The 144,179-nt window shown below is 37.8% G+C and overlaps 2 pseudogenes; one reads left to right on the forward strand and one right to left on the reverse strand.

Moving 5' to 3' along the window:
- The first annotated feature begins 20,047 nt into the window (after positions 1-20,047).
- On the forward strand, positions 20,048-94,965 carry LOC124974434 (ADP/ATP translocase 2-like; annotated as a pseudogene).
- LOC124974439 (uncharacterized) lies at positions 25,753-25,878 on the reverse strand (annotated as a pseudogene).
- Positions 94,966-144,179: the final 49,214 nt, after the last annotated feature.

Consider the following 144,179-nt stretch of genomic DNA (forward strand, 5'->3'; position numbering starts at 1 on the left):
TGTACACTCTGGTTTAATCAATATCACATTTCTTTTTTTACTCTTGTTTGAAAACAGTGGTGCAACATTTATGAAAAAAAAAAGTATGATAAAGCATAAGGGAATCAAGCAAGGATACCCAAAAGAAAAGTATTCTGAAAGTTTGCAGAATTATCACATATCAATAGATGCTTTTTTTTTTTTAATAAAGAAATTGGTAAATACACTAAGAGTAACAGTGCTGGTGTCTGAGGAATAAACTCCATAGAGAGTTCTGGTTACAAAGTAAGTATGCTGTGGCATATCTAGACAGCTTTTCATGTATTTGCATGAACGTCCCAGAGATCACAACATTTGCTTTCTAGAGATCAGAATTTTTCTCAGTAATACTGTATATTCCTGGCATGCCAGGGACCTGGTTTTCCAACAAAGCATCAATAAATGTGATACAAACAAAACTATTAATGATAATTATAAGAATTGTACAAATGTAAATATTAGCCTTCTTTAAAACAACAAATGCAAGGCCACTCATCTTAATGGCATGTGGATGCCTCACACACTGTGGTGCCTACTACATATGGAGGGAAGAAACTGTTAGCTGTAGGTTGCCCTGATTCTTCCAGTCTCCATAGTTTCCAATTATCTCTGCACCATAATTTGATTTGAAAGCAGAAATAATGAAAAGAGCTCGAAAGCATTCTCTCTGTTTCAAATGTTTTCTAGTTAACTCTTTAGTCCCTCTCTCATTTGCCCATCCATTTAGGTTTTCCAAAGGAACCTCTAATAGAGGTGGGAGCTTGTTTCTTTACAATTTACATTCCTTATATGAATTTTTAAAATCCTTCATGCTTTCCAAAATAAAAAATATAACTTAATAAACACAATTTCTTCATCTTAGTCTTTTGTGTTCCTACTACTTCTCAGGAGACATGCTCAGAATGAAAGTGAGATTTATACTTGCCCTTGAACTGGTTTTGTCCTGAGCTGTAGGAATCTAAAGCAGTTTTTGTATATTTCAAAAAGGACATCCATTCCCTGGCTCCTAATCATTTTTTCTGCAGACTAGGATCATTGGAATCACCATGGAATGTAATGAACATGTAGAAGCAAAGACCTGCTTAGTCATAATGAGTTTTTGAACATGGTCCCCAAGAGATGATTCTATACACATTCAGAGAACCAGCGTAAACTTTGTCACCTTCCAATTCCTGTAGGTTAATTTGAATGTAGCTCTGGATTCCTTCCTAGGATCCTCACTAAAATTAAAATTTAGAAAGGTCTGCAATCTTTCCCCAGTTAATTTCAGTTACCTGTGCATTTGGGGAATGATGTAAAACAGTACATACTTCTAATTTTCCATTTGCTGTTTCTGCCTTATTTTTTATACTTTCCTACTCATTTATGGCAAATGAACTTATCTTTGAGGGATCAGGTTTTTACTCCCCAATTAATTTCAAACTGTAAATAAGTCACCAAGTTTGGGAAACATTTACTCTCCCCTTCATTCATCTTTGGAAGCTGAAACTCACAAATGCATCCCACATTTTAAAAACCTGCTCTGTTCCCTTCTCATATGTTGCTTGAATTTCCACTCTCTCCTGTGTACCACTGATTTTTTTCATTTTTGATTTGGTGTGCTAACTGCATTTCTCACTCTTCTTTCCCTCGCCTTCTCTCCTTTTCCTTATTTCAAATTTACCAGTGATGAAAGTGTGTCTTAAATCTAACTCAAAATTCATTTCCTTTAGCAATACACATAATTAAACCTGTGTCTGAAACCTAATATGATATGCAACTCCTTATCTTCCTTTATTTACTAGTTATTTAACAGGCACATTCCTTGAACATTTACAATATACTACTGCTCATATTTTTTGGCAATATTCTTTCCAATATATTTTGTATTGTATATGGTTCTTACCTTGTATATATCCTTTTATTCTCTTCCTTGTGCTGGAATGGAACTCACTAGATATAAAAGAAGCACACCCCTTTCCATGTTCCTCAGAATCACTCTGGGAAAAAAATGATGATAAATTATTGCATATAGATCTCATACCATACTTCAGACATCTCCATTTTTTAGTTGTGAAGGCTTTGAAATTGGAAATTAGACCATTTTCTTTTGCAGCAGTACTTTCCATAGGAGACACTGTCCTATGCTGTCCAGATGAAGCTGTGTTTTCTCACTTCTCTTCATTTTTTGGTGTTCTTGAGATAACTTGAAATATATATTTTACTTATAGTTGATAAATATTTTGCTTTAAACTGTGATCATCATTGGAGTTTATTTTCTCCCCATGAAGACATACAGGTTAAAGAAACTAGAACACAAAACATGCACTTTTTCAAAAGGGATACTCAGATATAAATAAACCCTGCCAAGGATATCGCGTCCCACCGCGTCCCTTTCTGGCCGCAGAAAGACACGACATATGTCTGAAGCTTCAGAAGTTTATTGTGCACGGTCTTCCTTCCTTTCCTTCCTTTCTGTCCCTCTCTCTTTTACTCTCTCTCTCTCACTTTCCCCCTCCTGCGCTCTCCTCTCTCCCTCTTACTTAGCCGTTCCTCTCCTTCTCTCACTCTGCTCTTGCCTGCTTCGGCCGCTTCTGCACTCTCCTGCTTTCATCCGCTTCTGCGACCGCCTTCCACCTCTCTCTTGCACTCTCTTCTGCATAACCCCCTCCCCCAGGAAGACGCCAAGCTTATATACACTTCAACCAATCAGGGGAGAGTACACGAGGTAAACGTGCGGACAGCTGCAGGCATAGAACAGTTACGCGAGGGAGGCATGCTCTAATCAATTAGCCACTCATCAGAATTTGCTGGTTGTTTACTGTATAGCTAGCCGCTTTTGGCCCAGCGCCAGGCGCCATCTTGACTATGCCCGAGGCTCCGGAAACCCCGACACAAGGATACATCCTCATGATAAAGCTGTACACTAAAAGAATCCAAGTGTAACAGTGGAAGAGAAATCCATTCAAATGAATGCAAATCCTCCACCTACTTACATGTGTAAGAGAGAAACAAAATGAGAACAGGAGACAAAAAGACACCTCCAAAATTTCACAATATCCCAATAACTGTTTCCAAGATCTATAGAAAACATTGTGTAACAGAGGTAAGGTAAATATGTTTAATTATTTTATTGCATCTTTGCAGGGAAAGGATATAGAAAGTATATATATTTACAGTTTGTAAATTGACAGAAAACTGCGAATTGTAAATGTGGGTATGATGCTGTTAAGAGGCAGGTTTGTGTCTGATCTAAGCCTGTTTTCTTCCATGATAAAAACAGTGGAAATCAAGAAGAATGATGTCTTTAATCTTGGCACGGATGACAGGCAATGTGAAAGACAATGTTGAGCCTTTGGGAATGACATTGTTTTTACATGAATGGGTTCAGTGGTCATTGGATTTGTGTCTGTTCCTAGTTTCAACTGCTTGTTACTAAGTCTCCTGTTTATCAATCACAATTTAAGGATGTCACAAAAATGAAAACAAACATAAATCAAAAATATCAGTGCAAAATCTTGCATAAAGTTTATTTTAATCCAGCTTGATTTTCTAAAATTATTTTTATGTTCATGATGAATTAAATATTTTATACTTAAATGTTAAATTACAAAGTTAGGATGCTCAAAGAGTAACCTATGAGACTATTTCTTTTGGCCTAATTCACCTTCTGGAAGCAAAAAGGGAAATAATCAGAAATTTAAATTGACACATGTGCATACCCATTGCTGGCTAAATCTAGTGCCATCAAGTCTCTCCTGCTCTTTTTCTGATGACATGTCCAAATGTGACTCTGCAGAAAAATGCAGATTTAATTAAACTACCTAGAAAATTAATTTGAATGACCACTTATCCAAGTTAAAAGGAACAGAAGTTATAATCATAACATTTTATTTTCCTGATGATAGTTTTAAATTAAGCATAATTTTAGGTGAATATATCTATAATTTGAAATACTTTATTGCTGTTAGTGTGTGGGGCTGTGTATTTTATGCATGGACATGTGTATCCTTGGCAAGTACTATAGCAACTTCTTTAAACTTCATGTCTTCATACTTAGAGGCAGTGCTTGTACCTTCCTAAGTTTGCTAGCAACCTGACAGGGGCCTGCCACTGCCCCTTAAGTACCCACAATTACAGGTGTATCCCTCTGAACCCAGTACATATAGACATCATTGAGGTGTAATTTTACTGATTCCACACTTTAGAGCTCCACTAGTGGAGATAGTAGGTGCCACCATGTACAAGGCCTATAATAACTCACAGGTTGATCCACTCAAGGTCAATCACTATCTCATGAAATTTTCATGATAATTGCTGTTACTTTTGACATGAACTTCTCGCACTTTCCCTAGGGCTAACTCAGATATTTACAGCTTCCATACTGGGTAATAATCATCATGTGACTTGTAAAGCATTCCTTTTCCTGTCTAGTCCATCAGTTCCTAGACTTGGGGGGCACCACTTTTACATCATTTACTGTGAAGAGTTTTACTTATTTCCCCTCATATTTGAGTTTGTGATAAGGGATAAAGAAGATAAAAGATGCAGAGAGAGATGGAGTTTTTTCTAGATGGAAATGAATGGAGACTTCAAAATTGAGGTTATCAACTAGAGACAGGAAATTCTGAAAGCATGAAAGGCTGTACATAGAAAAGGTTTAAATGGAAGATGTTTCTCTAATAATATAGGGATTGGGAAAGAGAACTTCCAGAGGATGTTGCAGGCAGAAAGGGAACAAGAGAGAGTGAGGCAAAATTTGTATTATGAAAGACTTATGGCAAATATAAGATGCTTGGACATCCAAGTTTTAAAGAGAACTGATGGTCATTATGTACAGAATACACATGAACAGCAGGACCAATGTCAATGCTATGCAAGCAGATGAACAGAGAGGTAGGGGTGTGAATGGAGATGAACAGTGAGAAGGCAGCAGGGCACTAGGAAATTGATACAGGCCTGATTGGAGGGAATATTTCCAGAAATAGAGGACAGAAAAAAATTAGTCACTTGTGTAGAATGAAAGTTAAAAGGAGAAAGAAAGAAGGAAGTTGAGTCAAAGGAAAATGAGATTCTGCCCAAGTGTAATTGAGGGTTTCAAATGTATTGTATAATAAAATGCAGGAAATGTGAATGTTGCCTTCATTTACCATATAGTTTCTCCTAAGGCAATATATTCCTAGAAAGAGAGAGATCTTTTAAGACCTTGGTGGACATTTTTCCAAAACTTGGACATAAAAAACCACAACAGAATCAGAGAGGTCTGTGGAAGAGGCTCTGTGGGAGAGGCTCTGTGAGACAGCAACTGCTCAGAATTCAAAAGGATCTTAGTCAGTGCCCACCACTGAGAAGTACATAAGCAAATGAAGCATGTCATAGAAATATTAGCAAATAATTCATTGCTATGTACAAGCATGCAAGTATATCCTTGTTTAATAACACTTCATCAAAATTTCTGGAAAAGCTAAGCTCCTGTAAATAATGGATTCATTTCACATGAAATTAGTAAAATGAATGATATGTGTTGTGTAAAGCCACAAGACTCAAAAGTACTAAAGAAAATCAGGAACATAGGTTCTGTAAAATTCAGTGAAGTATCCAATGCTAAAATCAAGGAACTTAAACTTCTGTGTGGCTTCACTATTGTCTGCACTAATTAAACTATATCAGGAATACTAGGTTCCATAAATGCACTGGACATGATGGTTCAATGAGAAATTCTGATATCTAAAGAATAATCTGGAGGCACAAAAGGAAAAGACACACTTCAATTACAAACTACTGCTTAGAGTAGATCTTTTTCCCACTCCCAGAATCCAAAGCACTTTTTTCTGATGGTTTGTGACCCACACCCCATCTCCCAAGGGCAAGTATGGTGAGGAGACTAGAATAATGTGAGAATATGATAACCTCCATAAAACTCACCATTCCCAAAAGCCTCTTGAATGACCATTGAGGCCTTGTACTATATTATATAGCAGGAAATATGCTTGCCATTCACAATCCTAACTGGTATAAAAAAATACTTATCTTCTAACTAAATTTAAGCTCAGGGATTAATCATACCATTAGATATTGTTCAGACACATTATCCATACAAGTTAGATGGGTAGAATAATCACACATAATTAACAACTGTACATCAAGGAGTTTAAAGGTAATATTTGAGTCTCTCAAATTACCACATGCCCATTACACTCTTCAGCCTTTGGGGCACTATTAAGTTTTTAATGACACATATGATCAAATCTAAACATCTAAAATATTCCTAAAAAGGCACTAAGCTTAATTCTACAGAATGGCCTCTCCTAGTTTAATAAGTATCAAGGTTATGTGTTTGATTTACAAGATCTAACTAAAAATGTCAAACACATAATAAATCCAAATATACCTTAAGTGTCCAAGAAACAAACTGTGTACATGTATTTATTTATATGAAATAAAATTATCTCTTCCAGTTAATTGGGAAGTAAATAAGAGAAAAATCTCTCATACTTATAGACTATAACCTGGACCAAACCATGATAAAACAGGCTCAATATTCTTCTACCCTTTTCCACTTATAAAGTTGATGAAGTCCTTTTTAGTCCTTGGACCTGGATAGCGTCTAAATTCACCATACTCACAACTAAAGATCAGAATTAAATATTAATAGCAATGGAAAATAAATTTTGTATTTGTTTTCACTATTTCCTCACCTGATTTTAGTTCATCCTAATATTCAAAAGCATTAGCAATGTAGGAGCCTGTTGAATTAATACTGATGACATCTCAGCCCCAAACACAATCATAAGACTTAAGATTTTGCTCTCACTCTTCCAAGTATGAAAGTACTATGAAGCACAGTAAGCAGATAAATCTCAGAAAATGATGTTTAAGTTTTATGTATGACATACATATTAAAAGTATTACCATATGAAGAGTTATTAAAATAATGCCTGAAAAATAAAAATGATTAGCTATTTTTAAACTATGTTTAAAGATTTTTTGTTTGTTTTTTGTGGGACTTTCCATCATAATCACATCACTTCTGCCATTCAGTTTTAAATTACAGAAAGCATCCAGGGCAGTACTTTCCTCCCAGGGACTTCAGTGATTCTATTACAGTCAACTTTGCACATTTCCTTCCATCCCCCTCCACCTTCCCATTCCCTATGTAGGGGATTCTGTCAAATAGTCCTAATTGTTCTCCAGTCTTGTGCATTTTCAAGTGCAAAAGCTCCATTGGTCCCTACTACCTACCACAGGGTCAGGGGATTCTTTTTCCATTCAGAGAAAAAGACTACAAAGAAGCTCCCATTCTAAAACAAAGTTTTAAGGAGATGATGGAATTGAAGTAATTCTTTGAAGGACAAGTAAGATTGCAACAGGCAGAAATAAAGAGTAAAAAGCAAGATAAATGCCAGGATTAAAAGAAAAAGGTCAGAAAATTCCAGATAAATTTAGTGATATTGAGAATACTGATTACAACCAATTAAGAAACATGTGGGGGAAAGGAATGTGGAAAAAGGGAGGGAGAGAAGAACTTATGGGATACAGAGAAAAGAAATTTATATAGATAAGAAGGGAGGATGAGTGGTTAAAGAAGTAAAACAAAAAGTGGAAAAAAATGGACAAGGAAACACAATACAGACACACACAAGGAACTGCCAATTTGATTTTCTGTTGTTCTTTTTGGCAGTGTTGGGGAATGAACCCAGGAGTGCTGTACCACTTAGCTACAACTCTAATCCTTTTTATTTTTTGTACTGAGACAGTGTCTTGCTAAGTTGCAGAGACTGGCTTCAAATTTGTGATTCTCCTGTTTTAGTCTCCTGAGTCACTGGGATTACAAGCATGCACCACCAAATTCAACAGAATTGCCACATTGTTTTTGAAATTTTAAATGAGGAGAAATACCTCTGAATATTTAGCTTACCACCTAGATGACATCAAGGTAGAGCAAGTGGACAGATTTGAGATTTCCTACCTCCAGATTTGAATACCAATAAAGTCAAACTAAAAGACCTGATATTGCAGACTACACTTTTCTGTTTCTTCTGACTTAACAGTACTGTATCACCCACTACTTTCTCCTCTAGGCTTACTTACTTTTTGAAAATACCACATTCCTGTTTATGAGAATGACCATGGAATGGAATGCTTACCCTGCATTCTTTTTCTTTTTCTTTTTTTTTTTTGAATTTTTTTTTGGCCATTTATTGGCAGTTGTATCATAGAAAAACATAGGTAATATATGGGATGGTCAAGAAGCTCTTGGGCAGAAAAGTTTCTTTTTTGATTCACATTAATGAGCATTACCTGTACAGCTCCCGGGGGAGTTGAAGAGCAGAGCTAATATAATGTAAACTCAAGCATCATTGCCCTAAAATTTAGCATAGCTCTCTTCCTTTAAAAACTGTTGGCCAAGGGATTCTTCCAAATTGTATAATTAATAGTCAAGCAATGTTCTGAATAAACTAGAAGCAATTTGTTGCACCAACAGCACCATGAGAATGTAAACTCCTGAAGGCCAAGAGTCTCTTCATATTTTGCATATGACAGGTACATAAAGAGTAAACATGAGACTACAATAACTCTGAAAAGCATTTAATTAAATATGTTGAGACTACAAAAACTAGTAGCATACTTTAGCATTTAGAACTATTAACATGACTGTTAAGGGTAACATTTGACTCTCTGAAATAACTGAACTGTTGACAACACTGTAATTTGTAGCCATATCCTCATAATCATGCAGATGTCTGAATATTGCTTGACTATTCCAATATCTAACATGGACTGACAACATAGGACATTTAAAGAGAAGCTACTATCAATATAGCCCTTCCCTGACCATTGAAGTTGCCTTATAAGAATGAAAGAGTCAAGTGATTCTGAGATCTAAAATGCTTATCCTTTAATCCCCCTGCCCCTACCCCAGGAAAACAAAGGTACACAGAACCAGTCTTTTCAGGGACCTTCAAGGTACTAAATGGCCAAGTTTGGACATCAGATAAAGTAAGTAAGAAGTCAACCTAGTTCCACTATTATATCCTGATGTGAGCTGTGCAGTTCCTGAGATCAAGAAACTAGTTTGACAGGTTTTCCTTAAAATTAGCAGTCAAAGGCCATAGGCATTGTCACAACTGCATTAAACAAGGTATCACAAAACCAATAGTCTTTGGCTATTCCCCAGTCCTCTTACTTCTTAGCTTTAAATCGTAACTTCCTTAACCATAAACATGAGGAAAAGCAAGCTAATCAAGTTATTGGCTTTTTTCTTTCTTTTCTTAAATTCTTACATGTGTGCATGTACACACACATACACACACACACACACACACTTCCTCTCTAAAAATTACCAAGGAAGCCAATAGAGAAAGGTGACAAAGCAGAAGAGAATGCCTTCATATACAGTAAATACCTATTGCAACATGGAACAACAATAGTAAAACCCCACCTTGACTTCACTGAGGCTCTAGGAGTGCACTTGTTTCCATATTAAGCACTAGAAACATTTGACTTCAACAACTCTAAACCTCTGCTTTGAGAAACAAATAGGGTCTTTAGCCTTGAAACATACACAAGTTATTTCTCACACAGATATATTCATACATTCATACTGTTTTAAAAGAAAGTACCTTTTATAGGCTCTGTACCTAGAACATCTTTTTCATTTTGTTAACTGTTGATTGCAGAGCCCTACAAAGCCAAGTAGTAATGACCTAATCTACTTTACAGCAAATACAGTGTATTATACATGCAAAACTGTTATTGCTGCTTAAAGTCTACCTCTTGAAAACTATTAGTTCATTTTATGTTTTTTTTTTTTAACAGGACATTTTCTTTCCTATATACTGTACTGTTTTATATTCATTACCTTTCCAAACTTTTAAAATTTAAATTCTTCAGAAATGGATTTTTCCAGGCACAAAATTATTTGAGTCAAAGTACAGCTACTTTAAGTACACTAGTATCTACACCTGGGTCCCTGGAAATCTACTACTATTATCTATCTATTCTAGGCTGCTTGTTCATGAGATGCAACACATTAGAACATTTTCACATTTCTTAGCATACTAATGTAGAATCTGTGCTAATAAATCCTGAACTCTTAGTATTGAGATTTGAAAAACACTCAAGAAAATTAATACTTCCCATTTCTCAAGACAATGATTAGAGGTAGAAATTTCTTTTTACAGAAAACTCTTCTGCTTTCAAAACAAAATGACAGTTTTATTTCAAAATAAAATGACATTTTATTTCTTCTAAAGGAAGAAAAGTAGAAAAAAGGGAAAGTTATCTGAGGCTTAATGTAACTGAGGGCAAGAGTCCACTTATTATATGGCAATGTAGGTAGGCTTCATTTAAATAAGTTTCCAATGCTCATGAAAAGGTCTGAAATCCCATCAGTACACAATTCAGCAGATTCAGAAATAGGAAGAGCCTGAAACAATCTAGGACACTCCCAAACTATTTGTATTATTCTTGCATTAACCTACATGCTGCTGACAGAAGTAAATGGTCTACAGATTATAAAAGTACTCTATGAAGCAATTACAGCATCTCAGTAGGACATGCAGAATGTAAAGCTATTTGTAGATACAAGAAGAGTAGGAAAAATGAACCCAAGACATAATATGCCATAAAAGAACAAGTTGATCTCAAATTAAAATCAACACAAAATCATGAAAATGGGGCTTCATTTTGACTTGAAGTTTCATAAGATACAAAGGTAGCTGTTTCTAGCTAGCTCATGGAAAGTTTTTATATCCTCAAATATGTGTCAAATGGTAAGCCCACATTTCTATGCATAAACAATTGTTTTTGGCCTTAATTTCCTTTCCCCAGGGAGAATATCACAGATTTAGATATTTACAGGATGAAAAAAAGTCTAGAGTTTCCATTCTTTTACACTATTGGTTATTATCAATAACTCATCCTGAAGTTTAAAATTATTACTGGGCTCATGCACTAACCGCTAACATGGTACTACAATATGCTACCAAGCACTAATGCTTACAAAACTATACAAATCTCAAAATGGAAGACATTAGTTGCCGGGGTCCAGCCCTAGCAGGAATTCATGGGTTCCACCCCGTAAACAGGGCGCGGGAGACAGCATTGGCGATGGATGGAGAATGAAAGACACAGACTCTAGTTCTGGTGCAATCAATCCCACTTTATTCTGGGGAAGGCTGGGTTTATATACATTTTTCTTCAGGCTATAATGACAATCTTGTGGTTAATATTAAAGAAGTTTTCAAAGCATAGGCAGAAATTGTTTTTAACAAGGAACAGAAAATTATGAGAAAAGAGTAACCTTACAGATTATCTTTACCTATTCACAATTGTTTTAAGAATATCTAACTACCTCGGTGAACTAATACAATATTTACTTTCTTAATATCTAAACTCTATGTGACCTAAAACTATTCTTAATATTCTCATGGTTAAAACAATAGACAAGTAATCTCATGTGACTATCTCTACTAGGTCCATCTGGTTAATATCTGAATTACTGAGTTAAGGGGTACAGGAGGGCAGCGGTCCCAATTGTAATTGTGTACCAACGTTTATTATAGGGGTGACATATTCTTAGTAGGAAGGAAGGAATGTTATGAAACCTTATTCTCTTACCTCACCACCACACATGAACAAAACCATCGTTAAAATTTAACCAGCCTGTTGGAGACAAAGGCAGATCTACAACTATTTTCTCCAGAGGCTTTCAGGGACTCATTGTATGGTTGCAAAATTATTTTTAATTTTGTTAGTGGTAAAGACCCATTGTTTTTCAGATTGTAGGTAATATTTTCTGGAATTTTTGTTGTATTCCCTTCATCCCCTTAAGCAATCCGTTCAGACTGAAATGAGTAATATATTATTTGAGAAAACACCATGCTTCGGAGCAAAACATCCGGCAATTCCTTTTAGGATGAGCCTTTGCAATCATCCTCCAGAGGATCTTTGTCAAGCACTGGATGGAATTCCGGACGCCCCCGCAATTGGTGATTTTGTTGTTCTTAAATAACTTGTAACTTTTGTCCACAAGTATTAAAACATACAAATATATATATATTTCTATTACACATATCCCATTTTTGTTTGACTTTTCAAAGAAAAAACTGCCAACTAACATGGATGAGCAAAAGAAAGGAAGCACAAATGCAGATAGAAGCATTTATAAAATTAGTTTTTGCCATCAAGAATGGAACCAACGTAGACCAGAGAAAAATGCAAGTGTATTAAGTAAATACTGGGCAACTACAACTGGAATTCGCCTATGTTGTTAAATGCCATCTAATGTTAATTATATAAGATATGGGAACAATTTCTTTGAAAAAGAACATTAACACTGGTTCTCAGTTATAAATTAAAAAATACAGAGAAGGTGAATCTGATACCTGTTCAAGCAAGTGGGTCAGAGCTGGTTTCACTGGTGCTTATATCCAGTGCCCAAAAATTTGACAAGTAGACATGGGGAAGATAGATAAAACACCTGGCAGGTACAACCTATCAATGATGACATTCCCAGTATACCAGTGGGACCTGTGTATATAGTATTTCTGTCTTTAACAATTTCAAAATACTAAAGGAAAATAACAGGAAGTGGCATGTGGGGTTATTTAAAGAGAAATCTAAGTTACCTTCTTTTTTTTGGAGGAGTGGTACTGGGGATTGAACTCAGGGGCACTAGACTACTGAGCCATATTCCAGCCCTATTTTGTATTTTATTTAGAGACAGGGTCTAACTGAGTTGCTTAGCACCTTGCTTTTGCTGAGGATGGCTTTGAACATGAGATCCTCCTGCCTCAGTCTTCTGAGCTGCTGGGATTACAGGCATGTGCCACCATGCCCAGCTCTAAGTTACCTTTAACCAAATGATTACTATTATGATTTCCCACATAGTAAATGCTCTCTATTAAAATAAATTTTTAAAAAATTATACATTTTAGGTACACTATTTTGTGAAAAAGCAATTACATTAGAATCAAATTGGTTGACCAATCCAATCATAACAATGCTCAACATTTCCCATTTTTGGCAATTTCTACCACTCTCAATTTTTGGTATATCTGCTCTATGTTCCCAGCATCACAGCATCCCTGGTCCTTAGCAACCATTCAAGAAAACAGATGATCCAGTAATACTACCTATTCTTAATTTTATCAAATAAGTTTAAGATTCTTTCTCTACTAATAAAGTTTTTCATGCTTCTTATGAAAGGTTTGACATCATACAATGTTTCTGTTTGTTTGGAAGCAAGGACAATTTTCCAATATAGTCTTCATCATATAACTGTTAATGGGAAAAAAAAGGAAAATTCATATTTCTTGAGTTTTTCCAAATCCTGATTTTCTTCTCAATCTATGATGAATGAAGCACAAGATTCATGCTTCTTATTGGAACTATTTTTCTTTTTGAGGTTTTTTTCAGATCCACAATTTCTTCTAAATCTACAATGAAACAACTACAGGATTGGGAACATTGTTTCTGAGATAGACCATTTACTGATGAGAAAGTTCAATTTCAAGTGTGGAAATTTACCTGAGTCCCAGGCTTTTCAGTTTCACATTATACCTACCACCTAGAAAAAGAAATCCCAGTACCCATCTGGGTTGAAGGAAAAGAGTTACTTATGACTTTGCAAAAAAAATGGGACAATATAATGTAAAATTCCCAAAAAGTCAAATGGTGCTACATAAGGCATTTTTGTTTTTTTCTCAGGAAAAAAGAGTTATATAAAAACTTCTCATTTTTTTTCTTCTATTTCTCTATGTCCAAAGTGTTGAGGGCCATCTTGGACAAGATGGTGCCTGGCAGTGAGCCAAAGGGTGCTGGATACCAAAATAAGGAAGTACCCAAAAAGGTTGCTTGCCTACTAGCTCCTTGGAGACTTATGACGTGTTAACGCCAGGCTCTAGGATTGGCTATCTAATATCACTCTGTGCGTGGACAGCTCATGATTCATATAGTGCTATGCTGATATTCCTCTGCATGCTCTCCTGCGTGAAAGAAAGCTTTGCTATATTTGACTGATAAGCTAGGAGCCTAGGGGAAGAGAGAGGGCGAGGGTAGAAGAAGGGAGATAGGGAGAACAAAGGAGGCAGGAAAACAGGGAGGACACAATAAATCTTGTCAACAAAAGATTGGTGGTGTCTCCTTTCTCCACGAAGATTCCGCTAGATAGAACACCAAAGTTGAAGGCAGGTTATACTATAGGGTCCATCACACCATCTTAACTAAAAAACTACTCTTGCTACTTTTCTTCCAGCTTTGGCCACAAAATTTACTCTACTTTGCTATGTGACTCCACAAAAACAGGATGAATAAAACTGTAGTACAGCAGCCTCTCATCTTAGGTGAACAGGGTTCCATTGAAAAGATAGAAAAAACTTGCTCCTGTGTAAATACGAGGCTCTTCCCAAACTGCCCTCAACCCTTCATAAAAGCCGCAAATAATTTTTGTCTTGTCTCTTATCTTATCTGTAAATGCCAGGTGGCTGACCCAAAAAGCAAACTTAAAGATAATGAAACCCTCCTCTCAGAGGTTAGGGTGAACCAGAACTTAAATTAACATGCTTTGTATACAATTTTATATGTTAACCAATTAAAAAGAATACTGTAATACTGCTTGCCCTTCATTATAAAAACCCTGCTAAACAAGGGATCAGGGCCTCTTAGCGTCACTGGTTATGGAGTGGGCAGAGGACCAGACTTGAGCTTGCTAATAAATGACTCTTTGTTGCTTGCATTGATCGTGGTCTCTGGTGGTCTTTGTGGGGTCTCGAGCCGCTGGGCACAACATCTTGGGGACTCACCTGGGATGCCCCAAGTCCACCCAGACACCTGATCATAGAGTCATAAGTGACACCTTCGGCTGGTGAGTAAGGCATTGCCACATTTTTCTGGTCTGGATTGCCTGCAGGTTCTGGTTCTGGGCTGGCAAAGTCCTGGTGGATGCACTATAGGACCCCAGCAGGGTCTCGGGAGATGTCCCGTCGACCCACCGGGGCAACTCTTTGTCACATCTGAGTGACTCTTTGTCACATCTGGGAAGCCTTTGTGTTGCATCTGGATTACTCTTTGTAGCATCTGGGTGACTCTTTGTCACATCTGGGCAACTTTAGTGTTGTATCTGGGCAGCTTTTGTGTTGCATCTGGGAAGCCTTTGTGTTGCATCTGGGTGACTCTTGGTTGCATCTGGATGACTCTTTGTCACATCTGGATGACTCTTTGTCACATCTGAACAACTTTTGTGTTGCATCTGGGAAGCCTTTGTGTTGCATCTGGGTGACACTTTGTCGCATCTGGGTGAGTCTTTGTCATGTCTGGGCAACTTTCGTGTTGCATCTGGGAAACCTTTGTTTTGCATCTGGGCGACTCTTTGTTGCAATCGGAAATTGTTTGTTTTTGTTGACAAAATACCAACTAGCCAATTTTGATTTAGCGCACTATATGTCTGTCTGTTTGTGTATTGTACCATATGCTCTTTACTCTTGTCTCATATTAAATTCTTCATTGTTTTAATCTGATTTTAGGCTTAGGGATACTCATTGCAGGGTACTTTACAGTCCTTCTCCTTGTTCCTGAGAGATTTGTTTACTCCAATCCCCCTAGGCAGAGAGCTCAGCAGTTCCATTCCTCAAAAGTAGTGAGAAATAATGTTTTGTGATTTTCTGCATTCAAACCTAACCTGATTTCTCAACCAGGAAGAATAAGGGTTAAAAAGTCCTAGGTGATCCCGCTCTCCCCGCTGCCTGGCCTTGTTGAAGCCTGCATTGGAATGTAGACTGCAGCAGTCTCAGCAGGAAGGGGGGATGATCTGAGGGGAAAAAAAAAGGTGTCCATTTTAAACTCCTAGGCTGCTACACAGAACTAACTCATTTTCTAGGATTCTTGTTTTGTTTTGTTTTTCTTTAATGCTGTATTTTTGAGCTCATAATTTTGATCCTACATAATACCTATGTTAATGATTTTTTTCTTTTTGATCAGTTCTATTTTTATCCAACTCTAGAGTTATTTTTAAACATCTGTTACATTGCAATGGAGATAAACATTACAAGGCCTTTGCTTTTGTAATAAGCGTGCATAAAATTAAAATTTTAAAAATGGATCCAAATCCTTTTATTCATGTGATTTAAAGGGGTTCAATTTGAATTGGGTAAACTAATAAAAGTAAAATGTCTTTAGAAGTAACTCACAAGTCTCTAGGTGGTCAAACTAATGAAATGTTGATGCTAAACAATGTCTAATATCAATTGTTTTTAGGGCTTGTCTTCAACAGGAAAGAGATGGCAAATACTGTTCAGGACACTTGTCTGATATCTTGTTTTTTTCAAAATAAGAAATTAAATTTAACATGTATGGAACTACTCAAATGGGTTTGTTGGTGACATCTGATTAATTTGCAAAGTGAAAATGCTAATTGTTAAATAACATCAGTACCCTTAAGTCCTTAAATTCCATGGAGTAACATACTTATTTTCATAGGTTGGTAAATTAAAAAGTTTAACAATGCTTTGTGTCATTACTAAAAACAAGTTTATTAAGAGTCATGTTCTAACAGGTAAAACCCCAAGTCAGAGGGTGAGTGTTCCATCTGCTCCCTTACCACTTCTCCCTACCCCATCTCCAGTTCTGCAAAGCTCCAAGGAGCTCTTAGATTTGGATTTAGAGTTACCATCTCCCCTCTCACTGTGTTTCAGTTATAGTAGTATAAACAACAAAGTATTTTATCTTGTTAAATTGGAGTAATTTGTCTAAATTCAAAAATTTTATAAGAGTTGTTTCAGAATGTGGACAAAAAGGGTCAACAGATAGGAAAGAGAAAATAAAAGGTTCTGAGTATGGAAATATATTTAATAAAAAGGAAAAGGAAATGTTTCTGGGATAGAAAATACTTGTGTGATGGAATACATGAGGGTCTAAGTAAGTGCTAAGAAAGTTTGTGTGTAAGTAAAGGGCAAGTTTCAACAAGTTTGTGTGTAACTAAGTTGGTTGTATGTGTATGAGACAGTTGAAGCTTTTTAAGGTTTTTTCTAAGGTGAAATACTAATGTTCTGATATAAGCCAAAGTTTAACCTATGTGGTAAAATGACATGGTGAAATGACAAGGATTTCTTAGAAACACTAATTTACTCTTAACTTTGTGTCTATTAAGTTTTATTCTTTAAAACAATTAGGCTTAAAAATTGGGGTTTATACATTTATGGTTAAACAACTGTTAAGAGTATTGTACTATGTTACGGAGTCTAAATTATACTTTAAAAACTGAATTTAGTAAGATTAAAGTGTCAAGGTAATTGTGAAATGGTCACTCTTTGTATATTAAATGTATTCATATATTCCAGGTATACAAGTTTTTAAAGCAGGAAATTTGTCAAGCTGCTATTCTCCAGAATAAACTTGTCTGTAATGGTAATTTTAAACTTAAAGAGTGCATTTTATTGGGGATTTATTTCTATCATTTAATGTTCTATTATGGGACCTATTATCAGTAAGGTATATGTAAAATTGGTTACTTATTTCACTGAGATAAAAATTTAAATGTAAATGTATTACTAAGAGTTAGTGACAGCCTACTTGGGATGACTGTCAGCAGTTACTCTGGATCCTGTTCACAACCGAGGAGCGTGAGAGAATCCAGATGGTAGCCAGAAAGCTGGTCCCAGGGGACGATGGACAACCCACTGTAAACCCTGACTTAATTAATGCTTCATTCCCCTTCTCCAGGCCTCCACAAGATGAATGGGACTATAGTATGGCTGAAGGTAGGGAGAGGCTCTGGGTTTATCACCAGACTCTTATGGGGGGTATCTGGGCAGCAGCTCGTAAGCCCACTAATATGGCCAAGGTGTATTCATCATGCAAGAAAGGCAGGAATCACCCTCAGCTTATTTAGAAAGATTAATGGAGGCATTTAGACAGTACACTCCTATGAACCCAGAGTCACCTGAGAATCAGGCAGCAGTAGTAATGAGCTTTGTTAACCAGGCAGCACCAGATATAAGGCATAAGTTACAGAGAATAGAGGACTTAGAAGGGAAAAGTATTCAAGACTTAATGAGAATAACTCAGCGGGTATTCAATAACAGAAATGCACCAGAAGAAAAACAGCTTAAGGCTACTAGGGAAATGACTAAAGCATTAGCAGTAGCAGTGCAGGGCGGAAGGACAGAAAAAGAAAGAAACAGACTCCCAGGCAATCGACCACCAACTGGGAACTCCAGAGCACATGATCTGGATCAGAATCAGTGTGCCTACTGTAAGGAGGAAGGTCATTGGGCTAGACAATGCCCTAAAAAAATAAATCATAGATCCAGAGATGGTAAATGGACAACTAGGAGACCATCGGTACTGGTCACCCAAGATGAAATGCACGATTAGGGGTGACGGGGTTCAGAACCCCTCCCCGAACCTAGGGTAACTCTGAAAATGGAGGGGACTCCAGTGCAATTTTTGGTGGATACAGGAGCTCAATATTCAGCTTTGATTGACCCTCAAGGAAAGATTTCAACAAGCACCTCATGGGTGCAAGGGGCTACAGGGATTAAAAGGTGCCCTTGGATGACCAAAAGAACAGTAGACTTGGGAACAGGAAAAGTGTCCCACTCATTCTTAGTCATACCCAACAGCTCCTATCCCTTTTTGGGAAGAGATTTATTAACCAAAATCGGGGCCCAAATTCATTTTCACCCCGAAGGCACACAGGTAACAAATGGACAAGGAAAATTGTTACCTATGCTAACTCTTACTTTGGAGGATGAATATCGGCTACACCAGCAGCCGCAATCCCCTGATGAAAACACTGAAGACTGGGTACAGTGGTTCCCAGATGCTTGGGCAGAGACTGGGGGAATTGGGTTAGCTAAACCTCAGCCCACCCTCTATATAGAAACAAAACCAGGAGCTAACCCCATTAGGGTTAAACAATACCCCATGACCAGGGAAGCTCGAACAGGAATAGCCCCCCACATCAGGCGACTGCTGAACCAAGGGGTACTACGACCTTGCCGGTCGGCATGGAACAACCCCCTGCTTCCAATATGGAAGCCCAACTCAGATGAGTACTGTCCAGTACAGGACCTAGGAGAGGTAAACAAAAGGATGGCGGACATACACCCTACCGTGTCTAATCCGTATACACTTCTGAGTGTGCTTCCTCCTTACAGACAATGGTATATGGTGCTGGATATAAAAGATGCTGATAAATTGACTATGGGACAAGAATTACATGTGATCACTCCACATGCTATTGAGGAAATCCTGAGACAACCTCCAGATCGATGGCTCAGTAATGCTGGGCTCACATTATCAGAGCCTATTGCTTAACCCTCTCAGGATTATTTTTCAGGCACTATCAGCTCTCAATCCTGCTATGCTGCTACCTGACCCTGACCTGGACACACCTGTACATGACTGCTCAGAAGTCCTAGTCTAGGTTCATGGGCTTAGAGAAGACCTGCAAGATCATCCGCTGCTCGATGCAGATACAGTGTGGTTCATGGATGGGAGCAGCTTTTGACATCAGGGTCAAAGATAAGATGGCACAAGAAATAGCCCTCCAGAGAGACTTGATTACAGTTGCTCAACTCCCAGACTCTGGCCCATGAACCCTTCCAAAAGCCCACCTTACACGGAAGAGGACTTATCATGGATTTGCCAGCAGCCACTAGCCCAATGCTTAGACGGGTGGTGGAAAGACTCTGAAAGCCAGATAATATTTACAGAACTGATGGGACAGAAAGTGTTGCAAAGGCTCCACCAGACCACCCACATGGGGACAAGTAAATTACAGGACTTGATGCAGCAAGCAGGAATTAGAATTAAAGGTGTGCAAAATAAGATAGAACAGATTGTCAAAAGTTGCAGGGTTTGTAAGTTAACAAATGTAGGATATAGTAAGTGGAAATCAGGAAATATATTAAGGGGAGATAGGCCAGGGTCATATTGGGAAGTTGATTTCACTGAAGTAAAACCTGGAAAGTATGGGTATAAATATCTATTAGTCTTTGTAGATACTTTTTCAGGAGGGGTCGAAGCATTTCCCACCATGCGAGAAATGGCACAAATAGTGGCTAAAAAGATTTTAGAAGACCTCCTGCCAAGGTATGGATTTCCTGTGATGATAGGGTCAGACAATGGGCCAGCATTTACTTCACAGGTAAGTCAGGGACTGGCTTCAGTACTTGGGGCAAATTGGAAACTACATTGTGCTTATCGACCCCAAAGCTCAGGACAGGTAGAAAGAATAAACAGAATTTTATAAGAGACCTTGACTAAATTAACCATGGAGACTGGTGGTAACTGGGTGGCTCTCCTTCCCTATGGCCTATATTGGGTGCATAATTCTCCCTACAAGATGGGACTCACCGCTTATGAAATCATGTTCGGGACCCCACCTCCAATACTCCCTGATCTGACTGAGTGGTTCCTAAAAGAAGAAAATGTAGATATTTTGAAGTTTTATTTTCCCTCCAGGACCTGCAGAGGGCCCACAGAGAAGTTTGGCCAAAGCTCAAAAGCCTGTACAAGTCAGGCCCGCCTCCTGTTCCTCACAACTTCCACCCGGGTGATTGGGTCCTAGTGAAGTGATACCAACAGAGTAACCTGGAACCACGGTGGAAGGGCCCCTACATGGTCATTTTGACTACACCTACCGCTCTCAAAGTCGACGGCATCGCCTCCTGGATTCATCACACCCACGTCAAGCTGTCTGAACCCCTTTCCAACATTGTGCTTCCTGCCCTAGATGACTCTACGTGGAGAGTGGACAGGTTCAAAGACAATCCGCTAAAGATCAAGCTTTGCCACCACAGACTGTAACTATGTTCTTACTTTTGCTTGATTATTTTTCCCTGGCCACAACCGCAGCTGTAGCTCCAGTTTTTGGAGCCACCAACCTCAACCCACATCAGCCTTATGAAATCACCTGGGAAGTAACCAACCCAGCGGCAAGAGTTCCCAGCCTGACTGTGACTGAATACCACCCTTTATGGACATGGTGGCCTGAACTGCAAGTAGACCTTTGCACTTTAGCAAATGGGGCTTTTTCTGTGGGAACAGGCACTATTAGTATTAATGAAAAATTACACCTAAGTAAACGGGCCCTTTCAGATACAGTTAGTGCGAGAACAAGGAAATTTAACTGTGTTTATGCTTGTGGGAGGGAGGAACTTCAGCATCTCCCCTTCTATGTGTGTCCTGGTTATTCTCACTAGAAAGAATGTTGAGGGGAAGAATCTTATTTCTGTGCTAAATGGGGATGTGAAACTACAGGGCAGGCTTATTGGATAAAAGCCTCTCATGATTTAATTGAAGTCAAGTGAGGTAAAAAGCTTCATGTAACAATAGTTGTAAACCCCTCTTAATCACCTTCACCGATAAGGAAAAGTGGGATAGACAATGGATAAGAACCCGATCATGGGGGTTATGACTCTATGCTGAGTGACCTGATTTAGGGGTTGCATTCACTGTTTGGATGATTATAAAACTTTTCACCCAGCAATTAGGGTCTAAACAAATTTTATGCCCTCCAGTCCAAAGAATTCTGTTCATTCCCCCTACCTGAGGTCCAAAAATTATTAAATCAGTTACTAGCTTCCCAAATACCCCACAAACAACCACCTACTCCTTAAGTGCCCCCTACTAAAGGACTAAACAACCCCATGAACAGTCAATTGTAGATCCAATTCAAACAGAAGCTCATCCCCTTCTGAGCCTTTTGTCTTGGTCCTTCCTGGTGCTCAATGCCACCTACCCTAATTTGACCAGGTCCTGCTAGCTCTGCTATTACACTGTTCCCCTATGTTATGAGGGAGTAGCAGTACAAGTGCATGTTAATATCTCCACCAAGCTCTAGGACTGCTGTTGGTGATCTAAACAGTCCCTAACCCTAGAGCAAGTGTCAGGGCAAGGGCTCTGTTTAGAACAGTGCCCCATGCCAGTTGGTCCCTCTCTCACTCAACATGGGGACTCCAACCTGAGGCAGAAAACTTTTATAATACCCCACAATGATACCTCATGGACTTGCTCCTCTGGACTCACCCCCTGTGTCCACTGGAGTGTGTTAAAACAGCCAAAGGATTACTGTGTTCTAGTCAGATTGGTTTTGTGGCTAATTTACCATGGGCACCAGAGTTTTATGATGATGATTGAACAAGGATGGGGCATGAAACAGAACCCCATTTGACAAAAATGGGAATGTATTACCACTCTAACTCTTAGTCTGCCTCTCGGGGTTAGCTTGGGAGGGTTAGGAACTGGAGTAGCATCCTTAGTCACTCAGAACCAACATTATTCCAATCTGAGAGCAGCAATAGATGTGGACATAGAGCGTTTAGAAGATTCAATCTCTCATTTAGAACAATCTTTAACTTCCCTAGCTGAAGTGGTCTTACAAAATAGAAGTGGTTTGGACTTAATATTTTTACAACAAGGAGGTTTTTGTGTTGCCCTAGGAGAAGAATGTTGTTTTTATATAGATCACTCTGGGATAATCAAGGATAATATGGCAAAAGTCAGAGAAGGACTAACAAAGAGAAAGAAAGAATGGGAAGCTAGTCAGAGTTGGTTTGAATCCTGGTTCAATTTTTCCCCTTGGTTAACTACTCTGGTGTCTGCTACAGTGGGACCCCTAATATTGTTGCTACTAGCTTTAACTATAGGACTTTGTATAATCAATAAGTTAATTGTCTTTTTTAAAGAAAGAATAAATATGGTACAGCTAATGGTGCTAAAGGCCACATATCAGTCCATTAAGCATCAAGAAGTAAAACAATAGAGACCCAAGATTGGCTCTCTAAATGTTCTTGGAGAGGAGGGAATGAAAAGATAGCAAAAGCTTGCACCTGTGTAAATACAAGGCTCTTCCCAAACTGCCCTCAACCCCTCATAAAAGCTGCAAAGAATTTTCATCTCGTCTCTTATCTTATCTGTAAAGGCCAGGTGGCTGACCCAAAAAGCAAACTTAAAGATAATGACAACCATCCTCCCGGAGGTCAGGGTGACCCAGAACTTAAACTAACATGCTTTGTATACAATTTTATATGTTAACCAATTAAAAAGAACACTATAAAACTGCTTGCCTTTCATTATAAAAACCCTGCTAAACAAGGTCTGGGGGCCTCTTTGCATCACCGGTTACTGAGTGCACGGAGGACCAGGCTCGAGCTTACTAATAAATGACTCTTTGTTGCTTGCATTGATCGTGGTCTCTGGTGGTCTTTGTGGGGGTCTCGAGCCACTGGGCACAACACCATCATGGACTCAAACTGGGTTGTATGCTTTTACCATTCTTTCAACTAACTGTAAGCATGCATTCACAGAATTAGCTGCTACACTATCTGGTCCTCTTCAAGAAGAATGAAAAAAAATTAAAAATAGCAAAGTTTCCAAGACCTTTGAAAAAGTCAACAATAGCTTCTTTCTCCAGGAGAAAAATCCCTCCTTTCATCCAAAAATGTGGATTTACACATGTAAAAATGTGTGTTTGTACAGACTCTAGGTATATCAGATATGAAATCAATCAATCTTGATACCTTGTCTTTATGATTCTTTATCATATCAAAGGATTAACTGCAAAACTGGATCCTTGTTTCTGTCCGGTAAATCTATGTCACAAGATAAACCAGGATTTAGAGATGTATGTCACTTTTTAACTTCTCCTTCTTTTCAAATTACAACAAATATTTGGAATTTACTGCTGCAGTCTCAAATATGCTTATCATAATAGTGGCCAAAACAGGAAGACATTTTTTAAAAACCCTGAAGTCATCCACACTTTCCATTTGTTATTCTTCTTGTTGGGAGTAAAAGGCAAAGTATTCACAAATACCATGACTTAAGTACCTGTTTCAAATTACACATTGGCCTTCGGCTTGCAAAATATTTTTTGACAATTAAGCAAGTTGCAGAATACCCATATCACTTGCATTTTTCTTCCTGGAGAGGTCAGCAGGATAACTGCATCCTAAGGTCTTCCTTCTGTGTTGAATATGAAAGGTGAAACAAAAGAAAAGCAGTTTTTTTCATTCCAAACCATGGAGGTAATGTGTAGAAAGGTATCCATATTTCAGTAGGGAAAGTTGCTGGATAAAAGAAGCAGGACTACACACTCTAGAAGACAACATAGAAATACCTGCCACATCCTGAGTTCAAAATTTTGTTGAGATAAATAGAAAAGCACCTAAATATCAGGAAAGTGTTTATCCTGTGTGATTGGGATTCTTGCATGGTCCAGCAGATACAATTGGCTTCCCAGGGGCCTGTTAGCCCCCAAACCAGAAGCCAAATGGCCAGATGCCCCTCCTCTCCTCACTGCACCATCTTCTACCCTGCACTCTTGACAGCTCTACTTCCAAGATTTCCTTAAAACCCTGTGTTCTCCAGAAACTGCTCCAGCAAACAGCAAGATCTCCCCTTCATCCTATTTCCCAAAGGATACATCAGCACTCTGGGATTACAACCATTTCCTATATTGAAGAGGATCACACCATTTCACAAGAGCACTACTTTCCAATTAACTATAAATCTCTGACAACAAAGACTACTTCAAGTATCATCTGTCTATCTAAAGGAACTTAGGGTACTATAAAATCAAAATGAGCTCTCTGAGATATTTGCTGGATTGGATTACCTCAGTTCTTCAAACATGATCCAAGAGAGAGACCTACTATTCCAATTACACTATGATCCATCCTTCTCCATAACTGAGAATCTTGAAATACTTACTGATAAATAGTAGGAACCACACACTCAGTCCTACAAGTGATAAAGAACATATGTCAGGTTTTACATGGGACAATCACTAAGTATAAGGCGATTCTGAATTATTTAAATGCTATTAAGAATATGAAAATTATGCCTAAAATAGTAGAAATTTGTAATAAAAAATAAAAACATAAATTATATATTTAAATCAAGTTTAGAAAACACATTATTCCATATTAGCTCAATTTAAAGGTTTGTTAAGTTTGATCATTGAAGAAATTTTTGTATATATGTAAGCACTTGGTCAATTACACAAATGTATGACTAAAACTACTAGTGATGTGTCAATATGGTCTTAGGTTTCAAATCAAATCATAACTGACATACAAGAAAAAAGACAGTTTATATTATTGCTAAATATGGAAAGACTATGAATCTTTCTTAAGACAGGTAATAACAATTACAGCTTACATTTCTTATTAACCATGTGTCAAGAACTGATGACTGAGAATTAACCTGTTTTCTTATCTGCAATATGGTATATTACATATCTTATAAGATTGTGTGAGGAGTAAACCAGAAATAAAAAAAAAAAAAACTCTTGAGATTTGCAACAGGTAACTGGTCAGCAAAACAGCTACTATTGTTACCACTTGGGACAGTTCAACTAGCCAGTATTATTGTTACCACCAAGAACAAGACTGGGGCTGCTCAAGGCAGAAGCATCAAGGACAAGACCCACACTTGGGTAGTGGACCATGACAAGAGTATATTTGACACTACTACCTTAGGGCTTTGTAATCAAGAGCCCACATGTCAAATCATAGGCATTAAATGTGAAATTCAATTTTAGAGTCAAATCAGAGAATGTGACCTTGACTTTGAAAGAAACATGTCCTTATTCTGAAACTTGGTGAGTTGCAAATGATGACTTGGCCAATGTGTACTTGGACCACAGTGTTCTAAGACTTCTCAAAGACATCTTACATAATAGTTGGGAGACTGGAGCACAAGAACAGAGAAGAGAAATTTATATGGACAGGAATAGGAAGTAAATGATGTCTTCAAGGTCCCTTAGAACAACACAAACAATGAGCTCTATACAAAACTAGGGAATCTGCTTTTTGCAGTCATTGAATTCTGAGCCCCCATAAGAAAGATGACAAGTCAGATAAGCTTCACTGATTTTGGACTAATTTAAATAGATGCAAAACACGGTTTTTAAAAATGTAATGAAAGGCTAAGAGCATAAAATATTTTAAATTAGATAAATTTCAACATAATTGGCAAAGAAAAAAAATCTTCCAGACTTACAGTACCTGTCTGCTCTGCAACATCTACTTTTACATCATTAACCTCAAGATCTTCTCCATTCAGCAAAAATTTCCCATTCTGGTTGAAGATTTTGACAAGCAGGACAGTACAGTGCATAACTAAAATATAGTTTAAAAACAAAAGGCTAAGTGCTCTCATGATTACTAACCTTGGAATAAAACAAAATTATGAAGAATATTTTTAAAATATTTTAGTTGTAGATGGACACAATACACCTATATTTATTTTTATGTGGTGCTGAGGATTGAACTGAGTGCCTCATGCGTGCTAGGCAAGCACTCTACCTCTGACCTAAAACCCCAGCTGAAGAATATTTTAAACATATAATTTATTAAGAATATTTACACTAAAAACTAAAAATAAAGTAGTCAATTTTATGCACATGAAAACATATCTATGGGTCTAACAATCTGAATATTAAGAAATGTGAATTAAGGATCATAACCATCCATAATAAAGCAAACCTGAGAGTAAATTTTTAAAGACACAAGGGCCTTATGAAATAAAGCTCTTTAGAAATGCTTGGATTTTTCTACAACCATGTGGCCATGAGAAAGATGAAGACTTTTTTGAAGTTTACCATTTTAACAATTTTATACTGCAGAGTAAAATGTAAGGTGTTGGAAAAATAGAAATTATCCTGGGCTGTGGTGAATGAGGAAATACAAGTTCCAACTTAAGGCAGCTACTACTACTATGCAGCAGGATTGCCACAGGGATAGCAGGTCTAGGAAGGAAGACTATTCATATTAAAAGAAGCTAGAAAAGAATAAAATAAAAAAGAGGCTAGACACCTGCATTATTATATAAAAATATCATTTCAAAACCTAACTTCCACACAAATACTAAAGCCAGACAGTTTCCAAGACCCTGGGCTTACATATTCTGTGACCAACAATACTAGCATTTTAATGACATTCACAATCATCCACGTTCTAATTTTTTCCTAGAATTTTGCTTTTCTACTTTAGATTGTAATTTCCCTCACTTTATAGAACCAGAACAAATGAAGCACATACATGTAAAAAAATAAGAATACAATTTCTGTATTGACATTTTCTTGTTTTAGGAAAAATTTCAAAAACAGGACTGCAGAATAAAGCAAACTAGTAATATATATAAAACTCAAACTCCTTAATAATAAATTACTTCACAATGAATATATCTCTATAACAAATTCTGATCAGGAATAGATTAACTGAAAATAATTCACTTGCAATTAAAAGCACACTGTTAAGAAAATTAATTCCTTTTTCTTTACTTCTTTTCTTCTTCTCTTTTCTTTCTTTTTTTTTTTTTTTTTCTTTTTGGTATCAGGGATAGGGATTGTTTCAGCCTCCTGAGTGGCTGGGATTACAGGTCTGTCCCATCCTGTCCAGCAATCCTTTCTTTTTTTCTAAGGTATTGTATCTTGTGTTTTTTAAAGATTTGTTGAATCTTAAATATTTAGTCAAGGACAAAGAAGAAAAACACTTCTAAAATTTCTTTTTTTTCTCAATAACTTTTTTTTAAATTGTAAACAAATGGGATACATGTTGTTTCTCTGTTTGTACATGGAGTAAAGGCATACAATTTGTGTAATCATAAATTAACATAGGGTAATGTTGGTTGATTCATTCTGTTATTTTTTCCCTTCCCCCCATACCTCCCACTTCTCTTTTCCCTCTATACAGTCCTTCCTTCCCCCATTCTTGCCCCCCTCCATAACACTAACTCTAACCCTAAAACTAACCCCTCCCATGCCCCATTATGTGTCATCATCCACTTATAAGCGAGATCATTCTTCCTTTGGTTTTTTGAGATTGGCATATCTCATTTAGCATGATAATCTCCAATTTCATTCATTTGCCTGCAAATGCCATAATTTTATCATTCTTTATGGCTGAGTAATATTCCAGTGTATATATATGCCACAGTTTCTTTATCCATTCATCTACTGAATGGCATCTAGGTTGGTTCCACAATCTGGCTATGGTGAATTGAGCAGCAATGAACATTGATGTGGCTGTATCTCTGTAGTATGCTGATTGTAAGTCCTTTGGGTATAGGCCAAGGAGTGGGATAGCTGGGTCAAATGGTGGATCCATTCCAAGTTTTCTAAGGAATCTCCATACTGCTTTCCAGAGTGGCTGCACTAATTTGCAACCCCACCAGCAATGTATGAGTGTACCTTTTTCCCCACATCCTCGCCAACACCTGTTGCTGCTTGTGTTCTTGATATTTGCCATTCTAATTGGGGTGAGATGGAATCTTAGGGTGGTTTTGATTTGCATTTCTCTTTATTACTAGAGATGTTGAACACTTTTTCATATGTTTGTTGCTTGCTTGCTAGGTCTTCTTCTGTGAAGTGTCTGTTCATTTCCTTAGACAATTTGTCGATTGGGTTATTTGTAATCTTGGTGTAGAGTTTTTGAGTTCTTTATAGATCCTGGAGATTAGTGCTCTATCTGAAGTATGATTGGCAAAGATTTTCTCCCACGCTGTAGTCTCTTTCTTCGCATTGCTGATAGTTTCCTTTGCTGAGAGAAAGCTTTTTAGTTTGAATATATCCCAGTTGTTGATTCTTGCTTTTATTTCTTGTGCTATGGGAGTCCTGTTGAGGAAGTCTGGTCCTAAGCCGACATGTTAAAGATCTGGAACTACTTTTTCTTCTATAAGATGCAGGGTCTCTGGTCTGATTCTGAGGTCCTTAATCCATTTTGAGTTTAGTTTCGTGCATGGTGAGAGATATGAGTTTAGTTTCATTGTGTTGCATATGGATTTCCAATTTTCCCAGCACCATAGGTTGAAGAGGATATCTTTTCTCCATTGCATATTTTTGGCACCTTTGTCTAGTATGAGAAAATTGTATTTATTTGGGATTTGTGTCCGTGTCCTCTATTCTGTACCATTGATCTACCTGTCTATTTTGGTACCAATACCATGCCATTTTTTTACTATTGCTTTGTAGTATAGTTGAAGTTCTGGTATTGCAATACCCCCAGCTTGATTTTTCCTGCGAAGGATTGCTTTAGCTATTCTGGGTTACTTATTCCTCCAGATGAATTTCATGATTGCTTGCTCTATTTCTGTAAGGTACATCATTGGGATTTTAATTGGAATTGCATTGAATCTGTATAGCACTTTTGGTAGTATGGCCATTTTGACAATATTAATGATGCCTATCCAAGAACATGGGAAATCTTTCCATCTTCTAAGGTGTTCTTTAATTTCTTTCTTTAGTGTTCTGTAGTTCTCATTGTTGAGATCTTTCACCTCTTTGTGAGATTGATTCCCAAGTATTTTATTTTTTTCGAGGCTATTGTGAATGGGGTAGTTTTCCTAACTTCTCTTTCTGAAGATTCATCACTTATGTATAAAAATGCATTAAATTTATGAGCATTGATCTTATATCTCGCTACTTTACTGAATTCACTTATGAGTTCTAAAAGTTTTCTGGTGGAATATCCAGGTTCCCTCTAAGTATATAATCATATCATCAGCAAATAGGGATAGTTTGAGTTCTTCTTTTTTTATTCGTATCCCTTTAATTTCTTTGGTCTGTCTAATTGCTCTGGCTATAGTTTCAAGGACGATATTGAATAGGAGTAGTGAAAGAGGGCATCCCTGCCTTGTTCCAGATTTTAGGGGGAATGTTTTCAGTTTTTGACCATTTAGAATGATATTGGCCATGGGCTTAACATAGATGGCCTTTACAATGTTAAGGAATGTTCCCACTACCCCAATTTTTTCTAGTGTTTTGAGCATGAAGGGGTGCTGTATTTTATCAAATGCTTTTTCTGCATCTATTGAAATAATCATGTGATTCTTAACTTTAAGTCTGTTGATATGGTGAATGACATTTATTGATTTCTGAATGTTGAATCAACCTTGCATCCCTGGGATAAAACCCACTTGATCGTGGTGCACTATCTTTTTAATATATATTTGTATGCGATTTGCTAAAATTTTGTTGAGAATTTTTGCATCGATGTTCATTAAGGATATTGGTCTGAAATTTTCTTTCCTCGATGTGTCTCTGTCTGGTTTAGGTATCAGGGTGATATTGGCTTCATAGAACGAGTTTGAGAGGGTTCCCTCCTCTTCTATTTCATGGAATACTTTGAGGAGTATTGGAATGAGCTCTTCTTTAAAGGTTTTGTAGATCTCGGCTGAGAACCCATCTGGTCCCGGACTTTTCTTTGTTGGTAGGCTTTTGATGACCTGTTCTATTTCATTGCTTGAAATTGGTTTATTTAAGTTGTGCATGTCCTCCTCATTCAGTTTATGTAATTCATATGTCTCTAGAAATTTGTTGATGTCTTCGAGGTTTTCTGTTTTGTTGGAGTATAGATTTTCAAAATAGCTTCTAATTATGTTTTATATTTCACTCGTGTCTGTTGTGATGTTTCCTTGTTCATTCCGAATTTTAGTAATTTGAGTTTTCTCCCTCTTTCTCTTTGTTAGTGTGGCTAAGGGTTTATCAATTTTGTTTATTTTTTCAAAGAACCAACTGTTTGTTAATTTTTCCAATTGTTTCTTTTGTTTCAATTTTGTTGATTTTGGTTCTGATTTTAACTATTTCCTGTCTTCTACTACTTTTGGTATTGGTCTGCTCTTTTTTTTCTAGGGCTTTGAGCTGTAGTGTTAAGACGTTTATTTGTTGATTTCTACTTCTTTTTTTTGAATGTGCCCCATGAAATAAATCTTCCTCTAAGTACTGCTTTCATTGTGTCCCAGAGATTTTGATATGATGTGCCTTTGTTCTCGTTTACTTCTAAGAATTTTTTTATTTCCCTCCTGATGTCTTCTGTTATCCATTCATCATATAATAGTGTATTATTTAATCTCCAGGTATTGGAGAAGTTTCTGTTTTTTATTCTGTCATTTATTTCTAATTTCAATCCATTATGATCTGATAGAGTACAAGGTAGTATCTCTATCTTCTTGTATTTGCTAACAGTAGCTTTGTGGCATAAAATATGGTCTATTTTAGAGAAGGATCCATGTGCTGCTGAGAAAAAAGTGTATTCATTCTTTGTTGGATGGTATATTCTATATATGTCATTTAAGTCTAAATTGTTGATTGTATTATTGAGATCTATGGTTTCTTTATTCAATCTTTGTTTGGACGATCTATCCAGTGGTGAGAGATGCACCTTAAAATCACCTAGTATTATTGTATTATGGTCTATTTGTTTTTTGAGATTGAGAAGGATTTGTTTGACATACATGGATGAGCCAATGTTCGGGGCATAGGTATTTATGATTCTTATGTCTTCCTGATTTATGCTTCCCTTAAGCATTATGAAATGTCCTTCTTTATCCCTTCTGACTAACTTTGGCTTGAAGTCCACATTATCTGAAATGAGGTTGGATACCCCAGCTTTTTTGCTGAGTCCATGTGCATGGTATATTTTCCCCATCCTTTCACCTTTAGTCTATGGGTATCTCTTTCAATGAGATCAGTCTCTTGTAGGCACCATATTGTAGGATCTTTCTTTTTGATCCAATCTGCCAGTCTATGTCTTTTGATGGATGAATTCAGGCCATTAATATTAATATTCAGGGTTATTATTGAGATTTGTATTCCTGGTCATTGACTCATTTTATTCATTTATTTGCTTATTTTTGACACGACTTGGTTCCTCTTTATTTGAGAGTTCCTTTAGGATAGCTCCTCCCTTTGCTGATTTGCTTCTTTGTTTTTCATCTCTTCCTCATGGAATATTTTGCTGAGAATGTTCTGTAATGCTGGCTTTCTTTTTGTAAATTCTTTTAGCTTTTGTTTATCATGGAAGGATTTTATTTCATCGTCAAATTTGAAGGTAAGTTTTGCTGGGTATAAGAATCTTGGTTGGCATCCATTTTCTTTCAGGGCTTGGTAAATGTTGTTCCAGGCCCTTCTAGCTTTTAGGGTCTGGATTGAAAAATCTGCTGATATTCTTATTGGTTTCCCTCTGAATGTAATTTGATTCTTTTCTCTCGTGGCCTTTAAAATTCTGTCTTTATTTTGTATGTTAGGTATCTTCATAATAATGTGCCTTGATGTGGGTCTGTTGTAATTTTGTGTATTTGGAGTTCTATAAGCCTCTTGTACTTGGTTTTCCATTTCATTCTTCAGATTTGGGAAATTTTCTGATATTATTTCATTGAATAGATTGTTCATTCCTTTGGTTTGTTTCTCTAAGCCTTCCTCAATCCCAATAATTCTCAAATTTGGCCTTTTCATGATATCCCATAATTCTTGTAGATTCTGTTCATGATTTCTTACCATCTTCTCTGTTTGGCCAACTTTGTTTTCAAGATTAAATATTTTCTCTTCAATGTCTGAGGTTCTGTCTTCCAGGTGTTCTACCCTATTGGTTATGCTTTGTATGGAGTTTTTAACTTGGTTTATTGTTTCTTTCATTTCAAGTATTTCAGTTTGTTTTTTTTTTTCAGTATCTCTAACTCTTTATTGAAATGATCTCTTGCTTCCCGTATTTGGTCTTTTAACTGTTGATTGGTGCGATCACTTTATGCCTGCATTTGCTCATTTCCTCTAATGACTTATAATGTTTCCTGAAGATTGCTAGTATATCCCCTCTTATCCTTCAGTGGCCTGAAGTCTTTGAGGAAGCTGATAATGCAGTGCTCCACAAGGAAGCTGCCTCTCTAGGGTGGTGGCCTTCAGGTGGTGTATATTCCCTGCTAGTGGGCAGAGGTGCCTCCACTTGTTGACCAATGGTCAACCAAAGGGGAACTAGGCTGTGGGCTGAGGCAAGGCCTGTTTGTGCCTGTGTCTGTGGTTTTACCGTCTTTGTGGGAAAACCTCACCAGGCGGGGAAGACTCACCCAGTGAGGAGGTCTCGCTGGTCAGTTCCCCTCCTGCAGGTTCCCCTCAGTCCACAACAACTGCCTGGGCAAGGCAGCCTTCCCAGGCAACGTTCCCAGGGGCCCAGACCTACCTCCTGGGCCTGGGAGCCCTGCCCTTTGCAGATGAGTCTCCTTAGGCTGCCCCTCCTCAGAGAAGCTGCCCACAGTCCTGGAACCTTCACTCTGCCCCCCAGCTTGTCTCTGTGTAGCTCTTCCACCAAGAAGCTGCCTAGGTCCCTGGACCATGCTTTGCACCTAATCACCTGGCTATGTGACCCTTCCTCTGAACAGCCACCTGGAGCCTTGTACGGATGCTCCGAGCCCCAGTGACCTGCCGCACACCTCTTCCTCCAGACAGCCACCCGGTGTGCTGTGTGGTTGCTTGGAGACCAAGCAACTCACTGTGCCCCTCCTCCTCCTCAGATCAGCCCCCCACTGTTGTTCAGGAGGTTGCTCTGAGTCCAAACAGCTCACCACCCAGTTCTTCCTCTGGCAGCTGCCGGAGCCCCGGCGGGTTGCTCTGAAACCAAGCGTTGTGCTGAGCGGCCTCCTCTGCAAAGTTCCTAGCTGTCAGTGTTCATTGCTCCAGTGGGGGGGAGGGGTATCTTGCCGCCTGGCCAGGGCAGCCTTCCCAGGCAACGTTCCCAGGGGCCCAGACCTATCTCCTGGGCCTGGGAGCCTCACCCTTCACAGATGAGTCTCCTTAGGCTGCCTCTCCTCAGAGAGTCTGCCCGCAGTCCTGGAACCTTTGCTCTGCCCCTCAGCTTGTCTCTGCAGCTCTTCCACCAAAAAGCTGCCTAGGTCCTGGGACTCTGCTCTGCACCTAATTGCCTGCCTATGCATCCCCTCCTCTGGGCAGCCACCAAAGCCCGGCGGGTTACTCTGAAACCAAGCGCTGTGCTGAGCGGCTTCCTCTGCAAAGTTCCCATTTGTCCATGTTTACTGCTCCAGTGGGGGGAGGGGCGTCTCACCGGGCAACTCTACTTCACAAAGTTTCCTGCCTTCCGGGACTACTGCCCCATCCCAGATGCCTCCCCAATGGGAGTGACTCACCCAGCGCCTTTGAGTTTGTCCCAAGTCTCTCAATATCTCCTCTTTTGAAACCTGAGTCCTGGAGCAACATGAAATGCAGACGCCCTCTAGTCCGCCATCTTGAAACCCCCACTGAGTGTGTCCTGAGAAGTTTCACAGAAAACAAAGAGAGATAGGTCTTCCATCCTTTGTTCAGCAGGCAGCCAGCTCTTCTAAAATTTCTAATAGATGCTCTAATTTGGATTTAGCTCATTGTCAGTGTATTTTGTTTGTTGTTTTCTCCTTAATACCTCTTCTGATGCCATATTTACTGTTTGACCAAATGAATTAAAAAATATCAAAGTAACATTTGACTATTTTGCATATAAATTCATAAGCTCTACTGCTTAACATATTGTTTATATAATTAAATATTTTACATGTCCAAATCTAAATCAAGCTACTGATGAAAAAAAAAATACTTCCACTGGTTATAGTTCCCCTCCTCAACAGCTTCAACAATAGAGTATGTGCATAATAAACATTTTCCCCTGTTTTATTTTTGTTTTTATGTTTTATGAATTCAAAATTTAGTTACTGTCTTCTGGGTTCTCCCTAAGGGATGTCCACACCACTTGCTTCCTTAATTGCCAACTTACTTCATCCATGATCCAGGAAAATACCTGAGTCTTGTTAAAGAAGCAGGTGTTCTAACAATTATTGCATGCTTATTTTGGCGGCCAAAAGAAACCCAATATACCAATATCTGGCCAGATAAATTAGGCATCTGTCTAATGGGATAACAGTAACTATCATTAGGGAATTAAATACAATAATGCATTTAAAGGTTACTGTAGTGTGCAGTATACAGGTAATATTCAATAATGGTTGTTTTGGTTAATATCAGTTACACCACTCTTTTTAGTCATACTACCACCACCAACTATTTACCATCTAAAACAAAGACATTTATTTCCTATGGCAGCAGATAGAACTTTAAGGTAGAACTACCACACAAGACACAGAGTTTTGTTCAAATTACTGCAACCTAATGCTCTTAAGAGTTTGTAATAATTAAAGTAATAATTCCTTAATGCAATATCACGGAGGCCAAGGAGTCACAATGCAAGGATTCTCTACATTTCGAATACACAATGGAAAAATGAGAGGAGAAGAGAGAGTGTATGGAGGGGTGCACAAATATTTTTAAATAACCCTATTTCAACTTAGCATATGCAACAAAAAGTCCCAAATTCCAACACCACAAATGGTTGTTTCTTAAGGATAAACAAAAAGCCAGAGATTGTGCTCAATATTCTCTTCTGTAAACTTAGAGAAATAAGCCTGGTTGTCCATCTATAAAGGATGATTCTAAAATAAAGAATAATGGAACTAGTCAGACTCCACCCCGACCCCATGATGCTGGAATCCCAATCTCAAAGCCCTGAAGAAAAGTTAAGAGAGAATTTGATGGTGCACAAATCCTTTGGCGCACCACAGCACTAGAAAAGAAACACTGGAACACAGTGCAGAAGAAAAGAAGCCGGAGGAGTTGAGGCACCTGCTCAGGGACTGGGAGCGAAGTCCCGGGGAAGCTGAGGCCTGCCTGAGGAAGAGGGAATGAGGTTGGGTAAACAGGCTCCAAGGGGACTGAACGGCATCACGGGACAAACACCCCACACTCACAATTCTATCATCCATTTTCCTTCCAGCAATTCCCTCCAGTTCTCCTCCGTGATGACACACATCACTCGGTTGCCCATGGGGACCACAGAAGTCCCAGAAGCAACAGCACCAACACCGTCAGAGAAACCAGGGGACCTCTGGAGTATGCCATGACCACCTGATGCCACCACCCAGAGGCGCCCGCAGCCCTGCCTCACTGCTGCGCTGGTCCTCAGTTCAGCTCTTGCGCTTGGTGGTTCGGTGAGTCGCAATCGCCCAGGGCAAACTCAGTGAGCATGAGCAGACCCTACTCCCAGTGAGTGCTGGAGGAGGGAAATAGGCAAGCCATTAGACTTTAGTGCTCATGACAGATACTTTTTTTTTTTTATCTCTGGGACTTGCCTATTTGTACACTAAAAGCAAACTGCATAGAAATATGAAAGTAAGTTCATTTAATATGTTTAAATTGCTAATTGTATCAGAAGAAATTTCTGATGCTAATTTTTTTAGAATTTGTATTTTTGGGGGTGCAAATAATTTATAAACAGACCATGGTGATGATAAAAATAGGTATGTTTCAAATTTCAAATTTTTTTTCCAAAAATTAATAAACCTTTATATGAGAATTGACATTATTTAATTTTAATTTTCATATTGAATCATAATAATGTTTATACTTTGGCACTGTAATTTTTAGTCCTGAGACTCAGTTTGTAAAAATTAATCCTAAAGATGAAACAGCCATATTATTAGAGGTATTTACTTATACTAGAAAAAAATACATAGTTCTAGCAGAAGAAAAATGGTTAAATCACAGCTTATTACTTATGGATTATAATTCAATAATTAATATTTTTAAATATGTGAGTGTAAAATTTTCTGATAAATGACAAAAATGAATTCTAGTTTTTTTATAACCATTTTTAACAACAAACAATGCAAAAAGTTATATATCAAAAAAAGGACATTTCTAAAAATAGGAAAATACTATCCCTGTTAGGATAAAAGAAATTCAGGAATGTATTTTGCCCATGTGCTCAAATTTTTTTTGTTTCCCAAATTAAGTTCAGTAAGCTTGTAATAAAAATATTTTTATTGACTTTGTTCTTAATAAAGTACATTTTCATTGCAGTAAAATTCTATTAAATCATTTTAATGAGTTTGTTTTAAACTAAGAAAGATTAAGGTATTCAATTTATGTAGTTACCTGATGTAAGTATCTGAATTATTAATAATGTTATGCCTATAGCATTATTGGAACTGTGAAACTTAGAAACATTACTTGCTCTGAAAAGAATTAAAATTTTCTATTCTATTCTTTTTATCACTCGCTCATTTTGAGGTTGCAGCTGCTATAACAAAGTGAAAATCTTTCATTGGCACATCTTATTGGTAAGACGTTATTGTGATTCATACATTTTTGTCTCTTCATGTTTCATCATCAACCTCCATTCTTAGTGATTCCAGATACTGATAAAATAATCTTTCTAAAATGCTATTTTAGTTATTGACAGATAATTGGAATATAATAGGAGCCATAATAATAACCCTTAGTATGTAAAATAATTTATTTATTGTTATAGAATTTGACAATGCATGTAAAGGATTGGATTCCTTAATATGCAGATAATTTAGATAGTGTATTATTCAGAAAGTAAAGTAGCTCCATACTTCATAACTAATGCTGAAAGAGCCATCAGTAGCTATCTACTTTTAGAGTTGAAGAAGCTTTCCTGGCATGAAACTTTTAAGGGAACAATTGATCAATTTTACATGAAAATTTTAAAAATGCATGTTTGACATCTTAAAATTTAAGTGAAAAAACAGGAAATACTGGCTAAAATATGCCAAACTAGGCTTAATATCTTTAATATATGAGTTCTTATAAGTCAATAGAATGTTTCATTAGAGGCAGAGTTATTAACATAACACATATACAGTCATAAAATATGAAAATGTTTCCCTTGATGAACATGAACAAAAATGAAAATTAATTAAACATTGATATTCTTTTTTATCAAATTGGAAAGCATCTGGAATCACAAATAATCTACTCTATCACTAAATATTTGACAATAAAAATTAAGATTGGTAGAAAATTTTCACAGAAACTTAAATCAATTTTCATGTATGTATGAGTTTGTCAGGATAAACCTAACTACTGTGTAAAAATTTAAAGATCTAATAATAAATAAATAAGCCTGTATCATTGCAAGCTCAATTGTGAATGATGAAGCAAACTGAATACTTTATTCAAAGTGTATATACATAGCCCAGAATAAATTGTTGCTTCTCTGGAGAAAATTAAATAAGTGGAGAGCAAAAGAATTTTGAAGAGTAATTTAGCTGTGATTTTTTTTTGTAAACCTTAAACAACTTTTTTGTTTTTTTAAATTTTTTAATATTTGGTAATAAGAACTGAAACCAGGGGTGCTTTACACCTGAGGTACCTCCTGGAATTATATACACCTTTCAATTCAAAGGAATAATATGCTGAATATTAAAAATTATGTTGTAAAAGATGAATAGTCAATGGAGTTTATGGCAGATTACTAATCAAAATGTCAAGATTAAGCCAGATGCAGTGGTGCACACCTGTAATCCCAGTAGCTTGGGAGGCTGAGACAGGAGGATTGCAAATTCAAAGCCAGCCTCAGCAAAATTGAGGTGCTAAGCATCACTGTGAGACACTGTCTCTAAATAAAATACAAAAAATAGGGTTGGGGATGTGACTCAGTGGTAAAGTGCCTTTGAGTTCAAACCCTGGTGCCAAAAAAGAAAAAAAAATCAAGATTAAAATTAGTATATGCAAGGTAATTTAAAAGTTGTGTTTTATAAAAGACATGTCTAAGTAAGAAGTATAAATGAGAATGTGTGAAAGAGTGATTCTTTTTGCTTGAGATTGTGCTTCACTTGTTTTTCATGTATTCCAAATTCTATTCAGTTACCATGTACTGCTTTTAACAACAGGAAGGCACAAATAAATGTTATGTGAAAGAAGCACAGGTAAGTTAGGTTATCTATAGATTTCCTTTCAGTGCCATGCATTTCCCTCCTTAGCATCTTTTTGTGACTATCCTCTGTTGTAAACAGTCTTCTCCAGTCAAAATTTTCTATTTTTGTACCCTGATAATACTATGTGAAATACTGTTACTTTAGTTGTATTTGTTATCTCTTCAGGAACCTCTTCTCCGTTTTTATTTTAAGTTCTCCCCATTGCAAAAAGTGATAGTTGATCTGCCTTTCATCACCTATGGCAGACTGATGGGTCAACAGTTCCATTTCTCACTGAGCCAGGGAGCACAACAGTGTTAGCTTGGCATCACTTTTAAGACACCACTAAATGATTCTAGTGGGCAGAGGAAATGAAATTGATTTGTTCTTTCTGGGCTCCAGTTCAAACCTATTTGTCTATAAAACTTGCCTTTTATCATCAGGCTCCATAGTAATCATTTTCTTCTCTTTAGTCCTGGATCCATTCTTATGTATGTAGAAGTCACAAGTAGTATATATATTTACATTTACAGGTCATACATACATTTTAGTATGTATCTTACACATCATTAACCACACTTAAGTTGAAAGACAGTTTCTTGTAGTAGAAATTTTTGTAACTTAAATGCATATAAAAGAAACTTGTGGGGCTGGTGTTGGGCTCAGTTGTAAAGTGTTTGCCTAGCACACTATGAGACACTGGGTTTGATCCTCAGCACCACATTAAAAAATAATAATAAACAAAATAAAGTTATAAAAATATTTTAAAAGCAACTTGTGGATAATCAGTGTAAATATAAATCAATTCTAAAATAGTAAATATAAAAAAAGGAATATTTCTTCTAGGCAATATAATCTGTACTGTATAATGTCAGATGCCATCATATACCTCTTACTCCCAAGTATGTAACTCCAACCCAGCTACTCAGTTGACCTTCAGTCTTCTATACACTTAGTTCTTTGAAAATAGATCTCATTCAGTATCCTACCAGCATTTTTTACTCAACTCAATATTTTCAGTCAGCCACTTTTATTCTATTCTCTCTGCCAGAGTCTTCAAAATGTCCTTTTTCTTTTTTCCCTTGTATATTTGGAATTGTTCTCTAACTCACCTTTCCTACTGGTTTTACCTTCTCTCACACCATTCTTCATGTTTTTGTGAGTTCTATATTGTTTTCTGCCATAATTATGTCTTTAAAGGAGGTTCAAAAAATCTAAATGAATATCTTTTGTAATTAGTAGGTTATTCATAATCAAGCCCATACTTCTGAGGTTAATTTTCCCCACACTGTCTAGACCCTGTAAATCCTTTCTTACAAAGGAGAATATTTTTTAATTTCCTATCACAAGCACATTTTTATAAAATAAAGTAAAATAAATTGCTAAAAATTGAACACTCATTTGTACAAGGGAGAATGCTTACTCTATTTCTGTACTTGTTGCTGTATGCTAACTAGCAGTGTAAGACCCATCTCATCTGTGGATCACACATATTGAATTGCCTTCCCCAGCTGCTCTCCAGGTGATCCATGCACTTTCTTTGTCTTCCTGCATTTGCATTCCCAAATGCACAAACTCCTCACTCACCTTAGTTCCCTGCTAATTCATTTTTTTAAGTCTTGTCTCCCTTGGGAAGTTTTCTGTGATCTTCACAGTGTTTAGGTATTCTTTTCCATTTTCCTGTGTTGTATAACAAGATTCACCTTACACAAAGTATACAGCAAAGTTTTTCTCAGATCGACAGTATTCAAGATTTTTAAAGCATGAATTTTAAAAGAGTACGTATAAGTGTGTGAGAAAGAGAGACTGAAAGATTTAAGTCTTTCCTGGTGAAGTTTCTTCTTTCCTAATATAGACCTCTCATTTTTTTCCCTCCAAATCTAATGGTTATAAGAAGAAGAAGCATTTTTTTAAAATGAAAATATTAGGTTCACTGATTCCTTCTAGGATGGCTGCAGAAGTTGTGGCAATAGAGAAGGATGGTGGCTACAACCAATTTTTGACATCTAGGCTGGAGGAATGACTGCAATTGAACTTGGAGAACTTCAACCACGTATGTTTGTTCTACATCCAATGAGGTGTTTTCATTATTTATAATCATGCAGTCATCAATCAAGTCTTTGGAAAGTGGAATACTGATAACTCTGGGATTACAAGCTCATTTTTAATTATTTCAGGAGAGTAAAACTGTTATAAGGGACTGGGAAGTAATTACATTTAAAACCTGCTTGGTTATATTGCTTCTCCTCAAACATAGAGTGAGTTGTCTGCATTGTTTGAAGCTTTTCCATAAAATAATTTTTCCCTAAAAATCAGAGTAGAACATGCCAGTTATTGTTAAACAAGTCTTTAGGACCTTTATTTTCATTCCTCCATTAATTGATCTTGTTTATTTTTTGTTCTATATGAAATGGTAGAATGCACAAGATATTTTATGTTGCTATCTCATTTGATTTTCTTTTTTTTGTTTTGGAAATTAGAAAGAAATACCTAAGCTTATTATAATTATCATATATGAGGAAATATTGTCTTTCAGAAATAAACATTTGAGAACTTTTGAAAGGTTTTTTTCATATTTGGAAGGAAAAGTTATATTGAACTAAAATTTAAAAATTTAAATGGTAGAAAATTAAAAAGACAATTAGAATGGAGAAAATGTTCTCTTAATACATGATCAACCATGAATTAATGCATACTGCATAAGAAAATAATTTAAAGATCACAGGAGAAAGAGAATTTAGGAGCAAGTACCAGATAAAGAAACAGGGAAAACTAAAGATACACAAGTTAAAAGATATCTACTGTTATCTAGAATGGCTATAGGTACAGACCTTGAGGAAAATAATTTTATGTTATTTGTTAAGGGCAATACAAAACTTTTATTGATTCTGCTACTTAGGAAATTATTCTTAGGAAATAATTCATGGATGAAGGATTATCAACTTTAGGATAATAGGAAAAAATCTAAATAATAGTTTCTGAATTGCTAAACATTTTAGCATTTAAGGGAGACTATTACATATGTGTAAACCAAAGGAATATGAAAACCTGTTTAGTAATTAAAAAGTAGAACATAGTATTATCTAACATAATTATAATAATGTGATAATTGATTAGGTTTTAAATAAACGTGAAGGAGAAGAGAAATTTTAAAATAATAAAATGGTGAGAATATAGAAAATATAGACATTTCTGTTTGAATCATTTTATTTTTAAAATGAGAAAATGCCTGGTATTTTTAAAAGAAGAATCGTGGATGGAGTTTTTGTAGGAAATACTGAAATAGATTACTTCAGAAATTCCTTCTTAACTCCTCCATCTTTTTACTCCAAAATATAGTGAAAAATGGATCAAAGATGAATTATCAACAGAGATTGACATTTATGTAATATATTGTTTAAGTGAAGAAAGTAGATCAGGAAATGGTACAATTTGTTCATATACTTGTTAGGATAAACTGGTGCAAATATCTATGAGAGATAACAGCTCTGAGTTCAAGCAAATGTTTTTGACAGAGAGAGTCTGCCAGGCTGCCCCTCTGCAAGGCACAGAAGACTGCAGGAAAAATATCTAAACTATATAGTCATGTACAGTGGAGTAGATAAAAAAAACTGGTCTGACCCTGTGACTGTTACTTGACAACTTTGCTGTGGTTTTGGTTTTGGGGTTTCTTTCATGGTGGGCCTACCAGGAAAGTTGTTCCTGGGTGGGTAGCTGCTGTTTTGCAAAATGGAATTACTTTGGCCTAAAAGACCTAACAATACTCAAAATAGTTGCTGAGGCCAGTTGTTGGTTAAATGCACAAACTAATATTAGCATAATGTATCTCTATGTGTTTCAGAATTATATATACTTATTTAGGCATTTGCCTAAGATACACTGCTAGTTATGTAGGTAACAATATGGTAATAAAACTCTTCTCTAACATTTGGTAGCTTTTCCTTGTGAATAAGGGCTTGTTTGAGTTTAAAGATATTCTCTATAGGTAGGAGAAATTTTCCATATGTTATCCAAAATATTAAAAGTTTTATTTCCCTATCTCAAAACAATTTTCTTCAGTGTCTATATTTGTAGTAGTCTTATATAAATTAATTATAGAACATATATTATGATTATTGGGTATAGTAATAAAAGTTCTTGGCATTGTTTTTTAATTGAATTTTTATTTTTAATTTCAGGGGTCTCTTCTTTTTTGGGTGAGTACCTAGGTTTGAAATCAGGAGCACTCAAACACTGAGCCACATCCCCAGCCCTATTTTGTATTTTATTTAGAGACAGGGTCTCATTGAGTTCCTTAGTGCCTCACTTTTACTGAGGCTGACTTTGAACACACAATCCTCCTGCCTCAGTCTACTGAGCCACATGGATGATAGGCATGTGCCACCACATCTGGCCAGGGCTCTCTTCTTCACATCAAAAAGTAATTTTCAGCCACCAAAATTAAAGGACAAAACAAAGTGGTGAATTAAATGATACATGGTTTCATAGAATTTTATAACAGGAAGGAACAAAATTACTTTATTTTATAGATAATGAATGTTAGGTCAGGATTGGAGCTGAAATATGAGAAGAAACAAACTACTGAGGCAGATGGCAGAGTGCCAAACATTGACCAATCAAACAGGGGCAGTAAAACATCACTGATCCTTACATTCACCTACCACTCAGCAGGACCCTGAACTATTCCAGCCTATAAAGACCCTGGGCCACATGCGATTTTCTCTGGTTCCCTAACATGACCTGTACCCCGGAGGACTGGGAATTTCACCCTAGAACCATATTCCATTAATGCTTGCTTCTGTTTGGCCACTAGCTCTGCCCCCGTTCTTACAATGAAACCAAAGCCCAGAGGCATTATTACACAGTTTGCCCAGAGTTACAAAGCTAATTTACTTGCAGAATTATGGCAAGTGTCTAGTCTTATTTTTCAGTCAGTGTTTTTTTATAATCCATTCTTGTTAAATTCACCTGTTTCTGTTAATTTGGCAGCTTGCATAAGAGGCATGGTGAGGAAAGGATTTGCAATTAATATGTGAAGATTGTTGCCCTGTATTTCTTTACATCCATTAATGACCTATAGACTTTCATGGAAGATGATGTTTGAAAAGGTTTCCCAGGTACTGTTGACACTTAAAAATAAGTTTCTCTTGGTTTTTCTGTCTTCCTTCCATAAAACTCAAAAAGTTTTCTTCCTAATCTCTCCTTTCTCTTATAAAGTAAAGCAGCTTGCCTGGAATTACAGTTCATTAGAATGTCATTAGTTGAATGGTGAAATTTGAAAATTATTTTTCTTGTATTATCTTCTCCACATTTTATAAAATTAACCAGGCAAACAAAAGTTTCCAAGTTCTTAAATTCAGGAGTTCTTCATTCACATTACATGGATCTCTTGAGGTTCTGTGAGCTTCTGTTATATAAATTTTATTTTTCTCTAGAGACAACTCATATCAGTTTCTAAGAGGCCATTCCCCCAAGTAGATTCTGAATTGCATAGTTTTATTTAGGAGTCCGGCCATTCTTGGGATCCTGGAAAGAATGAAAGACAAATCACACTATGGAAACAAAGGAGTTTATATTCTCCTACTAGCTATATTCCTTTGTATTGACACTGGTTTCTTCCTGTTCCTTATTGTCCCAAGTTTTTAGCCTTCTGGAAATGATGACTTTATGGCAAAAATGACTGAGTATTCATTCCAGAACAAATGACTATTAGATATCAAGGCTAAATTTACAAATATCAGATTAGTTATTACCATTGGAGAACCTTTGCCACACTATGATCTACCTAACTCCATGTTATTTCTGTCACAAAACACCAGTTGCAGTGCAGTGATTTGTTTCCTCTATTGAGAATTGTAACGTGGTTGTTGTCATTGCTAGTCACTGAAGTTATTTGGTTTCTTTGTTTCTTGTTCAGTATCTCCCAGTGCAATCTTGAAAATGCATCTCTTTATCATGAATAATCAAAACATGATTCTTCTATTTTCTGTTCTTTTCTTTGCCCCACTTCATCAATGCAGGTAGCTGGAAAGTTCTTCCAGTTGCTAAAATTATTCCTTCTTATTTGTCCTCTTTTGTGAGAAATTAAGTAGCCATTTTAGGATTTCTATAGTTGTTTACATTATCTACCCTACCCTCTGTGCCATCCAAATCTTTTGCTATAGCAAAACATGTAAATACCATAAAAATTAGGAAATAAAAAATAAATTTTTATTTCTATGGTATAAATGTTTATACCATAAAAATTAGGAAATAAGAAAATAAATTTTTATTTCTACCATCAAAATTAGGAAGTAAGAAAATAAATTTTTATTTCATAAATTTTAACTGGATTCTGATTTGTACAGGTTGCATATTACTATTCTCTTAACTAAATTCAACAAAAGTGACCAAACATGTTTCTAAGGAATAGATAGTGCTTTGGGTTTAGTTTTTGGTTTATATAGAACTAAGAGACCTAAGAAAAAAAATCCCACATTTCATACTTTCTTATGGCTTCTGAGTTAATTTTATTTAATAACAATCAGAAATTAATATTAGATAGTTTTGTACATGTTTCTTTTTGAAAATGACAAATGCATAGAAGATGCTCAACAATTACTTATGAATTGCTTTTGTGAACTGGCTATTCTCTTCCCTCAATACTTTTGTCTTATTTTTCCAAGTAATTTTTTAATATATTATTTAATTTCTGTGATCTCTTTATTATAGAATTGTATCATTCCCCTTTTTTTGGAGCTTAATTATTTTAAAATTTCTTTATGTTATGGAGAGATTTTCTGAAGAGCTATGAAAGTGATCCCTTGTAGATAAGCATCCTATATAGTGTTTTTATACACACACACACATATATAGAACATGTACAGTATTTATACATAAAACATTATTTATATATAACATGTATATATAATGCTACATATGTATATATAACACTATACATACATATACACATATAATATATATGTATATATACTTATATTTGAAGGTGTGCCCATTTTTCTGGAAGAACAAGGACCAAAACTGTAACTAGATAGTGAAGGATGAAATTCTTTTCACTGAGAACTGTATTCAGATTCATCATCCATGCTACATTTTCTTTAACCAGAAATTTTAATTGAGGACTATCAATCCATTTGTAGACTGCTTGCTAATAACTCTTTTAACATCATATAAACACAAATAATCTGAGGTTGGTGAGAATATGAGAAATTTGGATTGCAAAGTCCAAGTTGCCTGCCTGCACCTACCTACTGTAAATACTCTTGTATTCCCTGATTAAAATTAGGACAGCTCAGTTTAATATCCAATGGAATATTGATTTATTGTATGGCAGGTAGAATATTTGGAATAACTTAGTCTAAAACCTTCTATGGTTTTATAGTAATAAGTTAATGTAACTGAAGAAGGATCAGTATATATCTACAATTGAAGCTTAATTGACAGTTTACATGAATTATTTCATTAATCTTCACAAAATATTAAGGTAGATATTGTTATTTACCAATATTTATGAAGAAGAGAATTTAAACCCAGATAAGACAAGTGGTTGCCCTAGGTCACTCATCTTACAGCAAAACTGGAACTTGAACCCACGCTAGTGTGAGTCCAGAGTCCCTGATCAGAATCTAATGCTGTGCAATATCATGAGTGAAAGTTTTGATGGGTCTGATTCTCTTGTTCAATTTCACTCAGCATTAGGAAACCTGGGTTTAGTTCTTTCTTTGTTATTTCTTCATTGAAAATCTACATGGCACTTAGTTTGTGTTCAACCAATGTTTGCTGAATGAGTGTCAGGGTTTGTGCTCTCACCTTGGATGGCATTTGCTTTCATTTGTTAAACATAAATGGTAAGGCAGAGCTGCTAAGAAGGACAAAGAGGATCAAATAACCAAGTTAAAATGTGACTTTTCCAAGCACTAATAGCACAACAGTGAAAAGAAGATACTGAACATAACAGATGATTTTCTCCTTTTCCAAAGAATAAAAATATTCATGAAATAAAGGATAAAGGCATTTCATAGTATTTTCATGGAAAAAACATATATCAGAGGACATAATAAAATTTTTGATAATTGAGTTTTCCTTTCTATGCCAAACCAATCTTGCAACAACATGCTTAATGAAGGAAATGATGAATAAGCCACAAACAGATCTTTCTGTGAGAGATAAAGCAATTAGGAAATACAAAAGAAGAGAAAGAAAAAAGCTTCAACAAATGGGAGCAATTACAACAATTATAAAAAAATCAATACAATCAAACCTACTCTTAAAACAACAAGTCAATTCAAGCTTTGTTACCCACTGTCTGATCATTGTAAAGAAATCTCAGTTTGGAAGAATAGAGTGGAATTAAAGAAAACCACAGATGTCAGGACTCAAACAAAGCATATGAGAAGCAGCCTTTATCCTTCATAAGGAGGTGTCCTCACAAAATATACCCTCATGCAGAAGGCTGCCTGCAGAGTTTCCCCCCATGAACTGAAGCATAGTGGAACAGGAATGGGGATTCACTTTCTTTCAGAGAAGTGACTGGTTAGTCATTGCAGTTTTAATCATCAGACAATGCTACTGAGTTGCAAGTGAAGAACTGTGTTAGATAATGAGGAAGAATCTGCTTTTCAAGTGCTCTGACCTCACTGTTGTTTTCAAAATCTCACTCATCCCTCAAGAGTTCTCTCAATTTCTACCTCCTCAGGAACACTCTGCCTAAAATCATGAGGAAGAGTTCCTCTAAGCTCTTCTCTAGATATCTTACATTTGCTTAAATCAGTCCCTGCAGATTAATAATCATGTCTTTATTCACGAGTCAGCACAGAAATAGGTGGCCATGGAATGCTTTCTGGGGAAAAATAAGGGAACAGAACATTTGCTCTAATCTATCATCCATTTACTAACCTCCATGTTGGAGATGGGTTTTTATTTTTTTCCATTCATTCAATGAGTCTGAGAGCTCATCTTATGCTAGGTTCCTTGTTGACATGAAGACATACAGAAGCAAGAGTCACTACCTGAAATCAAGGAGAACTCAGTTTAGGAAACTGATCCATTTATCAAAAATACTTTCTACATGGTAAATTTAATGCTACGTATTTTTAACCACATTTAAATGGCCTATTGTTTTCATAAGTGTTAAGGAAAGAAAAGGCTGAAGAATTATTTCAAATTGAAAAGGAGGACAAAAATATAACCAAAAAATGCTATGGTAATTCCTCATCTGTATCATTTTGTCATAAAGGACTTTATTGGAACAACTACTTAAATAGGGTCCAGGATTATATGGTGGTAACATATTAATGCTAATTTTCTGATTTTGATGATTTTATGGCAATTATATACAGGAGTGTTCCTATAGGATTACCTATAAGCAATATTTCTACTGGGTAAAAAGAAAACATTTTCAGGTGGATATCTAGATTAACATAAAGAAATAAAGAGCATTAGAAATGATAAATAAGCAACCACCACAAAAACTTTCCCCTAGACCCTCACAGAGATGTTTCAAACTGCATAAACTTCATGTTTCAGCAACTTCATGTTTCAGGGGAAAGGAAGTGTTTGTTTGTTGTTTGTTTTCTTAGAGAATGCTACATTCTTGTAGCATCCAATGCATTCATCATTTGTGCTGGAATAGGCAGACTACTGGTGAAAGTTTTCCAAAGATAGTAACTCCTTAAGAGCCAGAGTGCTTCTCTGTACATCATGGTGTGTCCAGATTCTCAAAGGACAGAATAAGGTACAAAGTTTATGATTGTTCTAAAGCAAGGTGGACCCTGATGCTTTCTGAAAAAATCATGACATCAGCTGCCTAGCCATGGGTAGGAAGGTGGGAGTTTTGTGCTTTCATTTAAAAAAATAACTTTATAAAAAAATATACATAGATAACTATGAGGAAAGGTGAATGTTACTTATAATAACATATAACTGCTTTGATGTTTTAGGGTAGTCCTTCTATCTCTTATTCATACTGCTGGTGATGAAAATCAATCATGTCTGAGTTTTATTTCCACAGATGTGAAGATTGATCACTGAGTACCATCAAGGCAAGAGTAGAAAGCAAGTTTTATTCAAAGGATATAATGGAGACAGATTTCTCTGCAGAGAAGGGGACCCAGAGCTGGTATCCAAAGAAGTGGGGGTGTGCTGCCCCTTTTATACATTATAGGATTTCTTTGTTCTCATGCCAGTCTTCTCCCCTATCTTGCCTCTCTCCTCTCCTCATCATGTGTGATCAAAGGGTGAGCCAAAAGTGAAGGTGGAATAATCACAGGGTGGGCATGAAGCCACCCAGGGGAAAGGACATGAAAGGGATAGCCCAGAAGGCATTAGTTAACAACCCTTACCACTTCTCACAGGGAGGAACATTTCGTGGGTCAGGTTACATTAGCAACAGGTTGGAGAAAGAGGAGAAAGGATTTTGGAGATATCAGCATTTGATTTCCTTTCTTTTCCAACTAGTTCTCATCTTCCCAATCACACTCAATTATTTATTATCTATGCTGATTGTCCTCTCTCTCCCCCCTACCCTGCCTCATTATCATGCATATGTCCCAGAATTTGCCCTACAACTCTCTTGGCAAGAAGCATTACATATTTTTTTTCAAATCAAATCAACCCAAATAAAATCAAATGAGTCATTGCATTTCTTCTTGGCATCATATTCACTGTCTTCTCTAGGATTCTACAAGAGTCCATTGATTTAAATGGTGCCCCCAAATGAAAGGGTCATTTGTTTTTAATCCATCACAATGTCAATTGTGAGATGTTTGCTCATCAGGTGGTTTTGTGCTATCTTCTCCATCCTACTCTACCAAGAGGCTTTGTCTAAGGCCTCCAAAGCCACAGTTTCCAACACATTGCTCTCAGTGTTAAGAGTCTTCAGTGTCTTTATGTCACCTGACCAGAAGTCCTGTCTCCTGGGCATTTTTCACTCTCCCCTATATTCTCAACCCTCTTCATCTGGTTCAGGACTCTTATTGTTGCTTCTTCTATTCATACATCTTAAAGCCAAATACCAAACCCTGTGCAATTATTTGGCTCTGTGCCATTACTGAGTGTTGGTGTTCAGCAAAGAACTTAATTCTCTGGTGCATATCTTTGGACTTCAGGATCCAATCTTTATATCTTCTCTCTGAGGATGAGCAACATATATATATTTCTGTTTCTTCCACAGCAGTAAAAGTATATCACACATTAATACATTTTTCTACCACAAATTTAATACTATTTTATAGTAGTTAACTCCTCCAGCAGATTTGAATATATATTTGCTTAGAGTCTACGATGTGTGACACAATAATGAAGAAGAAATTTTGTGCAATTGACAAACTTATAGTTTGGTGAGGAGTGCAATTCTCTAAATGGCTGTTCTACAACTGTCAGTGATGGCTTATAAGTGAGTGCACTGCTAAGAAACAGTCTCCCTTTTCTCTTTGATGATCCCATGTCTCTCTACCCTACTCCCTCATACATAAGCACAGGTGCAAGTTACTAATGTCTGTGATGCTGTATAGGGAAGTGATGTAGCCATTCTTTAGGCTTATAATTTCAAGAGCAGTGGGTATTTATGATATATTCCTTTTTAGTTGATTTCTATCTTTACTCTTCTCTCTTATAACAAAAATGGGAGTCATTGGTTTCCACAGACATCTGTTGGGTGCAGAGACTAGCTCCAGATGTCGCAATAATGTGTATCTCACCCAGGGGAAAATATGTCTTACTAAGATAAAATTCTGCCAGCACTGATGCTTACCTAGCTCCTCCTACTGTGTGGTACTTGCACATCAACTGTGATTCTTCCACAGGTGCTGCCCAATTCTAACATGATAATATCCTGGAAGCACTTGTTTAATTGGTTTTTTATGAAAACAAAAAGATAATGTGTTTGAAGTACCAACATTTAGAATGAAAATTTTACTGATGTAATGTATATGTAATACAAATAGATGACATTTATTGAATTTTTATTACTTACTAGATACTGTGCTGTGTTTTTTTGTTGAATTATCCACTTAATTTTTATCACTCCGTAAGTTAGATAATATTATATTTCACTTTATTTATGAGCAAACCCAAATTCTGAGTGGTTATGCTCAAGGTCAATGGAATGACCAAATGATAGAACTAAATATCCTGGTCTCAGCACCCAGGCTTTTAGCATGAGATTTTATGCCTCAGAATATGTACAAAATTTTAAATGCTATTCAGTGCAGTTTGAAATTTAAAGTATTAGTTGCTTTCCTAGAGAAAATGTCTATATAATTATTTTCTTTACATGGTCTGCATCAGAATTACTGGTACATATTTTAGGACATGTTTACAGTTTACAGAAAATTTTTGGTTATTGCACATAACATTTCCTGCAATATATCTATAGTTATTTTTTTTACCAACTAATTTCTATGAAAATGTGTATACCCTCTTCTACTAAATGTCTGCTACTAACTTTAGTTCATCATGATATGCATTAATTTCAAAATGAGGATGTAAGAACTTACCACAGACAGTGATTTAAAATAATACAAATCTATCATCTTTATAGTTCTGGAAGTCAGAAGTCTGAAATGCGTCACAATGAGCTAAATCAAGATGTCAACAGGACTCTGGTCCTTCTGAAAAATTAGGGGAGACTCCACTGTCCTCTTTCAGCTTCTGGTGGCTTCTTGCTTTGCTCAGCTCCTGACCCCTTGTGCCTAAATTCAGCTCTGGCCAGGCCTTCCTCTTTCTGCTCTACTCTGGTGCTGATTCTTCTGTGTCATTTCCAAGGGTGCTCTTGATGAATCTGGACCCACTTAGAGAATCCAGCATAAGATATTTATTTTAAAATGAGCCAATTATAACTCTGACTTCTCCATGGACATAATTCTTCTTTCTGTTTAAAAACAGTGTTAGATTCAGGACCCAGCATTCTACTTACCATATGGAGGGAGAGTTTTACATCTGCCTGTTGCTACTTCTACTTGTTTTATCTATGCACATTGATTTTTAAAGTTTTCTCCCTCTGTTTATCTTCTGCTGCCCTCTGATAATCCACAAGATTTTATACTCCATTTATTAGAGGGAAGAGATACATTTTTGACTTGGGTTAAGTTAAAATTAGAGTCTGCTTTGGGGAGAACTAAGGGCACTTATAAAAATTCCTGTGTAACTCTAAAACAATTCCCCTTTGCTAGAGAAATTAGGAGCCAATTATGCTGTTCCCAGCCAGTATAACATGGGTTAAGTCTTCCAGGACTCTAGGAGGGTTCAAACCCAGTGGAAGCTCTGGAGTTTTTGGTTGAATAGGTAATCAAAATTTCCAAATTTCAATGAACAGAGGCAGATTCTTGAGAAGCATTATTTGTAATCATCGATTTTTTTAGTTTATAGAGCATGAGATAATCTGGCTTCAATCGCTCATTTTACAGATGAAGAAACCAAGTTCCAGTAGATAAAATGATTTTCAAAAGGATATGCTGGCAATAAATTGTAGGGTCACCACATTTCATTGCATTAAGTTGCAATCCATTTTATACTGGCCCAGGTATATTCAGTAACTGCACTGACCACTTTACAGGCATTTTACAACTTAATCCTAGCAACAACCTATGACTTTTTGTGTGATAAATATTGCTGAGCTTGGTCAACATCTTATTTTCTTGTTTTTACAGGTACTGTGAAGACTATACTTCCAAGCCCATGATGGAAAGACATTGCAAGCTCCCAAACCAGTTATGTTAAATGACATGAACAGAAGGGACATATTTCCTTTCCAGATTGAGGCTGCGTGGAGCTTTGAGTGGTTTTCTATGGTCTTGCTTCTCCTTTAGCAATGACAGAGGACTTGATTTCTTGGCTGTGGGAACCATGTATAGGCCCCTTCCAAATGGTGTAGGACATGCAACTTCAGTAATAAATACACTTCTGTGGGGGAGTTTGTGAGATAACAACCACACACACCAGCATGAGCCTAGACTGTGCTGATGTAAGTAGCAATTATTTATTGTAGCAATAAAATTTTGGGGTAGACAATTTTGGTGAACTACTAGTAAATGATAGATTATACACATCACAAGTCCATGTCTTGCCATCTCTGGAGCCTGTACCCTGAATCCACACCACCATGGTACTGTCTCCCAGTAGAAGACAGGTGGGAGTAGGGCAAGGCAGTCAGGTAGAGACCAAGGTGCTGTGAAGGAGGGTTTGCATGATTCTACAGCCAAGTCTGATATCTTTGGAGTCATTTTCACTTTCAAGTCTTCAGAACATCCTACACCCTTTATTCCCTTGACCCTTTTGTTATCCTAAGCCTGAGTTGTTAGATAACTTCACACTCTTGAAAAAATTAATCACAGGTCTAGTTTTTCTTCCTCATCTTGGAGCATTTTGCACGTGCCCTTGAATAATTTTCAACTTTAACAAGTTGCCTGTCTCTTTCTAGTCCCCCAAAATTGTGTTTCCTTTTATCCCTTTCATGGAATAAAACACTTTGTTCTAAATAGATGCCAAACAAGAAAAGAGAGGAGTGAGCCATGAGGGAAAGGCAGTCAATGGAGCTACTTAGAAACAGGAGCAGTTTAGCTGCATCTGTTAGGCAAGAAAGAAGTAGAGACAACACAGCACTGGAGAATTGGTCATTGCAGCCTTGCTGTCCCTGGGACATGTTGTCATGTTTTAGATGGGGAAAGCCACAAGGAGAAGGAAGTTTTGTTCCAGGAAGGACTGCAGGATTGTTATGGAGTGGGGAGGTCTTTACGCTTTCTTAAATCCTCCCATAGAAGAGATGCTGTGGACCACAGTGCATTTTAATCACCACACTCTTTATCTTACTTTGAATATCATAGGACAAAAAGGTCGACACTCTTGTATAGAAGTGTGCAAGGCAGGCACTCATAGCATCTAAGCATAGAGAATCTTTAAAAAGAAGACTTTCAGACCATATAGGTTTGTCAGCCTGTGGTGGATATACAACCTGTGTCTTAGAAGGGATTCAGAGAAAATAGAGTGTGTATAAAAAGAGAAATACATTTTAGTAAATACATCTGGTGATGTATGACACTCCCCCAGAAAAATCCACCACTGCTCTCAAATATGCAAGGAATGATTACTCAAACTTTTAGATTAGCATAAATGTGTTTTGCTTGAGCACCCTGAATTCCTGAAATTGTTTGAGCCTGTCTTTCTTATTTCTTTCAATTGAAATGAGTTGAATTTGGAAAATGCAGCAATGAACCCAGCTCTAGAAATAGAGACTGCACCACAACATCACAAATGTAAATAGAAACAGCTCTGCTAAAAGGTAAATGTGAAGACCAAAAGTGAATATCAAAAGAGGAGTGGTTCAATACTCGAATGTGGAATCGGACTCACTGAGCAGGGAACTTGTATCACACGCATTTGCAGTTTGTCAAATGCTTTTTATTTCTTGACTTGCTACTACACACCACCAACCTGCAGCATGCCTAATGTCTCTGGTTTCCTCCTTTCTGTGTGAGTTCTTGCAATTAATGGATTTTTTCATCCCTTACACTACAAAGCACACTCCAATAAGCCCCAAATCCATGGTAAACATGAGAACAACATATGCTTTTCCCATTTCTACAGTGCATCTCTTGAGGACATGAAAATTAACAAGAGTCTCTACAAGCGCTCCATTCCTTTTGACCCTGCAGCTCCAATGATAGTGGGAGAGTAGGTGGTAAATTCCCCCTTTCTCCTGAATGCTAGCAGCACAAAAGAACAAGGATTCAGGCCCAAATCCTACCATTTTTTATCAAGTCAGAAGTCATAAGCAAGCCAAAACAAAATAAACCTAACTAGGGAATCAGGGCCAGGGGCAGCTGTCTTTTGTCTTCACTTGTTGATTTTCCAGTTGACCTTGTGGTTCACATGCAAAATGCTCTGGTGTGGAAGTCCCCTTCACTGGCAGTCTGAGAGAGTATCCAAAAGACTCAAAATTGGCAAGGGTCATTGAGGTGTCATTTTGAATTTCATGCCACAGCAAACCAGTGCACATTGCCTATCAGAAGAATTTGCTGGAAAAAGATAGTCATAGCATACTCCTGAGTGAGATGTAATGTCTGAACTAATGAGAGTTGAAAGATGTGAAGAAAGATGTCCTCTTAAGCAGTGCAGGTGACTGGGGATGCACTGCTCCCTTTTAGTGCAGCTCCTGGCTGAAAGAAATCAATGGAAATTGCTTGCAGGTGAAAGTGGTAGTTGTTGAACAGTGTTGATTCCATAGAATAAGAGAGGAGAAAAAGGAAAATGTTGAGAGGAGAGGAGGTTTGCACCCTCTGAAGTGTTTTTTCTTAATTTCTTTCAATCTCTTGGTGCTAGGGATTTGAACCCCTGCCTTTCCACTTCCAAAGTCAGTGCCCTATGGGATGGGCTCTGTTGTCAACAAAGGAACAGCTCCTTTCAGGTATATGACTTGATCCCCTCAGGTTCTGTGTCTGTGAAGTTCTATGCAGGAAAGCATCCCTAGACTAAGCCAATCAAAGACTAAGAAATTCTTAATTCTACTTTTCACAAAAATCTTGCAAATAACCTTTTTTGCCACTCAAGACACACAGTCTATGGGTGTGTCCTGAGAGAAAGAATTATCCCATATATACTTAAGGAGGAAACTGGTTGTAGCCGATCCCTGAGCAGAAAATTAGATCAGTGATCCATGGAGGACAGGGCAAGAGGAGAGGCACGAATATGTGGCTATGAGAATATGCTCAGGTTGTTAATATGAAAGAGAACTTTGGGGATCATTCACCATTGCATCCCCAGCCATTTCATTCACAATCTACTGACACCTTCCTTGATCTTTTATTTTACTTTTTATTTTTCCCTTTGGCATTTTACTTTGGAAAATTCTAGCCAGGAGTGTGTTGTGCAAAATGAACAAACCAGTGCTGGTTCTGTATCTTGCCTATGATCTCAGGTAGGGGTGAGGTAGAGGAAGGTGTTTCTCCTGGGAAAGGCCAGTTTCCTTCAATGAAAGAATGCCTCATCAACTTAGCCAGACAATGTCAGAAAATATGAACAGGCAAAGGCAAGTGGTGATGGTTCTCGGGGTCTGGTTTCCCATGACCCATATATGCTGGCAGAAAGGAAATATTCCTCATCCAATTTCAATCTTCCTCTTGGTATATTTGTAGCTTTTACTCTCAAGATTTGTTACAGTGAAAGAAGTGCTGAAATTTCTACCCTCATCTCTCAATGATTCAGTTGCATTCAGTTACATTGAGGTCAATGTCTCACTTGGTTACCAGTGCTCCTGTGACATGAGAGCAAAAATGGGAGAGCTCCTCTATCCAAGTGCAAGGGGCAGGCATCAGATACATCGATTGTGAATGACTTGGGTATTCCAGTTTCCCCTTGGAGAACAGTTGGTGTCTCTCCCCGAGGGTTTTTCTGAGCTTTGAGCAACATGGAGTTTGAGGAGTGGCTCTGGAGATGTGATGCTCACAGCGCAGATTCCACCTGAAGGCACAAAGAAAAGGCCTGACAGCATGATGATGTCACTGTTCCCATGGCAACCAGAGAAGCTTTCACTCCTGGCTGGTTCAGACCAAGAGGGAAAACAAGCACCAACTCAGTCATGATGGTCAGAGGGAAGAAGAAGCGAGTGAGTGCCAGGGAACTGAGGTTTTGCAGAATGTGATTTTAACCTCTTCAGCCAGGAGAGCACAGCCCTGTGGTCTGTGGGTCCCTCCAGGACCAGGTAGGACAAGGAACTCCTCTGAAGCCTGACAGCTCACACTAAACTTCAGGTACATTAGGTGTTGCTTTACTTGTTTGGCTTCAGCAGGCATCATAACAGCAGGCAGTTATCCCCTACCAGTTCCAGTGGGCCTGATTGGGTGGAGGTGTGCTTTGGGACACATGGATCACCAAGCTGAGCACCTGCTCCAGCGCTATTACCTTCCGATCCCAATCCTTTAGTCCTGGGCACACTCGGAATATCCTAGTCAAGAAAATAGCCTAGCTCCCTAGCAAACACACCAAATCATATCTTCTGAGAGCTCCTCACATTTGAGTATGCAGTGAGCATGGTGTGTTAAATGATCTTTCAATTGGGACAATTTGCTCACAAACTTGTGGGTTGGTCCTTTTTTCCTACAAAGTTCAGCCATATGAGAACTGGAACCTGGAAAATGGGTCTTCTAGATGAAGGTGGATGCATCTTCTGAAGGCTTATAGGGAGTCAAGTAAGTCATTCACTCAGGATCTTTGACGGAGTATAGGATGATGCTGATATGCCAGTAGAGATATACTGTGCTCACTTCATCTGCAAGGCCACAAAACCTTGACTGTGGTCCTACAACAAAGCAGCACTCAGAAATTTAACTCCTGTTAAATTCCAGGGCCACTTCAACTCACCTCAAGATGCAGAAATGTCTGGAATATCTGTGTTCACAAATGAGTTCTTTCTCTTGACCAGCCTAGTGCCAGCCTGGCACAAGGCCCTGTGGAATATTCCCTCCTGTCCTCTTAGAAGCCTCAGAAGGATGCCCACTACAAGCCAGTGGATGACATAAGAGTCTGCTGATGGCATGAGAACACAGTATCATGTGGCCTAACTCCAGATTGGAGCATGCACCATGCTGAAAGGGCTATGGTGAAAAGCTTCCAAGATGAATATTCAAAGAGAGAGAGCAAGGACTTTTTGTTGGCACTAAATGCAGACAGCTGTTGGTGCTGAAAGCCTACTTCAAAGAAGAGATATCCAAAACATTTCAGCCATCATCATCTACCCTCAAATTCCATGATATGTCTTCAGGTTCAACATACTCTACAAATACAGGAAGTACTACTTGCCAGATCATTCTGTAATGGCTACCACCATTACAGACCCTAACTCCCCTTACAAGAACCTCAAAACCCTTGGAAACTCACAGCTCTTCCTTGTTGCTTTCAATGGACAGCTGATTATACATCTGCTGATTCATAGTTTTTCTGGCTCAAGAACCAGAAGAAAAGGCTTTCTTTAAAACATAGCACTTATGCCCATGAACTACAATTGAAATGAGTTGAATTTGGAATATGCAGCACTGAACCCAGCTCTTGAAATAAAGACCACACCACAATATTACAAATGTAATCAGAAACTGCTCTGCTAAAAGGTAAATGTGAAGACCAAAACTAAATATCAAAACAGGAATGGTTCAAGAACACCCGAATGTGGGATCGGACTTACTGAGCAGGGAACTTGTACCATATGCATTTGCAGTTTGTCAACTGCTTTTAATTTCTTGACTTGCTTCTACCCACCACCAAACTGCAACATGCCTGATGTCTCTGGTTTCCTTCTTTTGTTGTGATTTCTGGCAATGAATGTATTTTTTTCATCCCTTACCCTCCAAAGCACACTCCAATAAACCCTAGATCCATGGTGAACATGAGGACGATGTATGTTTTTCCTACTTATACAGTGCATCTCTTGAGGACATCCATGAAAATTAACAAGAGTCTCTACAAGCGCTCCATTCCTTTTGATGCTGCAGCTCCAATGATAGTGGGAGAGTACGTGGTAATTCCCCCTTTCTCCTTAATGCTAGCAGCACAAAAGAACAAGGATTCAGGCCCAAATCCTATCATTTTTCATCAAGTCATAAGCAAGCAAATACAAAATAAAACTGACTAGGAAATCAGGGCCAGGGATGTGTGTCTCTTGTCATCAAATACTGGTTTTCCAGTTGACCTTGTGGTTCACATGCAAAGTGCTCCAGTGTGGAAGTCCCCTTCATTGACAGTCTGGGAGAGTATCCAAAAACCTTCAAAATTGGCAAGGGCCAGTGAGGTGTCATTTTGAATTTTGTGCCACAGCAAGCCAGTGCACATTGCCTATCAGGAGAATTTGCTGGAAAGAGATGGTCATAGCATACTCCTGAGTGAGATGTAATGTCTGAACTAATGCAAGTTGAAAGATGTGAAGAAAGATGTCCTCTTCAGCCATGCAGGTGTCTGGAGATGCACTGCTCCCTTTGAGTGCAGCTTCCAGCTGAAAGGTATCCAATTCCAAATCAAATTCCAGTGCATGTCTTCATGTTCAACATGTTCTACAAATACAGGTATGTCCAGGCATTGCCAGTCCTCTTGAGAGAAATGAATGGGCACATCCCTGTATCTCAATGGTTACTGAAATAGGAATATGTATATAAATGGCACATTGGTCATGTGATCATTGAGAGCATTTTTAATTTGACACAAAGAAAGTCAGGAAAACTGGCTCTCAAAAAGTTGAGGTATGTCAATTATTCAATAAGATACTTTTTAAAGGAAGCATGGTTCCCTAATATATAACTCTGAGGAAAGAGGATGCAAAAGTAAAAAAAAAAATGTGTATATGCTACACTTTTGTGAAATAAAATGTAAAATAAAGATAAACATAAACATAAGAATATATATTTAAGGGTATAATTATATTTTATAAAATTAATTATTCATATTTCTCAAAGGAGAATGCTATAGTGCGTTAGAAAATTGCTTCCTAAATTTTAATGAGCACAAATATGATTTGGATATGTTGCTAATAGGAAGACAAATTCAGAAGTCTTGGCATGGGATTTGGATTTTTGAATATGTGTAATGTTGCTGATGCTACAGGTCCAAGAAATCCTCTTGAATAACAATGAGGTAGAACACTAATGGAAGAGTATATTGATGAATTTGTATTCAAATATTTTAAGTGGTCAGTGCATCTTGCTACAATATGCTACAATAATAAGTAGCAACAGGAATCCTTTTTGATTATTTTAAATATATATATATATTTATTATATATATATATTTATGTTTTCATTTTATTCATTTATTATAAAGAGCTACAATTTCTAAGTCTTGTATATTCCTTGATAATTTTTTCACTTATCATCTCTGAGCTATATTTTAGAATTTAAATGCACTTAGAAATAGGATTATTATACTGAAAATACAGAGAGGTTAGAATTCATATGACTTTGAGCTTCAGGAGGAATAAAATGAAAACATAAAAATATGGTTTGCTTCTAACCTCCAGTTACAAAGATAATATAGTAAAAAATAAAGGGCGGAGTGTATTTGTTCTCCAAAGCAAGTCATATATAAAGAGAAATTCAAAATAAAGAAGGGTTTCTGTATAAAATTTGGTGGTTTATGCAGATTATTTAGAAAATTTTTTGAGGAGATACTTAATGAAAAAGAGAAACCTATTAACTTTACCAGGAAAAGCCTGAAATATAGATTTGGTAGAAAGTGTCAATGAAAATAATAGGACACCATCACTGGTGCAGTATGCATGGCCACAATGAAATAAAATGTAAAGAATTATGTCATTCTTCTTCAGATATAAGTTTTACTTGAAGCTTGATTTGTGTATGTTCCACACTTTGTAAGTACTAAAATGGTAGTTCACTAGACACTTTATTCCAGAGAGTGAGTTTCTTCATTTTTTTCCTAGATTGCTATAGTATATTGTATATCTTTCTAATATAAACTATGAGAAAGCAACTCTTATTTAAAGAAAGAGATGCTGGAAGATTCAAGATTAATATCATCCATTATTGTCATGTAAAACTGAGAAAGATCCATTAATTGTGCTCATAGAATTTTGGACCCATGGGAGAGGTACAGTTCAAGTCCAAAGCCATTGATGGGAAAGATGAAGAAAGATTGACTCTCAGAGCATGGGCTTCTAGATAAAATATGTTCCTTGCTCACTATGTCAAATTTTTCTCCCAGTCCCCTCAGACTGATTCTCTAGGTTAATATGGTACAGATCTTGTTTGCTGTAGTAAAGAAAATTATGGACTGAACCCAATGGCAGTGTTGAAAAGTTTCCCAAGTTCCATTTGGCTCAGGCTTTTCCAAAGAAGGAGGAGATAGGGAAAAAAGGTGCTGGCACAAAGTTATGGCTTGGCATAGGGCTCTGGATAGTTCAGAGGAAGTAGAGGCCCAGAAGGCAGAATACACCTGGATAGCAAGGAACTCCTGTGGCCATGAGAGTCTGCAATGCCCATACCAGGTATAGCAGGCCAAATCCATCATGCATGAGCAGATGGAGTCATGGGGAATGAAAAAACTTGCCTAACTTCTCTCCCATGTTAGACTGACCCAACCCCATTAAGCACATGGTGGACAGCATGGGAAAATGATGGTCATGGTAGCACAGAGTTGGACTGGGCATCATGGGAGATACACTCCATCTGATTTCTGGGGTGAGCTTGTTCACCCCCACCCCTAAAAGCCTTGTGACATTCACAGAGATGAAGGATATATTACTGGCTGAGAACTTTGGAAAGCTTCCTCTAGTGAGACTGTGCAGAGGTGGCAGTGTAGTGGTGGTGACTGTCTTGGGAAAGCAGCTAAGAAATGGATAAATTTGTGTTTCCAGAGACTTCAGAGTTGATGTCTGGTCTGATAAGAATCATGATTCAATGCTCCAACATCAGGCTAATTTGCCAAATGAGATACTTCCATCCTAACCTCTCTATGCAGCAAAGAGAGAAAACAGGCCTTCCCAAGACTCAAGGGGATAAAAAGTGGCCAAGAAAAGCAAGATATGATCTCCCAGAATGCAATGGAGGATGTCTCTTGTAATTATTTTCTTTCAAATATTTATGTTACCACAGGCAATGAATACAATGCTCTTTTTAATGTACATTTTATTAATTATTGAATTCATTGGAATGGAGCATCCAGAAGAAATGTGGTAAAGGAAGTATGATTTACTTCTTTATCAATACTTAATCACTCAACAATAACACCAATGCAAACCTAAGGCTTTAACACATTCACATGTCAAAAAGAAAATATGTTCAACACTAGAGGTCATGAATCAAACATGAATAAAACTGAAGTCTAAAAATTGAGGGGAAGGTCCTAATATAATGGGCTAAAAATTAACTATTATGAGAAGGAAATAAAGTAGTTTAAGACCTGTTAACACAAAAATAAAAGTAGGGAAGTAAAAGTTTGCAAGTAAAAATGCATTGTATTTGGAAAAAAAAGGCAAAACCTGACATGGAACAAACCTGAAAAACAGTTACATATGCTTTCTTCTTCTCTGGTCTTCTTTCTCAGGAGTAATTATCTTAATTTCAAATCTACCTCTTGAAAATCTGCCTCTAAATGCATCAGAACATCAGAACATATGGAACTTCATGGACCTCATTTTGTAGCCTCAAGATTAGTTTCAGGTTGAAGTCATGGAGCTCAGGTATTTCTTCTACCTAATTTTATTGATACAGTTTAAATGAGAAAGTACCCAATATGATGTGAGTAAAAGTAGTCAAATCCAGTGGGGTTTTGTTTATACTGTTTTGTACTATGTATTGATCCCAGGGACAATTTACTGATTTACCACTGAGCTACATAGATAACACACCTTATTTTTATTCTGAGGCAGTGTTTTACTAAATTGTCAAAGCTAATCTCAATCTTTTCATTCTCCTTCAATATTCTCCTGAGTAGCTGGGATTACAGGTGCACAAGAACTTGCCTGCCCAAACTCAGTTTCTAAGAGCAAAGAAATATGTAAAGCACTTACAAAATATACCTTAAGATGAAAAGAACAAGTATCTATTTCTTTAAGAAAAGATAAATGTCATTTTGTTGCTATCTCCATAGTAATAATTTAATTAGTAAATAAATCTTACGTGGATAATTCTAGGATTTGTCAAGTGCTATGATATACATGATTTTTTGGCCAACTATTTTGTTCCTGTGACTAGAAGATCTGACCAGAACAATTTTAAAGGAGGAAATATTTATTTGTAGGCTCATGATTTCAGAGGTTTTAGGCCATAGAAGACTGGCTCCATTTCTCGATGTTTGAGGTAAGGCTGAACATCATGATGGAAGAGTGTGGCAGAGGCAAACATCACACATTGCTATTAGAAAGCAGAGAGAGAGAGAGAGAGAGAGAGAGAGAGAGAGAGAGAGAGAGAGTGAGTTTCCACTCTCCAGATTAAAAAAAATCAAATGCACTCCAACGCCACTCTCCAGTCCTAGTCTCCTCCAGCTACACCCTACCACTTTAGTTACCACTGAATTAATCCATATTGAAAATTTAATCACAGATTAAGACTCTCAAAACTCAATCATTTCTACTCTGATCCTTCTTGCATTGTCTCACATGTCAGCTTTTGGAGGATACCTAACATCCAAACCATAATATTTGACCCATGGCTCCCAAAAATTCACAGCCATCTGACAATGCAAAATACATTTAGTTCATTTCCAAGAGTCCCCATAGTTCCAGTAGTTCCAAGAATACTCAAATTCAAGTTCAAAGTCTTTGAAGCTCAAGGCAATTCCACATTGTGAGATCCTGTAAAAGTAAAAGAAATTTACAAATATCCAGCATATAAATGTTCTGAGTAAACATTTCCATTTACAAAAATATGGGAATAGAAAAAAAGAGAGGGACCAAAGCAGAACTGAAATTCAGATGAACAAGAAGATCCTTTAGCTCCACATCCAGAATCTTGGCCATATGGCTTTCTGATATTTTCCCCAAAGGGCTTGTGTAACTCCACACCTGTGGCCTTGTATTTTGCAGTTCAAGTGGCATTCCAGCTGACTTGTCACTGTTCTTTTCCTGCAGGTTTTCTAAGACAATATCCCATGTTTCTGGTGTTTCTTAATCTCAGAGATCTTCACTGCATTTTCAATTATCTTCTGAAATCTCCACAGTTTATCTTCTCAGGGGCTGACTGCAGGGATTCCAACTGTGCTGCACATTGCCTGGCCTCCAAGGTCTTCCTTTGAAATATTGGTGGAAGTTTTCCTGAACCCCCCCTCCAGCATTCTGCATTCCTCCAGAACTAGCAACTTGTGGTTGAATCCAAAATTTGCTTCCACCTTGAACAGTAGCCTGACCTTCCAGGGCCCTTACTGAAACAGTCACCGAAGGTGTGAGTAGCTGAGCACATTGATAAAACTTCCTAGGCTCCTGTGTGCAAGAAGGGTACCCCACTGGTCCCTTCTCAAGAGAATTTTAATTTCACTCCCTTGTTCTTGACATGGAGGTGGCCTTTATGGATCTTGAGATGCCTTCAAGACACCTTTCTTATCAGTTTTTGCATAGTTTTTAGCATTCCTTTAGTGGCAGTAATATCTTTATTAACTATAACATCTTTATACCTAATTTTAATCTTGCCTCTGAAATCCATATTTTAAAAATCTGTCTGCTCTGCTTTTTCCTCCTTATTAACACAATAAAATTGTTTAAAAGAATTCACAATATATTTGCCACATCCTAAATGCTATGCTGCCTACACATTTCTTCCATAAGAATAAGAAGTTCATTGCTTTCAAAATCAGCCTCATAGAAAGTCTCCAGACACAGGGAAAATGCAGACCACTTCACAACCAGAGCATAACACAAATGGTCTCTATTCCAACTACCAATAGAATCCACCTGTTCTGAACCCTCTTGAGCCCTGTCTTCACTGACCATGGTCCTATATCAATACTGGTATTCTAAACTCACACCAGAATTGGCCATTAAACTTCACTAACAACAATCTAAAGAATTTTCAGCTTTATCTTACATATTCTAATCCACTTTAACCTCAATATTTTCTGTGAATTATGTGACCTTATAGGGAAAATGACAGAAAAAGCCCCACCTATTTTCAGCAATTTGTAATTAGGTCATTTAAATGGTAAAAGTATACTGCCTCACCCATAACACTGGGGTGAGAAGTAATTTAACCCTTATTCCTTCATACTGGGGTGGCCCCTCTTGATTTAACCAAGTTTTAATATTTAGACATTATGTCTCTCTGGTGATGGTAACCCTCAGAGTCTGCAGGTTTCACAACCTCATATTAAAACAAATTTTGATGATTATATTCACAGTGTCCATCTATACTAAATAAACACATACATTCTTTTTAGTCTTACTTTTTAGTAAGACTAAAAAGACTATTTTCCAGAACATTTACATTTGACTGGGTATCATAGGCAATCTAGAGATGGTTTAAAGTGCAGAAATGGGTGTGCATAGGTTATATGCCATTTCCTAAAAAGAACATTTGCATAACTGGGTTTGGGTATCTATGGGAATCCTGGAAACCATTCAAGTCAGAAATTAAAAGCCAGATTTTTGGTGATGATTACCCTCTGAAAAATGTTAGGAGTTCACTAGTCCTAAGTAAACACTCTGGTATTGCAATCTATCCAGATTCACACTGGATATTGAAGAAAATTAGTAAAGGGGGCAGGCTTTGAACCCCCCTAGAGTGCCTAGGAGAGGCAGAGTTAGGAAGAAAATTTGTTTTTACAAACAGGAGAGGGTGAACTTCCTGTGATTGGAGTGAGATCTTCACAAGCTGAAACTCAAAATTGTGTGAATTAATAAAAATTCAAGCTGTCTTTGGGTCTCCTCACAGTTTACCCTTTATAAATACTCCACCTGCCATTGAGGGACACAGGTCATTACCTTCATTCCACTCACCAGGCATCAACTTTCTTCCACCACCTTCTCATTGTTGCCAGCATATTTCTGCAGGACTGGAGGTTCCTCATTCTGCAAAAGGGACCACTGGTCTGGGATCAGGTGGAAGACATGTTCTCAGGCTGCAAGAGCATGTGCACAGTGAGGGGTGGCTTCCACCTCCTAAACCCCATTCTTACCTCCATCTTTGGACTCATTTTGGCCCAAGATGTAGCCTAGAATTGAGTTTCATGGGGCACTCTCTCTGGGTGAGGAAATCACCCCCTCCTGCAGAGTAAGTTTTGATGCTGTGTGAGTGCATATGGTTAAGGGTGGGTGCAGTAAATAGAGGACTCCAGGTTGAGGGTAGACACCAAGTGCCTTCTGCACATTGCCCCAGCTGATCTCCCTAGAAGCTCAAAGTGGTACAAAATTTATTTGTTTGTCATTAGGGTGGATTTCCTGGGCTGGGGACCATAATAACCACAGAAGTGCAGGCCGAACAGCAAGCAGGGACTGCAAATTGCCTCTGGAACCCTCTGCCCCTTTCCCTTCTTGTGCCTTCACGGTTGCTTCCACCAGTCCAGAGCCACAGTGCTGGCACTCCCCCTGATTTCAAGTGATTTAAAGATTTAGTAAAAGGAAGATAGGCAGTACATTTCCTGGTTGCTAACTTGAAGAAGTTGCTGATTGTTTTTAATAAATAACTGCATTTAAACAGAGAATCATGAGCAATGTTAGGAGAGGGGCAATCACCCACAGGACTCAGAGTACACCAAACAATGGTGAATGAGGTGGGATTTAGGGCAAGACCCAGAGAAGACTGAACACTGGTGGGAGAGGGGTGATCACCCAGAGGACTCTGAAGACCATGAGCAATGTTGAGGTAGGTGAAGTTAAGAGAAAATCCAGAAAAGTGCAAGCAATGTTAGACTACCTATGATCATACTCTGGAGTCAGAGCAGGCTGAGATAAGATTGATTAGGTGAATTTTGGGGATGGCACAGAGAACACTAAGTTATTTTGTGTGAGGGGCATTCTCCCAGAGATCACAGAGCGTACTGAACACTGCTGGATGAGGGAAGCTCACCCAGAGGAAATGGAGGAGAGAGTACTGTAAAATAAGGGGGACCCCAAAATAAGTTTCAGGTAAGACTGCATACCTGTGTGTGAGTGGTGCTCACCACAGAACTCAGATGACACTGAGCATTGGTTTATGAAGTGATATTAAGTGTAGGACATAGAGAAGACTGAACACTTTCAGAAGAGGTGTGCTCACACACAAGAACTAGAGAAGTTTGAGAAAGGTTTGCATTTGAGAGCCTGGAACAGAACAAAGAGAAGAGTGAACACTCTAAGGTGAGGGGTACTCACAAAAAGGACCAAGAGAAGAATGAGAAAGGAATTGTTAGGGAAGGCAGATAAAAGAAAGAGAGAAGACTGAGCACTGTTTGAGGGGTGTTCACTCACAGGACCAAAGGAGACTGAGTAAGGACAGATTAGGTGAATTTAGTTGCTTAAAAAATGAAGACTGAGCTATGTTAGAAGAGAGCCTATCACCGAGAGCATCCAGTGGAATCAGAGCACTAGTAAATGAGGGACTCTCACCCACAGGACTCAGAGGACCTTGAAAATATATGGATAAAGGGAGATTTAGGGCAGGACCCAGAGAAGACTGAGAACTAGTAGCAGAGGAGCACTCACCCAGAGGACTCAGAGGAGCTTAACAATGGTGCAGGTGTGAAATTAAGACAGGATCCAGAGAAGACTGAACACTGGTGGGATAGGTGTGCTCACCCAGAGGACTCAGAAAACCCTGAGAAATGTTCGAGTTCATGTGATGAAGACAGGACCCAGAAAAGCCTAAGCAATATTAGGCTACCTAGTGTCACAACCATGATCCAGAGGATGTTGAGATAAGATTGGTTACAGAAATTTAGCACATGACACAGACTGAGCAGTGCTGGGTGAGGGGTGCTAAACCAGATGTCCCAGAATATACTGAGCAGTGCTGGATGAGAGGCACTCCTCAGAGGACACAGAGAAGACAGAAAACTGGAAGTAAGAGGTACTCCAAAACAATATTCAGGGAAAACTGAACACCTGTGTTAAGGGGGCCTCATCACATGATTCAGATGATCCTCAACAATGGTGTGTGTTGGGGTAACACACACCAGGACAGGACCTGGAGAAGACTGAGCACTGTCAGGTGAGTGGCACTCACCCACAGGACCCAGAGGAGTCTGAGAAGGATTACCTTGGATAACCTGGAACAAGAAAGAAGACAGAGCACTGTAAGTTGAAGGGTGCTCACCAATAGGACCCAGAAAGGATTCAGTATGGAATGGTTAGGGAATTCATACTAAGGAAACAGAGGATACTGAGATCTGTTACGTGAGAGGAACTCGCCCACAGGAGCCAAAGGAGACTTAATAAAGACAAGTTAGGCAAAATGGAGCAGATTAAACAAAGAAGGCAGAGACATGTTAGGAGGGACTAGCACCAGGGGTTCCCAGTGGAATCAGAGCACTAATGCGGGAAGGGTGATCACCCAAAGAACTGAGAGTATCCTGAGCAATGATGAGACTGAGTACTGGTGGGAGATGGGTGCTCACCCAGAAAATTCAGAAGATGCTAAGCAATGATGATTGAGAGGAGGCTTAGGGCAGAACCCAGAGAAGACAGAGCAAAGACAGATGAGGGGTGCTTAACTACAGTATCCAGAGGAGATAGAGTATTTTGGGAGAGGAGTTGTCACCTACTCAGAGATTTGGGACCTTTTTGAGATTATTCATTGTGCCATTGTATCAGTGATCTCAGGTGTGGTGGTAATGTTCCTATTTCAAATGACTGAAGAACTCCCCCATGATGATGGAAAGTTGTTCTTGGCCACATTTCACACTTTCCCTTAAATGTGTGCATTATTCATGAGTTAGCATTCCTGGGAGATTTCCTGTCCTTTCAAACAAGAGTAGCCAGTGACCTATCAGAGAAGATATTGAAATATATGCCTTCCATCCACTGCTCAGAGGAATTTTAGAAATTCTGAACATGTTACTTCACTCATAAGAGTTTAACCCCTTGAGTAAAGGTCTGGAGTTGGTGGAATGAGGTCCTCAGTGCTATTCCAATTAATATACATAAAAATTGTCTTGTGATTTCCAGCTTTGGTGAGGATTCTCTCTGCATGGAGGCACCAACGGTCTATTAAGTGTCTTGGAAAGAGGACGTATCCTCATCTCTCCAAGTTTCCACAGTCATGTTTGCCTAGATACACAGGTAATGCCAGAGATGGTATACTGACATTAGTTAGAAAGAGGCTTACCCAGAGAGCTCACTAATGGAATGAGGTTGCCTAGGACTCATTGGAGAGTGAGCACTCATAGTTGAAATTTGTATACTCATAATACTCAGAAGAAACTGAGTACTGGTGGGAATGGGATGCTCACTCACAGGACACAGATGACACTGAGAAATGGTGTGTGAAGGGAGATTAAGGACAGGACCCCAGAGAATACTGAACACTGTCAAGAGAGGGGTATTCACCCACAGAAACCAGACTAGAATGAGCAAAGAATGGTAAAAGAATGCATAAAAAAGAAACATAGAAGCCTGAGCACTAATAGGTGACTTGCACTCAGCCACAAGGTTGAGAATAAACTGAGTAATGACAGGTTAGGTGAGCTTAGAGGGTAAAACAAGAGGCTGAGCAATGTCAGGAGAGGGGTTATCACCAAGAAGACCCAGTGGAGTCTGAGAACTCATTCGTGAGGTGCACTCATCCCCAGTACTCAGAGTACCATGAGCAATGATGGGTGATCAGAGATTCAGGGAAGGACCCAGATAAGACACAGCAAAGGTGGGAGAGATGTGCTGAACTCTAAGACACAGATGAACCTGAGCAATGGAGGTAGAGGGAAGATTTAGTGCAGGACACAGAGAAGTCTGAATACACTTAGATGATATGCACTTGAACACAAGGACCAGAGGAGACTGACCTCTGTTGGAAGAGGGTTATTCATCAAGATGTCTCACAGCACTTGAACCCTTTCCAAGAATAATATTCTCAGTTACTTCAGGGGTTGTGGGACAGTGGTGCTTTTTCAAAGTTCTGAAGAACTTCTCCTTGATGTTGGGAATGTTTTCTGTGGCCACATTTCACACTGACACTTGAAGGTATGCATTGTGCTTGATCTAGATGTCCTAGGACATTTCCTCTCTTGTCAAAAGAAAGCATCCAGTGACATATCAGAGGAGATTCTTGAAATATTTAAATATGTTTTCCATCCACTGTTCAGAAAATTGTCATAAGTTCTGGGCATACTTCACCCACAAGAATTTAGCCACTTGAGCAAAGTGAGGAAATGAAGTACAATGAGTGATGGAACTAGGTCTTTAGTGCTCTAGGAATTGACATCCATTGAAATTATCTTTTATTTTTAGGCATTTGTGAGGAGTCTCTCTGCATGGCTGCTCTAAAGGCCTATTGAAGTTATTGGAAGTAGGAAGTATCCTCATCTCTGCACATTTCTACAGTCATGTTGACCTGGAAGCACAGATAAGATCTGAGATTTACTGATATTAGCATGAAATGGGCTCAACCTGAGTGTTCATTAAGGGAAATAGGACTCAGAGGACCCTGTACAAAGGTGTGCAAGAGGAAATTTAGGGCAGGACACAGAAAAGGCACAGCACGTGTGGGAGAGGGGATCTCTCCAAGAGTACTCTAAAGACCCTGAACAATGGTGATTGAGAGGAGTTTTATGGTAGAACCCACAGAAGACTGAGTCAAGTTAGATGATGGGTCCTTGACCACAGGATCAAGATGAGAAAGAGCTCTTTTGTGAGAGGGTTTAACTCCTACAGATGTCAGAATTTTGGAATCCTTTTCAAGAGTGGTCCTCTGTGCAGTGTCTCGGAATTATGAGGGATGGTGAGAATGGTGCTTTTTTAAAAGGTCTAAAGGAATCATCCATGATGATTGGAAATTGTCCTTGGTGACATTTCACACTTTCCCTTGACCGTGTGCATTGTGCCTGACCCAGGAGTCTTAGAAAGGTTTTTCTCTTGTCAAAGAGAAGACAAGATCCTGAAAAAACTGTAATATACGCTTTGCATCCACCACCAAGAGAGATGGCAGAAATACTGGCATGCTACATCACTTATAAGAGATCAGATAATTGAACAAAGTTATGGAAATGGTACACTATGAGTGGTGGAATGAAATCCTCAGTATTGTGGAAATTGACATCAATTAAAATTGTCTTGTATTTTCAGGTATTGATGAGGAACCTATCTGCATGGTAGCACCAAATGGATTTTGAGTTTGTTAGAAAGAAGGAGTATCCACATCTTTCCATGTTTCCAAATTTGTGTTGGCCTGGACTCACAGAAAAGGCCAGAGATGGTGTACTGACATTAGCAGGAAAGGGGCTCACCCAGAGAGTTCACTAAAGGAATTAGGTTGCCTAGGGTTCATTGGAGAGTGAGCACAAGTAAGTGACATGTGTCCACCCACAATACCCAGAGGGGACTGAGCACTAGTGGAAGACTGGAACTGATCCACAGGACTCAGAAGACACTGAGAAATGCTGGGGAAGGGAGATTAAGGACAGGAACCAGAATAGATTGAGCACTGGTTGGAGAGGGGCACTCTCCCAGGGGACACAGGAGATGTTGAACAATAGTGTGTGAGAGAAGCTTAAACACTCCTTAGAAGACTAAGAACTCCTAGGTGAAGACTGCTTAACCACAGAGCACAGGAGACTGAGTACTGCTGGCCTGAAGACCTGGCTCACAGGACATTTCCTGTCCTCAATACTCACATGAATGTAGCAGTCACTCTTCTCCTGTTGTTCACTCTTCTGATGTGAACTTGCTGCTGATCTGTGGTCTTATGAGATCTTCTATCTCCTTTTATCCCCAGTGTCCTCTCTCCATGGGGGTCTGGGAACAGTGTCCAACAGTGTGTGATGCCCTACCTAGTCTTTCTCCTTAACTCCCATACAGTTTGTGATGTCATAATGAACTAAGAGCAGGGGCAGGCAAGACTATTTTGCTACTAAGGCCTTAGAGAGTGAGTGAGGCCCTCAGGATTTTCTGTGTCCCCAGTGTAACCTCTCCCACTCCCTCTCCCTCCACCTCTCCCTCTCCCTTTCCCTCTCCCTCTCCCTCAAGTGCAGACAATCTGCTCTTCTGCTTCATAAAATCTCTTGTGTGAGTCCCTGCATCCAGAGTGGTTTTCTGGATGCTTTCAGAAACTATTGTTTTCTACAGTACTTAGATTTCTTTTATATATATTTTATTATTATTTAATGAAATTTGGCACAGAAACATCCAAACATCCACAATTTAGAAATTTATTTTTCTCTATCAAAGTAATTAAATGTAATTTTATTATATTGTTGTCAAATACATTTATATAACTACTAGTTTATGATTGTGTTCTGTTTCTTGTAGATGACTAAAGAATATAGTAGATGACTAAAGTAGTGTAGATGACTAAAGATATAGTATACACAATGATTGACCTCAGAATAAATGCTGATAATTAAACAGGGTACATAAATTAAGGCATAAGGCTATTTCCGGATTTTAAAACCATGTCCAAAGTAAATAACCTGCGGTTTTCAAAACTTGATTCAATGTAGCTCATTTGTAATTTCTATCCCATGAAATTGCAACATACAAATACTTACATGGAAGAATTAAGTAATGATCCTGATTGAGTGTTAAACTATTTTGAATATCAAGAAAGTATCAAAGTCAAATGAACAAATCAGTTGCTTCAAATATCAAAGTGTTATGCTTCTTTACCTTACCAAGAAAAAAAAAAAGAATAAACATTTTATTTGCACAAAATTATTTCTGAATCATTCTCTTGTAGTAAGGAATACTGTTGTCATCAAGTGATAGGAGGTAGCAAGCTATTCCCATAGTAGATATCGCTGATGATTTTCTCACTAGAATTGACTTTTCTTTAACCCATTTTAATGTATTTTAACTTTAATGTGAGGTCTTTATAGGTCCAGAAAAAATTATCATAGACTGGAACTTATTTAGTCACTTAGATCTCATTGAAAGATTCAGTGTTGAGCATGATGTCTAATTGAAAAGATTGAATCTCAGGACCTTTGTAGTGAATGTAAAAAGAAAAACATAGAAAACACTGTACATTCCTGAATCCTATGGTGTGCACTAACCAAAATCAATCTTTTCCACATATTTGGACCATGTGTTCTAACTCAGAAATCAATAATTTTATGTTTTTGTTAATAGAAGTAAGATATTATCTTTCTTATAGGCAAGGGCATCTTGGATGCATCCAGGACCAACCTGACTGTTTGTGGTTCCTCTGACCCAAAGGTGTAAGTGATACAGAGTAGAGACTCCAAGAAATATGGGCACATTAGAAACACAGAGAAAGTGGTTATATCCAGCAACCACTAGCACCTGTGTATAATTCAAGCCATTGAAGAGGCAGAGGCAGGGGGATCACAAGTTCAAAGCCAGCCTCCATAACTTAGTGAGGATGTATGAAAGTAAATTAGCTCTCTAATTTATCCTGCCTCAAAATAAAATATAAAGAGGACTGAGGATGTGGTTCAGAGGATAAGCACCAATGGTTAAATCCCAAGTACTAGGAATAGATAGACAGATGATAGATAGAAAGATAGATAGATAGATAGATAGATAGATAGATAGATAGATAGATAAAGTGGTTTGAATCCAGAGGGAGGGAGGAAATTGATATAATAAAATTTTTCAACATAGGCAGAAAGAGGTTTATTTCAAAAAATGGGAAGCTGTGTTCTTAACTAATCCTCAGAATGGGAAATATTAATTTTTACTTTGAACACATATAAATAAATATATCTAGTGTCATCACTGATATTATAGATGCTAGTAATGTATAACTCAGTGAAATAAAGACTATGGATGTTTTGAGTGATAAGTTGTTCACACACAAATACATATACACAATATCCATTCATTATTTTTTTTATTTTTAGAACAAAAGTAAAGGTTTAGTTTCAAATTTGACTTCAGCAATAGCCTGCATTATATATGTACTTTATGTAAATTCATGAGACTCTGATTTGAGAATATTCTGTACTTCATAATAACATAAATAATAACTTGAAAATTTCTATGTACAAAACACATATAACTGCACCTGAATAGTTCATTGGCATATTCACTTATGTAAAATTAAATGACAAAGTTATTTTCAGTTGTTTAAATAAGTTCATCTAAAGTGTCCACCAGTATTAGAAACAATTATTTCATAAATTAATTTCAATATGAAAATAAATAATTATCTAATATTTATTTTTATTTTTCTTTAATCCTCAATAGTCTAAAAACTTGTATGTTTTATGTTTACACAGGATCATAATTTCCAATATTACATTAATTAATTGTAAACCAAAATCAAAGCAATGAGTTTTTTTTCTTTCTGTAGTGCTGAATATCAAACCCAACGTCTCATGTATACTAGGCAAACACTCTACAACTGAGCTATATTGCCAAATCCAAAGCAAGCTGTTGGGAGTTCATGCAATATTTTTCATAAAGTAGAAGTACCTACACACTCATTTCAAGTTAGACAAAAATTTAAGGAAGATTATTTAAATTCAGGGTGGGGCAGTTAACCAGGAATTGAACCCAACACTTTTAACTACTGAGGTACATCACAGCACTTTCTATTTTTTATTTAGAGACAGGTCTTGCTAAGTGCTTAGGGCTTTATTAAGTTGCTGATGATGGTCTTGAACTTGCCATCCTCCTGCCTTACCCTCCCAAGGCTGGGATCAGACAGGCACTACTACTTCCAGCTTATTTAATGTTTTTTTCCAATTTATTTATTTTTATTTTTTCTTTTTAGATATACATGACAGTAGAGTATATTTTGTCATATTATACATACATGGAATATAACATTCAAATTCCAATATTGCACATGATGTATATTTTCATTGGTGGCATATTCAGGTATAAACATAAGAAAATTATGTTTGATTTATTCTACTGTCTTGCCTATTCCAGCTTCTTTAATTTTAACCACATGGAATATTTGTGTTAATATGATAGGCTAATGGATCTAGTTTTACCACTTCACCTATGATTTTTCTATTCTGTATTTTCTAATATTGTAGACATGTAGCTATTTAAATTTAATTCAAATGGAAATCAAAAATGCAATTCCTCAGTTGCACCGTCCCACAATTTAAGTGCTGAGTAGCTCAATTTGTTCAGTGAACACTGTATTCACACATATATAGAATGTTTCTTCCATCAGTAAACTATAGTGCAGGGTCCTTGTTGATTATTTCTGCTTGAAATATTATGAGTTGCATTATTTCAAATTATCATCCATTGTTTTCATTTATTCCAAAACAATAAAGATCTTTAAAGTCCTAATACTTACTTGACCCTGAAATTAACAAACAAGCCCCTTGCCTCATGCAGCTTATGTTTTCTGGATAAGAAAGAAATTAGCAGACACACATGAAATGTTTTACAGTAAGAAGTGCACTGAAAAAAATAGATTAGATAATGTTATAGAAGTGTCTTAGAAAGGTGTATTAGGCCAAGCTGAATAATATGAAAAATATCTTGGATAGATAGAGGCCTGAATGAAGGCAGGGGTTACTATCAATAACAATACCAATATTCTCAATGCTTTGAGAGCATTCCATATGGTCAGAGTAATACAAATGTGCTAATAAAAACACTCCTTATATGCATGTGGTGGCACATGTGTGCAATAACAGCAGTTTGGGATGCTGATTTGGGAGCATTAGAAGTTCATGACCCTAAGCAAATTAGAGAGACCTTATCTCAAAAGTTTGAAAAGGTGGGATGGTTGGAATGTGTCTAATTGTTTATAGATATGCATCCTTGGATTTAATCCCCGCTACCAGAAAAGTAAATATATAAATTAAAACCACATACACTCCTTAGTGTGGGTCAGGGGAGAATCTCAGGGTAACTAGAAGGAAAGAGCAGTAACAACAGTAAGAGTATGTCTATGCCTTGCCTTTATCTCTTCGTCAGGATTTTGAAGTATATATTAAAATGCAGCAGAATGCAATGGAGTAATTACAGGATGGAGTGCATGGCATAATATGATTTATTATTAAGGAGAGCACTGATTGCAGTGCAGCGAGTAGAACAGGGTGGGCATAGGAAGTAATAGAAACAGGCAAAACAACTTCCAGGTCAGGAGTTTAGATCAGAGGTGGTGGTGACTTGGGTGTATATGGTACCAATGGGAGAGAAAGATTGGATTTCATTGGAATAACAAAATTTTCCTGTATTATGTCTCTGCATTTTCTCCAGTCATTGAACATGAAGCCAGTGTTCAAAAACTCACATTATGCTGCAATTTTTATTTCTGTTTAGCTGTGAAGTACTCTATCCTGATTAACAAATCATACTGAACCCATACTAATTCTCAGATGTGTTGGGTTATTTGAAATTAATTCCAAATCCTATAATAACCATTTAACCATCATTAACAGGTTTGGGATAAAAGAATGGTCTTCATGCTATTTCTCATGAAAGCATTTCTCTAGTCCTCACATGCTTTATTTGATAAGCACTTTCCTTTGTTCATTATCAAATGAGTGCTCCTTGATATTCTTGCTCCACAAATATAATGTTACCTTTGATGCATCAATAGATGTATATTATGCTGTTTAGTGCTCATCTAAATTCCTTTTCTCATATCACATCACAAGTTGTTTGGATAAAATGGATTGAATGAGAAATATTACAGTAAGAACTAAAGGAAAGATACTAAGATATTTTATTAACAGAGGATTATATTAAAGAAGTAGAGTCAGATGTTCTAAGAATGTTAAAATAATACTAGCATATTGCATCTCTATTATCCTATAGGCGAGAGAGAGGAGCACAGAAGGGAAATATTCCAGCTGAACTTCTCCTTTGAATGTTTTCTCTTCAAGAGGGTGAATGTTCTATAAATATGTAAACAAATATTTTAGTATTACATATAAATACATTGAAGAGATTAATTCATGACAGGAAGACTCTAACAACCATAATTTTATCACCTTTTTGTTACTCTTGCTATGAAAGCATGTTTCATAATACATATAGCTGGTATCCTTTCAAGCAGCTCTAAGGAAATCCCTTCCTATTTTCTACTAAACTACCACTCAAACCCTATGATTTTGTTCTCATACAGGAAGAAGTTTTTGTATTCATATAATGGTTCCAAACACAATAATAAATGCTACCAATTTTTAATAACTTCAAATTTATTACTGTATAGAGGAAAATATTTGAGATAATAATATGAAGTGATTAGGAAACAGAACAAGGTTGACACTATAAAAATTTCCACTTTTTAAGTTCAATGTTCAACTTGAATGTTCTGCTTATAAAAGAAAAAACATGGAGTTTATCAGGTAAGCAAGTACTTACCTGCAAGAAAAGTATCAGATCATACAAAAGGTTTTTCATAAACTGTTCTTTCATATTATCAAAAGTAAATAATAACATTTCCTGAGTATAATTTTGGTGCTATTCTTAAATTGATAAGCCACCTAGATATTTTTACTGTTTTCTATTTCATTACTGTTTTGTTTTGTTTTTCATAGTATTTAATAATGTGGGATGTAGACTTAACTCAATTGGTTAGATTCCACAAAAACTGGTTATGTATTTGTTATTTAAGAATAAAGCATAGCATGTATGAGTCAATTACTCATTTTTAAGTGTTTATAATCTATATAATTTTCATTTCAATATTATGTATCAGACAAATATAAGCCCAACAAGCAATAAGTATTTACTGAATATCTTTCTAATATTGTTTCTCTGTTTCTCAAACTACTTCCATATTCGAAATAACTTATATATTTTTATCTCCATCCCCTCACTTTATGTGCATTTCTTGAATGCATCCTTGCAAAGACAATTTTCTATTTCAAACTGGCTTCAGAGAAAGTGGGAAAGATAAGTGCACTACTTTCTTGCACTTCTCCACTGCTTTCAGCACAAAACCAATGCCTTTGTATCTATGAATTCTATTCCTCCTAATCATGTAAATGGGACAAAAACTTTTTTATACAATGCTCATTACGTTGTTTCTCCAGTAATTCAGAACACAAAACAACACTTAAAAACCTTCTCAACACCAATACTCTTCTTTTATTCTGTAAGAATTTAATCTCCAAAATTCCCCTTTTGTCCCAAAATCAAATGAAGACACTTCATCTTCCTTATTTGGAACACTTATTTTCTCCATTGAATGCAAACTGATTGTCTCTATGTCAGAGAAACTTATATATTCTCTTTCTAATAGTTCTACTCATATGAACCATGCTGTCATACACTGCTCCCAGGGCTGTGCTACTGATGTTTACTTTTCCAGGAAATATGGGTTTTCATAATATGGGTTTAAATAATATTGAATTACTTTCATGTAATTTAACCTCCTGTGAGAAGTCTCTTCCATTACAGTATTTCTGCATATGCTGAATGTCCTCCTTCCCACATCAAAACTTCTCAGTGGTTTTATAAATATTGTCAGTATTAAAAATAAAACAATATTTATATAAAGTCAAGACACTCCTATATGTGAGATAAACTAAGCATTTTACATAAAATAACTTTGTTCATTCTTTTTCCAGATTTTTCAGAGTTACTCCTCTCTCTTTATTTTATAAAAGTAAATAGTCTTAAAATTTTAATTGCTCGGGTTCACAGAGCTACAAAGTGCTATATGTGTTCTAATTTTTCCAGTGTAGTTCATCTAACCTGTACTTTTTTTTGTTTTAGTCAAGCATTTTACTTGCACTTAATGGTATATCTGTATTTGATATTTTGCATGTTCAAGGAAAGCTGCTCAAACAATTTGAAAGTGAAGAGAATTATGGTAATATAGCAGCATGCTAGTCATCAGAGAAAAGATGTAAAAAATATTATTTAAACAATTTACTATATCAGCAGAAATGAATAGTAAGCAGAATAAATGTCAGGAGATTTGTAAATTCAAAACTACATTGATCAGAAATGTAACCAGACAATTATGAGAGCAAAGAACTTCATTGAAAGAGCACCAACTACCATGTGAGGTGGATAATAAGTGTCAAATGAGCCTAACACAGAAAACGCAGTAGAAAAGATCCTGAGTAGGCATTAAAGAATGCCTACACATAGGTTACTTTTCTGAAGATATCTATTTTATTTGTAACATACTACATCTACAAGAGAATGATTGTTAAATCATTGCAGTGCTTTGTAATTTGCCAGAAAATAATATGGTAAAAAATCATGCATGTATCACTATTGAAAGGTAGGCAATTCATGTGAACTAATATAAAATTCTAAAAATAGCATTGAAACAACATCAGAGATGTCTTAAAATTAATTTTTGGATAGAAAACCAGAAACCGTATGTTGACAAACTACACAAAAAATTAATATTCTCCCTACATGCTTAACTTTCTCAATTACTGAGTTACATAAAGTTATTTCAATATATAAAAAAATTAGAACTGGGGACTGGGGATATAGCTTAGTTAGTAGAGTGCCTGCCTTGCATGCACAAGTCCCTGGGTTCAATCCCCAGCAGCCCCCTGTCACTGGCTCTTTGCGGTACCAAATCCATGGGTATTTGTCACTGTCTGCAGCAATTTGTGTGGGTATAGAGGATAGAGAAAATGAGGTTTACTTGCTTTGAGAGGAAAGAGAGAGAGAGGCATTGCTTATCAGAGAGAAAGACTTTGCTTAAGAGAGAGAGACTACACTTTCAGAGATCCATGTCTTCTAGTTCTGCTGCTTCTGCTCAAAGGTACGTCCTGCATCCTGCAAACTAAGGGTGTGTCTACCTAAGGTGCTTTAGTGATGTGTCCAGCATACTGCAATCTGTGATGTGCAGCCTAAAGGTGTGTTCTCAGTTCTCAGCTCTGCGATCTGCCTTCGGCCGGTGCCCCTACTCGCTGCTTCTATCTGCTTGCCGCTACTTCTTCTTTCTTTCTGCTAATGGCTTCTCTGCTTCTTTCTGCTAACTGCTGCCCTCACCTTCTACCTACTGCCCATTTATATTCCCTCCAAGAGGCAGAGGGCTGGGCCATGCCAGTTGAGATCAGGCGAGGAGCCAGCTGTCCAATCATGGGCAGGCACAAGCAGGAGCACTCGGGAAAACCTGTGCACACATACCGCCTATGTGATCAAAACAGCTTCTGGCTGGGTGCCAGGCGCCATCTTGGCGAGTCCACAAGGCATAGCCCCCAACAACTCCCCCCCCCAAAAGAAAACAAAATTAGAAGTGTATTCACTTCATTTGTTTAATTTTTTGGTGGTGGTGAGATGGATTGATTTCTAAGAAGGCACTGAGATTAACAAGTATAGGCAAATTATATCGGATAATACTTCTTTAATTCAAGACAGTAATTATTTTAAATTATGTACTAAAATCTCTTATTGGGGAAATTAAAGAGAATATCTGCATATAATAAAGTAATGAAGTGATTAGTCTATACAGGTACAAGTGAGGAACTAAGGCATAATTGAGGTATATAATGATAATTTTTGTGTCATAAAGTAAAATTTTGAGCTAATTCTTGCACTGAATCACTTGAGAGCCATTTAAACCTTAATCAAAATGAAAAAGAAAAAAATAAAGAAAAAAGTGAGAAGAAAACTGATGAGGATATGTGCAAATGTATAAGAACCAAAGAACCGTTGGGCAAACACACACACACACACACACACACACACACGTACACACACACACACACAAACAGGTATTAACAGGTCAAAAATATTATACTTTAAAAACATCAGCTACATTGAAGAGTAAAAAATTGTAAAAATTATATTTCTTTAGTGAACTACAAAATATAATAAAAATACTTAGAATGGGTTTTAAGTTAATGAATTAAAAAAATTCTTAAAAAGACTATAAGTTTGCCAAATACTTATGGCAAAATAATGTCATCATTGCTTTTTCTTTTTAATATAAAACAAAGAACACGTCACATTTAAATATCAAAAGAGGAGAAGCGTGGCAGGTCGCTTGGTCTAGGAGTGACTGCATCAGAACTACAGGTGGATGCCTGAGGAGGAGCTGTGTGGTGAGCTGTTTGGACTCAGAATGACCACTTCTGAACACCAGGGGTTTGTCCGGAGGAAGAGGAGAAGCGTGGTGGGTTGCTTGGTCTAGGAATGACTGCATCAGAGCCACAGGCAGTTGCCAGAGGAGGAGGCGAGTGGTGAGTTGTTTGGACTCAAAGAGACCGCTCTTGAACACCCGGGGAGCTTCCCTGAGAAGGAGGAGGAACAGAGTGGGTCACTTCAACTCGGAGTGACTGCCTAGGGCTATGGGCGGTTGGCGGGAGGAGGAGACACAAAGTGAGTTGCTTGAACTCCTAGTGACTGCGTCGGAAACTGGGCAGCTGTCCAGAGGAGGAGGTGTGTGGCAAGTCTCTGGGTCTCGGAGCTATTGTATGGGGCTCCAGGTGGTGGCTCAGAGGAGGGGCCGCATAGCCAGGCGATTAGGTGCAGAGCAGGATCCCAGGACCGGCTTCTTCATGGAAGAGTCGCACAGAGACACGCCTAGGGGCAGAGCAAAGTTTCCAGAACTGCGGGTAGATTCTCTGAGGAGGGGCAACCTAAGGAGACTTGTTTGTGAAGGGTGAGGCTCCCAGGCCCAGGAGGTAGGTCCGGGCCCCTGGGAACGCTGCAGAGGAAGACAGCCCAGCCCAGGTGGTAGTTGTAGATTGAGGGGAACCTCTAGGAGGGGAACTGACCAGCGAGACCTCCCCAATGGGTGAGACTTTCCTGCCGGGTGAGGTTTTCCCACAAGGATGGTAAAACCAGAGATACAAGCATAAACAGGCCTTGCCTGAGCCCGCAACCTAGTTCCCCTTTAGATGACCATTGGTCAACAAGTGGAGGCACCTCTGCCCACTATCAGGGAATATACCCCACCTGAGGGTCACCATCCCTAGAGAGGCAGCTTCCTTGTGGAGCACCGCATTATCAACTTCCTCCAAGACTGCAGGCTACTGAAGGATAAGAGGGGATATACTAGCAACCTTCAGGGATATTATAAAGCATGGTTAAGATCACTGTTTTCATCTTGATTGTCCTGTAATATACATTTGATTCTAAACATCTAAAAAAAAATAGAAGAAATCTGCAATATCTTAAGGGCCCACTGATTCCTGAACAATATAAGAAAACAAGGGAAGAAAATGACCCAAACAAATCTAGATGTTACATCAATAAAATCCAATGACAGCATGGCAGAAGAAATGACAGAAAGGGAGTTCAGAATGTACATAATTAAAATGAACAGGGAAGCAAAGGATGAGATGAAAGAGCAAATGCAGGCATTGAATGATGAGATGAAAGAGCAAATGCAGGCATTGAATGATAGCACCAATCGACAGTTAAAAGAGCAAATCCAGGAAGCAAAAGATCATTTCAATAAAAAGTCAGAGATATTGAAAGAAAACCAAACAGAAATCCTTGAAATGAAGGAAGCAATAAACCAAATTAAGAACTCCATAGAAAGCACAACCAATAGGATAGAACACCTGGAAGACAGAACCTCAGATAATGAAGGCAAAATATTTAACCTTGAAAACAAAGTTGAACAAACAGAGAAGATGGTAAGAAATCATGAAGAGAATCTCCAAGAACTATGGGATACCATGAAAAGGCCAAATTTGAGAATTATTGGGATTGAGGAAGGCTTAGAGAAACAAACCAAAGGAATGAACAATCTATTCAATGAAATAATATCAGAAAATTTCCCAAATCTGAAGAATGAAATGGAAAATCAAGTTCAAGAGGATTATAGGACTCCAAATATACAAAATTAAAACAGACCCACACCAAGGCACATTATAATGAAAATACCGAACATACAAAATAAAGTCAGAATTTTAAAGGTTGTGAGAGAAAAGAACCAAATTACATTCAGGGGAAAACCAATACGGATATCAGCAGATTTTTCAATCCAGACCCTAAAAGCTAGAAGGGCCTGGAACAACATTTTTCAAGCTCTGAAAGAAAATGGATGCCAACCAAAAATCTTGTACCCAGCAAAACTTACCTTCAAATTTGATGATGAAATAAAATCATTCCATGATAAACAAAAGCTAAAAGGATTTACAAAAAGAAAGCCAGCATTACAGAACATTCTCAGCAAAATATTCCATGAGAAAGAGATAAAACACAAAGAAGCAAATCAGCAAAGGGAGGAATTATTCTAAAGGAACTGTCAAATAAAAGAGTAACCAAGTTGTGTCAAAAAAAAATAAATAAATAAAATTTTAAAATGAACCAAATGACAGGGAATACAAATCATATCTCAATAAAAACCCTGAATGTTAATGGTCTGAGTTCATCAATCAAAAGACATAGACTGGCAGATTGGATTAAGAAGAAGGATCCAACAATATGTTGCCTGCAAGAGACTCACCTCATAGAAAGAGGTACCCATAGACTAAAGGTGAAAGGATGGGGAAAAACATACCATGCACATGGACTCAGCAAAAAAGCTGGAGTATCCATCCTCATTTCAGATAATGTGGACTTCAAGCCAAAGTTACTCAGAAGGGATAAAGAAGGACATTTCATACTGCTTAAGAGAAGCATAAATCAGCAAGATATAAAAATCATAAACATCTATGCCCCAAACAGTGGCTCATCCATGTATGTCAAACAAATCCTTCTCAATTGTAGAAAGCAAATAGACCATAACACAATAATACTAGGTGATTTTTACACGCCTCTCTCACCACTGGACAGATCTTCCAAACAAAAATTGAACAAAGAAACCATAGATCTCAATAACACAATCAATAATTTAGACTTAACAGACATTTATAGAATATACCATCCAACCAAGAGTGAATACACTTTCTTCTCAGCAGCACATGGATCCTTCTCTAAAATAGACCTTATATTATGCCACAAAGCAAATGTTAGCAAATACAAGAAGATAGAGACACTACCTTGTAGTCTATCAGATCATAATGGACTGAAGTTAGAAATAAATGAAAGATAAAAAACAGAAACTACTCCAACACCTGGAGATTAAACAATATTCTATTATATGATGAATGGATAACAGAAGATATTAGGAAGGAAATTAAAAAATTCTTAGAGGTAAATGAGAACAAAGAAACATCATATCAAAATCTCGGGACACTATGAAAGCAGTACTTAGAGGAAAATTTATTTCATGGAGTGCCTTTAATAAAGAAGTAAAACTCAACAAATGAAGGACCTAACACTACAGCTCAAAGCCCTAGAAAAAGAAGAACAGACCAACACCAAAAGTAGTAGAAGACAGGAAATAGTTAAACTCAGATCTGAAATAAATGAAATTGAAACAAAAGAAACAATACAAAAAATTGACAAAATAAATAGTTGATTCTTCGAAAAAATAAACAAAATTGATAAACCTTTAGCCACACTAACAAAGAGAAGATGAGAGAAAACCCAAATTACTAAAATTCAGAATGAACAAGGAAATATCACAACAGACACGACTGAAATAAAAAACATAATTAGAAGCTTTTTTAAAAATCTATATTCCAACAAAATAGAAAATTTCGAAGATATCAACAGGTTTCTAGAGACATATGAATTGCCTAAACTGAACGAGGAGGACCAATTTCAAGTAATGAAACAGAAGTCATCAAAAGCCTACCAACAAAGAAAAGTCCAGGACCAGATGGGTTTTCAGCCGAGTTCTACAAAACTTTAAAGAAGAGCTCATTCCAATACCTCTCAAAGTATTCCATAAAATAGAAGAGGAGGGAAACCTCCCAAACTCGTTCTATGTAGCCAATATCACCCTGATACCTAAACCAGACAGAGACACATCGAGTAAAGAAAATTTCAGACCAATATCCTTAATGAACATCGACGCAAAAATTCTCAACAAAATTTTAGCAAATCGCATACAGAAACATATTAAAATGATAGTGCACCATGATCAAGTGGGTTTCATCCCAGGGATGCAAGGTTGGTTCAACATCAGGAAATCAATAAATGTAATTCACCATATCAATAGACTTAAATTCAAGATTCACATGATTATTTCAATAGATGCAGAAAAAGCATTTGATAAAATACAGCCCCCCTTCATGCTCAAAACACTAGAAAAAATAGGGATAGTGGGAACATTCCTTAACATTGTAAAGGCCATCTATGCTAAGCACATGGCTAATATCATTCTAAATGGTGAAAAACTGAAAGTATTCCCCCTTAAAACTGGAACAATGCAGGGATGCCCTCTTTCACCCCTTCTTTTCGATATTGTCCTTGAAACTCTAGCCAGAGCGATTAGACAGACCAAAGAAATTAAAGGAATACGAATAGGAAAAGAAGAACTCAAACTATCCCTGTTTGCTGATGATATGATTATATACTTAGAGGAACCAGGAAATTCCACCAGAAAACTTTTAGATCTCATAATTGAATTCAGTAAAGTAGCAGGATATATGATCAATGCACATAAATCTAAGGCATTTTTATACATAAGTGATGAATCTTCAGAAAGAGAAATTAGGAAAACTACCCCATTCACAATAGCATGGGGTAAAATAAAATACTTGGGAATCAATCACACAAAAGAGGTGAAAGACCTCTACAGTGCAAACTACAGAACACTGAAGAAAGAAATTCAAGAAAACCTCAGAAGATGGAAAGATCTCCCATGTTCTTGGATAGGAAGAATTAATATTGTCAAAATGGCCATACTACCAAAAGTGCTATACAGACTCAATGCAATTCCAATTAAAATACCAATGATGTACCTTACAGAAATAGAGCAAGAAATTATGAAATTCATCTGGAAGAATAAAAAACCCAGAATATCTAGAGCAATCCTCAGTAGAAAGAGTGAAGCAGGGGATATCGCAATACCAGATCTTCAACTCTACTAAAAGCAATAGTAAGAACAACGGCATGGTATTGGTACCAAAATAGAAAGGTGGATCAATGGTACAGAATAGAGGACATGGACACAAACCAAAATAAATACAATTTTATCATACTAGACAAAGGGGCCAAAAAAATGCAATGGAAAAAAGATAGCCTCTTCAACAAGTGGTGCTGGGAGAATTGGAAATCCATATGCAGCAGAATGAAACTAAACCCATATCTCTCACCATGGATGAAACTAAACTCAAAATGGATTAAGGACCTCAGAATCAGACCAGAGACCATGCATCTTATAGAAGAAAAAGGAGGTCCAGAGCTTCAACATGTCAGCTTAGGACCAGACTTCCTCAAAAGGACTCCCATAGCACAAGAAATAAAAGCAAGAATCAATAACTGGGATAGATTCAAACTAAAAAGCTTTCTCTCAGCAAAGGAAACTATCAGCAATGCAAAGAAAGAGCCTACAAGTGGGAGAAAATCTTTGCCAATCATACTTCAGATAGAGCACTAATCTCCAGAGTCTATAAAGAACACAAAAAACTCTACACCAAGAATGCAAATAATCCAATTGACAAATGGGATAAGGAAATGAATAGACACTTCACAGAAGAAGATCTATGAGCAATCAACAAACATATGGAAAAATATTCAACATCTGTAGTAATAAGAGAAATGCAAATCAAAACCACCCCATGATTTCATCTCATCCCAATTAGAATGGCGATTATCAAGAATACAAGCAACAACAGGTGTTGTTGAGGATGTGGGGAGAAAGGTACACTCATACATTGCTGGTAGGGTTGCAAATTAGTGCAGCCACTCTGGAAATCAGTGTGGATACTCCTTAGAATACTTGGAATGGAACCACCATTTGACCCAGCTATCCCACTCCTTGGCCTATACCCAAGGTCTTAAAATCAGCATATTACAGAGATACAGCCACATCAATGTTCATAGCTGCTCAATTCACTATAGCCAGATTGTGGAAGCAACCTAGATGTCCTTCAGTTGATGAATGGATAAAGAAACCGTGGTATATATATATACAATGGAATATTACTCAGCCATAAAGAATGATAAAATTATGGCATTTGCAGGCAAATGGATGAAATTGGAGAATATCATGCTAAGTGAGATAAGCCAATCTCAAAAAAACAAAGGACGAATGATATCGCTAATAAGTGGATGATGACACATAATGGGGTATGGGAAGGGTTAGTGTTAGGGTTAGAGTTAGGGTTAGGGAGGGGGGCAAGAATGGAGGAAGGAAGGACTGTATAGATGGAAAACATGGGTGGGAAGGGTGGGGGGGAAGAGAAAAAATAACAAAATGAATCAAACAGCATTACCCTATGTAAATTTATGATTACACAAATGGTATGCCTTTACGCCATGTACAGAGAAACAACATGTATCCCATTTGTTCACAATAAAATAATAAAAAAAAATAAATAAATATCAAAAGAAAAGTTTTTCAGTAGAATTTATTAAGGTGTATATCTGGAGTATCTTTTTTTTTTTTTTTTTATGGTGCTGGGGATTGAACCCAGGATCTGTGCTTGCAAGGCAAGCACTCTACCAACTGAGCTAACTTCCCAGCCCTTAAGAATCAATTTTGATCAATTTTAGATCAGTTTCTATGGAAACTGGTTACTTTTCTCCTTTTACTCCAGTTTAAAAAAATTAATCAAAGAGATCTTGACCCCTACTTCACAGGGTTAACAGAGTTTTCACTCTTGTTAGTATTGTACATGCTAACATTCTGCACAGTGTCTGTAAACAGAAATCCACTCAATAACAGTGATTTTCTGGGAATCAAGTGCTAGCTGTTTCTGTTTGCTATATAAACAGTGTTTGTTAACAGTAATTGGCATAGTTTCTGGAAACAGTAAATTTTACAAGCAAGAAATATGCCTATGGCATGAGTGTTTCTTATAGGAGACTTTGAAGATAATATGAAAAAGTAAAATTTAGAGCAAAAATTTGCCTTGTAACCATCTATTACCATTAGTGAATATGGGATATAGCTGGTCCAGACTAATAAGACAAAGAACAATACAATATATTTAGCCAAGAATATAAATGATATTTTGATGTTCTTTTAGAAAATAACTTTCCAGTTTATTTCTTCTATCATTCCTAAGGATGATGTTTTCTATACTTTCTTGGCTTCAGAAGGCATTATATTTGAATGATTTACTTATTTGTAATAATGTTTTATAATACTGAGTTTTGAGATCACATGCAGCGTTTCCTACAGAGTAGTTGTAATAATAGTAATAGTAATAATAATAAACAGCTATATCCCTACGTTGAAAGCAAACTACTTACTCCCTTCTAACAATTACCTTGGCTAATTCAATTAAGTCACATTTTCTCAGTAGGAAAAAATATTTCAAAGAGGATTAATAGCTAACTTTTGCATGTGTATCTATCTATTGATGCCAACTGAAACCCCAACTAAATTGTAAATGCTGTAACAGAGGGGCTTGGTCTTGCTAGAGAGAAAAACTATTTCTTTGTTTTATATAATAGTTTTGAGTTCCTAGTTTTGATTTCTGAGAAGAAATAAACAAAGTAAAGAATGCATAATAATCTGAAATATTTTAGAAAATTAATGATCTTATGAAACTCTCTTGTGGATATTTATTATGTCAATTATTTTTTTTCATGTGTATAGAATTAAAATGTGTAATACTTATGTTTCATATTTACCTTCTCCTTGTCATTTTTTATACATAAATTTATCTAAATTGATCACAAATTATTTTTTTTTGAAACAGGAAGTGAACCCAGGGATGATTAAACACTAGGACACATCCACAGATCTTCTTTTATATTTTATTTTGAAGCAGGTACTTGCTGAGCTGCTTAGGGCATTGCAAAATTGCTGTTCATATATAATGCTAATTTTCATAATGTTTCCTTTAGACTTACTAAATTGAAGGGGAAAATATTATTAGAGGCTCATCAGTATATTCTACACATTATTTGTTGACTGGATGACATCAACATAGAGACTCTGAGAGAAGCAGGCAACTGTAACGGACCATATGCTCCATAATTAGAGTGTCGAACTCAACAGATATATATCCCCTTGCCCCACACTGCTTGCAACTTCTCATGTTCACTATCTACAAAATTTCTTTTAAAAACATGAGCCCATTTTCCCTAAAATGAGTCTCAGTCTTAAGTACCTGCTCTCCTTCTCCCCTTGAATGTATATCTGACTCTTATTTACATTTCTATAAGATATCCTTGTTTTCTTAAATAAATATTTGTGCTTTTTCTCATATGCCCTGAAACTCCTTTCTATTGTGTAGTCAAGAACCTTCCAGGGCCAAGTTGAGATTCCCATTTCCCTTTTGAGTGAACTTCTTAGCTCCTATTCAGTGATACCATGAAGGAAGCCAATTAAGACTTTCCTTCTTATTTTTGAAGGGCTCAATTTCTTTGTCTCTTTTGCAAACATTTATTTACCTTCTTATTTTTTGAGAGTTGCCTGCTCATCTTCTTTGCTTATTTCTATAGGAATCATTCATTATGGAGATCTTTCCATCATCTAAGGTCTTCCTCAAATTCTTTCTTCAGTGTTTTGTTGTTTTCATTGTAGAGATGTTTTACCTCTTTGGTTAGATTGATTTCCAAGTATTTTATTTTACTTTTTTGAGGCTATTGCAAGTGGAGTTGTTTTCCTAGTTTCCCTTTCAGATGTTTCATCACTTTCATATAAAAATGCTTGAGATTTATGCGTGTTGATTTTATAGCCTGCTATTTTGCTGAATTCATTGATGAGGTCTAGAATTTTTCTGGAGAAGTTTTTGGATCCTCTAAATATAGAATCATGTCATCAGCAAATAGTGACAGCTTAAGGACCTATTTTCCTATTCATATCCCTTTAATTTCATTAGTCTGTATAATTGCTCTCACTACAGTTTCAAGGACAATGTTGAATAGAAGTGGTGAAAGACGACATCTCTGTCTTGTTCCCATTTTTAAAGAGAATGGTTTCAGTTTATCTCCACTAAGAATGATGTCGGTCATGGGTTTAGCATAAATAGCCTTTAAAATGTTCAGGAATATTCCTACTATCCCTCATTTCTCAAGTGTTTTTAAAATTTTTATTGTAAAAAAACGGGATATATGTTATTTCTGTTTGTTCATGGAGTTACAGCATACCATTTGCATAATCATACATTTACATACGGCAATGATGTTTGATTCATTCTATTATTTTTTCCTTCCCCTCACCCCTCCCACCCCTCTTTTCCCTCTATACAGTCCCTCCTTCCTCCATTCTCGCCCTCCTCCCACCACCCATTTTAAGTAAAAGAACACTTAAAAAAAGATCCGCCTATCAGTGAGAACAATTGTGCTTTTTTTTTGAGATTGACTTATCTCCCATTTCATGCATTTGCCTGCATATGACATAATCTTATTATTCTTTATAGCTGAGTAAAATTCCATTGTGTGTATATATATATGTATATATATATATTGCAAGACACTGTCTCAAAATAAAAATAAAAATGACTGAGGATATGACTCAGTGGTTAAACATCCTGGGTTCAACCCCCAGTACCAAATTTAAAAAAATAGAAAGGTCCTCCTTTCTGAACAAATTTGTACTTAATATATTTATTGTACTTAATAATTCCAAACTAAGGCTAGAAATAATAAATTTAACAATGCTCATAAATAGTTGAAGAATATTTTCAAATAAGTCTAGATAGTAATGAAGGAACATTTTAAAACTCACTATTAAAGTTAAATAACTCAACCAAACATGAACAGGATTCCTCTTCAATGGGTTTGAAGAACTTATGAAGGATGAACAATGGACAGCTTACACAGGTCATCACACTCAACTCAACACTTTCCAGGTGGGAAAACCAGAGGAGGGAACAGCTTTCTGAATACCACACACACAGCAGGGAAGAGCACAGGGGGAAGGCCACTTCCTCGGTAACACTGCAGGACCATTTCTACCTCTGCTCCACCTAAGAAATTTACAGTCTGTTTCAAGTTTTTTCTAGATACATAGACCTGTGAAGAGCATTTCTTTAAGAATTAAAATATATCTTTCACTTTCACTAAGAACACCACCCAATCTTCAACTCACTTCTTTCCTGTGACACTAAGTTAAAGGGCAGTGAAAGTTACCTCATCCTCTATAGGCAAAACTAGTACGCCTCCAACTTTTGGTAATATCTTCATGTGATCTTCCTCATCCCTTTGCACTCTAGCTCCACAATATTTCCAATCATACCGATGACTGTCAGATGCTATCTAGAGGCAACTTCCAACCACAAATATAGGCTCACAGAACTTAAACCTGCATGGAAAAACAAATATGGTGTGATTCACTTAAACAAAATGTTAAATCAAAAATTGCCACAATCCAGTCCTTTGAAGTAATGGTTACCAAAGTTAATTATATGGACAAAATGATCATGAAATCTATTTAAATAGATTCATGAGGCTAGAATTGGTCAAGTCTGTTGCCTATTCACCAGTCATTCAGGGTACATCTATTCAAAATATGAACCTAATTTTGGTCATACTGAAAATCCAATTAAGGCTTAAAAATAAATATAATGCAGTCCATCACAACAAAAATTTTATGATCATCCCCAAAATGATGTATCATGAAGAGTCATAAGATGAAAAAAGGTTCTGTACGTTAGACCATGTTTTCCAAAACTCTTCAGGGTCCAATGGAAATGAGAAGGGCTTATATAAGTATTCATCATGTTTGATGTTTTTGCTGAAGGTAATAGTGGAAGAACTTTGTCAAGAAGAGATACCAAGGGCTGGAAATGTAACCTGGGTTTGACCTCCAGAACCACAAAAAGAAGAGATCTCCAGAGAATCAGAGAGACAGAGAGACACAGACAGACCAATGTCCTCACCATAATCCCTTGGAACACTAATATAAAGGAGGTTTTCTATTAAAATTTGCTGAGCAACATTACAAAAGTGGGACTGAGAGTAAAATAAACATTGGTTTCCTTCTCCTGCTTTGGCCTCTAGAAGTTCCTCCAGGCCACTTATTCCTGGTTACAGTGCTGGCTTATGGTACAGACTTATGCTTTTACAAGTTATTCTCATTAGACTTATAATTTATTTCTTAGGTTCTGATAAACAAAACTGAAAATACTTAACACATAATCTACAGTTAAAACCCCAATATGCTAATGAGGTATGTATTTTTTTAAAATCTTTAAAGTATGTAATCTTATGCTTTAAGTTGATTATAGTTGATGTAACCATACAGCAAAATCAACTTATTATTTCAGAATAAAATAGTTTACATGAAAGCTTTGTTATACACTAAAAGATGACACTACTTAAATCATAATGACCTTTACTTTGTAATACATATCCTGTTGGTAATTAATAGTGGACTTAATATACAATAAGTTTCCATTAAAAGTCACTAAAACACACATTATGAACACATATTTAAAGAAAAGATTACCAGAATTTTGCACTGCCCTTAATATGCTATGGGTATGGTGTAGAGGGTAAACAGAAGCAGGAAGAGCTGAAGGAGCTGGAGGTTGGGGTAATCAGTATATACCTGCATTCTCATCTCCACACCCTCACAATAACCTGGGCCATGTCCCATCATTTCTTTTACTATAACAGCCACCTCACTGCTCAAATTTTTCAGGTCTGTTTTTTATCATTTTACTTCTCACTGCACAGAGTTAAGTTCAAACTTAGGTCTAGTACATGACATTTTCATGATTACTAGGATTCAGATATGGTGAGAATGTATCCCCAAAAGTTTGTGTGCTAGAAACTTGGCACCCAGTTTGACAATATTTGAGAGGTGTTGAAATCATAAGAGATAGAGTCTGGTAGGAGATCATTGGAAACCACCCTCAGAAAGGAATACTGCTGGTGCTGGGGATGTAGCTCAGTTGGTAGCATGCTTGCCTCCCAAGTATAAGGCCCTGGGTTCAATCCCTAGCACCACAAAAAAATTTAAAAAAAGAAAGGAATACTGTCCATTTCATTGGGTGAGGCTAGCTTTCAGAGGACTAGACCTGTGTTAAGAAGTAGGGCCACCTCACTGCTTGGACACTTCCAGATATACTGTTCACCTCTGTCATGTAAGTTCCCTCCATCTGCCATGTTACACTGCAGCATGACAACCCCACCAGATGTTGCTGCATAAATTTGGATTTTCATCCTCCAAAATCCTGACCCAACATAAACCTCTTTCTTTACCAAGTAGCCAGACTCAGGTATTCTGATACAACAACACAAAATAGATTAATACCATCCATGATTCTACATCAAACTGACACTTTGGACTCATTCCCTAGCTCTACCCAACCTGCATATAACATTCTGCATATAACATTCTGAATTACTTGCTTCTAATTTTTTAATGAAAAACATTATAGAAAGTGTTTTGAAACTGTGTATCTATGTATGTGCTTTTACTTTGATTTTCTCTCTTTAATAAATGCTTGCTATTCCTTAAATATACAGGTCAAATATCAGCTTCACAATGAGATTTAATTTTTTAAAAAAATAAACTTACTTAGAATAGGGATCATGTTTGATTTTTCTTTTATACAAGACTATGTACCATAATCTCTGACTGCTTAAAATATGACCAAAATATGTTTTATTGCTTTTAAGTAATAAGACACTATAAACCACATAGTTTAACATTTTTATGAAATTCATGGTAAGCATTCTTTTTTAAAAAAGTTATTTTTAATAAGTTCTATCTAAAATGTTCATAATTATGAATTTTAAATGTTTTAATTTTATAATATCTTACATCACACAATTTTCAGGATGAATGAGAATTTAGGATGCAGGAAATTTAAGCAACTAAAAATTTTAAGTTATTAAAATTTTAAGTTATTAAAATTTTAACATCAAATCTTTTAAATCAACCCAAAAGTATGGATTTTATAATAGTTTTCAACCAACAAAGAAGTCATTATACCAGTTTTGCATGCTATAGTATGCATGCACTGAAGACCACAGGGAAGCTCTTTTTCTGTTTTGGATGGTGTAGAATAAATATCATATTAATAATAAAGGATTCAGGGAAGTTACAATATTAGTTTTAGTGCTATATATGGATATACTATAATATTAAAAGTCACAAGACTGCTGTTATATACATTTTTGATGCTGTGTTATGATATTATACTTGTATTAAAGACCACAGGGAATCTACAATATCAGTAGAGGCCACAGCATGGATATCATATTAAAATCAAAGGCCATAGTGGAAAAGGTAGTGAATAATGAAGAAAGTTTGGATTGTTCAGAGGGGAGTGATGGAGGGGTAGTGTGTGGGGAGGGGAAGGACAGTAGAAAGAGACAGTTATTATTACCCTATATACATTATTACCCAATACACATTACCCTATATACATGTATGATTATACTACTGGTGTGACTCAGCACCATGTATAGTCAGAGGAATGGGAAGTTATCGTCCACTTGCATTCAATGTATCAAAAAGCATTCTACTATCATGTATAACCAGTTAAAACAAATTTAAAAAATAGAAATTAAAAATCAAAGGCCAATTTGCAGCCATGAAATTACTTATAGATTCTATAATTTGGATATCATAATAATATTAAAAACCACAGGGAAGCTATTTCATTAGTTTTTCATCTATATTATGGTTATCATATTAATATTAAAGTCCACACAGTAACTATCCAAGGTACAGTATCTATAACTAATGTAATAATATTATTATAATAATAATATAGTACCTAAAATTAAACTAGTATAGTATCTAAAACTAATATAATACAGATATTACATTAATAGTAAAGGGTACAAAGAACATATTTTATTAGTTTAAGATGCTAGAATATGCATTTATACTGGTTTTTAAGGGCAGGTAATATTACTTTATAATGTTATACTATGGATAAAACATTAATATTAAATGCATAGTGGAGATAGTATATTACTTTTAGATGCTATTATATGGAATTCACATTAACTTTGTAGACCACAAGAAAGTTACTATTAAGAGTTATAGGCCACAGTATGGATCTTATGTTAATATGAAAGACCAAGTTGGAGTCACCCACCGCCTCTTCTTCCAACATGACAGATCCACTGTGTCTTTCACCAAAGACTTCCTGCTAGTGGAGTGGACACAGCCATCTACAAGAACATGAAAGTGCCCAAGAAAATCATCAAGCAAGCAAATCACTGCAGCTAAGCAGCACAAGGGCATTATGGACTGTGTAGATCATATCCTCAGGGAGCAGGGAGTCCTGTCCTTCTGGCATGTAGCCTGGCCAATGTCATCAGATAATTCTCCACCCAGGCTGTCAAATTTCCTTCAAAGAAAAACACAAGCAGATCTTCCTGGGTGGTGTGGAAAAGAGGACCCAGTATCACAATACTTTGCAGGGAACCTGGCATCAGGTGGTGCTGCAGGATCCACAACCTTATGTTTTGTGCATCCTGTTGATTTTGCCCAAACCTCTCTAGCAGCTGATGTAGAGAAAGTTAGAGCTGAAAGAGAATTCAAAGGCCTACATGACTGACTGGTTAACATCTACAAATCTAATCGGATTGAGGGTCTGTACCAAGGCTTTGGGACATTTTATTCTGTAATGTTAGGCAGTCCCTCAACACAAAGTCATGAACTGCTGCTCAGAACTTGATACTTTTATTTTTTGGTGGTGCTGGGGATTGAACCGAGGTGTACCAAGACTTTGATGTGTCTGTGCAGGGCACGATCATCAACTGAGCTGTCTACTTTGGTATCTGTGATTCTTCAAGGGGAATGCTTCCAGTTCCCAAGAATACTCATATCTTTATCAGTTGGATGACCACAGTCTGTCACTGCCATTGCTGTATGACTTCCTATCCATTTGATACTGTTCACCATTGCATAATTATGCAGTTGGAGAGCAAAGGAATTGGCATCATGTCCAAAGACAAGCTTCACTGCTGGAGGAAGATTGCTTGTGATGAAGGAGGCAAAGCTTCTTCAAGAGCACATAGTCAAATATTCTCCAAGTCACAGTGTTGCTTTTGTACTTGTCACCTATGATGAAATAAAGAAGTTCACATAAATTATTTCCTGGACTTTTTTCCTCTGTGAACAGGCATGTTGTAATATATAACATGTTGTGAGCATTCTGAATACTCTTGGCTGCTTATCAATGTCAACTATGTACTTGTTGAAAATGGGAAAAAATAATATTCATCTGACCAATTTTCTCTTAAAGCCATAATAATAATGATGATGATGATGTAACTCAATGATATTTTATATGCATATTTTTAGTTGTAGGTGGACAATATATTCACTTTATCTTCATGAGTTGCTGAGTATTGAACCCAGGGCTGCACATGTGCTAGGCAAGTGAGCACATGTGAGCCACAACTCCAGCCTAGAATCATAGTTTTTTTCAGTCACTTCAGATAACAAATTTGGACAGCTGAAAGTTTCTAAAAACAAACAAACATAAAGACCAGATGGAAGTTATTAAATTAGACTTAGATGCCATAGTATGAATATCAAATTAGCATTAATGGTCACAGGACACCTATTATAAAAGAAGCTATAATAGAATATAATTTATATTAGAAACCACAGTGCAGCTATGGCTTTGGATACTATTATATAGATATTATATTAGTGTGAAATGTCACAGGTTTCTATTTAATTAATTTTAGATCATATAGATTAGATATTAGTATTGTAGCCCACAGAGCAGCTATTATATTATTTTTACCTTGTACGGTATGTATATCATATTAGTATTAAAGGTTAGAGGGAAAATAACACATTAATTTAAGATGCTGTCCAGAAGGTGGTCATTGTACTATGAAGGCAAAGGGAAGCTCTTATGATAGTTTTAAATGCTATAGTATAGATATTATATTAGTACTAAAGGTCATATGGAAGCTCTTCCTTTAGTCTTAAATGCTGTAGTCTGGATACCATATTAGCAATGATGGTCAAAGTCAGCTACTTTAATAGTTTTAGATGTTATATATGGATACTGTATTAATATTAGATACTACAAATAAACCAATATATTACTTTTTTTTGGTACGGGGGGCTGACTGAACTCAGGAGTACCCAACCTATGAGCCACATCCCCAGTCTTATCTTGTACTTTATTTAGAGACAGGGTCTCACTGAGTTGCTTAGTGCCTCCCCATTGCTGAGGCTGCTTTGAACTCACCATCATCCTGCCTCAGCCTGCTGAGCCACTGGGATTACAGGCACATACCACCACATCCAGCTTATTACATTACTTTAAAAAACTATATTATCAATATGATTTAGCCACAGGGCTGCCCTTTACCACTTTCTGATGCTGAAATATGAATATCACATTAATATTAAAAGCCAAATTTCAGATTTTAGTCAGGTTCTCATGGTCTATTATGGATATGATATCAGTAATAAGGTCACAAGTCACCTATTTTTATCAGTTTTTGATACTACAATATGTATACCACATTGGTATTAAAGGCAACAAAGCAGTTATTTTAAGTTTCTGATGCTACACTGTAGATATAACATTCATAATAAAGCCCGCAATGCAGGTAAAATGGTTCATTGTTTTAGTCCTAAAGTCAGCAATGTAGCTATTACATTGGTTTTTGACATTATAGCATGGATATTATTTTAAGATTAATGGCCACAGGGATGCTATTATATTAGTTTCTCATATTGCATATTGATATTCAATTGTACTAAACACAAAAAATTCATTATACTAATTTTATGTGCATATATATATATATATATATATCTCATCAATATTAGAACCACAGGGCAACCTATTTTATTAGTTTTACATTCTTTGGTATGAATATTACATTAATATTAAAGTCTGCATAGGTGTATAACATTATATTAAGAAGTCACCATTTGGATATAACATTAATGCTGAATGCCCCATTGTGGATATTACATAAGTTTTTCATGCTGGAGTATGGATATGATATTAGCACTAAGGATCACAGGGCAGAATTTATGTTAATTTTATATGTATATACAGATAATATATGAGTACTAAAGGTCACAGTAGAGGAATTATGAACTTTACTTATAATAGTGTAGATACCGTATTTCTATTCATATTCTTTAGCAGTAATAAATTCAAATTGTCATTTGACAAATAGTCAAAGAGAAGAAAAAGATAAACAGGATTGGCAACCACAGTGGATGATGCCTAGTGAGTAGATCAGGTTAGAAGGACACCAGAGTCCATTGCATCCACAATGTTCTTCAGGAAGTGGAGAAACTGGGGAAATATTGTATATGAATGATCTTAGATGCTCTTATATTTTTGAAAATTACTTTTCCTTTTAGAAATCACAAACCATTATTGGAAGCCCAAACTCTTGAATGGTTCCAAATTGAGTTGAACTTCTAAGTGATTTTATTATCACTCTATCTGGTCATTAAATTTATGATAAATAAAAGATCTAGGTGCTGGGGATGCAGTTCAACAGTAGAACACCTGTATATCATGCAGGAGGACCTGGGTTCAACCTCCGGCACCACAAAAGAAAAAAAAAATAAAAGAACTATGTCTTATTTATGTAATCAAGTACAAAGCAAATAATCACTTCTTCTCACAAGACGTGTTAGACCTGAAAAAGTGAACACTATCAAAATAAAAATATTCTCCTCTGAGTGGATTGCACAGCTAGACTATCATGAACAGTAGTATCTCATCATAATGCAAGTTTATATTAAACATACATCAAAACAAAAAAGCCTTTACTGACTATCAACAAGGGAAAATGGACATGGTCCAGTTTAGAAAAGAAAAGGACACATTGGAAACATATGATACATCAAATCCTACAGGACACGACAGGAACTTTGACACCAAGTGCTGCTACCCCAGCACTTGGCAGGCTAAGGAAGGGGGATGACATTTAGGACCCACCTGGCAATTAGGCAAAACCCTGTCTCAAAATACAACATTTAAATGGCTGGGGATGTATGTAGCTCAGTGCTTGCCTAGGACATGGTACAATGGTCACATGGTTCAATTCTCATTGCCAAAAAATGGTGCAGGCCAGACTTTGATCACAGAACAGGGCAGAAGTCATTATGGCAAACTCCCAAAATGATCAAACTAATTTGCACTATGTTTAGCTCATAATATAACATGCTAAACCCCTGCTTCTACTAATTCAAATTTGATGACCTTTTAAATATAATAAAAATTGTATGTACTTTGTTCATAAATTCAACAACTATGAGAGGTATACATGACTTTGTTCTGAAAGCCATAGGGGCACTAGTATTATGATAAAACCTAGTCATGGCACTTCCTGTGACAATAGGCCCTAGAATGCAAGGAAAAAGAGAAAATCTTTCTGATGAATGTACAACTTTAGGAAGACAAATAGATACACTTTCTAAGTTTGAAAATTAGAAAATGATTTCAGAAAATGATTTTAATGTTTTAATTAATATATAAGAACTACAAAAAGCAACTGCTGTCTTGTCTCTTAAAGAATATGATGTGAGTCCTGAAAAATTTCATATAGAGTGGTTGTAAATATTATGCCATGTAATAGCTGACATTAAATATATCACCATTCTGCTTCTATCTTCTAAAAAGGTTTTGAAAATTTTTCTTAGAAAAAAGTCATCCAAATTAGGAAGATTTATTGTGGTATGTGTGTATGTGTGTGTGTGTGTGTGTGTGTGTATGTGTGTGTGTGTGTGTTGCTGAGATCCAAGCCAGGGTTTCTCACATGCTAAGTAAGTATTCTGCTACACTAATGTGCACAGTTGTCCCACCCTAAGCTGCCTTCCAGTAATGCTCCAATATGCTCCTCCCTGTCCCAATCCCCAAACCTACCCTGCCCTGTCCCACCACTCCTTGCCCTGCCCCACCACCACTTGACTTGCCTTGCCCCACCCCAATCCATCCTACCCCAACCTGCCTTGTCCTGCTCTGATCAGAGGGTGACCTGACCAAAAGGGGATGACCTTACCAAGAGAGGGTAAGTCACCAATGGCGGTCGCTGCCACATGATGGATCAAGCATGCAGAGTCCCTGGCCTTTTGTCCATCTGTGCCCAGCCCCCAAGGCCTCCCTGTCCTGGATCCCCGATCTCCAGGCCCTGACTCCTGTGGTTGGTCCAGAACAAGTTCCCACCACCCCAAGAAACACAAAACTGTGTACCCGCCAAGGGTGGAGATCTTACCTGAGGGTGACCTAACATGAGGGAGGTGGCTTTCCCTGAGAAAAGCGTGCTGACCCTGGATCGGTGAGAGGCAGCCTTCTCCTAGGGCAGCAGCCTTTCTGTGGTGGCCTTACCTGAGGGAGGCATTAGGTGGCGTTACCCGGGGACAGCGGCCTTACTGAAGGGTACTGCCTTTCCCAAGTGTGGTCTTCCCTGAGGACAGGGTGTCCAACTGACCCCAGGGTGGGGCTTCAACATTCCCCCCGGGCAGGATGGCATCCGTCAAACAGAACAGCATGTGGTGCAGGCAGTGTGTCTCTGCCAGCTCTGAAGCAGCCAGACACCAACACAGGACATGATGCGGAGGCCTCCAGAACACTGGCACACGTGGAGTGGGCAGGTCTGGACCTGAGTTGCACATCTGCTTGTCCATTTCTGGCATCACCTGAGAGCTAGGCATGTGCAAAAAACGCCAGCGGCCTGGGCATGCTCCCACGTGGCTCTGCCCACTGTGGACTCGCCTTGTCTGAGTCCCAAACCAGAGATCTGCTTTGGGGGCCAGAGGCACCCACAGAGAAATGATCCTGCAAGAGTAAAGTGCTGTTTTTGGCCCTCCTGTCCTTGTTTGGTCACTGGTGAGCACGAGATGTGGTGAACTCCCGTGAGAGGCTCTGCGGGGGTACTGGGGATGGGGATGCCTCCACATCCCTGATGCATCTCAGGGATGGGGCCTCCTGGTGCCAGATGTACTCAGTTTGCTTTCCTGGGTTGGGGACAATGCCTTGCAGGGTGAGTTTAGAGAGGCTTTTTTGGAGGGTGCTCACTAAATGGTCTGAAGTGCTCAGGGCTTTCCCATGATAGGGTCATTTAAAAATGTCCACTAAGGGGGCAAGTGCAGCTCTGCCCACCGAGCTGGGCCCCCCTGCCCAAGCACTGCAGTGAGCGACCCTTGACTATTGACCCACGACCCTCTCTGGGGTGTGTGCTACTATGAGAAGCCCACCCACCCCCACTAGTGAGGGTTCACCTGGGAGTCCCTTCCACCCAGAGCAGCCAGACCAGTGGGGTCCTTCTGGGCACCTCCACCACCTGCACATTGCCTGGCCAGTAGGGGTTCATTGGGGAGTCCCCTCCTCCACAGCCCACTATTACATGCTGCGTACTGTGACCTGGGCATGTGCAACTGCTAGACAGGTGGGCAGACTTCCTGGGAGAGCCAGGGATCATGGGAGAGCAAGAGCTCTGCATTTTGCAGATCTGATTTTAGGGGGAGGGGTGCAGGAAGCAGAAAGCCATGCAGAGTGGAAGGGACTTCAGTCTGAACCATGCTGAGTCTGCCAACAGGAACAGATCCACCTGGTGAACTATGTGGAGGATTACCTAGCCTCCATCGACTCTCTGCCTTTATGCCTGAAGAGAAATGTCTCAGAAATGAGAGAGATCAAAGCAAAATGCCAAGAAATCCTGAAAGAACTGGATGAACATTATGAGAAGTTGAAATGAGGGAGAGATGGTGCCCCAAAAAACTGAGTGCATCCAGAGAGCCCTGATTTGGAACCAGGTGCTGGGTGATGAGAAGATTTAGACCCTGAGTCAGATGGAGGAGTTGGCAGAGAGCCAGACAAGACAAGTGGACAGTCATATGGAACCCTTGGAGGCACCTTAAGAGATCAGGGACATTACTGGCAAAAATTTCAAAGCTGCCAAGAGAAGGCAAAGAACAAGACAGTTGCACTGGCAGAAAAGACAAATTACAAGACTACACTGTGGCCACTCAACAATGTGAATCAAGTTATGAATGTATCTAAATAATTATGACCATGATGACATCACCTCAGGAACACCCAAGGAAAAGAATGCAAAGACCTCAAAGAACAGCCTGCACTGCCAAAGCACAGAAGGATGCAAACCTTCCCAGTGATGAAAATGAGCCTAGATACTCTCTGTGCAATCAGGTGGCCTATGGAGAAATGATACCTTGCAGAAATAGCAAGTGCGCCCATTGGATGTTTCTACTTCTTCTACTTGGCACTCAGTCAAAAGCCAAAAGGCAAGTGGTACTCTTCCAAGTGTCAGGCAGAAATGAGAAAATGATGGGCAAACATTGCAGAAGTCCAAAAAAAAAAAAAAAGCCCATAAGAGATAGTTTGTGACATTCTCTAGTAGAACAGAATCAGTCCATGTATGTTTTTGCATTGCCACCTATGTTGATGTGTGTGGATTTTCAAATGCATATTTTCAAGAAATGTTAGAAAAGGTGCAGTTCCCTTCTTTGGGAGGGCAGTGATTCTCTTAGTCTTTCATTTTTCACTGGTAACAAGTGTGAGAAGGCAGTATGCTGTGGATCTACAGTACCCACATACCTTACCGAAATCCTGTCCCCAACATCAATGGTAAGCAGTTCCTGACCCTGAGTCTCTCACCTCGGGTTCCTGAATATGGACCTTCAGCTTCCTGAGACCTTGGCCTGACTGGGGGATGGAGCTTTGGACCTATGGACTTGAACAGCTAACGAGTGCATCACACTCAACAAACTGAAGATGCTGTGCATTCTTAGTGTGCTTAAGCATCCTCCAACATATTACCTGAAGGAAAGACTGTGAGGAGGAAAGAATGGCATGTTGATCAGGCAGCTAGGAAAGCACTACCAGTAGTGATCCTGACTGAAGACTACCCTTACAGGTTTCCTAAGGTACATTAGAATTAGATTACGCTTGATGCCCAGGTTACTGGTTTCCATGGAAAATGATCATGTACACAGTGTTTAGAAAGGACACACTAGCAAGGTCTAAGTTTCAAATCATAAAATAATAACTAAATTGCTGGTAAGTCAGCCAACCATTCAGCTCAACATCATTTTGAATCTAAGGTATGAGTGCATACCCAAGGCTCTGAAATAAGCAAATCTTTGCTCATCGACCTTCTATAGTGTAGTTATGGGTCACAGATTCATGTAGTCCTATCTATGGCTCTCTTGCCTTTGCCTAGAGGACTCCTAAGTGATGGACTTGCAGAACAGTTTTACAGGATTAGTTTTCTGCTATTTCAAGCAGAATTTTAGCACATGAAACTATCTTACCATAAGCAAATGAAGTATAAATACTAATCTAAGTTAGGAAGAGGGCTAAAGTCATTGAACATCTGTTTTGATTTGCCTTCCTTTCTTTATAAATTTTCTTTTTCCTTTCTGCTATAGCACTTTTTAACAACTAGATTACTGAATTAACATTAAACACTGCTTTTTTCTCTTTTTCCTTTTTCTTGTGCTGGGAATTTAACCCAGGGCCTTTTACATGGGAGGCATGCACTCTACCAACTAAGCTATATCTCCAACCACTTCTTTATTTTTAATAAGGCTACTAATATGTACTTTGTTAATAAAAAGTACCAGTGTTATGAGAACAGATTGATTATTTGGACTGCAAATAATCAAGCTAGCAACTCTTTATGTTCCTGGGGTACACATCCCTCAGGGGGCCACCCACCTTCACCCTCAGACCATTTCTGATTGTGACTCCATTTAACACTTTAGCATATCATTAAATCCTTGTGTATGTGTATTGCTACTGTTCATAATCCATAAAGAGTGGATGCATTCCTAATGTGTCTACAATTTCTCCCTACAGCCTGGTACAGGATTTGCTACAATATTAATATTTTACACCCATTGTTTGCTACAATATTAATACCCATTTTTGAATGGTATATAAATTATTTCATCTTCTAAAATTAGAGATCTTGTTAGACTTTAATGTAGATGGCCCATGGATAATGTATTCCTAGATTTCTTCATCCATTGTTAGAGCAAGTGTGGTCCTAGCCATAGAGGAAATACTTGCTCTAATTCTTCATACTGGGTGAATTCAATTTTATTATTAAGCAGAAAGTACTCCAAGCGTGCTATACTTGTTTGGCAAACTGTTGACAGCACTGTGTAAGCAGAAACCTTGTTATATCAGAAATATTCTGTTAATTAAATGCATAAGGCTTTCAGCTAATGTTCAATGAACTTACCATGTTCAACATATAAATTGCTGTCATCATCCATTGGGTTCATGCCTCCTGCAGGCATGACATTAGAACTGCCATATTTTCTTTAGCCTCAAGAATTAGAGGTCTCCATGTGCTGCCAGTATTGTCATAAAACTCCTAGTACCTTCCTGAAAATTTTTGGGTTTTTTTTTGTTTTTGTTTTTTTGTTTTTTTTTTTTTTGGAGTGCTGGGGATTGAACACAGGGCCTTGGGCTTGCAAGGCAATCACTCTACCAAATGAGCTATGTCACCAGCTTGTTATTTTACTTTTTTTTAATATTTGGTAGTTTCTTATCACCTGTGCTATGTAACAGGTTTCAATCATGTTGTGTAGAGCCAAGCCAAATTTGTTTCATGTATCTCACTTTATCCACAGAGTCTGGCAAAAAACCCAGTTAATATCCTACTAAATGTGGAACTGGTTTATTCTGCAGTTTATTTCTTTGTACTATTTCAATGGGGTACATCACCTGTTCCCACTCCCCAGCCCAGAAAAACAAAAACAATAGCAAAACAGTGAAACAATAGCAAAACAGTGAAACAAATACTACTTCTTAAAGAATTATCTTCAATGTACTTAACTTTTCTCTATTTGAAAACAAAAACAACACACTTGCATTTCTTTATTAATTTTAAATATACAAATTTAGTTTGTTGAAAAGAAGAAAATTGTATTAGTCTGTGAAGTCTGTCACAACAAGATACTGAAAACTGTGGACCTTATAAATAAATTTACTTCTCATGGCTATGCAAACTAGGAATCCCAAGATCAAGGGATTTAGTATCTGGTAGGGCTTGTTCTAGTTCACAGACAGCAGTTTCTTACTGTCCTCACATGGTGGAAAGGGGCAAGACAGCTCTCCCCTAATGACCATCCAGTGAACACACCTTATACCAGCACAGTGGTGATTAGGTTTCAACATGTGTGTTTTAGGAGAAACACATACTTGCACACCACAGCAGTAATGTTTTCTACAGTAAAATGAGTTTGAAAATAAAGGACAAATATAAGACTCCAGATTCCAAACAAATGATAATCCACCAGGCATTACCTGCCTTTAAGCCCAGTGAATCAGGAGATTGAGGCAGGAGGATTACAGTTTTGAGACCAGCCTCAACAACTTAGCTAAAACATAAAAAACAACTGAGAATATATCTCAGTAATAAAGTGTGCCTGGGTTTTATCCCTATTACTAAAATAAACAAGGAATAACCATATGTCTCTATAATTTATAAATTGGGGAAATTAAAAGTGATATTGGACCAGGTACAGTAGTACACGCCTGTAATTCCAGCTTCTTGAGAGAGAGAGAGAGAAGGATCACAAGTTAAAGGCAATCCTGGAAAATTTAGTGAGACGCTAACTTAAAAAAAAAAAAAAAAAAAACCTGAGCATATAGCTCAGAGGTAGATTGTCCTTGGGTTCACTCCCCATCGCCACACACACACACAAAATCTTGGCATTGGCAAGGGAAACAGAGAATCTTCTAGTTTGCTGAATCCTTTGTCTATTGAAATTTAATCTTAAATTTTAAATGTCTTTTTGGTACTGTTTTCCTCTTTTCATTTGAGTGTTTACATATTGAGAAACTCTGCAGACAAAACTCCAGATCAGGAGCTAATGGGATAAGAGTAGCTTATTGTCTAGAGAAAAGTGAAAAAGATAGCTAAGGCTTTAAACAATGGTTCTAAGAAGTGTGATGTAGGACCAGCGACATCATATTTCAAAGGAACTAACTAGTACAAATTCTCAGGGCCAACTTAGCAAAACTTCTGCACGATTCTCATAACACATTAAAGACTGAGATCCATTAGCTCAAACCACAAACTCTTAATTGTTTTATTATTATATAAAATATGTGATTCACAGGTAAGAGACTGAGTAGAAAATAGGCTTGCTTTTGCAAAAATACTCCATTTCAAATATTGACAATATCTGTAATGGCTGAGGAAATTTCACATATTGTTGAGGGATCTACTGCAGTATTTCTTGCTCTTTGAACCTTTCTTAACCCTCTGGGTCACAACATGCTGTTGTTGCATTGCTGCACATGGTTCCTGGTAATAGGTGCCTTGTGTGTTTGTGGATGTGACTGAGAAGCCTACTGAAGCAGACATTTCCCACAAGAAGACTGCCCTGAACTGTGCATTATGGCTGCTGTACGGGGCCTTGACTGTTAGTAGGTGTTCTTTGTTTTTTTCCTTCTGAAACTACTCAACCAAAATACCAATTGGATAGCAGACTTTTGTGGTTAGCAAGTATTTTGTAACTATATTATCAGAAACTCCCTAAAACTTTAAGAAAATGTGACAAAATTTATATAATATTATTTTACATAAAGTCTTTAGAAATAACCTGGGCTCTAAGTGAATATCACCCTTGCAAGACACATAACAAGTGCAAATATAGGCATTTTGCTGTAGCCTACCACTTTCTACACAAAAAGTATTCACTGCAAAATACTGAGGAGCAAAAACATTTAATCCAAAGGTTGTTTTTAGCTGCTTAAATTCAGTAAATATTGGAATGTTAGGGATTGTATTGCAATTGGAAATAAATTATGTCAATATACTTTCCTAAAATCATTTAATCTTAAGTGAATACTTCAGAAATTCCTGCTATTTTTATTGTTAAAACTCAGGATTGGTCTGGGGAGATAGCTCAGTTTGTAGAGTGCTTGCCTCACATGCAGAAGGCCCTGGGTTGAATCCCCAGCACTGCAGAAAATAAATTAAACAAACAAATGAACAAAAAGTGTTTGTACAGTTCATATCCAATTGGAAATTAACTCAAATATAATCTCTAATAACTTTAAGCCATAGTATATTTGCATTTATGATAAATATACATAATGTATGTCCCTCCTTATTACTTCATCTGAAAATATATTATCAAAGATATTTATATGGTTGTTTTCAGTTTCATTTCTCAGTTTGTGAGAATTCAGTTTAAAATGCCTTGCCTGATAAAGGATGTTAGCCACTGCTGATGCCTACATCTGCCTTTTCCCTCTTCAGTTGGATAAGTCATTTTAATAAAGAAAGTGTACAGATACTCTCTTTGCTCACTGGAGAAATCACAAGTTCCTGATTGTATGTTAATGTGATATTAAATTAGACAAATTATATTGAAAGTATACAAAATTTATTCTTTCTAAAATTTATTTGTCAAATAATCTAAGAGCTGGGAGGACATGAAGAAAAGAAAGAAAATTTAAAGTCATCTATACCACTTATTCTTCATTTAGTCAAATTCACATAGGCTAAATTAACCAGTTCTTCTTCTTCTTTTTGTTTTTGATAGTGCTGGAGATTGGACCCAGGGCTTCACCCTTGCTAGACAAGCACCCAAACCCTGGACTATATCCCCAGCCTATTTTTAATTTTGAAACAGGGCCTCACTCAGTTGCCTAGCAGACCTCAAACTTTTGATGGCCAATCCTTCATATTCTTTGGTATCACCTGCCTGTACTATCTTGTTATTGCTACTCTGACAACTGTGTTCACATTTTAATTTTGTTGACATTTCTGTCCAAATACGTTGTGATAAGGTTATCAGGAGAACAAAACCTAGCACAGTCACCTGCTGGTGATGGTCGCTCAGTTGAAAAGAAGTGGGTTGGAATTTCCACAATATGGAAACATTCAGGAGAAGAAGAGAAAGGTATACTTGATTGATTCATTAAACAATTGTGTATTACATTGTAGGATGTACTGGGCATGAAGAGAAACAGCAGGTGGTGAGTCTGAAAAGTCCCAAGTCTTGGAAGCATGTTTTAATAATATATATTCAAAATGCAAGATGCTATTAAGGAACACTAGCAGAAACTTTGATTTAATTTGGTCAGTCCTTATGTTTTACAGAGAGGTTATTAAGTGTAACTTGAAAATTATGCAAGATTTAATATTGATAGACTAAGTGTTAAAATGAAAAACAAAAATATCAACAAATTAAGCTTTTTATACAAAAATAGCCATTTCTAATTTAATGCCTACAATAAAGAAAATGATGACTCTGACTAAAATTATGATTACTATTCTATTTTAAACCTTTAAAGATATTCTTTATTATAAAATAAATTTATCCAAACCATAGTAAGTAGGTTGGGATGTAGCTCAGGGTTAGAGTGCTTACCTAGCATGTGCAGGCCCTGGTTTCAATTCCTAGCACCACTGAGTATATACATATAAATGCTTTTTATTTTTATAAATTTTCATTTTGTTTTTGGTATTACTAGGGTATGAACACAGGGCACTTTGCCACCAAATTATATCCCTAGCCCAGTTTGTTTTTATTGAGTCAGGATCTCACTAACTTGCCCCCACTGACCATGAATTTGTAATCCTCATGCCTCAGTTTTCCTATTTGCTAGGATTATAGGCACACACTACCATACCCAGCTTAAATTAATATTTTAAAAGAAACTCAATTTCATTAAATATTTTCTGACACTAGTTAACACTAAGTGTTTACCTTAATCTCTGAGATAGTTCCTGTCTTAATAAGTTAGTATTCAAGAAATGCATGGAAGCAAGTCACTCATGATATAATATTAAGGGTACAGATAATATGCTGTTGTTTCATAGAAGTGCCTCATGTCAAAAGTCAACTTTGAATCAAGATTGGACATTTTGATAGAACTTTTGTATTTTGGACTTGATAAGAATGGTCATTTTAGAGACACAGATAGCAAAGAGTAATGCTGACAGACAATTTGTGGTGTGTTTTCAAAGAACAGAGTTTAATCTTATTTAGCCAAAACTTATAATATAAAGAGGATAATAGAAACAAAGCCTAGAAAATTAGACTGGCAAGTCTGTGGTGGTGTTTAGAGTGGATGCAGTAGGCAAGGAGACAGAATTCCGTGTTCCTTTTTTAAACCCATAGTTGAATTCCAAAATAAAAGTGTTGAATTCCTTTGTCAACAAAGCCATCTTTCATGATCAGGTTTTGACCACAGTGATAAGGCCAGGCACTGAGATGAAAGCTCTTACTATAGATTCCTCCTGCTCTGAAGGGGTTGATAAGCACAATGATCATGAAGAATTGGCTGGGATCAACTGATCTTCAAATAATGTTTTTTTTTTATTCCAGTAAATTGAATAGTTTGCTAAAATAATACTAAAAATAGGAGTTATGACAACAAATTCATTATTAAGCTAGGACAGAGACTTTTGAATGAAAAATCCTCAAGCAAAATCTTAGACTAAATAATGTCATTCCTCTTAGCAAAAAATAGTGGATAAATCAGTGTATTTTAAATTATGTATCCTTTCAAGCAGATATTTACAGAGGTTGTCCAGCACCAAACTTTCTGGACACATAGGCAGTATTATTCAATTTGAAGGACATGGCTCAATGACAAATGCAAGCCATGAAGCACAAGTGACTGGACCCCAGGGCTCCCACCACCTCTTCTGCCATAACTAACCACAAGTAATAAGCAGCAGGCATGGTGGCAACCCTCTGTTTATTTCAGTCACCTCAGTAAACCTCATGAAGTTCAATCCCCAGTTCCATAAAAACAAGGAGTCCACACCTTTGTAGTGTCACCCATGCCTTCTCTGTCTGCATCATCCTGTGACTCACCCTTTGCATTTAGACTGCACATAAAATCTCAAGCTAAAATTCTTGCAAAGAAATTAAAAATGATTTACCATCATATTGGGCAAGTTGGACCTCCAGGGTAGGGTATAGCTGATTTTAAAGCAGGGGTTTCATTTACTTAGCTTCCCTCCATTACTAATTAAAAGACTGAGAGGTGAGTTATACCTCTTAAGTTTTAATTTAGGTTTCTATTCCATACCTTTTACCTTTCCTTTAATCCATTTTAGCAAGTGTGTTAATTTCAACTGCTGTGACAAAATAACTGAGTTAAATCAAGCTAAAGGAGACAAATTTTATTTTGACTTTTTTATTTTGGATTCAGAAACATCATTGTGCTTGGCTCCATTTCACTAGGCCCATGGCAAAGCAGAACATGGCAGTGAGCACAGAGAAGAGCAAAACTGCTCACTTCATGGTGGTCAAAAAGCAGAGAGGCCAGGTGCCCAAAATAGCCTTAAAGGGCATACACTAAATGTCCCATTTCCTCCAGTTAGGGCCCACCTCTAAAGATTTCACCCCCTCCCATAGACCATGAAGTTGTAAATTCACCAGGGGATTAATTCATTATGAGGTTAGACCCCTAGTGATTCAATCACCTCCTGAAGACCCCAGCTATGTACCCTGCTGCATTGAGGACCAAGTCTTCAAAGCAAAAGCTTTGGGGACAACCCAGATCCAACCACAGTAGCAGGTAACTGAGTTGTGTGATTTAGCACCTGGGAGAAGTTTCCAAGTTTTTCACTTGGAAGAAAGCAAACCTTTTATGTTTGTAGCCCCCTATTCCCTCCTCAGCTAGCAATGTAATAGAAGATTATGGATGCATTGAGTACCAAAACCTCTTTCTGACAAAGGGCTGGAAGATGTGCTCTCTGTCTCCAAGTATGTGAGAAGAAATCAGGAAGATGTGCTGTCTCCAAGCAAGTGAGAAGACCTCAGGAAAATGTGCTGTCTCTAAGCATGAGAAGACCTCAGCAGGGAGAGATGGTTAGTTCACCTAGAGAGGAAGGACATTCAGATATTGGGTTTCTAGCTTTTACCACATTTTTTATACCCTAATATAAAATGGAATACACGGAATCTTCAGAAGGGAAGGATTCTCATCACCTGGGATAGTGGGCATTTCACAACACCTGACTCCTGACTAAGAGAGCCTCTTCCATAATTTGATCATACATGAGAGCCCAAATCATCCCCCAAACCAATCCTGGCTGTTGAACCCAGGGCCTCACACCTGCCAGTCAAACTCTGTGATGTTGAATTACTTCTTTTTTTTATTTTATTTTGAGACAAGTTTTTGCTTAGTTGCTGAGATTGTCATCAAACTTGTGATTCTCCTGCCTCAGTCTACCACATAACTGGGATTACAGGCTTGTGCCCCAATTCCTGTTCTCTTGCATTTTCTTATGCCATCACATAAGTGAACTTGCCTAGACAAGTTATGCAGGCTTCTGCCCACAACTCATGACCCAGAACTTTTGCAGATGGCTCAATCTTTTGAGATGGCTCAGTAATGGTTCATTTTCCAAGAATAAAAGCATGAAATATCTGGTGTATATTCAAACAAGAAGCCAAATACCAAGGAGGTTATTTATATTGGGAATCATGAAACTGAAACACAGGAATAGTCCTTCACTCTCACTACCTTCATGCTTAGTCACATTCCTACTAGGAATGAAGTTCAATCTCCAGTTCCATAAAAACAAGGAATTAGAAGCTGGCTCCCCACATCTTACCGGTCTCTAAGTTGATCTATAGCTTGCCTTTCCCATGAATCTGAAGAATCTCTGAGAGTTGAGACTTGCTTCTACTCATATCAGAGTCATCTGGATCAATGACAGACAGCATTCATGCACTGTAGTGTTTCCCACATGCTGTGCCCAATTCTCTATTGCCACTATTGTGAGGAACACCAATTCTGGCCAACGTGGCATATTTCAAGTTTCCTCAGAGCTGGCAGTGGTTGGTGAGGGTGATTAGTTTATTTCACTTTTCCCAGTCTGGTCATCTTCAGAGTCTGATTGTACCACAGCACATCCTTTTTTTTTTTTTTTTTTTTTTTTTTTTTGCAATGCAGGCTGGAACCTAGAGTAGATGACTTCCAGAGACTTGTTCCAGAGACTTGTTCTCTGCAGCACCATCTTCCTCCCTTAGGTATGGAAGGGCCCCCAACTAACTGCCGCAGCTAACATGGGCAGAAAGCTAGGGCAAAAAAGTTTTATTGCCTGTTAAAATCCATCTTAGTTGCTCATTTATTTCCTTTCCTTTTTCCCCATATGTTTTATTGGTGTATTATAATTATACATAATACAGAGATTTTTTTTAAAGTATTGGGTATTAAACCAGGGATGATTTTCACTGCACTTTTTATATTTTAATTTTATATTTTATATTTTAGTTTTATATTTTGTATTTTATTTTGAGACAGGGTCTCACTAAGTTTCTTAGGGCCACACTAAAATGCTAACACTGGCCTTGAACTTGTGATCCTCCTGCCTCAGTTCTCTGAGTCACTGGGTTTATAGGTATGCACCAATAAAATTGGATTCTTTCCTTTTTTCTTTTCTCTCCTTTCCTTTCCTTTCCTTTACCTGTGAAAATCGATAATGAATCCAGGAGCACTCTACCACCGAGTGTTAGATCTTTTAATATTATTAATATTAATTAAATATTTATTTAAATTGCCCAGACTGGACTCAAAGTCATGATCCTCTTTCATTAACCTCCTGAGTAGCTGGGATTCCAGACATATGCCATTGTTCCTGCATTAGTACAGCTCTTTCTAACTCCAGGTTCCTTTGCTAGCATGCATGGTGCCCTGTGCTCCTGGCACAAAGGACAGTTTATCTTTCAGGGCACCGTGGGTCTCCTCCACAGGAAATCACTTCCTCCTGTACACTACAGATTACACACTGCTGAATCTTCTTCAATTGAGGTTGCCGCTTCCCCAGTGTGGTCCTGGGACACAATCCCAGTCCCTCCTTGTGGTTTGGATCTGGAATATCCCCCAAAGTCTCCGGTGTTGAAAATCTGACTTCCACTGCAGTGATGTTCAGAGGTGGGATTTTGGGGGCTCTGATTTCATCAGTAGATGAATCCATTGAGAGAGTCATAGCTGAATGAACTACAGGGAAGTGGAGGGGACATAGGGGGTTGAGCTGCGTACAGTGGCACATACTTGTGATCCCAGCAATTTCACAAGCTAAAGCAGGACTATAACAGGACCTTCAGCCTCAGCACCTTAGACCCTGTCTCTTTTAAATAATTAATTATTTAATTAATAATCAGGGGGTATAAGTCAGTGGTAAAACACCCCTGAATTTAATCCTAGAACTAAATATAGAAAAAGAAAGGAAAAGAACTTGAGGAGAGGGGACAGTTTAAGGGAGTTTGTTTTGTGGGTGTGCCCCTGAGGACTATACCTTGTCCCTGACATTTTTGTTTCTCAGGTACTGTGAGCTGAGCAGTTTTGCTCTGCTCTCCAATGTTCTTCCTTTCTCTCCTCACACAGGTCCAGAAGCACTGGAGTCAGATAACCATGAACTGAATTCTCTCATCATATTCTCACTTCTGACACATAATACCCTCCTGTGGCCTCTCACACTCACATAATATCCTCACTTTGCCTCTGACACTCATAATATTCACTTCTGTTATCACTGGCACTCACATAACACTCTCACTATGACTTCTGCCACAATCACAATATTTTCAGTGTTATCTTTCAAACTCACATAGTATCATCAGTGGGACCTCGGACACTCAAATAGTACATTCACTGTGGCCTATACTTACCCAAATTACTCACTATGTCCTTTGATAATAACATACTATCCTCACTTGGGATTTGTCACTGATAAAATATATTCCAGTGGCCTCTGGCTCTCACATTGTATCCTCACTTTGCCTCTGACACTGACATAATACCTTCATTGTGTGCTCTTATGCTTGTTAAATGCCCACAGTTGCCTCTGAATCTCACAAAACACTCTTACTGAGATATCTGTCACTCATATAATATCCTCATTTTGACAATAGGCATTCACATAATACCGTCTTTTGATCACTGACACTCATACAGTATCCTAAATTGGCCTCTGGTCATGATATAATATCCTCAATATGACCTCTGACACTTATTTAGTTACCTACTGTGATCTCTAACTCATAATATCCTTAGTGTGGTTTCTGATATTCATAATTTTCTCACTCTTGCCTCTGTCCTTCACAGAATATCCTAATTCTGGCTTTTGACCTTCTAAAAATATCCTAATTCTATGCTCTGGTAATCACATAATTCCCTCACTGTAGCCTCTGACACTGATATATTATCTTCATTGTAAACTCTCACACTCATAGTACCCACACTGTTGCCTCTGAAACTCACAAAATGTGACCTGTGACATTCATATAATACTCTGGTTTGACCACAGACACTCACATAATACTTTCCTGTGGCCACTGACTCTCATAATAATAACCTGTTACCCCTGACCTGCATATAATATCCTTATTTGACATCTTACAATCAAATAAAACCCTCATTGTGATCTAAGACACTCTCATAATACCTTCAATGGTGCATCTAATACTCATATGATACCAAAATTGTGGCCTCTAATACTCACAAACTATACTCACTGCAGCCTCTGACACTTATATAGTATCCTGAATTTGACCCCTGATTCATTATATCCTCATTGTGAACTCTCCCATTCACATGCCATCAATATGGCCTCTGAAACTCATTTTAATTCCTCACTATGTCCTCTGAAACTCACACAATAACTTCAATGTACCTTGTGAGCATCATTTAATATCCTCATTATAATACAAAACTGCTCCCCCTGCCCTTTCTGCTGCAGCCATTTCCCTGCCTTCCAACTACTTGTCAATCTGTGAACATCCTAGCTAGCTATTGGTTCATCAGTCAGCTTGCAAGGATTCTTCTCCATTATTGGTCCCCTGTTAGTCCAGTGGAATTCAACTGCTTAGGGTTAGCATCCCTGCCATCTTTTCTCATGCTCTCTCTCTCCTACTCACTTTCTTTCTCTCTCCTCCTCACTTTTCACACTCTGTCTTGTGTGCCCTTTCTCTTTTTCTCTCATTTTCTCTCTTACCCTGCAGGGAGACAATCTGTTTGCTTAATAAACCCTCTTATGCCAATTTCCATGTCTGGTGTGGTTTTTGTGGTTTTTTTTTACACTCTCATAGGATTTGACACTGATGTAATATCCACCTATGGCCTCTGATACTCACACAGTACTCTTCCATGGCATCTGACATTGATATAATACCCTCACTGTGTACCCTGACAATGATACAATACCCACACTGTGAGCTGTAACACACAATATATTAACTTGGCCTCTGATACTATCAATATTCTCATTGTGACTTCATACACTCATATAGTATCCTCACTGTGACCTCTAACACTGACATAATATACTCAGGGTGACCATGGAAACTCATAATAACCTCACTGTTTTAGTCAGTTACTTTGGTACTGTGACTAAAAGGATCTAACCAGCACAACTGTAGAGGAGAAAAAGTTTATTTTGGGGGCTCAGGGTTTCAAATGTCTCTATCCATAGAAGGTCAGCTCCATCCCTCAGGGATCAAGGGGAGGCAGAACACCATGGCAGGAGAGTGTGGCACAGAGAAGCAGCTCATGTGATGAACAGGAAGCACAGAGAGGGGTCTCCACTTGCCAGATACAAATACATACCCCTAAGCCAAGCCCCAATTTCCACCTTCTCCACTCACACCTTTCCACTCTGGCTTCCTCTCAGTTAATCCCTATCAGGGAATTAACTCACTAATTAGTTTAAGACTCTCACAATCCAATTATTTCTCCCCAGAACATTCTTGTATTGTGTCACATGTGAGCTTTTGGGGGACATCTCCCATCCAAACCATAGCATTTCACCCCTGGCCCCCAAAACTTCACAATGCAAAATATATTTTGTCCATTTTCAAGAGTTCCCATAGTATTAACAGTTCTGAGATTGCTGCAGTCCAAATTTTTCCCTGAGGCTTAAGGCTATCTTGTATTTTGAGCTCCTACAAAATTGAAAGCAATCTACAAGTATCCAACATATAATGGTGTGGAGAACATATTTCCATTTACAAAATTAGGGGCATAGAAAAAAGGGATAGGACCAAAACAAGACTGAAATCCAGCTGGGCAAACAAGTTCTGAAGCTCCACGTCTGTCATCTTGGGCACAAGGCATAATAATGCTCTCTTGAAAGGATTTGTATAGTTTCCCCCCTCCTGTGGCCTTTTAGGTACAACCCAAATAGACTTGTGCCTTGAGTATGCTGGATTCCTGCAGATTTCCTAGGATAATATCCCATGTTACTGGCCTTCTTTAATCTTGGGGGTCTCCACTGTAGTTTTGACTTCCTTTTCACATCTCTATACTTTGATTTCTCAGGGGGTGCCTTCAGTGATTCTGATGCTGCTGCACTTTTGAAAGTCTCCCAGACCTTCCTTTGAAATCTTGGTGGAAGTCTCCATGAGCCCCTAATTACAGCATCGTGCATTCCTGCAGAACCAGCATCTTACTGCAGCCTCTGACACTTATATAATATCCTGAATTTGACCCCTGATTCAAGCCCCAAGAAACTTCCTAGGCCCCTTTGTGCAAGTAGGGTGTCCCACTGGTCTCTTAAGAGAATTTTCAACTTTACTCCCTTGAGACTGAGATGGGTGTGGTCTTGCCAACTCGTGAGATGCCCTCAAGCCATCTTTCTTATTGTCTCCAGCAAAGTCTTTAGTATTTCTTTAGGGGAAGTAATGTCTTTAACAACTGCAACTTCCTTAGCCCTAGTTTTACTCTAGTCTTTCAAATCATAATTTTTTAAATCTTTCTGCTCTGCTCTCTACTCCTGAATATCACAATAAACTTGAGTAAAAAATGCCAGCAATATCCATGCCATAATTTAGAAATAATTTGGGCCACAATGGCTGAACAATTCATAGAGTTATACAAGTCTTAGAAAATATTGGGACCATAGAAGCTAGAAAGGCCATAAAGAATACACATATGATAGGTGTTACAGAGATAATAGAGGTTACAAGAAGACAGAGGCACAGGGAATGTATGATATGCCTTTCATAGAGGCTACTCATGCCATGGAGTTTGCACAGGTCAGGACCTTTAGACTGTTCAGACCATAAGGGTTACACAGTTTATTCTGTTTACATAGTTCATAGAGTCAATTGAGGTCATTAAAGGATTTTCAAAGTTCTACAGGTCAAAGAGACTATTCAGACAATTTAAGCCTTTCAATTCCTTGATGCTATATGTGTCATACAGGTTGAGATTATTTTAAAAGAGGTTCATAGAGATTCCTCAGGTTATAGAGAGTATGCAGGCAATAGAGGCTACTCAGGTCATGGGGGCTATTCAAGTTGTAGAGTATATGCAGGTTATAGATGTCTCTTAGGTAATAGAGGTAAACAGAACCATACAGGCTACATAGGAGTTACTAAATTCATTTAGGTTATTAAGGTCACAGATGATACCCTAGTCTTATAGGCTCCTGAGGTTATAAAATATGTGCAGATATAAAAGGTATTGGTAATAGAGTACACTCAGGATAGAAAATCTTCATAGAACATAGAAGATCCTCAGATCAAAAAGGTGTGCAGGTCATAGAGATCATTCAGACAAAAGGATATGCAAATCATAGAAGCTATGCAAGGAATAGAGTTTATGTTGGTCAGGAAGTTATGTAATTCATAGGGGCTACTAAGGATATTTAAGTTTCTCAGGTCATAGAAACTACTCAGCTCATAGTGTGGCCTTTGAAGTCATCAAGGCTACTCAGGCTATAACTATTGCACAGGTCAGATAGGCTACTTAGGCCAAAGAAGTTAAAGAGATTACAGAGTCTATACAGGTCACAAAGACTATGCATATCACAGATGTTATACCACTAATAGATACTACTCAGTACCAACAAGCAACATATTAACAAAGTATTCTCATGACACAGGAGCAGACATGTCAAAAAACTCAATTGTGGGTCATCCCCTGACCCAGGGCCAAAGGAGGGGGAACCCTTTTCACTTGCAGATGCACATGTCTACTTCACAAATGTTTCAGATTCAAAGAGAAGCTCTGTCCACAAACCCTTTCATGCCACTAGAGGGAATGCAAGGATAGATATGATTTCAACTAAGGATGATCAAGTAAGTCTCCCTGGGGAAGTTTATAATGAAAGGGGAAATACAGGATTTGTTTCCACTATTATTACAGCGTGTTTACCTATTACTGAAACTAGACCAAAGTTAACCCTTTTTTTTAATGAGCAGCCAATCACAGGGTTATTGGAAACCAGGTCTGATGTTGCAAATTTACCTCTCTCAATATGGCCTCTTGTATGTCCCTTACAAAGGGCCACTCTGGGACAATGGAGGCAATAATGAACAGGTGTCTATGTGTTCTCTATGGTTACAATGCTCTGTCCCTTCCAATCCACAGCAAGTTATTACTCATATTCAACCATACATACACAATTTCAAATGTCTGTCAAGTTGCCTTTTCTGTAGGGACCTCTGTGTTTCTGATTTCCTTGACATTAAAATGGAAGGTTACCACTCCTGTCTTGGTAGAAAAAATGGCTATTGTCTAAGGAAAAGGTGGAAATTCTGAGGCACTCATTCAAGAACAGTTATAATTGGGACATATTGAACCCTCTACCATTCCATGGAATACACCCATTTTTATCATAAAGAAGGAATCAGGGAAATGGAGATTACTACAAAATTTAAGAGAAATTAATAAATGTATACATCCTATGGTTCCCCTTCATTGTGGATTGCCTAACCCTAATCTAATCCCTCTGGATATTTCCTTATATGTAATAGATGTAAAATATTTTTTTTACTACTCCTGTCTTTCCTGATGACTGAGGTAAATTTGCTTTCACAGTTCCTGTATTCAATTATCATAAATCTGTTGATAGATATCAATGGGAATTTCTTCCTCAAAGTATGTTAAGTAGCACAATATTATGTCAAAATTTTGTGAATAAGGCTCTTCAGCCTTTCTGAAAATTATTCCCACATATTGTTGTTTATCATTATATGGATGGCATTTTTATTGCTGGGCCAATACTTAACAGAAGATTCTTTAACTAAATTGCAACACGCTGTATTACAATCTGGCCTCCTTGTGGCCACAGGGGGAAAAAAAACAATGACAATTCCCTATTAACTATTTAGAAAACAAAATACTCCAGTTTTACTCATATTCCAAAATTGACTTTTCTTTCCCCATTTTCCTTGGTTCATTTGCATAAATTTTTAAGGCATTTAAATTGGGCCCAACCATATATTCTTTTTTTTATTATTTTATTGTAAACAAATGGGATACATGTTGTTTCTCTGTTACTGACATGTTGTCATCCTTTATACAGATGTTAAAAAAGCAACATAACCCCACCAGTTTTTTCTAGTTAACTCCTGCACTGCCTACATCTCTTTGGTGTGTTAATGAGAAATTATCTGCAGTTTTTATAGACTCCCAACACTCAATGTTCCTTTATCTCTAATATTTTTTACTGAAAAGCCTATGCCTTCACTGCAGTTGTTGAAATTTCTAATCAAGGCTTGAGTATATAGAGTGGTTATATTCTCCTCAATTTTCAGGAAGAAATGTACTCCCTTATGCTGATATGTATGCTCAATTGATCTCAGATAGTCACAAATGCATTTTATCACTTACAACTATCTTTTATATTTGATTTTACAGAAACAGATGTTCATGTACTTTATCTTATGGAAAGACTTTACATTTACAATATTTATAATTTTCTTTTTCAGGCTATCTTAACAGACTTGTTAGCTCCTATTGCTTTCCATGCACTTCTGGATGAACACCTTTTCTTATTGTGTCAGGTCTTTCATGCTTCTTATATAATGTTGTCTATTCTGATTTCCAATGGGATTACTATCTATACTAATGGAGGAAAACAATAGAGTGTAATATTTATATTCATTGATAAAAAAGGGACAGATTGTTACACATTGTTTCAAGCTTCTTCTCAGGGGGCCAAATTAACTGCAATTATTTAACTCTTTGTATGTTTCCTATTCTTTAAACATAATTACAGATTCTCAGTGTATAGCCAAACTGATGCCTTATATTTCCTCTGCAATTTTGTCACCTCATTTGGGCTCTAATTTGTTATGCCTGTATCACTCTTCAATCTCTTTTTACAGGATCATACAGCTCCAACATTTCTAGCTCACATACATAGCCACACTAATATTCCTGGACCACTCACTGAAGGAAATGATCATGCTTATGGTGCTTAAAATTCTTTTATTCTCTCTTTTCAGATGCTGTGGAATCACACAACTTTTTCATCAAAATGCTTATTCTTTTCTATTTGCTCTCAACAGATCTGTTTCATCATTAATCAATTATCTCATTGCATACCCTTTTGTTCTACTTGGGAGAACATAAACCCTCGAGGTTTAGATTCTAATGGCCTTTGGCAGATGGATGGAACACATTTTCCTCCCTTCCACCCCTATTCTTTCTTACATGTTACCATAGATACATCTTCCATAGCACATTGTTCAGAGAAGGTCTCAGCCTGTATCTATCATGTGTTCCTCTTTATTGCCACCAAAGTAAACATCATCATTTAAAAACTGACAGTTCCCCTGCTATATTTCTAGCACCTTTGCTCAATTTGGTAATCAATAGAATATAATTTTACCCATGGAATTCCCCACCTTAGTTGAACATGCACACCACACACTTAAAATATGCCTTTTAAAAAAAATTGAAAAAGGGGACCAAACCTCACTCATGTTAATAATTCTCTCAATATTTCCTTGTTCACAGTGAATGCTGTTAATGTAGAATATGAGATAATACACATCGCTGCTCCTCTACCTTGAACAGACACTTCACCCCTAAGGAACCACTACCAAAGATTTATGTAAAATACTGAATTCCACCAAACCCTACATGGAAAAACACTTTACTTTGATTACATGGAGGAATAAATATGCTGCTACTCTACTCCTACATTTCCTGACTGGATTCCAGGCATGTGAGATCCATCAATCATCATGAGTTGGCATCAAGGACTTCAGAATCTGATTACCAAATTCCATTTGATCCTGGATGGAGTGGACCCTGATTGAAAGAAGAAAACTCCAAAAAGGACAAGAGGCCCTAGGTACCCCTGATCTTCTAATCATCCAGTGATCTGGGGGAATATAAAGATTTTAACAACATATGCCCAACAATTGCTGGGCCAGATGGGTTTAGAATGTGCCCTTGAAAATTTGGTTACACCTCTCTTTGTAAAACTTACCCAAATTTCCACAACTATGCTGGCCAATATTGTGTTATTTCTCTGTTGTATTCCTGTTTGTTGGTGGTGCTCTGTATAGAAAACTGTTCCATCTTTGGCTTCTTGCAGTCATTATAAAATTTGGGTTCACTTAGCAGAAATTATTAGTTCTTCTGAAACTTGTATCCACCAAGATATGGATATGGGAAGCATACTGGGATCTGTTTTTTACATGTGGTGTTTAGCCTCTAACTATATTCTAACTAATATGTTTTATGGAACTCATTTTTGTTTAAGCAGATTAATAGCATTTCTCCCCTCTCCTCAGAATTTAATAGGTCACCATTCAACTCAACAATTACATAAAAGGGCTATATACTTAGATAAAGATTGTGATGATTTGGTTAATCTATTGTGTAAAGCAGAATTTGAGACTTTAAAATTCTCTTTAGTTGGTATTCCTGCCCTAGCAGTAGGAGCTTATAAACAGACAATGGGGCTTACCTGTGCTATGGTAAAAAATATTAATTACAAATCAAGGACAGTTACTAAGAGATAATGAGGAAAAAAAACACATTATCAAGCTATTCTTGATAATAAGATTTCTACTGATTATTTGCTGTTGTTACATCATAAGGGATGCCATAAATTTAATAACCTGTGTTGTTTCAATCTAACTGATAACAGTAATTCCTTTCAAAAGGAATTGGATCATCTCGAAGACATTGTAAAGAAGGTGTAACAAGATGATGGAGGTTGGAATTTATTAGATTGGTTAACCTCATGACTACCAAATTTTACATGGATCAAACAGTTTTTTATTGGAGGATGTTTATGGACACTTGCCTTATTATGTTGTGCTTATTTTTAAAATGTCTGTCTTACTTTCTCCCTCCACCTTCCTTATACAACATACAAGTCATATCTATTCAAAAGGTCACACAAAACAAAAGCTTACAACTGTAGAGGTTCAGGCCATGAGAAATTACAGAGGAGTGTAAGTCCTTTGAGTGAGTACACACCTCAGATGATGAAGACCTTCTGTTTCACTGGCATGGCAACATTCTGCAACTCCTCTGTCCTTGAGCTGTTATCTTCTTATAAAAACATTTGGTACTAGTGGACTCTGAGAAGCAAGCAAGTTATATGATCTGCACATTATAAACTAACTGCACTAATGTAACATGATATATCCCTGAAGTAGTTAATAAAATTGAACTGACTTTCCCATGGAAATCAATTCTTATTGTAGGACATCCTGTATGCTTGCCTCTGTATTTTTTCAACCCTTAAACTTTACAATCTCAGTTGTGTAGGGAAGGCCCTCTGAAGTGAAGTAGAGGAGAACACAATAAATTTTGTTGGGAGGCATCATACAGGGAATCTCTCAGGGGTTTGGGGAGGGCACTCAAGAAGTATCACAAGGAATTTCTGAATTTTATTGTTGTGGCTTTTGAATAAATTCACAGAAATTTTTGGTAAATGTTTGCTACCTGAGATGCATACACAGATTTTTTTTTGAGATTTGTTTAAAGCTTTTTTTTTGAGATTCGTTTAAAGCATTTTGAGCTTTGTATGGAGGTCTCTTGATTGGGCTGTATAGGAAAGGTACACTTAAGTGAGTATTAAGAATTCATTGAGGTGTATAGGGATATATTTCTAAAGTGAGTAAGGAGAGATCTCTGAGATTAATGGGGAGAACAAACTGAGATTTTAATGGATGGCTCTAAGAGGTGTGTAACAGAGCCCTCTGAATTGTAAAAGTAGGGCAATCTGAAAAATGTAGAGAGGCACTGTTTGGTGTTATTCTCTGAGTTTTGTACAGATTGCTCAATGATGTTTGTAGGAAGGGTTTCTCAGGTGTGCATGGATGAATCTCTGAGTTGTGTAGGAATGTGCTTGATGTAAGTTGGGTTGGCTTTCTGATATGTGTAGTTAGGTGTCTGTGAGATGTGTGTGAATGGAAGGAATTTCTGAGGTTTCTTGTTCAGGCCCCATAGTCTCCATTGTATTACTAACTGTGCTTAGATCCTGCAGTAATCTCCATTTTCCTGATTTTTTCTTTATTTCAAATATAGGTGTATTCCATGGACTATTAGATGGCTCTATATGTCCTAACTGTAATTGTTCCTGTACTAATTTTGTGGCTGCTTCGAGTTTTTCTTTTGATAAGGGCCACTGTTCCACCCATACTGGTTGGTTGTCCTTCCAGATAATTGGGTCAGCCTGCCTGGTAACAGAGGCCCCTATGAAAAAGGTGTACTTTCTTCCTGTTCATCAGTTAAAGTAATATTAAGTTGTTCCATTAAATCTCTTCCCCATAATGTAAAGGGGAGAGAAGGAATAACATTTGGTTGAAAAGTTCCAGTTTTTTCTTTGTGTCTCCAATGTAACATAACAGAGCTTTTTGCCACATTGGAGGCTAATCCTAGGCCCACCAAAGTAGAAGGGGATTTAGTAGTTGGCCAGCTAGGAGGCCAATCATGAGCTGCAATACAAGTTACGTCTGCTCCTGTGTCTAGCAGTCCTTTAAATCTTTTGCCATTTATTTCTATAGCTTTCATAGGTCTTTGTTCTGATTTTTTTTGTACCCAGGCCACAGTACTGGTTGATCCAAAACCCTCTTTCCTTTCTGGGTCTAGTACTTGATTTGGAAGTTTAAGATAGGGTATTAACAATAACTGAGCAAATCTCTGTTGAGGAAAAATCTGTACTGTCTTATATGGGGGATAGAACACATTTTTTATTTCTCCTAAATAATCTGAATCTACTACACCAGATATTACCTGGATTTCTGCTTTTGCTATAGAACTTCTTCCTATTATTAGGCCCATATGTCCCTCAGGCAAAGGGCCAAATATGCCTGTTTGGATTAAAGTAACCTCTGATTCTGGAGTAATAATTAAATGCTGAGAGGAAGGCAGATCTAATCCTGCACTTCCTGGGGTTCCTCTGGCCAGGTCATTAATTGTTGTCCTACAAATTGACTGGGGGATCCTGAATTGTTTAGAGGGGCCTGATGAAGGCCCCTCATCCCATTTTTTGATAAGATTCATTGGCTTGAAATCCTGGATAATTTTGTCTTGACTGTTTTTTAGGAGGCATGTTTGAACCTCCTTGTCCTAGTCCATTAAGCAAATGGCCATCTTTATGAAATCTGGATCTACATTCATGAGCCCAATGAAATCCTTTTTGACATTTAGGACAAATTGTTTTAGGAGGAGCTCCAGTTCCCCCAGCAGTATTCTGAGGGGCCACTGGAGCTGGCACAGTTGGATTCTTAGGATTAGGACAGTCCTTAGCAAAATGCCCAAGTTGTCCACAAGAAAAACAATTACCTTGAGGCCTGCCAGGATGACCAGCAGGCCTAGGAGCATAACATTTTGATTAATACCTTTAAGATATTGTGAATAAGCTTTTTCTCATAAGGCAGCAGCCATAGCCTTTCCTTGAATATGAGCTGGGCTACTGTCCATACAGGTTTTAATATAGTATGAAAGAGAGTCAGTTCTTCTAATTGGTCTTAATAGAGTCTGGCAAGTAGGATTAGCATTTTCAAAAGCCAATTGCTTCAGTAATATTGCAACCGCTTCTGAATTAGTAATGATTTTAGAAATATTTTCCTCTAATTTTGCTAAGAAGTCTTCATAGGGTTCCATGCTACCTTGTTTAATATTACTGAGAAAGGTTGTAGGAGCATCAGCAGAAGGCAATCTCCTCCATGCCGACTGAGCAAATTTAGAAATTTCTTCTAAAACCTTTCTAGGAAGTTTAATTTGTTCTGCAGGAGTAAGCCAATCCCATGTTCCTGTTAACTGTCCTAAGGTTATTCTATTTCTTCTTCTGTCCCTCTGTGACTGTACAGAGTCTTTTGCTAATTCTTCATATTCTGTCTTCCAAAGTAAATATTGCCCTGGTGTTAAACACGACTCTGCGGTTTGTTGCCAATCAAAAGGCATCAGCCACTGTGAGCTCACATTCTCCACTAGCTGCAGAGTATAAGGGGAAGTAGGTCCTAAAGCTTTTACAGCTGCTTTTAGTTCTTTGAACATTTTAAAAGAGAGAGGCTCCCAATGAGGCTCTCCTCCCTCATCTACAGCCCATACTATAGGGCAACAAATACTAACATCTCCCTGTTTTGTGCCTCACTAACAGCACCTAGAAATCCTACATTTTGACTTTCCTTTTTATTTTATCTGAGGGTTTAGGAAGGGGCAGCACAATAGGAGCCACCAAAGGTGGATCCTCATTATGATATCTGAAAGCGGCTTCTTCCAAGTCCTCCTCATCAGACGGGGAAAGCTGATCAGGTAGATCTTTCTCCTTTCTCCCATCTTCATCATTGTCTGATTCACTTTCACTTTCACTCTGAGTTTCCTCTGTATATTTTTTAACCGAGGCTGTCAGCAAAGGCTCCTTTTCTGACGTTTCATCTGGTGATCTTACCCTTTTACTTAGCTCCTCACTTTCATCTCTAGGGTCTAAACAGTCCCTAAAAAAATTCCACATTGCAAAAGTGTTGGTGGGGACTCTTTCATTACCATATAATCTATGATGCACATGCATAGCATCGCCCACCTTTTTCCAGGTTTTAACATCTAAAGTACCCTGTTCAGGAAACCAAGGGGCACATTCTTACACAGAATGAAAAAATCTTTTTAATTGAGCTGTTCCTACATGCGTTCCTCTTTTAGTTAATAAGTGCTTAGCAATATCAATAAATAATGCTCTTTCTTTGCTTTCACTACCTCCCATGGTAGCTGTTCTGTCTATCCCTGCCTTTCCTTTCTTGGCCTTCTCTACCGAGGGGTCTGTAGCACCCCAGGCACCATCCTAGCTGTCTTGAAAAGGAAGAAATTAATATTAATAAATGGGGGGTTTACCAGAGTGCCCCACGATGGGCGCCATCTGCCGGGGTCCAGCCCTAGCAGGAGTACATGGGTTCCACACAGGTAAACAGGGCACGGGGAGACAGCATCAGCGATGGATGGAAAATGAAAGACACAGACTCTAGTTCTGGTGCAATCAATCCAAATTTATTGTTGGGAAGGCTAGGTTTATATACATTTTTCTTCAGGCTATAATGGCAGTCTTGTGGTTAATATTAAAGAAGTTTCCAAAGCATAGGCAGAAAACAGCAACCTTACAGATTATCCTTACATAATCACAATTGTTTTAAGAATATCTAACTACATCAAGGAGCTAATACAATGTTTATTTTTTTAATATCTAAACTCTCTGTGACCTAAGACTATTCTTATTATTCTCATGGTTAAAGTGATAGACAAGTAATCTCATGTGACCATCTCTACTAGGTCCATCTGGTTAATATCTAAATTGCTGAGTTAAGGGCTACAGGAGAGCAGCAGTCCCAATGGTTATTGTGTACCAATATTTATTATAGGGGTGACCTATTCTTTGTAGAAAGGAAGGAATGTTGTGAAACCTTATTCTCTTACCTCACCACCACACATAAACAAAACCATCGTTAGAATTTAACCAGCCTGTTGGAGACAAAGGCAGATCTATATCTATTTTCTCCAGAGGCTTTCAGGGACTCATTCCACAGTTGCAAAATTATTTTTGACTTTGTTAGTGGTAAAGACCCTTTGTTTTTCAAATTGTAGGTAATATTTTCTAGAATTTTTGTTGTATTCCCCTCATCCCCTTAAGCAATCCATTCAGACTGAAATGAGTAATATATTATCAGAAAAAATGCAGCAGAAAAACACCATGCTCCAGAGCAAAACATCTGGCAATTCCTTTTAGGATGAGCCTTTGCAAACACCCTCCAGAGGATCTTTGTGAAGCACTGGATGGAATTCCAGATGCCCCCACAACTATATCAATAAGGCCTACCCAAGTGTTAATCCCGTACTTCAAACACATCTTTCTACCAAGATCCTCAACATGATTCTGTACCAAGTCTGCCCAGTGCTGGCTTTCACATTCTAAAGCACAGCAATGTCAGTTTCAATCACTGAAGCACCATGATCTGAGTGCTCTACTATTCTCTTTCTAAACATAGCATCCAACACAAAGGTGTAGCGTGCTAAACTCTCAATAGAAAAAAAAAAAACAAGAGTATATATTATTTTAAAACTACAATTTGCTCACAGCTAGACCCACCTAGACAAAATTATACATTTTCAAATGATATATGCATGACCACAGTTTTCTTACTGGAGTCCAAACTAGGCAAATGCAATATTTAAAGGAAGAGTAAGGAACCCAGGACAGTCAATGATAGCCTGAGATACGGACACCCTGTAAACACAGCCCAGAGACATTGACTTCTACCTTCAGGTTAGTGAGGGACATCAAACAGCACAGGCTCCATCTGCCCCTCCTCAGATTCTTGTATTGGTACCTTTGCACTCAGGGTATCGTGATCCTGACACATAGACCCTGGGACTTAGGAACCACTTGACTGGTCTCAGGTGCAAGCCTGCATCTCAGATCTGAAGGGCCAAATTGCCAGTGGCAGGGATCCCTATGTATGGTTGAGGAATGTTTCCATGCAGTTACTTTATTGGTGATGGGACATCAATAAAGAAATTGGACGGAGACCACGTTTTTAACAAGACTTGATCAGTTGCCTCCTACACCATTTCAGTTATTGGGCATGCTTTGACCCTTTTTTTAATAATGGAACCTTCTGGGAATTTGCATCATGGACTCAATGCATTTTCTGTCTTATCTCTTTCTCTGCATGCTCCCACGTGAGGCTCACTAGGAGCAGTCTTGGACTTGGGGGAAGTCTCTACCACCTGCAGGTGTTTCTCCTTCTCCTTCACATGCCCTCTCCACCGCCAGCTCTGGCACCATTCATCCCAGGATTTCAGTGATGACTCAGAACTGAAGTCATGAGTGTTGTGGTAATTCTGTGGCATTGAAAATGGAGATCCATTCTGGCCATTTGCTTGTGTCACTGGTGCTGCCCACATACTTGTGGTTCCAGTTGACCTTCATTTTCTTTGTAAAATACATCATGAAGCATGGATGCAAATTATCCTCTGGGGTGTATAGTATGTTTAGGAGAGAGGTTAGCCCTCCTATAGATGACAGAAAAACACAGATCTCATAAATTAAAATGATAGGTAGTTTGGCACTTCAATTAGCACTGGTAAACTCTAAGAGTCATTACACCAAAACCTGTAGGATTTGGATTACCAGAACTTTCAGACATTACTGGAAATACACTTCACAGTCACTTTTGAGATGATGTGCCAGTGCTTTTTAAGACAAAATAAGTCTAGTCTCTGACCAGTGTCCCCATAATTTTTCTGCATTTGGAAAAGTGCTCTGAGGAAGCATGTCAAACCAAATTATGATGCCATTATGGATATCAGAACTTTTGATGCTGATCAGATAAAATAACCATATATCTTTCCATATCTGAGTGCTCAACAAACCCATAATAAAAAGGAGTGAACCACAAAGCTACAGAGATACAGATTCATACTATCTATTCTGCTACAAGATGCAACAAACCTGTCTGAAGAGACAACTTGCTGTATGACCATGTTTGTTGACATTCTAGAAAAGGCAAAATTATGGTCAGAATAGGAGGCACAGGATGAGACTCAGGAGGGTCCTGAGTATAGGAGAATCTGTCCACATGAAGTTTGGGGGAAATAACCTTCCTGTGCTTTGTTGTGTTCAGAAACTCCTTGATCACATCTTGTACAGACATTTGTGGTTGCCTTAGTCTTCTAGGCCTGATGGATATTAATTCATAATCCAGCTTCTTTTCCCAAGTTAGGTGAGGAACTGAAAGTTGCAAGATTATATTCAGGGCTTGGTTTTCCTCACAACCATCCTCTATCCTGATGCTGCCCTAGAGACCTAACAAGAGTCCTTATTAAAGCAAAGACCTTCTTATCACCCTAAACATTCTTCAAGATATAGAAACCCCATGCTAGGAATCATGGTCAACCATCTAATGTTAGCATTAAAGATGTACTTACCACCATTATTGCTTACTAAATATTAGGATTTGAGGAACTCTGCACCAGGAACTGGGGCTAAAGACCAAATTTGTTTCTTTGTTTTTATTATTTTAGATCATGTAATCTGGAGCAATAATGAGCCTATTTCTCATAAAGGAAAAATGAATTAATTGCATGGCAGAAGCTATGACCCAGATTTCTCAGTGTTGAGATGAGAAATTACAGATCAATCAAAGATAAAGTCAGAGTGATCCTTGGCATAAGAATCAGAATCCAGGGACTGCATATCAGTATTTTATCATGTTTAAATTCATACATGCATGAATCATTCCACCTAAAATATGTTACAATTGGGTGGGGCATATGGATGAGAACACACTTATACACATTTTTTCATTTTCAATATTGCTTGAGGATCAAGATTCAATGGTCATATTCAACTGTCAGAAAAAATATATTAATATCCCTCTATAGATGCTGTAGTATGGATTCCATAATAGAATTACAGTTCACAGTAAAGCTAGTATATCAGTTTTGGATCCTGTAATATGGGTATTACATTATGATCAATAAATTATTGCAGATATTATGTTACCTTGAGATGATTTATCATTGATAATATTTTTGTATAAAGGACTATGGGTAGGCTATTATATTTGTTATAGATGCTATAGCACACATCTTTCAATATCCAAGGTATATGGAAGCTATTATATTAAGTGCTGAACTATGGATAATGTACAAGTATTAAAACCTCAGGGAAATTATATTAGTTGTATTTTCTATAGTATGAGTATTACATCAATATTAAAGGACACAGGGCAATAATCACATCAGTTTGAGATGTTATAGTATATATGTATCACATTAATATTGAAGGTCACAGATAAATATTTATGTCACATTTAGAAGCCCAAGTATACATATTGTGTTAGGATTAAAGTCAACATGGTAGTTAATGCATTAATTGTAATACTATATCATGAATATCTAAGTAGCTTAATGACTACAGTGCAGATAGTTGATTAGCTTAATGTTGTATAATATAAATTTTATGCTAACTTTAAATGCTACAGAGCACCTGTTCATTGGTTTTAGATATTATATTGAGTATTAAATAAATACTAAAATTCACAAGGAACTTTTTATATTGGTTTCAGGGTTTATGTAAAGGATGTTATAGAGTAAGATTAAAGGTCATAGAACATACATTTCATTGGTTTTAGAAATCATAATATGCATGTCATATTCATATTTAAAAGTACATGGATCTAGTATAATAATTTTAGATTCTGGATTAGGAATAACACATTCGATTTAAAGACTACAACACAGCTTCTATATTTATATGGATACTATAGTTTGGATACCATATTTGAGTCCTCTGAATGGTTCTTATGTCCATTTTTGATGTTGTAATAGGTGAATTACATTAATACTAAAGAACACATAACAGCTCTTTATCAGGTTTTATGACCGTGTATGGATATATTAGTTATATTCTGTTACATTTGGGGGCCATAGTAGGGATATTGTATTAGTGTTGACGTTTACAGGGTAGCTATTATATATGTTTATATGTCCACTATGAAAATTATAATCATTTTTAAGGGACAAGGGAGTCAACTGCATTAGTTTAACATGGTAGTGTTAGAATTTCTTTATTACTAAAGACTGCAGAGTAGCAATTACATTAAAAAGGCACGATTTTATCATATTCTTATTAAGGGTCCCAGGAGAGTTATTTTTCAGGATTAGATTATATAGATTAGAAATCATATTATTATGAATGATCAAAGATAGCAATTATAGCACTTTTAGATGCTATAGTATAAATGTAACATTAATATTGAAAGACCACAGGAGAGTCTCTATATTAGTTTAAGAGGGCACATTTTCCATATTATAGAAACTTGAAAGGAAACAGGGAAACTATTAATTTTGGATCCAAAATAATTGATAATGTTATTATTAAAAGCCACAAGGCATTTGCTATAATGGTTATAAATGCTAACATATAGCATTTAGTGCATACTAAGGATATTGTGAGAAATATACTTTCTATGGTGTTTGCATCTTCTATGACCTTACTAATCTTTATGACATGAGTAGCTCCATCAATCTGGGTAGCATGTATAGCATGATTAGGTGCTCTGGACTACACAAACATTAGACTTATTGTTGACCCACGTGCTCTCAACCACCCCTTGGTCCCAGTCTGTTCCACTGGGCCTTCTGGAGGCTAAGAGTATGCAGCAGGAGCCAGGTGAGTGGGCTGTCAGCTTGAAAGGTGCGGCCAACAGAGCACAGCGCCCCCTAGCGGGCCTGGGTGGATGTGCGGGCTGTCAGGCTTCAGTGGGATCCCTTGTCCTGCCTGGACATGGAAGGAATTATCACACACGGGGCTCCATACCGCTTACAGCCTGGTTTCTCATCGCCCAGGCAATAAGGACAAAATCACTTTTTCAAAGATGCAAGACCCTGGCAACCGCTCCTATTGTCTATCTTCTTACCCTCACGGCTGAGCCGCAACATGTCTTGAATGTGGGTTTGAAGCAGCCAGGAGCAGAATGGACTCTGGTTGCCATGGGAACTGTGAAGCCACTGTGTCCTCAGACCATGCCTCTGTGACCTCAGGTGGAATTTGGGGTGCAGGTGCCATGTTGCGGGAGCCAATCATCAAAGATCATGTTGTCCAAGGCTTTACAAACCCTCTGGGGAGTGCAAACAAGTGCCTTCTCCTACCGGAGCCTAGAAAGTCCTCGCCCTTCACCACTTAACAGACCAATGCATGCTCCATCCCCTTTGATTAGAGGAGTTCTCCCATGTATGACTTTCATGTCACAGGAGAAAGGTAACCAAATTTTTATGTATTCTGAGTGGAACTGAATGCAACTGAATGAATGAAGGATCAAGGATATGACTTTCAGCCACTTATCTGTCTGTAATGAATCTTGAGAGTAATAACTGAAAACATAACAAGGAGAAGATTGAAACTGGATGAGGAAAATTTTCTTTGTGCCACCACATTTCGGATCTGGGACCCCTGATCCCATGAGCCATCATCACATCCCTTTGCCTGTATACATCACCCAACAGCGTCTGGCTAAATTGCTGAAGAACTGTCTCACTGAGGGAAAAAGGTTTAGCACAGGAGGCAAAACTTAGTCTGCCTCACTCATTCTTGAGATGATGGCCAAGACCAAGCACTGGAACTGGCTTGTGCATTATGCACAGCTCTCTGCTGTTTAGAAGTTTTTTTTTTTATTTTTTACGTTTACATAGGGTAATGATGTTTATTTTTTTCCCTTCCCCCCCAACCCCTCCCACCCCTCTTTTCCCTCTATACAGTCCTTCTTTCCTTCATTCTTACTGCTCTCCTTAGCCTAACTCTAAACCTAACCCTAAACTAATGCTAACCCCTCCCAACCCCCATTATATGTCCTCATCCGCTTATCAGCGAGATCATTCGTCCTTTAGTTTTTTGAGATTGGCTTATCTCACTTAGCATGATATTCTCGAATTTCGTCCATTTGCCTACAAATGCAATAATTTTATCATTCTTCATTGTGGAGTAATATTCCATTGTATAAATATGCCACAGTTTCTTTATCCATTCATCAACTGAAGGGCATCTAGGTTGGTTCCACAAACTGGCTATGGTTAATTGAGCAGCAATGAACATTGATGTGGCTGTATCTCTGTAGTATGCTGATTTTAAGTCCTTTGGGTATAGGCCAAGGAGTGGGATAGCTGGGTCAAATGGTGTTTCCATTCCAAGCTTTCTAAGGAATCTCCATACTGCCATCCAGAGTGGCTGCACTAATTTGCAACCCCACCAGCAATGTATGAGTGTTCCTTTTTCACCACATCCTCGCCAACACTTATTGTTGCTTGTGTTCTTGATAATCGCCATTCTAATTGGGGTGAGATGAAATCTTAGGGTAGTTTTGATTTGCATTTCCCTTATTACTAGGGATGTTGAACATTTTTTCATATATCTGTTGATTACTTGTACATCTTCTTCTGTGAAGTGTCTGTTCATTTCCTTAGCCCATTTATTGATTGGATTATTTGTATTCTTCGTGTAGAGTTTTTTGAGTTCTTTATAGATTCTGGAAATTAGCGCTCTATCTGAGGTATGGTTGGCAAAAATATTCTCCCACTCTGTAGGCTCTCTCTTCACATTGCTGATAGTTTCCTTTGCTGAGAGAAAGCCTTTTAGTTTGAATCTATCCCAGATGTTGATTCTTGCTTTTATTTCTTGTGCTATGGGAGTCCTGTTAAGGAAGTCTGATCCTAAGCCAACAAGATGAAGATTTGGACCTACTTTTTCTTCTATAAGATGCAGGGTCTCTGGTCTGATTCCGAGGTCCTTGATCCATTTTGAGTTGAGTTTTGTGTAGGGTGAGAGATAGGGGTTTAATTTCATTCTGTTGCATATGGTTTTCCAGTTTTCCCAGCACGATTTGTTGAAGAGTTTATCTTTTCTCCATTGCATATTTTTGGAACCTTTGTCTAGTATGAGAAAATTGTATTTATTTGGGTTTGTGTCCATGTCCTCTATTCTGTACCATTGATCTACCTGTCTATTTTGGTACCAATACCATGCCGTTTTTGTTACTATTGCTTTGTAGTAGAGTTGAAGATCTGGTATTGCAATACCCCCTGCTTCGCTCTTGCTACTGAGGATTGCTTTAGCTATTCTAGGTTTTTTATTCTTCCAGATGAATTTCATAATTGCTTGCTCTATTTCTGCAAGGTACATCATTGGGATTTTAATTGGAATTGCATTGAATCTGTATAGCACTTTAGGTAGTATAGCCATTTTGACAATATTAATTCTGCCTATCCAGGAACATGGGAGATCTTTCCATCTTCTAAGTTTCTCTTTAATTTCTTTCTTTAGTGTTCTGTAGTTCTCATTGTAGAGGTCTTTCACCTCTTTGTGAGATTGATTCCCAAGTATTTTATTTTTTTCGATGCTATTGTGAATGGGGTAGTTTTCCTAATTTCTCTTTCTGAAGATTCATCACTTATGTATAAAAATGCATTGGATTTATGAGCATTGATCTTGTAACCTGCTACTTTACTGAATTCACTTATGAGTTCTAAAAGTTTTCTGGTGGAATTTCCAGGTTCCTCTAAATATATAATCATGTCATCAGCGAACAGGGATAGTTCGAGTTCTTCTTTTCCTATTCGTATCCCTTTAATTTCTTTGGTTTTTCTGATTGCTCTGGCTAGAGTCTCAAGGACGATGTTGAATAGAAGCGGTGAAAGAGGGCATCCCTGCCTTGTTCCAGTTTTTAGGGGGAACGCTTTCAGTTTTTCACCATTTAGAATGATATTAGCCATGGGCTTAGCGTAGAGTGCCTTTATAATGTTTAGGAATGTTCCCACTACCCCAATTTTTTCTAGTGTTTTGAGCATGAAGGGATGCTGTATTTTATCGAATGCTTTTTCTGCATCTATTGAAATAATCATGTGATTCTTAACTTTAAGTCTGTTGATATGGTGAATGACATTTATTGATTTCCGAATGTTGAACCAACCTTGCATCCCTGGGATAAAACCCACTTGATCGTGGTGCACTATCTTTTTAATATATATTTGTATGCGATTTGCTAAAATTTTGTTGAGAATTTTTGCATCGATGTTCATTAAGGATATTGGTCTGAAATTTTCTTTCCTCGATGTGTCTCTGTCTGGTTTAGGTATCAGGGTGATATTGGCTTCATAGAACGAGTTTGGGAGGTTTCCCTCCTGTTCTATTTCATGGAATAGTTTGAGGAGTATAGGAATGAGCTCTTCTTTAAAGGTTTTGTAGAACTCGGCTGAGAACCCATCTGGTCCTGGACTTTTCTTTGTTGGTAGGCTTTGGATGACCTCTTCTATTTCATTGCTTGAAATTGGTTTATTTAAGTTGTGTATGTCCTCCTCATTCAGTTTAGGTAATTCATATGTCTCTAGAAATTTGTTGATGCCTTCGAGGTTTTCTGTTTTGGTGGAGTATAGATTTTCGAAATAGCTTCTAATTATGTTTTGTATTTCACTCGTGTCTGTTGTGATGTTTCCTTGTTCATTCCGAATTTTAGTAATTCGAGTTTTCTCCCTCTTTCTCTTTGTTAGTGTGGCTAAGGGTTTATCAATTTTATTTATTTTTTCAAAGAACCAACTATTTATTTTGTTAATTTTTCCAATTGTTTCTTTTGTTTTGATTTCATTGATTTCGGCTCTGATTTTAACTATTTCCTGTCTTCTACTACTTTTGGTATTGGTCTGCTCTTCTTTTTCTAGCGCTTTGAGCTGTAGTGTTAAGTCGTTTATTTGTTGATTTCTACTTCTTTTTTTGAATGCACCCCATGAAATAAATCTTCCTCTAAGTACTGCTTTCATAGTGTCCCAGAGATTTTGATATGATGTGTCTTTCTTCTCATTTGCTTCTAAGAATTTTTTTATTTCCCTCCTGATGTCTTCTGTTATCCATTCATCATATAATAGTGTATTATTTAGTCTCCAGGTATTGGAGAAGTTTCTGTTTTTTATTCTGTCATTTATTTCTAATTTCAATCCATTATGATCTGATAGAGTACAAGGTAGTATCTCTATCTTCTTGTATTTGCTAACAGTAGCTTTGTGGCATAAAATATGGTCTATTTTAGAGAAGGATCAATGTGCTGCTGAGAAGAAAGTGTATTCGTTCTTTGTTGGATGGTATATTCTATATATGTCTGTTAAGTCTAAATTGCTGATTGTGTTGTTGAGATCTATAGTTTATTAATTCAATTTTTGTTTGGACGATCTATCCAGTGGTGAGAGAGGTGTGTTAAAATTGCCTAGTATTATTGTGTTGTGGTCTATTTGATTTCTGGAATTGAGAAGGATTTGTTTGACGTACGTGGATGAGCCAATGTTCGGGGCATAGATATTTATGATTGTTATGTCTTGCTGATTTATGCTTCCCTTAAGCAGCATGTAATGTCCTTCTTTATCCCTTCTGACTAGTTTTGGTTTGAAGTCCACATTATCTGAGATGAGGATGGATACTCCAGCTTTTTTGCTGTGTCCTTGTGCATGGTATGTTTTTCCCCATCCTTTCACCTTTAGTCTATGGGTGTCTCTTTCTATGAGATGAGTCTCTTGCAGGCAGCATATTGTTGGATTTTTCTTTTTAATCCAACTTGCCAGTCTGTGTCTTTTGATTGATGAATTCAGGCCATTAACATTCAGGGTTATTATTGTGATATGATTTGTATTCCCAGTCAATTGACTCATATTTGTTTTTGACATGATTTGGTTTCTCCTTTATTTGGCTATTCCTTTAGGCTAGCGCCTCCTGTTGCTGATTTGCATCGTTGTTTTTCATCTCTTCCTCATGGAATATTTTGCTGAGAATGCTCTGTAATGCTGGCTTTCTTTTTGTAAATTCCTTTAGCTTTTGTTTATCATGGAAGGATCTTATTTCATCGTCAAATTTGAAGGTAAGTTTTGCTGGTATAAGATTCTTGGTTGGCATCCGTTTTCTTTCAGGGCTTGGTATATGTTGTTCCAGGCCCTTCTGGCTTTTAGGGTCTGGATTGAAAAATCTGCTGATATTCTTATTGGTTTCCCTCTGAATGTAATTTGATTCTTTTCTCTCGCGGCCTTTAAAATTCTGTCTTTATTTTGTATGTTAGGTATTTTCATAATAATGTGCCTTGGTGTGGGTCTGTTGTAATTTTGTATGTTTGGAGTCCTATAAGCCTCTTGTACTTGATTTTCCATTTCATTCTTCAGATTTGGGAAATTTTCTGTTATTATTTCATTGAATAGATTGTTCATTCCTTTGGTTTGTTTCTCTAAGCCTTCCTCAATCCCAATAATTCTTAAATTTGGCCTTTTCATGATATCCCATAATTCTTGTAGATTCTATTCATGATTTCTTACCATCTTTTCTGTTTGGCCAACTTTGCTTTCAAGATTAAATAATTTGTCTTCAATGTCTGAGGTTCTGTCTTCCAGGTGTTCTATCCTATTGGTTATGCTTTCTATGGAGTTTTTAACTTGGTTTATTGTTTCCTTCATTTCAAGTATTTCAGTTTGTTTTTTTTTTCAGTATCTCTAACTCTTTATTGAAATGATCTCTTGCGTCCCGTATTTGGTCTTTTAACTGTTGATTGGTGCGATCATTTAATGCCTGCATTTGCTCTTTCATCTCCTCCTTCAATGCCTGCATTTGCTCTTTCATCTCCTCATTAGCTTCCCTGATCATTTTAATTATGTACATTCTGAACTCCCTTTCTGACATTTCTTCTGCTGTGCTGTCATTGGGTTTTATTGATGTAGTATCTAGGTTTGTTTGGGACATTTTCTTCCCTTGTTTTCTCATATTGGTCAGTTGTCAGTGGGACCCTGAGATATTGCAGTTTTCCACTATTGGCTTATAGTGTCCCGGTAGATTTCCAGTGTATCACCTCCCAGCCTTCAGTAGCCTGATGTCTTGGAGGAATCTGATAAAGCAGCGTATCTGAAGAAAATTGCCCCTAGCCCCCTACTGGTTCCACGATTTGGAACTGGCTCTGTGCTGAAATGCTCTCACTGTGGGCCTGCACCATGCAGCTGGCCGTGTGGGCGGGGCCCACCACCAGAGTGTGCAGGGCTGCCTGTGGATGACTCTAGCTGCCCTGCCCGGCTCCGATAAGCCACCTCTATCTGGGCCTGCCACCCGGGCCGAGCTTTACCCAGTGGGCAGACTCACCCGTGGCTCTATTTCAGTCCGAGTCTTTCAATGCCTCCCCTTCTTAACTCCTGGGTTCTGGAGCGACAGGGGGTGCAGTCTCCCTCTAGGCCGCCATCTTGGATCGCCCCGTGAAGAGAGCCTGCAGCCGGAGTGGGCAGAGTCGCCTGAAGAGGTCTCTGGCTGCCCTGCCCTGATCCCAGAGGCTGCTTTGCAGATCGAGGCTCTCCGTTGGTTCAGGGGCTTCTGGCTGGTTCTATGTAGAAAGTCTCTCACTGGGCGGTCAGCTCCGAGAAGCTAGCCTTGAAAGGCACCTCCCACCGCAGGGGTCCAGACTACATAGGGAAGTCTCTGGCTGCCCTATCTGGTCCCTGAATCTGCTTGCGTGCCAGAGTACGCTGTGCTGCACTGGCTCCGGGACTCGGAGCTTATTCTGGTCAGAAAGGCTCTCACTAGTGGGCCAGTTCCGTTCCGAGAACCTGGAGAAGCTGGCTGTGTGGGCGGGGCCCACCGCCGGAGTGCCTGTTTAGAAGTTTTCAAAGAAAATTCCAAAAGGAAAAATAAGAAAAAAATATTCTATCCAGGAAAGAGTCAGAAGATTGTGAATGTAATGACTAGGGGTCATGTGTGAATGATCCCTAATATCTTCATTTGTAGTCACCAATTGAACATCTTCACAATCCCACATAGTCCTGCATCTGTCCCTACTCCTGGTATCCTTGGATCCCTGATATAATTTTGTGATCACAGATCAATCAGCAACATCTGGTTTCACCCTTAAATGAAGAGGAGAAAATTTTTCCTTCAGGAAACAACCATAGACCTTGGGTATTGACATGCAAAAAAGTCCCTTGCTGGATTGTTGTGAACAGGAGAATTAAGAATTTCTTAGACATTGTTTGGCTCCTTCATGATTGCTTCTCTGCGTATTTTCACAAAGTAAGACCGTGGTGATCAAGTGTGTACCTCAGAAGATCCGTTCCTGTGCTGGCGATATAGCCCATCATGTAGAGTGCCTGCCTCGCATGCTCAAAACATGGGTTCGAGCCCCAGAACTGTGGAATTGTGGAAATAACAAACAAATGAAATAAATTCTGAGCCTCCCAATCTTCCATCCTCTCCTCTTTTCCTTTTCTTTCTCCTCTAGTCACAAAAGGAATCAACACTCTGAAACAACACCAAATTCACATGCAACCCATTTCCACTGATAACTTGCAACTGGCAACTGTGCTCCAAGACAGCAGTGCTGAACAGTCACCTGCATTTCTTCAGAGTACTTGTTCCACAAGCTCACACTACACTTCTTAGGACAGAGATCACCCATCTCTCATGAGTATGCCTATGAGGATAATTCTTCATCACCTTCTTCAACTATGCATTGTGCACCAGGTTTCAGTGGAAGAAAATTCAAAATGACAACCGCACTTGTACCTGGCACTCTCCAGGCTTCTTGGACACACTCCCACATTCTCTGCAAAAGAAGGGGACTTCCTCACCTGAGCACTTTCCACGTGAAACTCAATGTCAACAGGAATACCAAGAGGTGAACACAAAAGACAGCTGCTCTTGTCCCTGAAGTTTCTCTGACACTTTTGCTTTGCAGTGGCTTGCATGTGATTTCTTGGTGAATAATGTTATAGGATTTGGGACTGAATCGAATTAAGCCTGTATTGTTAGCATTCAGGAGGATCACAGGGGATTTACAACTGACTGCCAAATATTATTTTAGCTCCACTTTCAAGAAGAATGGAGCCCTTTAATACCCTCTCATTAATATTGATGTACGTCTTCAAGAGATGCAGTGTAGAATTTGGTGTGGCATAAAAACAACTCGGAATGTGAGCTGTTCTCATGTTTACCACTGATTTGGGAATTAATGCATTATGCTATGGGGGTAAAGAATCACACAAGAGCCCATCTTTGCAAGAAATCACACTGGAAGAAGGAAATCAGAGACATTAGGCATATGGCATGTTGTTGGTGGATAGAAACAAGTCAAGAAAGAAATTGGATTTGACAATTTGCAAATGCTTGAGGATCCCTTATTCTTCTCAGTAATTCTATTAAAATATTGGTTATTATGGAACAACTTCTGCTTTGATATTCATGTTTTGCCAATGTAGGGTCTTCACACTTAAATATTCGTAGACATTTTGGTGATTATCTTTCTGAGAATGTGGTTCACTCTTCATTTGGAGAGCCAGGGATTAGTGTTACAAATGCCATAATCAACTGGCTTAAATTGTGGGTCATGGGGGAAGGTGCTGTGAAGTTGGGAAAGCCTTTGCTCATGGTTCTTGTGCCAGAAAAATAAAAGATTCAGCATATGTATATTAGGCTGTCCTTTGTAAGCAAAAGAAAAGAGACAGGAATTTGCAAGGGCATTGTTGTCCTAACAAGAGGAATGATGGTCAGTATTCATGATTGCATAGAGAATGAACGGGCAATAACTACATCCTGTATTTGTAGTGTATGATAAGGCTGAATATATGTCGGGGAGTTTGAGGGTTGACCATGAACAGAGACGAGTTTCATAGTGTCTCTTCTCAGAAGTTTTTTTCCAACATCAACACCATCACCTTCTCTCACCCCCCAAATGTCCTTACACTCCCCTTTTGAATATTCGGCTTGGAAGCTTTGAACCATTCCACTTTCACCATGGTCTATGTTCAAACCTGGTGTTATGCTCTGTGAAACTGTGCTCATCATGTCCTCACCAGGCTGTTAATTCATCTGCCCACTTGTAGTCTGCTCCCTCCCGGGGATGGTTAGAGGACTCATGGCAATTTCTCACAGGCCATTGCAAAAGAGAGGTATTTGTCTGGTCAAGAAGATGAACCATTTTGTTAATACAGATTGGCAAGACATTTCTGCATCTTGTGGTGATTTGACGTGCCCCTGGAAAAATTCCAGCAGGTAAGTTTCTGGGTGCAGCCTAGTTCTAAGGCAGCAGTCAAGGAGGAGGGGCCTGGCAGTTGGAGTGAGCACAGAGCAACTCTCCTTGCATGTCAGGTTCCTCTTGTCTTCCATCCAACATGCTGACTGAATGATTACCTCCTCTCTTCATGAGCCACCAGAGGAGTCACTCACTTTCATATGGAACTTGGACATCCTGTGTTCCATCTGTCTCCTTTCCAGACTCGTATGATAGGAAGAGAAACCCAACAGACAGAATGTGATATGTCCCAAATCAATAATCACCTAAACCATGACTCTGCACTGCATGTTCTACTGAGCTGAGAACACACCACCCATCTCTCCATGTGGCTGTTAGGTCTCCATGCTAGTTTCCTTACTCTGAAGAAGATCTGGGATTTCCAAGTCTTGGAGGAGTGGGGTACAGGACAAATCCACTGGTGCCTGCAATAAGTATGTTGACCCACGTGTTCTCAAGCACCCCTCAGTCCCAGCCTTTTCAACTGGACCTTGTGGGGGATAACAGACTTCAGCAGGAGTCAGACAAGTGGGCTATCAGCATAAATCATGCATCCAATGAAGTACAGCACCAGCTAGCATGCCTGGGTGGAAGTGCAGACTCTCAGACTTCAGTGGGATTCTTTATCTTGCCTGGACATGGAGGGATTTATCGCCCATGGGGCTCCACACCACTTACAGCCTGGTTCCTCGATGCCCAGGCAACAAGTATAGAATCACCTCTTCAAAAATGCAAGACCCTGGCACCCACTCCCTTAATCTATCCTCTTATTCTCACAGCTGAGTCACCATGTGTCTTGAATGTGGGTTTGAAGTGGCCATGAGCAGAATGGTCTCTTGTTGGCATGGGAACCGTGATGCCAATGGGTTTGCAGGTTGCTCCTCTGTGACCTCAAGTGGAATCTGGGGTGCAGGTGCCATTTTTCATTAACATTCATCAAAGTTCTAGTTGCCCAAGGCTTTACAAACCCTCTGGGGAGGGTAACCAACTGTCTTCACCTACTGGAGCCTAGAAATTCCCCAGTCTTTACAACCTAGCTGAACAATGCCTACTCTTTCACCTTTGATTAGAGGAGTTATCCCATGTATGGCTTTCATGACCCAGGAACATTGGTAACCAATAGTTTTGTTTTCTGAGTGGAATTGAATGCAACTGAACAAATGAAGGAACAAGGATATGACTTTCAGCAACTTATTTCTCTCTAAAAATTCTTGAGGGTAATAACTGAGAACATAACAAGCAGAAGATTGGAATTGGATGAGGAATGTTCTTTTTGCCACCACATTTCAATTCTGGGACACCAGAATCCATGAGCCATCACCACATGCCTTTGCCTGTTTATATCTCCCAACAGCGCATTGCAAAATTGCTGAAGCAATTTTACTGAGGGAAACAGGCTTAGAAAAGGAGGCACAACTTCTTCTGCCTCACCCATTCCTGAGAATATTGGCAAGATCCAGCACCTGAACTGGCTTGTGCACTATGCACAGCTCTCTGCTGCTTAGAAGTTTCCAAAGAAAATGCCAAAAGGAAAAATAAGAAAAAAATATTCTATCGAGGAAAGAGTCAGAAGATTGTGAATGTAATGACTAGGGATTCATGTGTGAATGATCCCCAATATCTCCATTCGTAGTCACCAAATGAGCATATTCTCAATTCCACATATTCCTGCCTCGGCCCCTGCTCATGGCATCCTTGGATCCCTGATACACTTGTCTACTCATGGATTAATCAGCTACATGCCTTTTCTTCCTTAATTGAAGAGAGAAAAACTTTCCCTCAGGACACAGCGCTAGACTTGGGTATTGACATGCAAAAAATTCCTTGCTGGATTGTTGTGAACAGGAGAATTAAGAATTCTTTGACATTGTTTGACTCCTTCATGATTGGTTCTCTGTATAAATTTTCACAAAGTAAGACTGCTGCTCTTGTCCCTGGAACTTCTCACACACTTTTGCTTTGCAGCTGCTTGCCTGTTACATCATGGTGAATAAATTTAGGATTTGGGGCTGAATTGATGTTAGCCTTTATTGATAGCATTCAGGAGGATGATGGGGCATTTACAAACTACAAACCCAATATCATTGGAACTCCAGTGTCAAGAGAATTGGAGACCTTTTGTAGACTCTTGTTAATACTGATGGACATCCTTAAGACAAGCAGTGAAGGGATTAGTGTTGAATATCCTAGGATCAACTGGCTTAAATAGTAGGTCGTGAGGAAATGTGATGTGAAGTTGGGAAAGCCTATGCTCATGGTTCTTGTGCCAAAAAAATAGGAATCATCATTTGTATATTTGGCATTCCCTTGGGAGCAATAGAAAACAGACAGAAATTTGTAAGGGCATTGTTGTTCTAAAAAGGGGAATGAGGGTCGGTATTCATGGTTGCATAGAGAATGAGCGGGCCACAACTACTGTAAACCCAGGTTGTCCCTGTCCAGGAAGAATGGGGTCGGAGTGCAAATCCACTGGTGCTGGTGCTAAGATTGTTAACCCAGGTGCTCTCAAGCACACCTCTGTACAAGCTTGTTCCACTGGAATTTGTGTGGGCTAATAGCCTGCATCAGGAGCCAGAGGAGTTGCCTGTCAGCAAGAGAGGTGCGGCCAACGGGGCAGAGCGCCACCTAGTGGAACTTGGAGAAATTGTGGGCTCTCCGACTTCATTGGGATCCCTTGTCCTGCCTGGTTATGAGGGGATTTATCGTTCAAGGGACTCCATACTGCTTACAGCCTGTATCCTCATCGCCCGGGCAACAAGGGTAGAATCCTTTCTTCAAAAATGCAAGACCCTGGCACCCGCTCCCTTCATCTATCCTCTTACATCACAGATGAGCCACTGAATGTATTCAAAGTGGCCAGCAGCTGAAAGGTCTCTGGTTGTCTAGGGAACCGTGATGCTTCCGTGTTCTCAGTACCCTCCTCTATGACCTCAGGTGGAATCTGGGGTGCAGGGGCAATGTCACTTTACACACTCGTGAAATTTCATGTTGCCCAAGGCATTACAAACTCTCTGGGGAGTGCAATCAAGTGCCTTCTCGTAACAGAGTTTTAAAACCCCAGGCCCTTCACATCCTAGCTGACCAATGCCTGCTCCTTCCCCTTTGATTAGAGGAGTTCTCCCATGTATGGTTCTCATGTCACAGGAGAACTGGTAACAAATTGTTACTTTTTTCTGAGTGGAATTGATTGCAACGAAATGAATAAAGGATCAAGGAAATGACTTTAGCCACTTATCACTGTAGTAAATCAGGAGACGAATAACTGAACACAACGAATTGAAAAGAGAAATTGGATGAGGAATGTTTTCCTTCTGCCACCATGTTTCATTTCTGGGACCCCAGACCATATTAGCCATCACCACATGCCTTTGCCTGTTTACATCTCCCAACAGTGTCTGGCTAAATTGCTGAAGCAATTTTACTGAGGGAAACAGGCTTAGAAAAATAAGCACAACTTCTTCTGCCTCACCCATTCCTGAGAATATTGGCAAGATCCAACACGTGAAGTGTCTTGTGCATTATGCACAGCTCTCTGATTTTTAGAATTTTTCAAAGAAAATGTCAAAAGGAAAAATAAGAAAAATATACTTTCTAGGAATGTGTCAGTTGATTTTGAATGTAATGGATACAGGTTCATGTGTGAATGAACCCCAATATCTCCTTTCATATTCACCAATTGAGCATATTCTCAGTCCCACATATTCCTGCCTCTGCCCCTGTTCCTGGCATCCTTGGATCCCTGATATACTTTAGTGCTCATGGATCAATCAGTTACTACCATTTTCATCTTTAATGAAGAGGGGAAAAACCTTTCCTGAGGACACAGGGCTAGGCTTGGGTATTGACATGCAAAAAGTTATTTGCTGCATTGTTGTGAACAGGAGAATTAAGAATTTCTTGGACATGGTTTGGCTTGGTCATGATTGCTTCTCTGCATACAATTTCACAAATTAAGACTGTAGGTGATCAAGTGTTGTAATTCAGGGAATCTGTTCAAGTGCAGGTCATATCGTCCATCTCGTAGAGTGCCTGCCTCGCATGCTCGAGGCCCAGGATCAAGTTCCCAAAACTGTGGGATTGTGGAAATAACAAACAAACGAAACCAACTCTGAACCTCCCAAACTTCCATCGTCTCTCTTTTTCTTTTCTCTTCTCCTCTTGTCACAAAAGGAATCAACACTCTAAAACAGCACCAATTTCATATGCAACTCAATTCCACCAACAACTTTCAGCAGGCTACTGTGGTCCAAGAGAGCAGTGCTCAACAGTCACCTGCATTTCTTCAGAGTACTTGTTCCATGAAGTCACTCTACTCTCCTTAGGACAGAGATCACACATCTCTCATGAGTATGCCTATGAGGATAATTCTTCAGCACCATTTCAGCTGTGTATTGTGTACCAGGTTTCAGTGGCAGGAAATTCAAAATGACAACTACACTTTCACCTGGCACTCCCCAGGCTTCTTGGACACACTGTGATACTCTCTGCCAATGAAGGGGACTTCCACAGAAGAGCACTTTCCACGTGTACTGCAATGTC

This window comes from Sciurus carolinensis, unplaced genomic scaffold (assembly GCF_902686445.1).
Source record: "Sciurus carolinensis unplaced genomic scaffold, mSciCar1.2, whole genome shotgun sequence".
NCBI classification, from domain to species: Eukaryota; Metazoa; Chordata; class Mammalia; order Rodentia; family Sciuridae; genus Sciurus; species Sciurus carolinensis.